Source organism: Phascolarctos cinereus, unplaced genomic scaffold, assembly GCF_003287225.1.
Source record: "Phascolarctos cinereus isolate Bilbo 61053 unplaced genomic scaffold, phaCin_HiC Scaffold_1;HRSCAF=81, whole genome shotgun sequence".
Classification (NCBI taxonomy): domain Eukaryota; kingdom Metazoa; phylum Chordata; class Mammalia; order Diprotodontia; family Phascolarctidae; genus Phascolarctos; species Phascolarctos cinereus.
Window position 1 is genome coordinate 92,991,763 of NW_027555514.1, and position 122,541 is coordinate 93,114,303.

General features: G+C 40.9%; 4 protein-coding genes across 6 annotated transcripts in view; all 4 read right to left on the reverse strand.

Annotated features, from left to right (window-relative positions):
* The window catches only part of ZNF212 (zinc finger protein 212), a 21,009-nt gene extending 3,174 nt beyond the window's left edge, over positions 1-17,835 (reverse strand). Inside the window, exons 1-4 of the mRNA XM_020977501.2 lie at positions 17,639-17,835; positions 10,151-10,540; positions 9,880-10,006; positions 8,232-8,336 (exon numbers count right to left, since the gene is read on the reverse strand). Of these exons, the coding sequence (XP_020833160.1) occupies positions 8,232-8,336; positions 9,880-10,006; positions 10,151-10,540; positions 17,639-17,662 (646 nt within the window). The 5' untranslated portion in view covers positions 17,663-17,835. The remainder of the gene's footprint in view (positions 1-8,231; positions 8,337-9,879; positions 10,007-10,150; positions 10,541-17,638) is intronic.
* An 11,411-nt stretch (positions 17,836-29,246) lies between these two features.
* ZNF282 (zinc finger protein 282) lies at positions 29,247-50,545 on the reverse strand. Its single transcript, XM_020977512.2, has 8 exons — positions 50,267-50,545; positions 48,244-48,663; positions 44,556-44,682; positions 42,503-42,622; positions 40,667-40,786; positions 35,595-35,708; positions 33,643-33,756; positions 29,247-30,027 (listed from the first exon to the last, which is right to left on the reverse strand). The coding sequence occupies exons 1-8, from the start codon at positions 50,435-50,437 to the stop codon at positions 29,279-29,281; spliced, it is 1,935 nt and encodes a 644-aa protein (XP_020833171.1). The 5' UTR covers positions 50,438-50,545; the 3' UTR covers positions 29,247-29,278.
* Positions 50,546-60,374: 9,829 nt separating this feature from the next.
* Positions 60,375-96,081, reverse strand: ZNF398 (zinc finger protein 398). 3 transcript variants are annotated; one of them, XR_002322548.2, is made up of 7 exons: positions 95,631-96,080; positions 84,603-84,983; positions 71,997-72,123; positions 71,363-71,476; positions 66,077-66,190; positions 64,056-65,484; positions 60,375-63,831 (listed from the first exon to the last, which is right to left on the reverse strand). XR_002322548.2 is itself a non-coding variant. In XM_020977485.2 (6 exons), the coding sequence occupies exons 1-6, from the start codon at positions 95,652-95,654 to the stop codon at positions 64,325-64,327; spliced, it is 1,920 nt and encodes a 639-aa protein (XP_020833144.1). In that variant the 5' UTR covers positions 95,655-96,080; the 3' UTR covers positions 60,375-64,324. The 3 variants fall into 3 exon arrangements, 2 of the variants coding, with proteins under 2 accessions (XP_020833144.1, XP_078009139.1); XM_020977485.2 differs by having other exon boundaries at positions 60,375-65,484; XM_078153013.1 differs by lacking the exon at positions 84,603-84,983 and having other exon boundaries at positions 60,375-65,484; positions 95,631-96,081.
* A 1,271-nt stretch (positions 96,082-97,352) lies between these two features.
* LOC110201661 (uncharacterized) lies at positions 97,353-121,296 on the reverse strand. The gene is given in 8 exon segments (XM_020977486.2): positions 97,353-102,546; positions 104,667-104,697; positions 106,152-106,279; positions 107,013-109,705; positions 109,707-109,858; positions 112,994-113,152; positions 118,915-119,041; positions 121,052-121,296. Coding segments are annotated over 5 exon segments (2,463 nt in total). The 5' UTR covers positions 121,223-121,296; the 3' UTR covers positions 97,353-102,546; positions 104,667-104,697; positions 106,152-106,279; positions 107,013-107,851.
* Positions 121,297-122,541: the final 1,245 nt, after the last annotated feature.

A 122,541-nucleotide genomic window follows, 5' to 3' on the forward strand; every position in this document is an offset into this window, starting at 1 on the left:
GTGTGTCATCCTTCAATTGCAAGAAATAGGGCAAAACAAACAATAGTTTATTGCAATGGTGTCAAAAATAGACTACTAAGGCAGAGATCACTCAATCACATTAAAATATAATTGGGAAATGTGTAACAAAATAAAAAGAGAATACAACATAATTCATGGTTTTCTAAGTCAATATGGGTCCCTCAAGGATCACTTTTATTTGAGTTTGACATCACTACTCTAAGGGATCACAGAATGACCCAAAGGAGTAGGTGATTAAACAATCAGTGAGTAAGAAAGCAGGGTTACATCTCACTCTCCTCTTGATAGTCAATTATGGATTGTTTAAAAAAAAACAATAACTTGAATACTCTCTCATTCAGTCCCAGTCCCACAGCATTCTCAGGAGACTCTGAGCCTGAGACCCTGAGACTCAACTCCTCTGCACAAATTTCCATCCCTCCCCTGCAGTCCTCTTCTTCTGTCCCGAGTCATCATGGCTGCAGAGGATTCTGCAGTAGCAGCTAATAAATAAAACCTACACGAACTTCATTTTTTAATAGAAAAAGTAGCAAAGGATGAGTAAGCACAGAAGGGCTATGCTTACATTATTTGCTTTCCGAAATCCATCCCTCTGCTTAACTTCTCTATTTCCATGTTCATCATCCTTCTAGTCTTACAAGTTCTCAATCTTCTTTCTCTTTATCCTTAACTCTTCATTTAACTCTAACTGCTCTCTTTAAAGTTATCAGTGGTCTCTTAATTGCCAAATCAGAGGACATTTTCTCAATCTTAAATCTTCCTGACCTCTCTAAAGCCTTTGACACAGCTGACCACCCTCTTGTCCTGGATATTTACTCTCTTCTCTCTGGGTAATCCTGACATGGTTCTTTCTTGGTTCTCTTCCTTTCTGTCTAAACCTTCCTTCTCAGTCTTCTTTGCTGGCTCAACACCCAAATAATACCCCCTCTGTGGGTTTACTGAGTCACTCTTCTCTTCTCTCTCTACGTTCTCTCAGCTGATGGATTTAACTATCATTTCTACGTAAAACTCTCCCAGTTTTACTTATGTGGCCCTACCATGTCTCCCAAACTCCAGTCTCACACCCTAAGCAAGTCATTTAATCTCTCTGTGCTTCAGTTTTTTTCCATTTATAAAACAAGGGGATTAGACTCATTGGTCTCTAAGGTCCCTTTCTATTCCAAATGTGATCTTGTGATCATGAACTACCCATCAGACATTTTCAACTGGATGCCCTGCAGGCATCTCAAATTCCGTATGTCCAAAAGAAAACTCATGACTTTTGCCTCAGAATTTACTTTCTTCTGAACTTCCCTATTAATGATGATGGCACCACCATCCTTCTATTCACCCAGGTTCTCAATCTTGGTGTTATCTTTGACTCCTCGCTTACTTTCAGCTCATACATCCAATCAGCTGCCAGATCTTGTCATATCTACCTCCTTAACACCTCTCCTATACAGACAGTTCTCGCTTTGTGTAAATTCACATTATGCAAATTCGACTTTATGTAAATAACTCTCAAAGAAATCTGTATTCCAAAAGAACACTTATGTTAACTTTACTGTACTGTATTGTGCTCTCTCTCCACTTCTGTCCCTTGGCTCAGCACTCCACAGCCTTCCACCTCCAAACCAAAACAAACCAAAACAAACCAAAACAAAAAACCTCCAAGTGAAAACAGAATGGAAGTGAGGAAAGATTGCCCTGCTACTGCCACAGATTGAGGGTTTGGCTTGAGACCTTGGAGCTGAGAGAGATTTCTGCTCCACTCCACCCATCCACTTGCATGTCTGGCCTGTGTGTGTCTCTCCTCCATCTATCCAAGTGTCATCTATCCTCTCCTGTCTATGTCCGTATCTGCTTCCCCCCCCCCATTTTTCTCCTTCCAGTATGTTCCTCCTCTTGCTCTTAATTCTCTGTCCCTAGCCCCCATGTGTCCCTGAACCATGTAGTTCATGTAGAGGTGAACCCTCCTTGGGAGGGGAGCTAAGGGGGGGATTTGGCTCCCCACCCCATCCTGCTACCCTCCCTCCCTTCCCCATATGCATGGGCTAATTCACATTATGTAAAAATCACTTTATGGAACGGTCCACTTATGTAAAGTGAAAACTGTCTGTATACCTCTTCTCTCCATTCAGATAGCAACCACCTTATTTCAGGGCCTCATCATCCAGACAATTATAATAGATTCCAAATTAGTTTCCCTGCCTCAAGTCTTTTCTTACTCTAACCTAACCTCCATACTGGCTTAGGAAAAAGTGATTTTCCTAAAGCTTAAGTCTGATCATGTCACCTTCTGCTCTTTAATAAATTCTAGTGGTTCTCTATTATTTCATCTTTATCTCATCATTTCTTAATTTCTATTTTCTATTTAAGTTTTGTAATGTACATGATTATTAGTACAGTTGTACATGTATTTAATTTAAAAGTAAATATGTTTTGGGGGTACAGGCACAAAAATTTTTTACTGATGGGGTGTGAGAGAAAGTTTGGAGGCTGCTGGCTTTTGGTATCAGCACTTCCTCTAGATTATTCAGGAGAGTCACATATAAGGGGCTGGCATATTTTTTAATCAAGCCAGGAGTGATATCAAACCATGGTGATAAGAAAGAAAATGCGGTGAGAATGGGATATAGACATAGTCAGAGAGGCTAAATGAAGATGGGGCGGGGGGAGGTGTGGTACAGCTATGGTGCCCATGATGTTGGGAGCCTAGGTCTCACTTTCTTCATAAAATTTGTGAGATACAACTTAAATATGGCTCTGGTAGGACCTTATACAAGAGAAAAAGAATAGATAAAAAGGCTTGAGAAGCAGCATCATATATTTAGAAGATATGTGAGGAAACTCAGGAACCTCAGAGAGTAAGTATGAAGAGTACCTAAGTGAGACTCAATGAAGGCAGAGACAGATGTGATACTGCCACCGGAGTATACTGCAAACTGCCTGGACTGAAGAAGCATTATTTGTTTGGGAATGGACCCCAAAACAAAAGAAGAAGAAGAAGAAATACACATAACACAAATCTGGCCTGAAGGCATTTGCTGGAGCTCTATGTCTCTCTCTAGATGAAGTACTGGGTATAAATAAAAAGAAAGCCAGTTTAGAGTTCAAGGATATGCCTTCAAACCAGGGCCAACCTAGTGTACCCTTCTGCAAGTCATTTATCCTTACTGAGTCTTAGTTTCCTCCCTTGTAAAACAAGGGATTGTACTAGATGATTGATCCCAAGATTTTCTCTCCTCTCCCACCTCATCAGTGGGAGTCACAAGTGTATTCTGCTGCTACAGAAATCACACAGGTGCATGAGAAATGTGAGAAAGTGAGAACCATGGACAGATGGAGCCTAGAGCTGAACTGTGCTAGCTGAGCTGACTCAAAATTTCCTATCCCTAGGGAAGAATATCCAGAGAATAAGACTACCAAGGATTTCCTAAATGGCCTAATAAAAGTCATTTTGGCTTGTGGAGGATAGGTTGTGTGAAATGGCCATTGATGCAATAGCAGTAGATGGTTTGGTCAACATGAGGCCCATTTTGTGTGAGAATTGAAGGCTCTGCCTTAGCCCTTCCTTAAAAGCTAGTGAAGGAAGGTATAAATCAAAGGCAAGTACAGCATCCATGCAGATGAGGCCAAGTAGGCACTGAGTGACCTTTGTGTCATGCCTTTCTAAACATGGTGCTTTCCAGAAAGCTGGTAAACAATTTTTACAGCATGTATCCCTGATAAAGGCCTCATTTCTCAAATATACAGAGAACTGAGTCAAATTTATAAGAATACATGTCATTCCCCAAGTGATAAATGGTTGATACGCACAGGCAGTTTTCAGACAAAGAAATCAAAGCTATCTACAATCTTATGAAAAAATGCTCAAATCACTATTGATTAGAGAAATGCAAATCAAAACACCTCACAACTATAAGATTGGCTAATATGGGGGCGGAGCCAAGATGGCAGAGTAAAAGCAGTGACTTGCTTGAGCTCTCCCCCAAACCCCTCCAAATACTCATAAAAAATGGCTCTAAACAAATTCTGAAGCAGCAGAACCCACAAAAAGACAGAGTGAAACAAATTTCCAGCCCAAGACAACCTGGATGATTGATCAGAAAGGTGTATTGCGCCGGGCTGGGAGCGCAGCGCAGCGTGGGCGTGCAGGCCGCAGCAAACCTGGAGCAGGCCTCAGAGGACTGAATCGCGGGCAACTGTGGAGGTTTCCAGACTCCTCAATCCACCACGAATGCCAAAGACAACTTAGAAGGTCAGTGGGAAAAGTCTGTTTCTGTCAATGGTCAGAGAGGAAGGCGGGGTCTCAGCTCCATTCCCCAAGAGCCTGGAGGGGGGGGCCAGCTGCTTCCTGAGCTTCTGGCCCACAGACTGAGGGGGAATCCAGTGGCTGATCAGAGAGGGACTGCAGGGATCTCTTTGCCAGTGCTGAGGCAGGAATCTCTTGCTTTGCCCGTGTGTGGATCTGGGTCACAGTTCTGGGCGGCAGTGCTGGGGTGAGGAGGAACGCTGGCATGGTGGAGCTTGTAGTGGCTGTGGAGAGGAACCCCTCCTCACAGTTACAGGACAGAAAGGAATACTTGTGGTCACAGGCCAGGAAAGGAGTAAACACCTCACCCCTTATCATACCACCTTGGAAGAACTGAAAATTTACAGGTCCCTACAAGTATCTCTGAAAACAGCTACACAAACCCCTGAAGCTTGGGACAGTACATTCTCCACATTGGAAGCAGACTCTTACCTTAACAAGGAGTTTAAAACTCAAGTAATTGGCTGGGATCATGAGCAAGCAGCGCAAAAAGAGTCAGACTATATTATCTTACTTTGGTGAAAAAGATCAAAATATACAACCAGAAGAAGACAACAAAATCAAAGCTCCTACATCCAAAGCCTCCAAGAAAAATATGAATCAGTCCCAGGCCTTGGAAGAGCTCAAAAGGGATTTTGAGAAGCAAGTAAGGAAGTAGAGGAAAAACTGGGAAGAGAAATGAGAGTGATGCAAGAAAATCATGAAAAACAAGTCAACAGCTTGCTAAAGGAGACCCAAAAAAATACTGAAGAAAATAACACCTTAAAAAACAGCCTAACCCAAATGGCAAAAGAGGTCCAAAAAAACAATGAGGAGAAAAATGCCCTAAAAAGAAAAATTGGCCAAATGGAAAAGGAAGTCCAAAAGATTACTGAAGAAAATACTTCCTTAAAAATTAGAATAGAGCAATTGGAAGACAGTGACTTTATGAGAAATCAAGACACTGTAAAACAAATCCAAAAGAATGAAAAATTAGAAAACAATGTGAAATATCTCATTGGAAAAACAACTGACCTGGAAAATAGATCCAGGAGAGAGAATTTAAAAATTATTGGACTATCTGAAAGCCATGATCAAAAAAAGAGCCTAGACATCATCTTTCAAGAAATTATCAAGGAAAACTGCCCTGATATTTTAGAACCAGAGGGCAAAATAGAAATTGAAAGAATCCACCGATCTCCTCCTGAAAGAGATCCCCAAAGGAAAACTCCTAGGAATATTATAGCCAAATTCCAGAGTTCCCAGGTCAAGGAGAAAATATTACAAGCTGCCAGAAGGAAACAATTCAAGTACTGTGGAAACACAATCAGGATAACACAAGATTTAGCAGCTTCTACATTAAAGGACCGCAGAACATGAAATATAGTATTCTGGAGGGCAAAGGAGATAGGATTACAAAAGAATCACCTACCCAGCAAAACTGAGTATAATCCTTCAGGGGAAAAAATGGTCATTCAGTGAAATAGAGGACTTTCAAGCATTCCTGATGAAAAGACCAGAGCTAAACAGAAAATTTGACTTTCAAATACAGGACTCCAGTGGAACATGAAGAGGTAAACAGGAAAGAGAAATCATAAGAGACTTATTAAGATTGAACTGTTTACATTCCTGCATGGAAAGATGATATTTGTAACTCATGAGAACTTTGTCAGTATTAGGGTAGTTGAAGGAAAAAAATTGTATGTATGTATATATAGATAGATAGAGGGCACAGGGTGAGTTGAAGATTAAGGGGTCATATCTGGAGAATAAAATTAAGGGATGAGAGAGGATGATACTCAGAGAAGAAAGGGAGAGGTAGAATGGGGTAAATTATCTCACAAAAAAAAACAGAAAAGAAAAGTCTCTCACAGTGGAGGGGAAATAGGGGAAGGTGAGAGGGAATGAGGAATCTTATTCTCATAGGATTTGGCTTAAGGGAGAATAACATACACATTCAATTGGGTATGGAAATCTGTCTTACCCTACAGGAAAATAGGGGGAGAAGGGGAAAAGGGAGCAGGGGGTGATAGAGAGGAGGGCAGATTGGGAAAGAGGGTAATCAGAAGCAAATACTTCTGAGGAGGGACAGGGTCAAAAGAAAGAATAGAATAAATGGGAGGGCAGGATAGGATTAAGTACAACCTATACTGAGTTGCTTACCTTTTCAATGAGGGTGGGTGGGGAGGGAGGAAGGGAGAAAATTTGGAACTCAAAGTTTTAAAAGCACATGTTTTAAAAAAAAGTTTTCACATGCCACTGGGAAATAAGAAATACAGGAAATGGGGTACAGAAGTCTATCCTGCGCTACAGGAAAATAGAAGGGGAAGGGGATAAGAGAAGGGAGGGGGGAGAGATAGAAGAGAAGGCAGACCAGGGGAAGGGGTATTCAGAATGCATGCTATTTTGGGGTGGGGGGAGGGGTGAGAAATTTGGAACTCAAAAACTTGTGGAAGTGAATATTGAAAACTAAAAATAAATAAATTTATATAAAAAAATTTAAAAAAAAAGATTGGCTAATATGACAGAAAAGGGAAATGACAAATGTTGGAGGGGATATGGGAAAACTGAGACACTAATGCACTGCTGGTGGAGTTCTGAACTGATCCAATTGGGATTGGAGAGCAATTAGGAACTATGCCCAAATGGCTATAAAACTGTGCATACCCTTCGATCCAGCAATACCACTAGTAGGTTTATATCCCAAAGAGATTTTTTAAAAAGTGGGGGGAGGACATATTTTTACAAAAATATTTATAGCAGCACTTTTTGTAGTGGCAAAGAATTGGAAATTGAGGTGATGTCCATCAATTAGGAAACGGCTGAACAAGTTATGGTATATGATTGTAATGGAATATTATTCTGCTATACGAAATGACAAGCAGACTGACTTCAGAAAACCTAGAAAAACTTACATGAACTAATGCAAAGTCAAATGAGCAGAACCAGGAGGACACTGTACACAGTAACAGCAATACTACATGATAATCAACTATGAACGCTTAGCTATTCTCAGCAATACAATGTTCCCAGACAACCCCAAAAGACTCACGATGGGATAATGCTATCCACCTCCAGAGAAAGAAGTGATGGTGTCTGAATATAGATCAAAGCATACTATTTTTCACTTTCTGTTTTTTCATGCTTTTTTCCCCCCTTTGGGTCTGTATCTTCTTTCATAACATGACTAATATGCTAATATGTTTTGCATGATTGAACATGTATAACTTTCTCGGGGAGGGAAGAGGTGAGAAAGGGAGAGAGAAAATTTGCAACTCAAATTTTTAAAAACTGAATGTTAAAATTTGTCTTTACATGTAATTGGGGAAAAAATATTATCAAAAAAAAAATAAATGTGGTGCTTTCTCCGATTACCTCCCATTTACACTGTATGTGTCCCATACTTATATAGTTGTGTTTGCATGTTATCTCCCCCATTAAACTGTGAGTTCCTTGTGATCAGGGACCATGTTAGTGCCTTTCTTTGTATCCCCAGCACTTAGCACAGTACTGACACTTTGAAGTGCTTCAAAAATGCTTGACTGTTAACTGACCAAAGTCAGATTACTATATTGGAAACAGCACTGGATTAGTCAGCGCAGTTCCCTTTTTACCCCAAACAATGTCATCGGCTGCACAGTTGGTGATCTGGAACACTTCTGAATCCATCAGTTTTCTAACTGAGCCTTATACTTTTATGACTAGCACTGCCATGGTCTTGTGAATAAATTCAGAAGGAAAATGAAGTACAGTCCTTGCTCACAAGTTTATAATTATAAAGTTAATTAACAGTTCATTAATAATATAAGAAAACACCTCATTTAAAATCCATCACAAAGTAATCAAAGATGGGTTCCAGAAGAGTACAGGAGGGTAAGGACCCTCAGAGGGAGAGATTACTGTAAGTTACAGTAGAAAATATCCTGTAGCCACTCACCTGGGTGGGGACCACCAGGGCTCTCCCCAGCCAAATCCCCCAGTTCCTCTGTACCAGATTCTTCTTCCTGGTGGGCCAGGATCTCAGGGTTGGAAATGGCACAGTCTGAGAACAAGAAAAGAAAAAAGAGAAACACTGAGTATTTAGCTTGTGATTGGTGACCAAAACTCCCAATGCTAGACCTCAGGAGAACCATGGGAAAACTGTAACTATTTTCCCTGTCCCAGCTGCTTAGGTCACTTCATAAATTCATAGATTATGTGATTTTTTTGCTGTCATTTAGTTGTTTTCAGTTGTGTCTGACTCTTCATGATCCCTTTGGGAGTTTTCTTGACAAAAATATTAGAGAGCTTGTCATTTTCTTCTCCAGTTCATTTTATAGATTAGGATTGCTTAAATTTATTTTGCCCACACTGTGAATGATCAAGTATTTCAATTTTATGCATTTTCAATTTTTCCAGAGACCTTTGATATGTTAACAAGACATAAAGTCTTACCTAAGCTAATCAATTCAACAAACATTTATTAAATGGGTACTAAGGTACTATCTTAGTTGCTGGGGATACAAAGACACAGAATGACCTAGACTCTATTCTCAAGGAGTTTACTCCTAACAAGGCAAAAAAGACATGGACACTTATGATTATTATACAAGAGAGAGACTCTGATTAAGTGCAAAGGAGAGGTCCAGGCACTACAGCAAAAACAATGAGGTATAATGAAAAGAATGATAGTCTTGAAATCAAAAGACCTGGGTTTGAGTGCTGGCTCTAACACTTATTAGTTATATGCCCACAGGGAAGTAATTTCACTTTACAGATAAAGATATGTAGACGTGCTTTTAAAGAGCAATTTAATTACAATGGAAGACACTTCCCACTCAGAGAATCTATAGCTTCACAGAAAAATTCTTCAATTAAAAAGAACTTGTGATAGAGGGGTACTGGATGGGGCATTAACACCAAATATTCTTAAAAACTCAATTGTAAAATATCCAAGGCAAGGTAAGCTGGTTTACCCTTTGCCACACTCTACAACCTTCTGACCCATCTTCCTCACTCAGTTGGTGTGTACTAAGAGAACACAAATATACTCTAAGAGCAAGTTTAAGATAAGTATAAATAAATGATTCCACCACCCTGAGGATTGGATTTATGATCTCTAAGGTCATTTTCAACTTTAAATCCATGATACTATGAAGTGTTATATACAATATTCCAAAGGCAATATTATTTTACAACATTATTTTCCAAAACTATCACCACATCTTTCTTCATCCCTATAAAAACCCAGTGAGGTAAGAAAGATATTATCTATCTTGACAGATTAGGAAAGAAGAAAAATGACTTGCCCACAATCATAGTTAAGAGACAGAGCGATTAAACAAATCCAATTCTCCTGTCTTCTAATATAGTGTTCCTTCCATTTGATCATGCTTTTCTTATTAACAAGGAAAATCAAGACCTACCCAGGAGATCAAAGACGATAAATGCCAGTGGGACTTCTAAATATTTTTGCAAATGAGAAGAAAAGGGAGATTCCTATATTATGAGCTGGCAACGGATATCATAAGGGCCCAGGTCAATTACTGTCCCCATCCCAGAGTCCATAACAATCAAGATAATTCTACAAAAGGAACTTTCCTTACCCAGAGAGACGAGGGTCTCAAAGTTGCTCTTCATCACATTCCTGTAAAGTTCTTTTTGCCAATCATCCAAGTTCTCCCATTCTTGCTCTGAGAAATAGACTCCATCATTTTCAAAAGTCCCAGGCACCTGAAATCACAAGGATTACATACTGAGTGTCTCTTATCATCATGGCACAGCTTGACCCTTCAAGAAAAAAGCAAGAAACCAGAAATGAAAGCGTATACAAGGTCAAATATCCCCTTCTAACCCTCAGCTCCAGACTTAGATTACCTTGGGGACCTCGCCCTTGCTGCCTGGGGGCAGTCGCAGGATCCAGAAGTTCCTGTTTCTCAGCAGGTTCTCCATGTTCTCTAGCCTCCTCTGGAGCAACCCATACTCCTGTACCAAGGTCCCTAACACAGCCCATTTGCCCTCCAACTGGTTCCCAAACTCTACTGCTGTCTTCTCATAATCAGCCAGTTTCTTCTCTGCCATCCCTGTCCGCCCCTCCAGGGTCTGTAATCGGGCAGCCTGGGACTCCACCTTCTTTTCCACTGCCTGAATGGCTGCCACCACAGTCCAGAGGGAGATCTCTGTACTCTGTAGGTATGAATCTTTCTCTGAGGCTGAAGGCAGGAGTGACGAGGAAGTTATAGATGTGGAGCGTCGTTTTCCCTTGTTCTGAGGAATGAAAGACAGAATTATGATCACAGTCTGATTAGACAATGACAGTTAAAACATACAACAATATGAAAAGAACTGCCATGTTTCAAAGTTGTTCAACAATGTCTAGCTTAGGATCTAAGGTTTTTCCTGGTTTAAAAAAGATAAAAGCACCACACAGATTTCACTGAGCTTTCTGACATTTATCATCATCCTAAAAGTGGAAAAAACACTATAGGTGAAACTCAAAGGAAACATAACCAAAATCATGATTTTCTGGGAATTTTGTTCTTTTTTTGGTGGGGAGGGAGAAAAGGTGGGGATAACACAATAAAAGAAATCAACAGCAATAGTCCACATAAATGAAATCCACAAATAATCCTCCAACTAACTTAACCACCTCCAGGGAAGACCCAACAGTCACGATTCTGCTCGAAGAACCACTTCTTGTTTACTGTGGGCTAAATTCTGTTCCAGGTGTTGGGTCTATTGGGAAGAGCACATGATTAGGAGCCAAGTGAGCTAGTTTCTAGCTGACAGTGACTAGCTGTATGAATAATGGTTTCCTCATCTGTCAAATAAAGTCACAGTCAACAAGTCTATAAGCATTTATAAAGCACCTACTATGTGTCAAGCACTAACCACTGGGGATGCAATGGCAAAAAGAAAAAAATAAAGAAACTATAAGAGAGGAAGGGAAAGGAAAAGGATACTAAGATTAGACTTTTTTAAAGGTCTATTCCAGCTCCAAAATGTGATAAGTCTACAAAACAGCTGACAGAAGCAAAATGTAAGTGCTGCTTGGCCACCCTAATACGTCCTGCCATAAGACTTTCCCACCCACTTTTCATCTTCCAGTCCTAGGGGCAGGCAATCCATGAAATAAAAAGAGATAACATTCCTGTCCCATGTTCATCTGCTACTACCAACATCTCTTGTTACCAAGTCCTATCCATTTTTTCATCCTTGATATGAACTTTAAGTTGTCTTTCCAGCACATTCATACTCCCAGGAGGCTGACTGACAAGCATAGATCTATCAATCATTTGCCTGGGGTCAGTAACACAGTCTGGAGCTGCACAAAACAGGATAAAATCAACTGGTGCATGTGGGGAGTTTCAAGACCAAAACCATGGCCTCATTGGCAATATACCCTAAACCAAGTGAGTTATCCTGGCTATCTACCCTCTCCACCTGTCCCATACCCAGCTAGCAAAAAACTATGCCAGATATTTAAATATCAAAAATGGTCAAAAGGAAAAACAAAAAAAAAATACACATACAAGATGCATACACACACACACACACACACACACACACACACACACACACACACCCATGTCTATTTTGCCCATAATTTTAGGTTTATAAAGCAAGGACCATGGTCACTCAATAAATGGTAAATAGCAGAAATGTAGAGAAGAGGATAAAGAGAAACAAAGAAATACACAAACAAATTGTCAAATCTTTGTTGAGACTGCTACATGGATCATTTGGCAAATCCAAGGCATAAGGGATACGAGAAGGGTTCTTTCTAAACATTGTCTATATTGTTTTTAGGTTGTCTGTTTCCCAAATGCCTAGATCCTAGGCTTTCAGTGAATTCGTTATGTAGAAGTTCCCTTTCTACCACTGATTTTCTCCCCTACCTAATATAATATGCAGCATCACTCTCCAGTGTTTTGAAATGCTGCCATCAGACAAGTCCACCACTACTTTAGAAAACAGACCTCAAAATACACAATAATGGATACCATAAAAATACTTGTTGAAACAGTTCTCAAAAGACCTGAGAACTATTTATTAAAAGTCACATGAAAGACTGCTCCAAGTCACTGATATTCAGAGAAATGAAAATCAAAACAACTGGGAAGTTTCACCTCATATCCAGAAAATTAGGAAACATAACAAAAGATAGAAATAATAACTGTAGGGGGAGCTTTGAAAAGATAGGCATATTAATTCTGTTGGTGGAGTTATGTATTGGTTCAAACATTCTGGAAAGCAATTTGAAATTATGCTAAAACCCTATAGCCAAAAGTATACCCAATGGATGTCAAAGAAAGGCAGATCCCAGATGTACAGAAATATTCATGGCAGCACTTTTTGTGCTAGCAAAGAACTGGAAACTAAGTAGAGTTAAACAAATAGTGGTAAGTGAATATAATAGAATATTACTATGCCACACAAAACGATGGATATGAAAAATTCAAAGAAGCCTGGGAAGATTTAAACAATGATTACAACGATGCAAAAGCAAAGAACTAAAAAAAAAAGCCTAACACTAAAATTATAATAAGCAAAGTTGGCCCTGGAGGGAAATAAGAAAATACATCTCTCTTCTTTTTCGCAGAGATGGGGGACCACGGGTGGTAGAAAGCTATAGATAATATAAGACTATTAATATGTTCATTTTGCTGAACTGCTTTTCCTTATTTATTCTCTCTCTCTCTCTCTCTCTCTCTCTCTCTCTCTCTCTCTCTCTCTCTCTCTCTCTCTCTCTCTCTCTCTCTCATGTATTTATACACACTGGAAGACCCCAGAGGTATGTAAACAGGGATGGATGTGTGCCAAAATGAAGGTGATATAAAAATGAACAGTTTCATGCTGGCTGAGGCATTCTGACAGCAGGGGAAGGGAATGAGCATTTATTAAGCACCTACTATGATCCAGGCCTTGTGCAAAGCACTTTGCAAATATTACCTCATTTGATCTTCACAATAACACTGTGATAGGTGCTGTTATCATCCCCATTTTAACAGAGGTTAAGTGATTTGCTCAGTGTTACATAGCTAGTTAGTCTGAGGCCAGATCTGACCTCAGGTCTTCCTGACTTGAAGCCCAGCATTCCAAACACTGTGACACCAGCCACCCATGAACATATGATTCCTATTTGTGTTTCCATTATCTAGCACATTGTTTTGCTCACATTTGGAACTCAAATGATTGTTGTTGAGCTCCAGATATGAACAAAACAATGTTCTAGGTAATGGAAACACAAATAGGCATCATAGGATCCCCTTCCTCCTGGGTTACAGGGAGAAAGATGAGAGATGACCAAACAAGGCAATATATGTTAAGCCGCATTAGGTCATCTGTCTGCATGACATCTTTGCATTCTGTCTCTGTTGTGCCTTTGCTCCTATCAACCATTCCTACTCTCATGCATCTTCAATTTCTACCTGTGTTAGCTTTTTCTCTTTGACCTACAAACAAGTTGTCACCTATCCTTTAAAAAAAATATCCCCTTCCCTTGAACTTGACATTTCTTTAAGCTACCATCTTTTCTTCTTAGAGACAGCAAGATCATATAGCAGATACAGCACTGGGCCTGGAGTCGGGAAGATCAGAGTTCATATCTGGCCTCAGACTCTTACCAGCTATGTGAGCTTGGGCAAGTCACCTAACCTATTTGTCTCAGTTTCTCCAACTATAACATGTGGATAATAATTGTGCCTACCTTCCAAGGTTGCTACAAGGATCGAATGAGATAATATTTGTATAGTACTTAGCCAGTAACTGGCATATAGGTGCTTAATAAATGCTTGCTTCCTTCCTTTGCTGCTAAACTTTTCTCACCTTTCTTTGGAATCATCAACTCCTCAATCTCAGGAAATCTGGCTTCCATCTCTACCACTCTACTGAAACTGCTCCCTCCAATCTCTAGGTGTTTTATCATCAAATCCAATGGGCTTTTTACAAGTCCATACCTTCCTTTTGATACCCTTTAATTTCTTTGAAACTACTCTCCTGGTTCTTTTACTCCTTTGAGTACAAGAATCCTTCACAGACTTTTCCTCTTTCTACTCCCAAGATTTTGTTCTCGATCCTCTTTTCTTTGAACATTCTCTCCCAAAGTGATCTACTCCACAGCCAAGTTTAAATTATCATGTCAATGCACATGACTCTCAGGCCTCAACTTTTCCCTAGACCCCATTCAAAGTATCACCAGCAGTCTTACCAATTACTTCAAACTAAACAAGTCTAAAACAGAATTATCTCATAAACCCATTATTTATATGGTTACTACTATCACAAGCAATAGAAAATTCCTACTTTTAAACAAAACAGCACTAAATCCCCATTTCCAGAAGGCCAGGCAGTGCTAAGTTTTTGTTTTGTTGCTGTTTTTTCTTTTGGAGCACCTACTGTTGTACCACTGATTTGGCAATTAAACAGGTAATGAAAGCTTTGAATTCTCAATAGCCATTTAGTTATGCAAACCTTACATTGTTATATGAACAAAAGGTTTCTGAAACTGAACTGTGAACTCTGAGATGTCAGGAATACTTTTACAATTCAAATCCTACCAGGAGTACTGTGGTCTTGGTAAAACTGTGTTATCAAAGAATATGATAGTTCTATAATAACATTTTGATGATAATTTCCATTTCTAAGATATAAATTAAAATATTTAATGTACTCAAACCACTTGTTACATGCTTATTTTCTTCTAAAATTTCTAGCCTCATCCTTTTTTTATCCTGGAGGAGATGCACCATTCTCCTTGCACCAGCATCTATCACAGGTGTTCCATGTCTAAGTGTGGGAAGCATTGGCCTAACGGTAGTAGGTGCTCAATAAATGTTTGTTGATATTGATTTGATATCACCTTTGGAAATGCACTTGCCTCCTTTTAGGCCAATAAAGAATGAAACTACTTAACAGATCACCAAGTTCCACCATTCACTCATAGTGAAATAGGGAGCAAAAAAATTCCAACATGATTAATTAAATCAGTAAGCATTTATTAGGAACTATTATATATAATCAGATGCTGCACTAGGTGCTACGGATATAAATGCAAAAAGTAAAACAATCTCTACTTTCAGAACTTCAATTTTTGAAGCCCTTCTCCTCTAGGTTCACTTATATCCGTAACTAAAAGTTTCCCTCCATGAATCTTTGAAACAATGTTTGACTTCACCTATGAACTTATTTTCAAATTTCTATTATAGATATTATTATACCTCTTATCTCTTTACTAGACTATAAGCTCCCTGAGGAATAGGGAACGAGTCATTTTTCATCTTTTATCACCTGCAACTAGATTAAGGAATCAACTACAACACGAATTATATGACACTTCAGAGTTTATAAAGCATTCTTCTTAAAACAACTGGAGCTAATACACACAGGTCCTCTGACTTCAAGAACAGTGCTAGGCACAGTAATAAACATTTGTTGAACTGATCTAAATTGTACTTTATGTCAAAGCTCCCCTGTTACCAGTTTTTGACAATGGACTGGCATACATTATAGTGAAAGTCAATCATATTACAACCAACATCTCAGTCATAAACTCTCCCAGAGAAAAATAACAGGACCATCCAAATGCCATAAGTATAAAGACGGCCTTAAATTTCACTACCAGATGCCAAAGCCAAAATAAAGTTTAAAGATCACAAATCTAATTCTCACATTTGTACTCAAGGGGTAGACTAAGGTCATAGGAATAAGCATATACAAAGGCAGAGCTGAACTCTTTGAAAGCTGGATTTGGGAGAACTCTACAGGTGGCAGCTAGGTGGTGCAGTGGATAGAGTGCCGGTCCTGGAGTCAGGAGAACCTGAGTTCAAATCCAGCCTCAGACACATAATAACTTCCTAGCTGTGTGACTCTGGGCAAGTCGCTTAACCCCAATTGCCTCGCCAAAAAACAAACAAAAAAAAGGGAACTCTACAGGTAACAAAGCAACAGCAGGTTTCCAGGGATGTCCAACCTAACAGCCCAGAAGCAGACGCTAACTTTGACAGGGAGATGTGGGGCTGCAGGTTCAATATGCTTCAGTGTAAATGTACTAAAAAAAGACTTAGTCACTTACCAGCGGCAAGGCTGTAAGTTATCAATCAACCAACATCTATTTAAGCTCTTGGTATGTATGTGCTAGGCACTGGGCTAAGCTCAGATGATACAAATACAAAAATTAAGCACGCCTAGTCCCTGAACAGTTTATGATGTAAAGTTTTCAAATCTGCAAAATGGGAGCTGCTAGGTGGTGAAGTGGACAGTAGGGCCTGGAGTCGGGAAGACTCATCTTTCCAAGTTCGAATCTGGTTTCAGACACTTACTAGCTGTGTGACCCTGGGCAAGTCAATTAACTCTGTTTGTCTCAGTTTCCTGAAATGACAAACTATTCCAGTATCTTTGCCAAGGAAACCCCAAATGAGTCATGAAGAACTGGACATGAGTGAACAACAAAACAGGGACGACGACATTTGGGACTACTCATCCTAGAGTAGTGGAGAAGAGTGTTTTGCATACTGTACAAATATGAATCATGACTGTTTTTACGTTCTAACTGGATCGGTCAGCCAACTAGCATTCGCAAAGCGCCTACTATGTGCCAGGCATTCTGCACAGGTGTCATAAAGGCAAAGAATAGCATCCCAAAGAATATCCCAGGATGGTGGCACGTACGAATGGGGTGGAGAGGTGAGAAATGCGGCCAAGCTTGGAGGAACAAGACCGTCCTGATACAACCTGAACACGAGTTTCTCCCCAGCATCTTAATAAGAGTTAATTAAAGGCCTACCATGCACCAGGTCAATCGATGACACTCCCCCAGGACCAAGGAGAGGTACTAAGCTTCCCAGACCCCCAGAAAACAGACCGAGGGGCGAAGCACACTCAACACAACTCCCTAGGAACAAGCACCTAGTGAAATACACGCCGGATCTGGAGTCCGTGGCTCTGGGTTCAAAATCTGTGGGGACACCCGGCTATCTAAATAAACAAGATGACAGAGCGCTTGCTTCGCAACCCTTAAAGCGCCGCGTAGAAGGTGGCTCTCCTGCTGTGACCTTGGGCAAACCTCCCTTGCTCTCAGTTTCCTCGTCTGTAAAATGAGGAGTGGCGACCAGGCGAAGTGCGAAGCCCAGGGCAGGAGCTGCTGCCAGCTCCCCGGGAGCGTCAGCGCAGCCCCGGCACCATCCGGGTGGAAGCAAAACGCAGGTCCTCGGGGGCCGCCTCCCCCGGGGGGCGGCGCTCCTCAGTCGAGCCTGTCCCCCGCTCCGCACCCCGCGCCTCAGGTCAGGCCTCGGGGTGCCCCCCGGGCCCGCCTCCGTCCACCCCTCCGTGGGCCAGCTCCCCGGCCCACCGGGAGAACAACCTCACCGGAGGAGAAGCCGCCTCGGCCATGGCTCCCCGCTGTTGTCCTCACACAGCCGGGCCGCGAGCCAGGCCGAACCGCCGTCGGTTTGTCCGGACCCCCAGAGCAGCGGCAACCGCCGCCACCGCCGCCGCAGCCACCGCCGCCGTGTTGATACAAACTGCATCCTGGGAGCCGCGACCCGCCCCGCCCGCCTACCCCGCCAAGAGCAACCTCCGGCTTGGCAGCCCAGCCGCGGAACGACGCACAGCGCCGCCAGCGGGCCGGGCGGAGGGAGAGCAACCGGACCTCCGGCGGATGCTCAGAGCCAGGACCGGCGGATGCGCAGAACCAGGACCGGCGCCGGGGCAGAGGCCATCTTTTCTTAACCCGTTCTCGCTTTCAAAAGCAAGTAGTTTGTCAGGGGATTTTCATTTGGAAGATTTCTGGTTTCTTTGGTCCATTCTTCAACAATCATTTTAAGTGCCCTTGGTGTGTAAAGCAGTGTTAGTTTCATGGGGAGATACAAAGATAACCTGAAAGATAAATAAAATGAACAAACAAGATAATTAAATTTCTTGCCTTTATTAAGTTTATCATCTGTCAAAAGGGGGGATGACCTATATAGGATGTCCCAAGAGTCTTAGAGAAGCTTTAAATGGCTAAGTCTCCAAACTGCACCAAGACTTTTGGGACCCTAATCTTACTATACTATTCAGTGAAACAATGTAAACAATGTGAGATCTCTCAGATGGGCTGAGGGTAACAATTTCTTAGACTGTTGCCAAACTTGACGTTGGTTACACTAACCTGAATAGACCTAAATTTCAGGTTCCTAGAAATCACATGATTTGTATTGCTACATCAGCATTAGGTAATGGCTAATTACTAAATAAGGATAAAATAGCTAGGATTGGTGGTATTATATATTATACATATATATTATATATAATATATAGTATACATAATATATATTATATTATTTCTTGTTTCTGGGGTAGATTTTCTTGTTTTAGATAGTAAGGCTGAAATTCCTGTCCAATGGGAATTCAAAGCCAGTGGTGGGTGGGTATTTCTGCTATATAACCTTTGTCTTGGCCTTTGTGCCTTGCCTTGCTTCTCTCACTTTGTGCCTAGAGAATCTCTGGTTTGTTTGTTTTTTTTTTAAATTTGGGTAGGTGATCTCTGTCCCACACACTATTACTATATCACTATACTGTTACTACATTACTATACTATGTAGTAATATACATATATTACTACACTACAATTATAATGTAGACTAGCAGAAATGGTAGTAGTAATAATAATGATGATCCCCGAACATTATATAAATTTTAAAGTTTTTGAAGTGCTTTAAATTGCTTATCTCATTCATAATACGGTATGTGAGTCAGAGAAAGGAAATATCTTCTCCCCCTCCCCAGTCAAGGAGGGCTTCCTGGAGGAGGGAATGGCATTTAAGTTTCTTTCACCTTGTAGAATGTGTACCAGTTCAACAGGTGGTTTTGAGGAAAGGCATCCCGTAGATAGAGAATGAGGAGAGCCCAGGTACAAAAAAATCCTGAGTGTGTCAGGAAACACTGAGTATGGTCACGGCTTAATTTTGCTTTTCAGTGTTGTTTTAATGAAAAATAACTGCATGTTTGAAAAAAAGAGAGAGAAAAGAAACTATGTACTCCAGCGTTGCTGAAGCATGGTGCACATGTAGAAGTGTGGGGTGAGTCTGGAGAGGGAGAACTCTAAGATCATAGATTAGAGCTGGAAGGGACCTTAGTGAACCTGTAGGGAGTCACTGGGTGGCACAGAACCTTCAATGCCACGGTAATGAGTTTGGATACTACTGGGCTCTGAAAAGAAATGGATGAATGGCCAGAACTTCAAATACGGAAGACTAATCTGGTCTGAATGGGATGTTCCAGTGAAGACTTCTCAGTGTAACTAAAGTTTGGGATAAGATTATCCTAAATCTGGTAATAAGTTCGGGAGGTAGGATAGGGTTAAGTATAGATTTCTGTAAGTTCTTTTTTCTCTAGTGCCATATCAGTAGTTAAAGTCTGAAACATCTCTTCTGCATTTTGTAAGCTTTATTTCTGTCATGGTGACCTGGCTAATGTCTAGCTTGACTGCACAGTGTTAATTGCTTCTTTGACATTATCTCAGCAAACTAAGAAACATAGAGGTGTATACTATTTCCTTTGTTCTGTGGTAGAGTTTTGCGTAATGGACAGTTGGGGGGGTTTGCCCATTAGGGCTATTTAATCTGGTTCTTTGTTTCTGTGTCTGTCTGCCCTCATCAGAGAATACTGGGTGGAGGGACACCCAAATCTTGAGATTTGAAATAATAATAACAAATTAACTTTCTGTTTCTCCTTGGATACCTCTGTGTTTTGTTTTTTAATTTGAGTGGCATCCCACACAGTCAATATGAAAGTTGGAGGAGAGGCAGGGAAAACAACTAGAAGATGACTGAAAGAGTGGAAATAAGGGTTCTGCATGGTGGTATTGTGAATATAAATGAAGGGACAAATTCTTCAGTCATTATTTTAAACCCCTGTTCTCCCTGGTCTCTTTTTTTCAATTGTCAGGCATTTTTTTTCTCCCTCTTGCTTCCTTCATCCCTCCACTGAAAGAAAATAAAACAAACCCTTGTAACAAATATTTATAGTTAATCAAGGCAAATTCCCATATTGGCCATGTCCAAATGTGTGTTTCATTCCTCATGAGAGGTCTATGATCTCTCTATCTCCTGATCCTTCTGTCTTCATCATGGGCCTTCTGGAATTTTGACTAGTCATTGCATAACATGTTAGCTATTGTTATTATTTTAGCCTTCCAAATACCTGCCTCAGGTTGTACTTTTGTGATCTTTTTCCACCTTTGCAAAAAATTTTTGGGGGTTTGTAATGGTAGAAGAAGGGAGAAGAGAACAAAAGATGAGATCCAAGACAGTTCTATTCTTCAAACTATCTTAAACTAACAAAATGTTTTCCATTTCAAGAACAATTATACTATATAGACCTATTGAAATAATAAATTTAAAAAAATTAAAATGTGGTTTCAGTTTGAAGGTAAGGTTATCACACTGATGCAAATTCAAAAAATAAATACCTGGGGGCAGCTAGGTGGCAGAGTGGATAGAGCACCAGCCCTGAAGTCAGGAGGACCTGAATTCAAATGTGACCTCAGACCAAACACTTGACACTTACTAGTTGTGTGACCCTGAGCAAGTCAATTAACCCCAACTGCCCAAAAAAAAAAACCAAACAAAAAAAACAGTGTTAATGAATAAATAAATACCTGAACTTCCTACCTCATGTCGTGAGTTTCAAATGAGATAATCTATATAAAGAAGTCTTAACCTAGAGTTTGAGAGTCTATGGATAGATTTCAGGGGATCTGAGAACTTGGCTGGGAAAAAAAATACATCTTGGTTTTCATTAATTTCTAACTATAAAAATTTAGTCATCGTTCCTTCATGTCCAACTCTTTTGGAGCCCATTTGTGGTTTTCTTGGCAAAGACGCTAGAGTGGTTTGCCTTTTCCTTCTCTGACGCTTTTTACAGATGAGGAAACTGAGGCAAATTCAGTTAAGTGACTTGCCCAGGGTTACAAAGCTAATAAGTGTCTGAAGCCAGATTTGAACTCAGGAAGATGAGTCTTCCTGACCCCAGGCTCAGAACTCGATCTACTGTGCCACCTCCTTCCCTTTAAGTATGGCAACAAACATTATTCAGAGAAGGGGTCCCCAGGCTTCAACAGGCTGCCAAAGGGGTCTATGACATAAGGAAGGTTAAGAACCCCAGGTCTATGTAAATTGCTTTGCAAACTTTAAAGCAGTGTTATTAGTTATTTAAATTATTAGCTCTTCACAGGCAAGTTGGTAGGTGGCTCAGGTGGCTTGGACCTGGAGTTAGGAAGATCTGAGTTCCAATACGACTTCCAACACTTACTTAGTTCTATGACCTGAGGCAAGTCCCTTAACCTCTGTGTGCCTTAATTTTCTTAACTGCAAAATCAGAGTCCTACCTCACCAAGGGCTGTTGTGAAATAATGTCCCACTTAGCGCTGGGACATAATAGGTTCTTAATAAATTCTTTTTCCCTTCCTGTCCCTCCCCCTTGCCACCCTCCATCCAAATCTAATAAAGAAGCAAAACCTTTGTCCTCCATCTTGGAAACCCGTGCCCTTGTTCCTCCAGCTCTTTTATTCGGAGACACTACTAGGCTAAGAGGTGTGGCTGCTGCCAGGGGCAAGACAATGGAACCGCTTCAATGAAACTGCTCCCTCAGTTATTTCTCCTTCCCTTACAACTGAACCACAGAGAAAGCTACTGAGCCAACTGCCCCTTCTCTCCCCAGTTGGAGGAGGTGGGGGGGGAGAGGGAATAGCCCCTGGCAGTGGTATTTCTAATGGAAGATGCCAGACAACACTCCCAGTTCCCCTTCCTTAGGCCCTTTCTGTCAGTTCCTACAGTGACATTAGATACCTCCCTCTAGATAAAGTAAGTTAAGAAGCCGGCCATTTGTTTGACTTGTTATTTGTGCATTGGAAGTTGGGAGATAGGATTATGGAACCGGAGGAGGGGCTGTGCATTTAGCTCTCATTTCTCTCTCATCAAGAAGGGAGAGCTAAGCAATGGGAGGGACTGTCCCTGGGAATTTACAGGCCTGGTGGTTCTGGTGGAGACTGAATTCTAAGGCAGGTGATTGGTGATAAGCAGGAGAAATAAATAAAAAAGAATGAGAGTGGTCTGTAAACTGAAACTTTTTCTAGACACCGTACGTGTGTGTATGTGTGTGTGTCTCCGCTTGCGCGCCAGCACAGGGACGTTTGCATATAGACATGTGCCTATAAGTACTAGTGTGCTATTACCAATCAGCTCCATATAGCCATGACACACTTTTTAAGTGTAATCTGCATGATTAACATTTTCTCCATCACTTTGTTAAGCTAAGGCAAGCAACAAAACAATAAAGTAAGCCCTGATTTTGTAGTTTTTGTCATTTCCAAGGTGTAAATGCTTACACTGAAAATTTAACAAGTGGTACTCCTAAGTAGTTAGAGCTAGCTCCAGCATGCTCCTGTTTATGTGTTAGTGTGTGTATAAAACATATACACATATGTATATATAATATGTATATGTGGGCATGTGTAGATATAATACATAGGTCTGTGACCTTGTATACACATATGTGTGTGTGTGTGTGTGTTTCCAGCACAGACTTCAAAGCCATCACTGGGGAAACAAATTCTTTGAAGCCCCATGTTGTACCAACCCATGTCCATATACACAGGACAAGGTGAACCAGCCTAGACAGAGAGACAGCAGGCCACCATTTTGTTCAAAGAGGTCTCTCTTTAAACTTCCTGTGGTGCCTCTCCAGTCTATACAACACACAATTTAGCTTCTGATCATATGCCATTGTTCTCTAATGGCTACTTATTGTGTGCCCTCCCAGTGTGGCCTCCTGTTTAACTGGGTGGTAAATTCACTCAACATCTCTGGAGTTCAATTTCCTTATTTTATTTTATTGCTAGAATTTATATAGTGCTTTAAGGTTTGCAAAGCACCTTACAAAATATTATCTCATTAGATCCTCACAACTGGGAGCCAGATGCTATTATTATTCGAATTTTACAGATAAGGGAACTGAGACAGACAAAGAGGACATGACTTGCCCAGGGTCACACAGCTAGTAAGTATTGGATGCTGGATTTGAATTCGAGTCTTCCTGATTCCAGTTCCTGTGTTCTCTCCACTTTACCGCCTAGCTGCCTTTAGACTTACCTGATGGGTGTGTTGAAATATCAAATGAGGGGGCAGCTAAGTGGTGCAGTGGATAGAGCTCCGGCCTTGGAGTCAGGAGAACTTGAGTTCAAATCCAGCTTCAGACACTTGACACTAGGTGTGTGACTTTGGGCAAGTCACTTAACCCTGATTGCCTCACAAAAAAAAAATATCAAATGACCAAATAGATATGAAGGTGTTTGAAATGTTAAAAAGTAACTTCTTGTCTTCAAATCTAAACAATTTGTAATTATTGTGGCTGTGAGTATTAGTAAATTGGTAAAAAGTTATAAGCTCATTATAGTAGGATAATGGAAATGTAACTCAGACTTTCTGTGGCTCTCCTGCACTGCTGTGGGCTCCAGAAGTTCTCAATATAAATTTCATGACAGACTAGATAAAGAGAATTGAGAGAGAGTATAGATAGTGCAATACAAGCCCATTACTGTTTGCGGAGAAAAAACTCAAAGCCATGTCCTTTTGACTGTCAGTAACCTTGGTGATTCTGTTTCTCAGAGGTACAATGTTGGGTGGGGCGGGAGGAGGATTGGGAAGGGAATAAGCATTTGTATAGTACTACTACAAGCCAGGCACATGCTAAGTGTTTTACAAATGTTATTTCATTTAATCAAATGAGGTCATTGAAATAAATCATTTAATTAACTATAACTCAAATAAATATTATTTAAACAAATGTAATCTCATTCAATGGGGATAGTAATAGATGTAGTACCTATCTTAAATGGTTTTTGTGAGGTTCAAATGAGTATACACAGCAGGGTGCCCATACCACTTTGGAACCTCTACTTCAGACGTGTTGTGAGGTGTTTCAGGTAATCAAAATGAATCAAATATGGCTCAAGCCAACATCTAATGCACCCTCTACCAACAGACCAAGCAGAAGCCATAAATCAAATAGCAAAGCATTTAATTAAGACAGAATAGCAAAGTAAATAACAAGGGAAAAACAAGTCATTGAATCACTCTCAGACTCCCCATGCACAAAGGGGTATACTTTCTCACAGACTGCCACCCTGATGGGAGAGGACCTATCCCAGATGACTGACACCTCTGATGTTTTTCTAGAACACTTGTCATGATTCTATCTTGCAACAATAGGTTGTGCCTTACTGTTACAATTTTGATTAGTTCTAACAATTAGAGCATTCCAAAAAGTGGCATGGGCTCTCTCTGGAGATACTAGATCCCTCACTAAAGTCTTCAGGCAGTGGGGTAGATAACCACTTGGGGGTTATGTTATAGAGGGGATTTTTGGTTTTTCAGATACGGGTTAGACTAGATGGTCTCTAAGGTGCCTTTTCACTCTGAGAATCTGTGAGTTTATGAAGGCAAAGATTTACATGGCCTGTGGTCAAGGATATATTCCATCTCTCTTTTGTCCTTCATAGAACAGACAGGATTTGAGAGGGAATATGCCCTTAACTAAAGGTCACATAAATCAGGGTTAGATTAGACATGGTCTAAGATCCATTCCAGTCGTAAAACCTAGAATCTTCTGCTTTTGCTAATTTTATCTAAACACTGCTTGAAAGTCACATCACTTTTTCTAGAACCTTCTTGAGCTCTCTACTGATTATACATTAAGTCTGGACTCCTTTGTTTGGCATTCGATATCTTCCATGATCTGCCCCTAATCTACCTTTCTAATTTCCCATTCTTTGCTGATGAGCAAGACTCACTTTCTCTCCCAACAAATCATACCCATTTCCCCTTCCTACTTTTGTACTCCATTCTCCCCAGATATCCTCACTCATCTCCACCCATCTAAATCTAGTTATCCTTCAAGACTTAGTTCAAGTCCACTTCCTTCATGAAGCTTTCGATAACCATGCCAGCCAGTGATACTTCTCCTTCCTTTGAATTTCGATAGCATGCTATGTCATTTGGCCCTTACTGCATCCTGTTTTGTTAGTTACCTTTTTGCCTAAATATGGCTTATCTCTCCAACTAGAGTATAAGCTCTTTGACAGCAGACTCTGTTTTCTCTTGTATCCTCCAAAAGGCTTAGCATAGGACAGGCCAGGTAGCAGCTTAATAAAGATTTCCTTGAATTGACTCTTTAGGTCAGAAAGCCTCAGTCAATTTTCATTTGTGACTCTTTGTGGGGATCCCAGGTGGAGGGAGAAACGGAAGTCATGCAATTCCTTCTGCTATCCACTCAAGAATCATAGAATCTCCAAGTAAGAACGAACCTCAGAAACATCCAGGCCTATTTGTACCTGAACAGTATTCCCTTCTTCAATGGCCCAGATGAATGGTCATCTAGACTACCTAAAGACCTCCATTTCTATTTTTGGACAGCTCTAATTATTAGGAAGTTTTTCTCTCAGTAACTTCTACCTACTGGGTCTCACCCTGACTCCTGAAGCCAAACAAAACAAGTCTTATCCCTAGTTCATGACAGCCCCTCAAATAATAATCTCTGCCATTCATATATACTTTGTAGTGTGGCTATTTGTGCACGCATTTAATTCCTCTCCTTAAATTGTAAGGTCCTGGAGAGCAGGGGTCATACCCTATACATCTTTGTATCTCCCACAGTGCCTAGCGTGGTGTCTCAAACATAGCAAGTACTCAATATTTATTGAATGACATTTGGCCATTTGTCAATCTTTTCTTTATTCTTCAACTACTCACCCATCTGAGACCTCTTCTCACCACCATCTGGCCTCAAATTGGCTTATAGAGAGTCAAGACATTTTCAGATATTTGTGTCTGACTCATTGGCTGGAAACAGATACATCATCTTCTCTTGGCTAAAGACGTATAGACCTTCCCCCTTCCATTTCATGTGCTCCTTACAGAGGAGTAGGCTTAAAGAATTTATTCAATCAACTGAACCCAGTCAATGGGTATAACACTGAGAAAGGCTATTCTCAATCAGTGATTCTCAAACTTTCTGGTCTCAGGAACCCTTTACATTCTTAAAAATTATTGAGGATCCCTCAAGGAGCTTTTGTTTATGTGGCTTATGCCTACTGATATTTTTACCATATTAGAAATTAAAAATCTTAGTATTATTATGAAAAGAGTTTTGACATCATAAACTCCCAAAAAGGTCTTGGGAGGGGTCCCTGGACCACATTTTGAGAACCACTTTTCTAGATAATTCTAGATCTTGCTCTGGCTAGTATTATCCAGGATGAATGACAAGGGGGTGAGGCAGGACTGGTAAAAGGCCTGGGAATTCATTCCCAGTCTAATCAAAGCTTGATAAACCAGATTACTTGGGAAATCAGTGGCTCTCAATAATTAAATTTTCTTGCTAACTGGGGTCTAAGTAGAAACTCCTTTTTTTGTTGCAATCCTTATTAAAAATCTTTCAGTAAAGGGAGGCCAGGGGCCAGGGTACAATCTCTCTATTTCACAAAAAGATTTTAGGAGCAACATTCTGAGTCATCCTTAGAGAATGACACTGACAGAGGAGATAGGACTCAGTATAGACTGTTCCCAAGACATCTGCTGTCATTTGGTATGGTATGGTGGAAAGAACATTGGACTTCAGTTCTTGTCTCAGATCTGCCACTAACTCAATCTGTGACCTTGGTTAAGTCACTTCATTAGGCTTCAATTTACTTTCCTGTAAAATGATAGTTGGATAAGATAATCCCTAAAGTCCCTTTTCCACTTCCAACATTCTGTGACTAATTCTCTGACAACATTCCTGATCTCAGCTTTTCCTTTTTTATTAAAATTGGAACATAGCAAAAGCAAACAACGAAAAAAAAAAGCAACTTCTGATAAAACTGGATTCTAGTTAATTTGGGTTTTGCTATATGCAGCCAAGCTGGAGAAAGCCCCAGCACCGTGAACATGTCAGTGTTCCAGCACCTGTAATCTGGACACCCCCTTTTATTTTGCTGCAAGAATTCCCTTTGTTCAGCAATTAGGGGTCTGGGAGAAGCAGAGAAGGAGACGGGGAAAGGTTCAGAAGCTGCGAGCTCAAAAAGGGGTGGTACAAAGGGCTGCCTTGTCACTGCTCCCCAGGCAATCCCCTTTCAAAGTGGGAGAGAAGTAGGGGTCAGAATGCAAGGGAGGGAAAAGTACTTTTTTTAAATAAATGCATTGAGAGCCCCAGGGCACTTCATCCCACCCTCAGTGGCCTTATTTTTTTATTTTTATTTTTATTTTTTTTGCAGGGCCATGCAAGACACAAACACAGAGAATGTGGCCCCTGGGGAGTTAAGGCCCTGGGGCCACATAAGATGCACACATAAAAAAAGGGAGTCAGGTGGCGCTCTCTAAAAAAATATAACAACAACAACAAAAAAAACCCAAACCCTCACCAGGCACCATGACACGTTAGGATCAATGTCCATAACTGTCCTCAACTGTACAGATAGCACCAATTAAGAGAGCCCAGGGGTTAAGGGGCAAGGGAGGAACCACAGCCGGGGCATCTCGGAACTGCGGCTGACATCTACTTGACTCTGGGGAAGAGTCGGCCCGTTCTTCTGGCATAACTACTCTCTACCCCCTCTTTACTGCCCTGCTCCTTTGAGAAGCTGGAATAAATCCGTTTTGGTCCTTAGGCAGGACCAGATCTGACTCCAGGGAAGTGCTAGCCCCTTTCTCTCGTGCAGTCAAGATGCTGCTGTGTCAGCTCTTGAGGAAGGGGGCGGATCCCAGCTCTTCTTCCCTCCCTTAAGAGCTCAGTGAGATCTGCACAAATTGCAGCAGCACAGTCTTCAGTTACCGGATGGAGCACTATGTGAACCATCTGCCCTCCTGTTCTCTCCACCCACAACAGGTACAAGTACTCCCTGTTGGTCCTAATAAGGGTGGGCAAGAGAGGATCAGGCTGAAGCACTAGCTCAAATGATTGAGGTAGGACAGCATGGTGGAACAGCACAGGCACTAGGCTAGAAGTCATGGGGACCCAAGTTCTGGTCCTACCTTGTGACTTCAGGTAAGTTGCTTAGTCTCCCTGTGGGTCAGTTTCCTTATCTGTCAAAGGGGCATAAGGCTATCTTGATCCATGATCCATCACCTGCATAGGTGAAGATCTGGGGTATCTGATCCAGTGGACAGAGAAGGAAGTGGTGAAAGTGAAAGGAGGAAAAGAGCCTAGAAAGTGCTTTGGGAAAGTCTAAAGCACTATTCAAAGACAAGGTGGTGCCACCGTGTTAGAGTGCATCCCTTAACACATCCTTTTCTGTCTTCTTTTTTTCTGTAGGGACTCTCCTACCTACAGTATAAGTGATTGTCCCTTCAGGCCTAGATGGGCCTTGGGGATCCCTGGCTCTCCACTCCCAGGTGCAACACTGCTCAACAGGTAATCCTGGGCTCACGGCTTCCCTTGCTCTGGATCCATGGTCCTATCCAGTAAAGGAGGGAGCAACAGGAGGGTCTCCTCCCTATCCCTTACTTGGCTAGGTCTGAGAAGCATGGCTGAGGTTGAGGGCTAACCCAGGCCCAGTAGCACCAACCACTCTTAATTTTATAGGTGTTTAGTCTAAGACTTCTGCACCATCACCTTCTCATACTGTTCCCGACTTTTGGGCAGGGTTCTGTTGTCAGCCCCTTTGGTCCATGGTCCACTAGGTGAGTGAACACCTGGGCTCTCCATTCAGGCTGGGCAGGGTGGATCAGACATCCTTGCCCAGCTTTCAAGGGGCCTGATCTGGAGTGCAATGAAGGTCCCTAAACCCCAGGACCACATAAGGGGTATGAGGAGGGGGAGAATTACCAGTGATTTTTAATACTCCTATCTGCCTCCCCATCCCAGGCTTCCCTAAGAGGGTTTCAACCCTCCCTCCTTCCTCCAGCCTCATTCCCTCACTAGATTCCCCCACCCTGTCCCCCCATATCCCACCACCAATACCTGCCCCAACCCCCACCCCTCAGCACTGGCCTAGTCCCGTTCCAGTGCCTGGTGGGGCCGAGAGGTCCCAAGGCTGGTGCTATGCACCCGAAGATGGTCCTTGAGTGACTCCTTATATCTGAAACTCTTGCCACACTCGCTACACTGGTAGGGCCGCTCGCCTGTATGGATGCGCTGGTGTTTAAGCAGATTTTGCTTCCGGATGAAGCTTTTGCCACACAGGGCACAATGGAAAGGCCGCTCACCGGTATGTAAGCGTTGGTGATTCTGAAGGTGCTCCTTACGGCTATATGTCTTCTCACATTCAGAGCATTTGTAGGGACGCTCACCCCTGTGGGTCATCTGGTGGCGGATCAGGCCTGAGTGGCAGTTGAAGCTCTTCGCACATTCAGCACACTCAAAAGGCCGATCTTTGGTGTGGCTTCGGTGGTGAATCATCAGGCTCTTCCGTACATCAAACGTCTTGCCACACTGAAGACAGAAGTGCGATTTGTCCTGTCCAGGTGAGAGGAAGTGGCTCCGCTGGTGCTCGCCTGCTATGCTGCTGCTATCACCACCACCACTTTCGCCTGCTGGGCTCCCTGGAGGACTGTGGAGGCCTTCACAGAGGCTCCGTTCCCGTGGGACCATTGGGAAAAGATCATCTAGCATCCCAACAACTCCCCGGCTGGGCCCCCCACCTGGATTCTCAGTGCCAGGGAGTGGGGTGACATTCTGCTGGTGGGACTGGTGCTGCGGTACAGGTAGGGTAGAACTCTTGACCATTAGCAGCCCATCACCTAGGAAAGAGAAAAATGATTGTATAAATTATAATGATAATAATAATCCTAACCCTTTCAAGGGCTTTCACATAGATTATCTCATTTGATTTTAATAACAACCCCATGAAACAGGTAGTATGCATGTATCATTACCCTAATAATAATAATAATAATAATGATGCTAATCTGATGCCTCCTGGCATCCTGGAAGTGAACCTACATTTTCAAAGTCCAACCATTCTGGAAAATAATTTGGAACTGTGCCCCAAAGTTATTAAACTGTGCATATCCTTTAGCCCAGCAATATCATACTGTATCTATACCCAAAAGAGATCAAAGAAAGAGGAAAGGGACCATATATACCAAAATATTTATAGCAGCTCATTTTCTGGTGGCAAAGAATTGGAAACTGAGGGGGTACCCATCAATTGGGGAATGGCTGAACAAGGTATGGTATATGAATGTAATGGTATACTACTGTGTTGTAAGAAATGATGGAAAAAAAAAGAAATGATGAAGAAGATGGTTTCAGAAAAACCTTGGAACACCTGTATGAACTGATACAAAGTGAAACAAACAGAACCTGGAGAGCAATTTATACAATAGCAACAGTATTGCAAAGATAATCAGCTTTGAAAAACTCGGTAACTTTGATCAACACAATGACCAACCACAATTCTAAAGCATTCATGATAAAATATGCTATCCCCTTCCAGATAGAGAACTGATGGATTTTGTACAGACTGAAGCATATTTTATTTTCTCTTCATTTCATTTCTTTCTTTTTTGGGGGGGAGGGGGACATTGCTAAAATGGGAATTTGTTTTGTATGACTATATATATCTGTAACGGGTTTTTTTTCTCTTGCCTTCTCAATGGTTGGGGGACGGGGAAGAGAGCAGGAAATAATTCAGAACGGAAAATAAAACTGAAAAAAAAAAGTCTGTGCCAGCACAGTGTAAGCATTGGTGGGAACCCCTGATCTGCACACGACTCCAATATAGGCCTGATGATGGGCTGTGGCACTGTCACTGAAGGCCCAGCCTTAAAGACAGAGAGCTGCATCACTAGGTTAGCTGAAGGATGATGAGTTTTTCAACCATAGCATCTCGCCAAAGAACCACTCACAGAATTTTTGGGTGATTGACATTTTTCTGCTGGCCAGAACACAACCCCAAAATAATGGGGCTTTCCTGCTGATAGGTATGCTTAATAAAGACAGGAGGTGGGACTAGCTGGGTGAAGAACCTTGCCTCCACGGCTTACTTTTTGTTTTGAGTTAAATTCCTTTGCTTAGAACACCAGAGAGAATCTAGGGGATATCTAACTCTAAATTAGACAGTTTTTTGTATCACAGGGTTCTTATCTCACCTAGATGTAAGGGTGCAAAGGAAGAGACTGACTTAGCGTGGGGCACTTCTCCTGCTTTCATTAGCTAGGTGTGATAGCTATGGATAGAGAGCTGTTAGTCATCTCTCATCAAGAAGGCTTAGTTAGCCACTACGTCCTAGCACAGCGCTTCTGAAACAAAAGTTTCTGGACGTGCATTGGCCAAAAATTAATTCAAAATCAAATGCATAATGAATTCAAGGTGTCTCTGGCAGGGCCTTCCCATGTCCATTCCCACAATGTCACTGCAGCCTTGGTTCTGAACACAAAGCATGCGCACTTTGCACTTCCCATGCCCTCAGGCCACACAACTCTGCTGAACCTTGAAAAGGGGTCATGACTAGAAAAAGTTTAAGAAGCCCTGGCCTAACAGACTGAAGCTGAGATAGCTTGGCAGGCTCTAAAGAGAGAAGTCTAGAAGATGGTAGCAGAGAATAATGCCTACTTACTAGGACAACACTCAGCTGATTAAATTGAAAGCTCCTGGAGAGCAGGGACTGTTTTTGCTTCTTTTTGTATCCCTAGTACTTAGCACAGTGCCTGGCACATTTGTTGTTGTTTGGTCATTTCAGTCTTGTCCAACTCTTTGTGGCCCAATTTGGGGTATTCTGGGCAAAGATACTAAAGTGGTTTGCCATTTCCTTCTCCAGTTCATTTTAGAGATGAGGAAACTGAGGCAAACAGGGTTAAGTGACTTGCCCGGGATCACACAGCTAGTAAGTGTCTGAGGCCGGATTTGAACTCAGATTTTCCTGACTTCAGGTCTGACACTCTATCCACTGTACCACCTAGCTGCCCTGCCTGGAACATTGTAGGCACTTAATAAATGTCTACTGACTGATTTATACTACAGGGCAGAAGTCACAAAGGGACCAAAAAACAAAAGGGAACAAAAAATGCTTCAGGACGCCCAGCAGAGCAAGACAGGCCCTGCGTGGAGCAGATTCAGTGAGAGTAGCTCAGTGACATCATCATCTTGTAAGCTCTGCATTTGAGGGTTTGTGGCACCACAGAGTTAACCTGAACCTGAGGTAGCTATTCTGGAGGTCTCACATGTGTACCCAGGTGCTACGAAGTGTATGTGGGGAAGACGCATTTATTAAATGCCTACTATGTGTCAGGCACTGCGCTAAGCACTTTATGTTATCTCACTTGCTCCTGCCCTGGGAGGTAGGTGGTGTTATGATCCTTATTTTACAGCTGAGGAAACTGAGGCAAGCAGAACTTAAGTGACTTTCCCAGGGACACATGGCTAATAAATGCTACAAGGGCCTAAGGGGGGGTTGCAATCTAGTGGAGGGAGTACTCACACCAATGAAATCATAGATCCTTAAAGTAGGGTGGTAATAATAACAGTTCACATTTATATAACACATGAAAACTGATAACATGATGCCTTCATAGCAGTGGTGCAAGGTAGGTAGTAAAAGTATTCTGCTCACTTTCCAAATGAAGGAACTGAGGTTCAATGACTTGCCCAAGGTTGCAGAATCTGGTAAATGGCAGATCTGAGACTCAAACTGAGGCCTTCTAACTTTAGACCATCCAACTATAGCTGTCCCACACCAAGGAACTACTCGGATTCTTCATTAGATCTGGGCATCTCCTTTTTCAGAAGTGGGAACAGTGGATGGAGCACTGAACTTGTCATAACTCAGGAATAAGTTCAAATCCAGGCTCAGACATTTACTACCTCTATGACTCTAAGCAAGTCACTTCACCCTGTTTGCCTCAGTTCCTCATCTGCAAAATGAGCTGGAGGAGGAAATGGCAAACCACTCCAGTATCTTTTCCAAGAAAACCCCAAATGGGGTCACAAAGAGTGAGACAAGACTGAAATAACTCAACCACACACAAAAAAAATGACAAACTCTATAATGGGCATAACACTAACTGCCTCTGAAATGGCCTGTGATGAAAACTAGAGATGGTTTGTGGACCAGTATTCTTTGGCATGAAGGACGGCTACTACTCCCATGACTCCTCACTCTCAGCAAGGGCTGAAGTGGCCTTTTTTTGCTGTAGCTCCAGCAACTAGCAAGTGGGACTTACTTATCTCAGCTCAGTATTCTAGAAGGATGCCAATCCCTTAGCGTCAGAATGTTACCCTCCAAGTATATACTGACTGGCCACTCTGACTTACACTAAGATCTCTTCCTCCACAGCTGCTCCTGACATTCAGGAAGACCTTTACCATGTCAGCTCAAGCCTTTGTTCCCAGGTCCCCATAGGGTTATTACTCACCGGCACTGGCATCAATCGTCATGTCCCTTTCCACTGAATCTGGTGGGCCCCAGGGATATGGTTCCTCTTCCTGTTTGATCCATGACAGAATGTCATGTGCTGAGATCAGAGATTCTGGGCACATCACACACACAGACACACACACAGACACACACACACACACACACACACACACACACACACACACAAAAAAAGGCAGCATTAGGTTTGGCTGACTCCTCAGCAAAGTATTCAAAACTCTTGTCAGCCAATGCCATTTCCACATTAAGAGTTGGTTACAGTTATCATTCTTTAAATATATTTACCAAATTTCATCTCCTAAATATCCTAGCAATATCCCTGTAAAGTTGGTGGAATAAGGACTGTCATCCACATTTGACTCAGGAGAAAATGAGAGATCAGAGAAGTGAAAAAGACTTGACTTGCTCAAAGTCAGTAGAGCTTCAGTGGCTTCTAACCCTCAGTCCCACATTCTTTCTATTACACCATAGAGGGGAAAAAATGAGTTGTTAAGAAACTTCAATGCTTTGAGGAATAGAGAGGAGAAAAAAAGAAAAAACAACTGATGATTTCTAGGGCTTGATTAGATGATTAACAAATAAGAAGCAGCAATAAGGGACCGAACCAGTATATTGGGTACTGTGTTCCCTGTGGTTCCCTGAGGGCAGTAGCAGAAAGAATCCTCCTCAACAGAACAATGAGGTCAAAAGATTATGAAAGAGCCTATACGCTGGGAAAAGCACTCACTTTGGAGTCAGAAGACTTGAGTTCAAATACTACTTGAAACACTTGTTAGTTGTGAGATCCTGCTGACAAGTTACTTGACCTCTCTGTCCCTCAGTTTCCTCATCTGCGGGATGAGGAGAGTTGGGCTAGCTGGCCTCTGAGGGCCCTTTAAGCTCTAGGTATACAGTCTTGTGATCCCTCTCTTGGGAACGGGATGTTTCCACTGGTCTCCAGGCTTTTAATGTTATAATTTCAAGAAGAAACAAATGAGAAACAAATAAAAACAACAAACTACAGAACTGAAGGGAAAAGTCACTAGTGCACAGCTGCAATTAAAGGTCTTGAAGCTTTAGGAACTCATGATGAAGGCTGGGTTACAATGTTGGTTTTTTTCTTCTGTCCTGGATTAGGGAGCAGTTTCCTTGGCTGCTAATCAAAACCACTAAATCTAGTAGCTACGAGACCTAGAGTCTTCTCTGGCTTCTTCCTTCTGCAAAATAGACGGATGTACCTATCAAGGAATATACTTCTAAGGTACCATCTGTCTTCTAGACCAGTGAACTGTCAGCCAGGAGAGTTTTTACATATCTTTTATTCTTCCGAAACATATCTTCTCCAAAAATTTCCCAAGGGCAATTCTTATTAGAATCAGGTTCAGTTACCAAGAGGGTAATTACTCTCTGACATAGACATGTACAGAACTATTAGAATCTCTTTATTTTGTCCTGGCTGCTTCAAAAATGAGAGACTACGCTATATTAAGCTCTACAGTTAAATGAACACAGCAATGCATTGTTCTGAGGATTAGCATGGTATGATGGAAAAATTAGTAGACTAGAAGTTGGAACCTCTAAGTTCAAGTTTAAGTAGCCCAGCCACTTACTTGTCATGTGACCTTTTGCAAGTCACTTAACCTTCTGAGCCTCAGTTTCCTTACCTGGAAAATGAGGAGTAAATGATCTTTTAAGGCCCCTTCTATTTCTGAAATTCCATGATTCTCTGATCTTTATGAAATCTCATGAATGTTGTAAATATTTTATGCTTAGAAATTCACTCTACCTCTATAACTTGTTCAAAAAATCAAATTGCAGCTGCTCTTTGCTTTAGTAATTTTGAAACAGCCTGTTGGCCAAATCCAGTAAAATCTCACCACCACACTTTTATGAAAACGGATTTTACATACTAGCTTGTACTTGTAATTTTGAAATCAATGAACTTTTCCTCACCTGAATTGGGGTCAGTGGGAATGTCCCTTTCCTCCAAATCCTGCTGATCCCACACACAATGTTGCTCCTCTTGCTTAATCCGGGATAAGATGTCCTGGGTAGAAATTGGGGAGTCTGTTGCGGGGGCAAAAAAAGGCATTAATTTGTTTCTTCATCTCCCACTCCTTATTAAGAGTTGGTTATGGGTGGCAGCTAGGTGGCGCAGTGGATAGAGCACCAGCGCTGAAGTCAGAAGAACCTGAGTTCAAATCCAGTCTCAGACCAAATACTTGACATTTACTGTGTGACCCTAGGCAAGTCACTTAACCCCAATTGCCTTAAAAAAAAAAGAGTTGGTTATAGCTATCTCAAACCATCCCCATTTTCCCTTTTGAGGAATTAGAAACAAACTTAAGTAGGACACAATTTAACCTTGAGAAGCCTTTCTTTCTAGCCTTATCTCTCAACTTGTGCTCCACTCTAGCTGATTGTAACACTTGTCATCCCTTTTACACATTTATCATTTTCCCACTCCACATCTTGGCTCAGGCCATTCCCTACACTTGGAATGCCCTCTTTCTATCTCCCCTTTTTGAAATCCCACCTATTTTTTTAAATTTTTTTTTTGTTTAGGCAATGGGGTTAAGTGACTTGCCTAAGGTCACACAGCTAGTAAGTGTCAAGTGTCTGAAGCTAGATTTGAACTCAGGTCCTCCTGACTCCTGGACCAGTGCTCTATCCACCACGCCACCTAGCTGCCCCAATCCTACCTATTCTTTAAGCCCCAGTTCAAATACCACTTCTTTATGAAGCTTCCCCTGGTCAGTAAGATATGGCCTTTCCTTTTCTGACTCACTGTTTTGCCTTTTTCATTCAATTCTGCAATATATTGCTGAATTGCTGACCTTCAAGATTGTGACCTTCAAGTAAAGGAGCAACAATATCTTAATTATCTTTGCATCTTCCTCAGTGCCTAACAGTGCTTTGCATAAAGTAGGCATTTTATAAAAGACTGATGAATGAATGGCCATTTTCCAGCCAAACAACAGAAGTTACTCCAATGACCCACAGTTTCACTTTACTCTTATTTTAGCTACTTTTGTTGAAAATCTTTCAAAAATGTATTCTTAAACAATACGTATGCTGGACATAAATGATTATTAGTATGAACTTCTAAGGTCCCTTTTTCAAGACCTAAATCCTCTTGCCCAAGTATTGATTATATTGTGCTTTATACAGAGATGCCCTTGGACGCTACCGAGGTATGCAAGGCTATTTGCCCCTACCCCAAATAGCTTTGGACTGCTGTGCTTTTTTGTGTGGTTCTTCAGCCAGGTTTTATAGTCCGTTTCTTACTTCTCCACTGTCACTCCTCATTGTCATCAGTGTGTCCTGCTGCATCTTTTTTTTTTCCTATTTATTGGTACTGATATATGTTTTGACACATTTTCCCCTAAAAAAACAGGTAAGCAAAACCACTTAATATAGTGATTTTGACTGATTTGACTGATGATACATGCTGCTTTCTATTTTTGAAGTTTATTATTTTCTACTTTTCTAATTTATCATTTATTAAAAGAAAGGAATGATGTATGCTTTAATCATTAGAACACAACTGGCCATTTCGTTTGACCTGAATTTTGCTGCTTTTTATCGTGGTCTTCATTTAACACTGTTTTTCTTGGCCTTTCTTTCTTCACCATGTACCAGTTCATGCAGATCTTCTCAAGTTTCTCTGAATTACTCATATTTGTCATTTCTTTTTTTTTTAAGTGGACTCATATTGATGTATTGAACTCATATCCTTAAACTACTTTATACATTTTTTAAATAAATTTTATAAGTGATAGCCAAAAATTTTCAAATGAAAACTCACTATTATAGTAAATTTATTGTTATTATCTTCTCTTTTTAAACAACATATATCCCATTAAATGTTTAACAATATTTAATATTTGTCATTTCTGACAGCATAGCATTCTATGCTAAGATTTGTTTAGCTGTTCCCCAGTTGCTGGGCACACAGTTTGTTTCCAGCTCTTTACTATTGTAAATAGTCTTGCTCTGAATATTCAGGTAGAAATGGGTCCTTCTTTCTGTTATTGACCTCCTTTGGGTATAAACTCAGTAGTGTTATTTCTAGGTCAAAAGAGATGAAAAATTTAGTAATTTTTTTCACATAATTCCAAATTGTTTTTGAGAAAGGTTAGCTCAATTCATAGTCCCACTAACTGTTAATCACAAAATCACAGAACTGGACAGCTAGAAGGGAGAACTCAGAGGCCATCTAGACTAACTCATGTATGAAAGGAATTCCCACCAATTTGTATAAGACAGCCTCTGCTTGAAGACTTCCAAGGATCTAAGCCCCCCACTTCTCAAGGCGTCCCATTCGACTTTGAGACAGCTCTAGCCGTCAGGAAGTTGTTGGGACATTTTTTTTTTTAACATCAAGGCCAAAACTGACCTCTTCACGCTTTCTGCCTACTACTCCTGGTTCTGCTCTCTGGGGCCAAACAGAACAAGTTGAATGTTCCCCGCCATGACAGCCCTTGAAAACTTGAACACAGCTATTATATCTTCCCTTGAGTCCTCTTTTCTCCAGCCTAACATGCCCAGTTGCCTTCCTCCCAACATTCTCCAACAGATCAATGACCTTCTTAAACCATGGCACCCAAAAAGTCTGAGGAGGTCAGAGGATTATCATCTTCCTAGTCCTAGAAGTTATGCCTCTTAATGCAGCTCAGACTTTCTGACATTGCCTTCTTCTATCTTTATCAGTTTGATGATAGTTACAGAGCATTTAATTCTAATAAATAGCTAACATTTATATAGCACTTACTCTATGCCAAGTGCTGTGCTAAGCACTTTGCAAATATTTTCATTTGATCTTAACAAAAACCCTGGAAGGCAGGTGCTATTATTATCATCTCCATTTTATATATGAGGAAACCAAGTCAAACAGAAGCTAAGTGACTTGCCTAGGTTCACATAGCTAGTAAATGTCTAAGGCAAGATTTGAACACAGGTCTTCCTGACTGTAGGCCCAGTACTCCATTCACTCTGCCACCTGGCTGCCCATTTATTAATGTGCCCAGCACATGCTAAGCAGTGGTGGGCATAAAGTCATAACTCAGCCTTCTCAATTATTATTAATTCTTTTTATTAGATAGTTGCTGGTAGTTTGCATTTCTTTTTTGGAAAATTGTTTGCATCCTTTAACCAAACATTTTCCCAATCCATTTCTTTTCTTCCAATTCCAGTTCCACTGAATTTGTTGTTGTTGTTTTCTTGACAAAAGTCTTTTAAATTGAATATATTTGAAATAACTTATTCTGTTGTTTATAATCTTCTTTATCTGGTATCTTCTTAGGAATTCTTCCCCTAGCCAGTTGTGAACAATGTAACTTCCACTGAAGATGACTGAAAGGGCTATGGTGCATGGCTAGGACAGAATGCTATTTCACAATGAGAAATGACAAATATGAAGAATTTCTTTTTAAATGGCAAAAATTATACGGACTGAGGTAGAACAAAATAAGCAGAAGAAAAAAACCAATATGTACCCTGACTAAAACATAAATTAAAAGGTCACTGAAAGGAATCTGAACTCCAAATAAAAACTAACGAAAGTCCCAGAGAATAGATAATAAACATACCTACCACCTCGTGGCAGAACGGCAAGGTACACCAACGATGGAATGCTGTCTGTATATGCTTGTATACACTGTTAGATGTAGTTGTTGTAGTGGATGTTTGTGCCTGTTTTTCTTTGTCAGGAGGGTTTATATGGAGGGAGGGGGGAAGGGAAGTGTTGAAATTATTGTGATGTAAAGGCAAAAGGTATTGATGATGTGTGTGTGTGTGTGTGTGTGTGTGTATATTAATGTAATCTTCCTTTGTCCTCCTTTCTCTTGTCCCTTTGCTTCTATTCTGTGCTGCCTTAATGTGTTAATTTGTTTAGGATGATTTCTTCAGATATATTGATACTGAGAGGCAAGGCACATGGCTATCGACATTCACAGCATAGAAAACTTCTCACTGCTGCTGGAGCAGTTGGGCATGGTGTGATAACAATAAGAGCTGACGTTTATATAACACTTTAAGGTTTGTGAAGCACTGTTACTCCACTTGATCCTCACGACAACCCAGGGAGGTAGGTGCTATTATTATTTTTATTTTACAGATGAGGAAACTGAGGCTGTTAGCGGTTAAGTGACTAGCCTAGGGTCACCCAGCTATTGAATATCTGAGGCAGGCCTTGAATTCATATCTCCCAGACTCCTAAGTCCAATGCTCAGGCCATTTGGTCCTTTAGCTGCCTAATTAATCACAGTTCTACCATGGCATTTAGGTCCTCAAACCCACTGGCAGAGTTCTAGCATATAAGAAGGTGGGTGATTGAGACTAGTCTTGACAAGGAGAGAATGAAGTGTCGATACTGGAGAGAGAGTTGGGCATGAACCATCATGATCAAAGGAACGATGCCTTAGGAGATGTGAAAAGAAGGCCTGCATGTGCCCTACATCTGGGAGGTATGGCAACCCCAAAGTCATCCTCCTAATGTGTGTTCACAGGTGTTTATTTTGACTGCCCTGGTAGCTACACAGATTCGTCCCTTTGGGAGCACATAATGATGGCAGCTTTGAGATCAGAGCTAGCGTAGCACTATTTGTCTGAACTGAGTCAGCTGAGTCTGCTTCCAGAGGCCTTGAAGAAGAAAGGTTCCTTGGGTGAGGAGGTAAGAGGAGTTGGGCATTCTTACACAAACACCTTGGTGAAGGCCTGGGGGTAGTTCCCCACCTCTCCTACAAGGTGAAATGAAAGGGCTTTGCAACAACTGTTATCCTCTGCTCTGAGGCCATTATCACTTACCGGATATATAACCCATGGTTGAACTAGCTAAAATCTGACCTTTAAAGTGACTTTGCATGTTATCAATATGAATTCCAGAAGCTTAGGATAGAAAGGCACCTTGTAGGAGGTGACTGAGCTTCACCCGTGCCTACCTGACAATGCCCATTTGGGCCACAGTTGCCTCCCTGCCTCCTTTCCTTTTCCTTGAAATCAGCAGATGTTTTCTGCTCACTTACCGGTAACAGTGTCTGCAACAACTTCTCTTTCTTCTGAGCACCTCTGAACCCTGGCACACAATGGTTCTTCCCTCTTCACCTGAGAGGAAGCAGCTGGTGCTTGGATCAGAGCTTCTATAGCTAGGAACAGAGAACTGCATTATTATAGCATTACTTTCTCCCTTGTCATTTTTCTAAGTTATCGTTTCCATGATGGAGTCCAGAGTAGCAGCCAGCTGGCAGAATCACAGAGGTAGCACATGCCTAAACCAGGCTAACAGTAAAATGGGGAGCAGAGTCATGGGGGATCCTATACAACAAAGAGAAATGGAAAGGGGGAGTGGTCATCCTAACAATGCATGATATTTATAGATCATTTTAATGTTTGCAAGGCACTTGACACACAAGTATTTCCTTGGATGCTCCTAACAATACACTGGGAGGTAGATGACACAGGTATTATTAGTCCCATTTGACAGAGGAGGAAACTGAAACCCAGAAACTTACCCGTGATCATAGGGCTACTTAGAGCCAGAGGTGGGATTCAAAGGCAGGTCTCCCAGGTCAATGGTCATTTCAAGACACCATCCTGCCTCTCAAAGTGGGGGAAGATCAGAGGAAGGGCACACCAAAAACAGGAATAAGCATGAATGGGATTACTGGTTAGTACCTTATTAGAGCAGGGTTTCCTCACCCTTCTTTGTGTCAGGAACCCCTTTGGCAGTCTGGTGAAGGTTATAGACCTTTTCCATGAATAATTTTTTAAGAATAAAATAAAACATATAGGAGGGCAAAGGAAACCGATTATATTTGAATACAACTATCAAAATGCTTTTTAAAAATAAAAACCAATTTCTGGGGTCCTGGTTTGAGAATCATGATTTAGAGCATGGTGCCAATAAGACTGTGAGTTTCATCCCCATGAAGGCAGTTGGCTTTGCTCTTTTCCCCAACCAAAGACTGTCCCCCTGGCACTGGCTAGATTTCCTGTAAATGCATGCTGTCAATCACAAAGAAGACAGGTGAAGAGTGTGGGGCTACTTCAGTACAAACCCATTCCTTCTATAAGGAAAAGCACATGTCCTATTTATGGTAGTTCAGTAGCAACAACTTTATATAGGTAGCTGGAGGCAGGTAGGCAGTACAGTGGAGAGAGCACTGAGCCTGGAGTCAGGAAGACCAGAATTCAGATCTGGCTTCAGACATTTACTAGCTGTGTGATCCTGGGCCAGTCACTTAACCTCTGTCTGCCTCAACTGCCTCTTTCCTGGGAGTAATAATAGCACTTACCTCCCAGGGTTATGAGGATCAAATGAGATAATAATAATTATAAAGCACCTAGGACAACACTCAATATGTAGTAGGCACTTAATAAATGCTTGTTTCCTTCTTTCCTTTATGAAGACAAGTCAATCCTAAAGCACCCAATGCATCTCATGGAAGCTTAAAACTAGGTCACACTGTGCTGAAGAGTTACCAAAGAGTAGAAGAAGGGGAAGGGCCGGGGTCACAAAGGCATAGTGTTTGAAGAACCCCCTATCTATTCCCTTGGGTACTGGTAGGAGCAAGGTATAGGGAATGGAGGTGGCTTCTGTCTCAGGGTTGCCCTGTTTGGTCTCATTTCTCTTTCCAGCCTTTCTTTCTTCTGTGCCCTGTTTCCTACAGTCTCTAGCTCTTCAGTATGTTTTGTTCTGTTTTGGTAAAAGGGTCTTGGAAAGTAGATGTATTCCTAAAGCTGTAGCTGTCTTGTATGGGCTAAAACTCTTAATTATAAGTGGTCAGGACTAAGACAACTTACTCACACCAAGAATAACTAAGCTTTCTGACTGCTGGACGCCTGCCTATAGAGGTGCCTACCTGTGCTAGGATCCATTGGGATTTCTCTCTCCTCTGGGTTATGTTGTTCCCACACACATGGCTCCTCCCTTGGCTCCACCCGAGACTGAGCATCTGGCTTGGGCATTGGATTCTCAGCACCTGTGAACAAATTTTACGGGAATGAATGCACATTTACCAAGCGAACTACATCCAGGGTAACAACACAGACACATGGAACCCTCTGCACGTTCCATTCATGAAAACTCCATTACTAGCCCAGGCAAATGTGTGAATCAGAGAAATCATAAAAATTGGCATAGAAATGGTCAAATCTCCATCAGGGAGGGCAGTCAATCTCAAAGAAAACCAACTGATGAAACTAACTTTGGCTTATTCTGAGCCTATCAGACTGGAGAAAAGAGGCAGAGGGGAGCAGAAAGGTCTAAGTAATGAGTACCTTAATACTATATACTTTAAGGAACATGACTGCCTCCACCTAGGGGAAACAGCTGGCATGATCCTCACTGGGAAACACCTCAGAGATATAACCCTTGGAACCTTTACTCCTCTTTGAAACAGACAGTAGCGTGTACAGATATTCATTTGTAAAACCTAATTACTTTGGACTGACTTGCTAGGGACAGGAAGGCCAATTTTGAATTAATGATAAATCTAAATAACAGAATACTATTCAAAGTCAGGGCTTTTACTTATTCAAACTAGATCAACCAAAATATTAATAAGCAGATATCCTTAGAAACACTGTTTTAATAAAGACATAAGACCTGGAAACACTTGTATGAACTGATGTAGAACCAAGTGAACAATTTATACAATAACATCATAAAGACAATTAACTTTGAAACACTTAAGAATCTTAATCAATGTAATGATCAGCCATGATTCCAGAGGTCTCATGATGAAGTGTGCTCCCCATTTCCTAAGACGTGATAGACTTAAGATGCTGATGAAAACATAAATTTTTTGGACATGGCCAATGTAGGAATTTGTTTTGTTTGATGATGCATATTTGTTATAAGGATTTTGTTTTTCTTTTCCTTTTTTAAAATTTTGATAGAGAGGGAAAAGTTAGGAGGGAGAGAAAACAGATTTTTGTTGAAGACAAATGAAAATTTAATTTTTTTTAATTTGAAAAAGAATAGATAAAAGAGACATGTAGATAGCATTTGTATGTAGTTAATCATTGCATGAAAAATCATGCTTCTAAAGCATTTGGAAATAGTTTGTTCTCTTAAGTAGTTTCAACATTCCCCCAGAAATCCTTTTTTCCAGTATTAATTTGCCTAGTAAAGCCTTCATTCAGAGATATGGCAAAGATAAATGTCAGCCCCATCTCTCTGCAAAGGATCATAAATTCTAAATGAGTGGGATTCAAATTAACAGGATTTTGCTGTCCTTTAGAACTGATAACGGTGTGGGACTGATATAGCAGGAGACACTACTTTTATTAACTGTATTGTAATTATCATGTCAGTTGTAAACAAGTTGTCCCTCCAAGATATGCTAGTTGCTTTGCTTATAGTATGAATAGGGATTTGGGTAACATCTTCCATTTGTATAGGGCTTTATACTTTTCAAACTGCTCCCATAGGGGAGGACTCTACCCATGATTTCATTGGTTTAGGGAACTCCCAGTGAGGAAACCCCTTTTACCAATGCATATCTGCAAGTATTCTGCAACTACAATCTTAGAGAGCTGAAAACTGAGAGTTTAGGTATATTGCCCAAGATCACAGAGCCGGGATTCCAGAAAGCCCACGAGGAACCCAGGCCTTCTTGTCTCCCAGGCTGGCTCTCTCTCCGCTACATGACACTGCCTCTGTCCATAAACATAATTTTTATTTTATCCTTAAACTTCCTCTATGAGGTAGGAAGGAATTCTCTCCATTACACAGAAGAGAATACTGAGGCCAGGGGAGATAGCCTAGACCAAGGCTACTCAGGGAGTCAGTGACACAATCAGGACTAGAAGACAACTATCCTGATTCCTTACCCATTGCTCCTTCACATTGTCTCTACAGCCTCAGTCAAGCACAGATAGACAGAAAGAGGAGACAAAGGCAGCTTTTACCTAGTGACATTAGGGTTTTGTAGTTCTCCTTCACGAGGTTATTGTAAAGCTCTTTCTGCCACTCATCCAAATTCTTCCACTCATCCTCAGAGAAGTAAACGGCTATATCCACGAAAGTCACAGGCACCTGAAATGGCAAGTATCCTAACTCAATATCTCTGGGAATCACTCCCCTCCAGATCTTCCTTTACCGACTTCCTGATGGAACCAAGTCCAGAGTCTGTAGTGAAGCCTTATATAAAATGGCTCCAGGCTCCCACCTTTCCATCCTTATTTCCCAAGGTGCACCTTCCTCTCCAGGCGGCATCCCTCTCTCTCACCCATCTGCCTTCTGTAACTTTGTTCACACTGTTCACCTTGCTTGGAAAAGTTCCACCTTTTTTTTTTTCCTATTTGTGGAAGTTCTATTCATCCTTCATGGCCCACCTCAAGTCCCACCTTCTCCATGAACCTTCCCTGACCACTGCAATCCACATTGAACTCTCATATGCAATTGCAATTATTTCCTGTATTATTCATTTTAATTGGTCTTCAAACATTCATTAAAGGCTTACTCTGTATAAGGCACTGTGGAAAGTGCTGGGGTTATAAAGAAAGGCAAATGATAAGTATTCCTGCGTTCAAGGAGCTCACATTCTAATGATGGAGATACCACATAAATATCTAGATCTATACAAGATATATGGAGGAGAAGAGGAAGGTAATCTGATGTCAGATGGCACTAGCAGTGTCTGGAGGACCACGAAGCAAGGATACGAGTACTAAGAATGGGATATGAGTTGAGCCTTGAACGAAGCCAAGGAAACTAGGAGACAGAACAATCCAAGTAATGGGTCAGAGTCCAGGCACAGAGACAGGTAGACTGGTATAGCTAGATCATAGTTTGTGGAGGGGAGTAAGGTGTGAGAAATGTAGGAAGGGGCCAGGTTACAAAGAATGCCCAACAGAGGCCTTTATATTTGATCCTGGAGGTAATAGGGAGCTACTGAGGCTCAGTGGGGTAGGGGTGGGGTGGAGGAGGTGACATGGTTTTACCTATACTTTAGGAAAACTACCTTGGCAGCTGAGTGGAGGATGAACTGGAAAGGAGTGAGACTTGAGGCAGGGCCAATAGTTAGAAGGCTCCTGTAGTAGTCCAAATGAGACAGGATGATAATCAGAACAAGGGTCGTGACTGGATGAGTGGCAAGAAGGAAACTAGAATGTATGAGAGTTGTTGTGTAGATAGAAATAAGATTTGGCAACTTCTTGGATACATGGGACCAGTGAGAGTCTGAGGAATCAAGGATAACACCAAGACCGAAAGCGTGGGTGACAGGGAGGATGGTGGTGCCCTCAGCAATAATAAGGAAAGGCAGGAGAGCTTAGGGGGAAACAGAACTTTAGCACAGGAGCGCACACTGCCTGGCCTTACTTAAGCTTTCTGTATAGAGTAGGCCTTTGAATTAAACGCTACAGGAGGCACATTCTTTTTGGAGTCTAATGTGATTAAGGTATGGTATCACTTCTTGGAAGTGCTTTCAATCACCCAAGCACAATGAAGTCCTGATATGAGGCAGTAATCAGGTCAAACTGCAGGTCAATCACCTCTAAACAGGTAGTTATAGGTTTCTCACAGGAACATGGAAAACTGTATATTTATATATAAAAGATATGTATCATCATTATACATATATATACATATATATATATGTGTATATATATATATATAAAAGATATCGCATCCATCTCATATACATTTCTCAATTTTCTATTCTTTGTACGGGAGAATGTTCATGTTTGTTCAGTTCATGATAGTAAAAAAGGAAAACTTAAAAAAATAAAACAAAAGCAGAACCCCTTCCCCCCAAAAAATGTATGTGATCTAACTCTGGAAGCATTCCATACCAAGGCTTCAGTTGTGTTATAAAAGTTAAGAAGTAATACCATAACAGTGTCCTGAAAATGGAGAGTGTACTTAATTCCTCAAAGAAGGCAGAATCTGTAGCTAGATCATTAAAGAGGGGTTTATGGTGGCCAAACAGATGTGAGAGTGAGAATGTCTTTTGCTAACCAAATGAAGATGGGCATCTCTCTGGTTTTGGTTTATCAATGACCAGACTGAAAGAAGGGGCCAGTCATTCCATGAAGTCACTTGCTCCACAGTGTCATGTTTAGTAATTGTTTAGTATTTCTAAATGCTATTCCTAAATTGTTTAGTGACCTTAACTGGCACGATGCACTTTTGAAAAAATCATTGCTGCTATGAAATAAAACTTTTATTTCACAAGGACCTATAAGGATGAGTGGTGGGAACTGCTTGAGGAAAGGGAGGTCTTTCCTGAGCTAGCAGGGGGAATTTTGCTGGCCAGAGCCTCTCTCCAAGTAGTTGTTTGTACATTTATTAAGTGATATGTCTGATCCAGGGATGTGCTAGAGCCACCTCCAGCTGGCTGGAGGAAGCAGATTACTAAATTGCCAGTCTCAGAAACCAACAACCACTACAAAATCAGGGTTTGGTTTATTGTTTTGTTGCATATCTAGACTTAGGAAAGTGATGGAGAAAATGTTAACAACGCAGATTAAACTTAAAAGGGTGTCATGTGAACATCTCCCCCCACCCCCTTCCTGAGAGCTGGTTATTAAACATTCACCAGCATACTCCTGTGTGTCTGGCAGATTTGGCTTAAAAATAACAGTAGATTGTTTCTCTTCCACATAACTTTAACTGAGCCTTCATTTCCACTTAGAGATCAAGGCCATACAATATGAATTCTTAAAATTTTTATTGCGCTTCTTTTCTCCCATTTTAGAAGAATAAATACTTCCCCCACCCCTTGCCAAGGCTAATTCCTTTCCCTGTGCCCTTAGGTTCCACCTCCTTCAGGACCTTAGTTCATCAACTACATTCTTTTTCCCTACCCCTTTCAGTCCCTCCCTTTTAACTTGCTCCTTCTCTGCCTATAAACATGCTTAGGTTGCCATATTTAAAAAAACAAAAAAACCCCTACCATCTCTTGATCTTTCTACTGTTGTGAACTTCCATCTTTTACAGTGAAATTAAAAAAAATATATATATACTCTTCTACCTCTATTTTTTCATAATCTACTTGCTCTTTAGTCAAATTAAATCTAGGTCACCTCCATCCAATCCATTCTGCTCTCCAGTACCAGATCAAACTTCCTAAAAAAAAATTCAGATATGTCTCCTATACCAGAGTTGGCAAATGTGTACGTGGCCATGTGGTCCATGAAATTTCTGAGTACTGCCCAAATCAGATTAAAATGTAATTGGGAAAAATTTAACAGAATAAATAAAAATACAATAAAAATATAGATAATATTTCATTTTAGAACTAAGTAAATATTTGGGCCATAGGGACCCTTAGGTATAGTAGTTGAGTTTGACACCATTGTCCCACATCACCCCCTCAAGGCCTCAATGGATACCTGCTGTCTAAAAAATAAAATAGGCTTCAATCAACTTTTCTAGTCTTACCTCTCAGTACTACTCTACACATACTCTATGCTTCAGCCAAACTGGAATATTTGTCAATCCCAAAGGAGTCCCATCTGCTCAAACAGAGGAGTTTGACCTTTATAGGCAACAGGGATCAATGGGAGGTTCTGAAGCTATGGAGTATCATGATAAAGTTATACATATTGTTTGCCCGTATCCCCCCATCATGTGGCATGGTTCACAGCCTACCTTGGGGACCTCGCCCTTGCTGCCCGGCGGGAGACGGAGGACCCAGAAGTTCCTGTTTCTCAGCAGGTTCTCCATGTTCTCCAGCCTCCTCTGGAGCAGCCCGTACTCCTGCAGCAGGGTGCCCAGCACGGCCCACTTGCTCTCCATATGGTTCCCAAACTCCACGGCCGTCTTCTCACAATCAGCGAGCTTTTTCTCTGCTGTCCCTGTCCGCCCCTCCAGGTTCAGCAGCTGGCTGGCCTGGGCATCCACCTTTCTCTCCACAGCCTGAATGGCGGCCACCACAGTCCAGAGGGAGATCTCAGCTGTGGGCAGCTGGGGCTCCCTCATCATTCGGTCAGGGTAAACAGGTGCCCTCTCCGGGAAGGCAGGAAACTGGAAGGGCATTGGACGCCTGGCGTCCATGTCCCATTCTTGAGCCTGGTGAGAGGACGAAAAGAGATACGTGAGGATGATGATCTTTCTGAAAGGCCAGAGGCTGGTCTAAGTAAAAGCTATACAAGCAGATGGCCATTCAGCATCTGATGCTCCTCACCACCATCACACGCTCTTCTCCTTGCGCATGAGATGTCTACCATCACTCAAAGACTTCCTCACATTCCCTGCTTCCTGCAGGTTGACTTGATATTTCTACCACCTTCAGGCTTATAAGAGTCAACGTGATCACCACCACCTAGCCCCAGCAAGGAGAGAATTATGACGTTCACCAACTTGACAAGTTCCTTTTAAAACAATTCAGACCTTCAGCCTAGATTATCAGATAGTACTGTTTTTGAGTAAGATGGCACTTTCCCTGAGGGCTGGACATAAACATTTATACGTGTCTAACATCTCATAATACCCTTTAAAGTACATATAGATCAATGTGCCTTTTCACATGTGCCAGTGTGTGTGCAGTGGGTGGAGGGTTGTGGTGAGAGAGTACTAGTGTGACTGTAGCAACAGATGAAAGATAAATTACTTTGAGCATATTCTCTTAAACAAGGCAAGGAATATATATGGGACACATTTTAGAAAGATTTCCATCCAAAATGGTTAAAGGAATTAAACCACCCCCACCCCTCACTCCCAGACATTTTTGGTACTTTAAGAGGTAGGCTTTGATTATCTGGACAATTCACTTATTCAAGGAGGCAATATTCTTCATGTAAGTGCACACACATGCATGCATACATGTATACATTCATTCATACATACATACTCCTCTTAGCAACCCAGGTGATATGAAAGCCACAGATACTAAGGCAATGGCCTTTTATAGGACTAAAAGGTCTGCCAACACCTAGAAACCAACTAATGCCAGCTCTCATCCCATCCTGTCCCTATTTTAGTTCCTCAAGGTAACTCAGTTTGCATTCTGCTGGGTTAGGAAGGAAGGAAGGAAGAAAGGAAGGAAGGAAGGAAGGAGGAAAGGAGAGAGGGAAGGAGGGAGGGAGGGAGGGAGACAAGAAAGGGAGAGAAAGAAGGAAGGAAGGGAGGGAGAGAGAGAAGGAAGGAAGGAAGGAAGGAAGGAAGGAAGGAAGGAAGGAAGGAAGGAAGGAAGGAAGGAAGAAAAGGAGGGAGAGAAGGAAGAGGAGGGAGTCCTGGACAGGGCCTGGGGCAAGGCAGGGTGCTGGGGCAGTCTTGACACATCCCTACCAGGTCTGGGGGTTCTGGAAGGAGGACCCCGTGGCCCTTGCTCAGGTGTGGCTGGCAAAGAGAGCAGAGCCCCTAGCCCAAGTTGTTAGCCGCCCCTCCCCTGGCAGCCCACACCCGGGGCACGGTGGACCCAGTATGGCTAATGAGAGGGGGCCTGCCCCGGAGGTCCAGAGGCCTAATGCTCTGCAGCTAGCCCCTTCCTCTTGCCGGGCCTCAGTTTCCTGCTCTGTAGAATGAGGCGTGGGGGCCTTCTCCTGGGCCTGGCGTGGGGCCGACGGCGGCGGCTTCCCCGCCCACGGCTGCAGGGGGGCCGCAGGCTAGGGAAGCTTCCTCTGCGCCCCAATCCCGCGGACGCCGGCCTAGGGGCGGGGGGGGGGGTCCGCACCTGCATGGGAGGAATGCCCTCGGCCATCTCCCCTGCTCGCGACGCGCCGGGCTCCTGGGGGCAGACCTCGTCGTGGGGCAGCGCCTGGGCCCAGCTCCAGCTCGCGCTGTCCAGTCCCAGGCCCTGGATGGCCAGCTGCTGGGGCTGCGGCCGTGTTGACACAAACTGCATCCTGGGAGTCCTGTTCCCCTCTCAGGCCGGCCAGCGAAGGGAGGAGCGGTTCCCAGCCTCCTTCCCCCTCGCCGAGGCCGGACAGCTCCATCTACAGCCCGTAGGAGCAAACAGTCCCCCTCGGCTCCCCCCTTCCCGCGGCCCGCGCGCCTGCCTGCCTGCCTGCCGGGGCTCCCGTGCCCGGCCCCGCCCCGCCTCCCGGGCCTCGGCCTGGGCTCGCGGCGTGGGGAGGGGGGCGCGAGAGCGAGCCCGGGCTGCCCCAGAGTGGGGAGGGGGCACCATAGCCCGGGCTTCCCCTAGTGGGCATACCCCGGCTGTTCCCAGCGTGCGGAGAGGTGCCCGAGAACGCACCCCAGGCTGACGTTGGGGGACCATTCCCCGGCTGCTATCAGCGTGGGGACTGGGATCGAGAACGCACTCCGGGCTGCCCCAGCGTGGGGGCTGGATTCTCAGAGTGTACACACCCTCGGCTCCCCTGGCAGAGAGACGGGACGGGGAGCCCGGAGAGCACACCCTGAGCTGTGCATAACGAACTCTGAGTCCCCAACGCTCAGGCTAGGAGCCCATGGCACACACTCCAGCTCCCCCACGGTATGGACTGGGGTCCCAGGGAGTGTACTCCCTAGTAACGAGTATGTTTAACTGTGGTTTGATCCAAAGGTGTGACTATCAGGTAGGTATTATGCTGAAAGAATGTGGATAGAGCGCTGGGACTGGAAATCGGGAAAACTTGAGTTCAGATCTGGTCTCAGACACTTGCTCTAGGCAAGTCACATAATCTCTATTTGTCTCAGTTTCCTTAACTATAGAATGGGGATAATGACAGCCTCTCCTCTCAGGGTTGTTGTGAGGATCAAATTACATATTTGTAAAGTGTTTAGCACATAACAGTGCCTAAAACACAGTGGGTGCTCTTTAAATACTCATTCCTTTCCTCTACACCCTGAAGGGGAAAGCCTGCTGGTGGCAGACAGTTTGAGAGGCAGTAAGGCCTTGTGTCTCTCCTCAGATCATAGATTGAATGTGATTACCTTCTCAGTGTCATGGAAAAAACTGTTCATCTTTGTTATCAAAGAGCTCTCTAGAGCTTATTCTCCCTCTCATAAGGTGGTTAGATGAGAAAATGTTCAATGTAAATTAATTTCTAGGCAGTGAGGTGGGATAGTGGATAGAGTATTGGACCTGGAATCAGGAAGACTGAAATTTATATTCTCTCTCATACCTATTAGATACTTATTAGACCTTGAGCAAGTCACAATAGCTGTGTGACTCAGTTTCTTCATCTGTAAAATGAATATAAAAATAGTGCCCCCCTCCCAGGGTTGTTGTGAGGATAAAATGAAGTGAAATGTCTCGCAAATATAAATTGCTATATTAATTGTAGTTATCATTATTATCCCAGAGACAGTTTAGACAGTGGGTCAGGACATGGGTATGAACATTTAAACAAGCTATGGCCGTTTTCCTATGCTAAGATTATGCCAATCAATAGGCTATTGACTTTGAGCTACTTTCTAGCAGTGGGATGTAATTACACTGTAATCTTGAGGGTAGCTGCCTAGAGATGAAAATTAGGTCTAAGGTCACTGGCCCATTCAAGGATTGAACTCAAGACTTGGTCTCAGAGTATACTTGAACCACTGAATTGTCCTCTCTCTTATGGCCTATCCCCTCTTGGTATAGGCTGCTTCTGGAACCACCACTTTTTTTTTCTCCTGAAAACTATGCCTCATGCCTAGGTGAACTGCATCCATACCTTTGCCTCTCCCTCCTTGTGAGATCGGAGATGGGAAACCAATACATTCTTCCTCCAATAAATTCTATGAATTTTGCCTTTGTTACTAAACTGTCCTGGAGTAGAAGAAAACAGGACCCCAATCATCTTCCACATCAGTGAGGGGGAGTCACAGAGCTGGGGAAGCTGAGTGTGCCAAAATCTGGGAGTATTCTCTAGTCTCTGGTACATGGTTAGCACTTATATGTTTTTTGATTTTTGGATCCTCCTGTCATGTTCTGAAGACCACTGTACTCAAGGTTTGGCAAATTCCCTGGTTATCTCCTTCCTATGTCCTATATTAGGCCTTAAATCTTCTCTTCTCTAGGTTAAAACAGAGCAAAAGAAAGGCCTATTGCTTTGAATTACTGGCCTAACTCTTCTGTGAAAATTTCCTATGAATCCCTAAACCAGGAAAATTTGGAACAGACTGGGACACCCTCCTAATAGGTGGAACCCAGAACTGAACACAGTACCTCAGGTGTGGTCTGATAGTGCAAAATACAGTAAGGCAGTCACCTTCTTTGTTGTAGACATTATACTTCCATTAATGCAACTTTATAATAGCCTTTTACTTTTAATAGCAATTAAGTCATCCTGTTGATACCTATGCAACTCAATCCCTCAGGTCTTTTTCCCTGGAATTAAACCAGGTCTCCTTATCTTGTCTTCTGGAAACTGTTTGAACTTAAATATAATAGTCCTTATTACAGTGATCTCTTTGGATTCTGCCCATTGTCCCAGCCTATCATGATATCTCTTTCTTGGTAAAGTTTTCAATTCATGTTTTTATTAAGCCTAAGATGTCCAAAAAATCCTACTTTGAAGTTTTCTTGTGTCCTGAAAGTAAACCTGGTTTCCTGAAGGCCCTGCTAGGAGATTGCAAGCTCTGGCAGGTTCTACCAAGCTGAAAAGTCTTTAAATATGATCCCAGGTACAGACTGTGTCTTCTTTATAAGGATCAGTAGGCTGGCTATTGTGTGATAAAACCTTTGACCATGGCAACTCATGAAACAAAAAAATACAACATAGGGACAAAGGGTACTAAGAATTATAGTTTTTAGGTCATCTATAAACATTACTTTAACTGTTGTTTAACTCTAAATGTGAGATCATGTCCAATCACCAACAAGTTGACATGTTACCAGAAAAAACAAACCTAATCAGTTTTGACATTCTCACCATAAATGAAAACCGGGAGATAAAATGAGGAGTAGCTACACATAAGTTCTCCTTGAAGAGGCAAATAAAGGAAATGGTAAAACTGGTTTTATTGTTCATCCAAAGGCCACAAAAAAACAACACATAATGGGATACTTTGTCATCTCTTATTTCAAGTCACCAAAAAGAACAATAGAGAGATACCTGATTATTGTAAGTAGGGGACTACAAATTATCCATGAAGAATTGCACACCAGAAATGGCATAAAGGACATCAAAGTGATGATGACCAAAAGGCAACAGGTCAGTTATGTATTAAGAGTGGGGAATAACAGATGAACAGCCTGTAATCCATTGATAGCCACATATGTCAAGAAATCTAAAGAAAAGCTTTCAAGAGGTTGAGTGGATCCACTATGGAGAATTTATGGGAGGAAAAGGGTAACCCAGGATGAGCTGTAGATGCATGGTGATTTTCACCACTGGAGGAAATACTTATCTCAAGGAGTATAAACATCAAAGGATCATTCTGCTGTATTTCTGACCTCTAAGTGAGAAGAAAGACCTTATGTATCTATGCTTCATTAAGATAAATTACTCTTTAGTATCTTAAGAGTAAGGCCTGTGTTGTACCTATTTTTGTATCCCGGGCACTTAGCATGATGTCATACACAGAATAGACATTTAATAAATACTGAATTTAATAGAAGTTAATCTAGAAAAGACCTATGAAATTATGTCACTTGGTTAATTGGGTTGAATACAAACACAGCAAATGAAGCAAGTGTCTAAAGACAACAGAGATCTTGACAGTAGAAAGAGGCAGAGGAGATGATTGCAGAAGTGTCTGACTCAGTTTAGAGTTCTGCAAAGGACCATATACCTTTTACTAAAAGTACTTTTCCACTCACCTAGTTTCAGGGTTCTCCTCCAGTGAACATTTTTATTTATACTTATGAAAAAAAAACCCAAACAAAACCTGTTGTTTCTTACAGACCACGTTTTCTGGTTTCTACTAATAGCAGTTTTAAAAAATTATCATCTTTTTCCTTTTGAAAAAAAATTTGCAGAGAAAATATTCATTCTTCCCTCAATGTTTTTATTCTCAGGGAACTTTGACTTTGCATTGGTACTTATTTGGGTGACAGGACCATATAAACTCCAAGAACTGTGCTGAGGTGGACTCCAAGAGAATTATGGAAAATTTGAAAAATTGCCACAAGTTGGGCAAAAGAGGACTTCTCATCTGGGGTCAGTACCTCTACATGTTATATGGCTACCCTCATAATGGCAGGTGAAGGAGTTAGATAGCAGCTTTAAAATAAAATGAACCCAGATTGGGGAGGCTTGAGCTGAAAAAGCATTATGGACCTCATGTACCTATACCTTTGCATGAAGAGCTCATATATATTTGTAGAGGATGTCATTTATTGGTAATTGTCTTCAGAGCCTATGGCACATTCTTTTGAATACCCTCAATGGTGCAAATCTCCATTGTTTGAAAGCAGATTTTATATTTGGAAACAGACATCAGACTGGTCAATTCTTATGAGTTAGAAAAAGCTGGTCAAGTGATTTTTTTTGGGGAGGTGGGGTGGGACATGAAAGGGAATCATGCCTATAAAGAGACTGGTTTTCTTCTGTCTTAGCCTTTAGACCAACTATAATGGGATAACTGCAGCCATGTCTCTCATCAGTCACTCTCTCCCTCCATCCCCACTCCTTTCAATTTCCTGCCTTGGGGCTATGTTAAGGCCTAACAGCTGGGCACAGTGGAGACCCCTGGCAGGACAACTCCTCACTCCAAGCGACCCAGGTCTTGGGTCATCTGGTATTGAAGGTTTTTAGGCCCCTTAGGAGACCTAAGTGGAAAAGTACTTTCAGTGCCCTCACTTATTATTCACTCATGCAAGACACCTCTGGGAGAGGCAGGGGCTGGGAAAAACGAGCTTCTCTGGAGGAGGCTTCAGGAATTCAGGATGAATCTGCTACACTACTGCTGACAGGGGTGGTGCACCTACTAGAGCTGACTGTGCTGAAATCCATTCTGCAAGATCAGTTCCAAGTGTGTTTTGGGCAACGGCCACACTGTTGGAATACATATTCAAAAGTTACTTTTTTAAATGGTACAACACTTATTGGACATCAATTCCAGCACATTTAAATAAAATCTTATTTTACAGTGATATCTCCACATGTGAAAACACTTTTGAAGGTCATCAATGCTATCCAAAGTTAAGGAAGTACTGTCTCATTTGGTCAAGAAGTCACCAAACCCAGAGAGGGCTGTTTGGTGACTTTGGTCTACCTGGACCTTCCTTGGGATGAATTTCCCTATAAAGCCAGCCTATGAGGGTCACTTGGTAAAACACTTTGATCCTATGGACTATGTCCTCCCATTACTCATACATAATATAACCATTACTCACACATCAGGCTGGTGAGTACCATTCGGAGTGGACATAGTTAATATGACTCCAATCCGGCAGGAGGTGCTACTTTACTAAAGCATCACTCAATTTATCTTATTTCCAACTCAGAGCCCTGAAATTCCTGCTGGGATCTAATAATGACTCCTCAATGAGGGGGTCAAAGTCCCTTCGATAATGAATACCTTGTCCACCTGCTCCCCCTCCACCAAGCAAGCAGACTTGGATGCATCCTTTGACCTCTTTTTTGCTTTATCTTTCCTTTTTGTCTTCTGTCCACAAAATATCCTCTGACTTCTTTCCAGACTAACTTCCTTCTGGTTTCCCTTATAATTCCCAAGACTTTATATATATCCCAAAAACACTAAGAGGAAACTAAGCTGATACTTCCTTGTTTATTCTACAAATAATATAGAATTTAATTAGTATGTATTTATCCAGTTGTGTTTCCCTTTTATGGATAGTTGTCAAAGTAGTTTTGCTTTCTTAGTTTATATGCTGCTCAAGGGATAGGTTTTAAATTGGAGTAATACCTTTTACAGCATCATTCATGTGTTCAATATTTATTTGAATATACTCTTATGTCTTCAACATGGTATTCTGAAACTGGTTATATCCCATGTTACAAGTTAGAAGTGGATATGGCTGATAAGGTTAACTTGAGTTTATGTGCACAAAACTCAAATCTCCATCACATTAATACCACACATAACTACCTGCGATCAACTTACCACCAGAAAAGGTAAACAAACTAGAAGAAAAACATTGGGATTTCTTTTTTATTTTATTTTTTTAGGCAATTGAGGTTAACTGACTTGCCCAGGGTCACACAGCTAGTAAGTGTCAAGTGTTTGGTCTGAAGCCGGATTTGAACTCAGGTACTCCTGACTTCAGGGCCGGGGCTCTATCCACTGCACCACCTAGCTGCCCCCAAAACATTGGGATTTCTGAGCCAGAAGTGAAAAAGTGTGGTGTGGTATAGAGTAATGCATTTAGAATTAAAGCCAACAAGCATTTATTAAGCACCTACTACATGCCAGGTGTTATGATAAGCTCTGGGAATACAAAGAACAGCAAAAAATAAAAATAAAACATGCAAACAACTATGTACAAATGATATATATAGGATAAACTGGAAGTAATTTCTAAGGGAAGGAAGGCACTAGCATTAAGGGAGAGTGGCAAAGGCTTCTTACAAGAGGGATTTTAGCTGAGATTTGAATGAAATCAGAGGAAAGGGGAGGCAGAGATGAGGAGGGGGGAAATTCTAGGTGTAGAGGACAGCCGGTGAAAATGCACAGACTAGGGAGATGGGAGTGTTACATGCAAGGAACTGCCAGGAGGCCAGTCTTGAGATGACAAAGTATATGGTGGGTGGTGGGTGGGAGGTGAAGAGTAGGGTATAAGAAGACTGGAAAGGTAGGAAGGGGCCAGGTTATAAAAGGCCTTATAATTTTATAATTGATCATGGAGGTAGATCATCCACAGAGAGAGAGGGAGGGGGAGAGAGAGAAGAGAAGAGAGAGAGAGAGAGAGAGAGAGAGAGAGAGAGAGAGAGAGAGAGAGAGGGAGGGAGGGAGGGAGGAGGGAGGGGGGGAGGGAGGGAGGGAGGGAGGGGGAGGGAAGGGAGAGAGAAAGAGAGAGAGAGAGAGAGAGAGAGAGAGAGAGAGAGTGTGTGTGTGTGTGTGTGACGGTCAGATCTGAGCTTTAGGAAGATCAATTTGATAGCTAAATGGAAAGAACGTTGAGGGAGACCAACCAACAGGCTACTGCAAGAGTTTAAGTATGAGGTGGTGAGGGCCTGCATTGGCAGTTACAGCACAATAGCATTCCTTCATTGGCAGTGTTAAAGAAAAGAAAGGAGAAATGTTGCAAAGGCAGAATCTACAAGACCTGGCAACTGATCATATACGGGGGTGAGAGTGATGCATCAAGGATGACTCTTAGGTTGTAAGGCTGGGTGACCGAGAGGATGGTAGTGCCTCAATAGTAATAAAGAATTAACGAAAAGGGGAAAGTTTTGGAGAAAAGATAATGAGTTCAGTTTTGGATAAGTTGAGTTTAAGACATCTATGAGACATCCAGTTCAAGGTGTCCAATAGATGACTGGAGATGTAAGGATGGAGGTAAGAAGAGAGGTTAGGGCTGGAAAAACAGATTGGAGAATCACCTACATTGAGACAACTGAATCCATGGGAGCAGATGAAGATTATCAAATGAAATAACATAGTGGAAGAAGAGGGGCCAGGACAGTGCCTTGGGGGGTTATCCTGGTTAGTGGGTGTGAACTGGACGAAGATCCAGCAAAGGAGAGGTCAACATAGAGTTTTATGGAAACCTATAGAAGAGATTACCAAAGAGAACAGTGTGGTCAATAGCGTTAAAGTTGCAGAAGTCTAGAAGGATGAGGGTTTTTAAAAGGTCATTAGATCTGGCAATTAAGAGATCATCTGACTGAACAAATTATGGCATATGAATATGAAAGAATACTATTGTGCTGTAACATATAATGAAGGAACTGGATTCAGAAAAACATGGGAAGACTTATGTGAGCTGATACAAAGTGAAGTGAGCAGAACCTAGAAAACAATTTATATGGTAATGCAATATTTTAAAGATAATCAACTCTGAAAGACTTAAATACAACGACCAACTACAATTCCAAAGGACTCATGATGAACCATGCTATCCACCTCCAGAAAGAGAAGTGACAGACTCACAGTCCAGAATGAAATGTATTTTCTTCTATTTCTTTTTTTCTTGGAACATGGCTAATGTGGCAATGTATTTGGTATCTCTATACATATTTGCAATGGCTCTCATTTTTCCTGCTTTCTTAATGGGGGGGGAGAATTTGGAACTTGAAAATAAAACAAAAGTGAATTAAAAAAATGAAATCCAAAAAAAATCATTTGAAATTTTGGAGACAGCAGTTTCAGTTGAATGATGAGGCTGGAAAGCAGACTGCAGAGTTTAGAAGACAGTGAGAGGAAAGGAAGTGGAGGCACTTCTTAAAGAGTTGAGCCACAAGAGCGGGGAGAGATCTAGGAAGGTAGCTAGCAGAAATGAACACATCAATGAGGATTTTTTTGGGGATGAGAGAGACAATGGGTATGTTTGTGGGTAGCAGGGAAGCAGACAGAGATAAAAGGAAGAGTGGGCAATCTGCTGAAGAAGATGGGATGGAATGGGATCAATTGCCTTGGCAAGAAGGGCCATTTCTTTTTTTTTTGGCTAGGCAATGGGGTTAAGTGACTTGCCCAGGGTCACATAGCTAGTGTTGTGTGTCTGAGGCTGAATTTGAACTCAAGCCCTCCTAAATCCAGGGCCAGTACTCTATCCATTGCGCAACCTAGCTGCCCCAAAGAGCCACTTTTTCATGTGAGCCAAGGGTGGAAAAATGGCAGAAGGGAGGAGATGGGCTCTTGGCACACAACTTCAATGTTTTCAGTGAAATATAAGCAAGGGCTGGGGGTGGGGTGGGGTGGGGTGGTGGCCATGGTGCCATGAGAGGTTAAATGAAGGGATAAAACAGTTTGGAAAAACTGCTTTAGTAAGTGGGATAGTGAATCAATTAGAAAGGTGTAAAAGAATTGCCTTGAGGCAAAAAGGCCTCAGTTGAAATTTAGTAACATAAAAATTTGTAGTGGGCCCAGTTCAAATCACATAACTTGGGTCCAAATCTTCAGCTTTAAATCCCCGAAGAGAATCACCAACAGTAAGTTGATTATAATTAACCCAATTATAATGACAATTTTAATTTATTATAATTGACTTGAGCACTTCTATACTTTGACCTTGCACTTACCTGATGCTGTAGAGTTTTCAGAGCATCTTCTGCTTATTATCTCATTTAATAATGTCTATATCCCAAAGCTATTGTGAAGACAAAATGAGAATACATATGAAACTACTTTGAAAACTGGAAAGCTTATGCAGAATCACATAACTCTATCTGGCCTTGGGAATCTCATCCCACTCTGTCATTTTACTGATGAAGCAAAGGGCCAGAAAGGTGGTGATATATACAAAGTCATACAGCTGTTCAGTAGCAGCATGGATAGACTTGACCCCTAATCTTCTGACTCCTTCAGCATTTTTTCCATTATAATCACTAAATCAGTATTTAGGGGATGTTATATAGCCAGTTTTATGCCAGGCATTATGGCAGATACAAAAGACCTGGAAAACCAAGTCCTTGTTCTGGGGGAATTTAGACTGCTGGTATTCCATTTTCCAGATTTTATCAATAGCATGTTTCCCACTCCCCCTCTCCCCCCAATGGAAGAATGGACCTGTGATTTCACATGTTGGGAACTTCTCATGTGGAATCTCCCTCTTCTAATGCATACTGGCAGCTCATTTGTAACATACAGTCTTAGAGAGCTGCCTGGTACTCAGAGAAGTCATGACTTGCCTAGTCACATATCCAATACTTGTCAAAGGCAGGACCTGAACCTAGATCTTCCTGACTCCAAAGACACTTCTGTACTTACTACTTTACACTGTCTTTCTCCCCACTGGTTTGTTCTTTTTTTTTTTTTACCAAAAATAAAAACTCGAAGCATGAAACTTTATCAAAACTCCTATGACTTTATTTAAACTGCTTACTCAACAGTCACTCAGAGCACCCTGGTCCCATTTTTGGTATGCCCCTCTGCTTTTGGCTGGGCACAGATGTTTCCCCCACTTCATGTTTGCATTCTCTGGTGGGAAGTTGGTTTCTCTTTTTGTATTCATGAATCTATCTAGTTCTTTGGGAGGCTCCTTTTAAAACCTCTGCAGCTGACATACACTGTGACATGAAGTATATTTTTGTTTATTTGTGTCCACTGAAAGAAAAACTAGAGTACAGAGTATTGTTTGTGAAGGGACAATCTGAAGGGGTACACATTGCTCTGAGAACACTTTTTACTCTTGCTCATGAAACAGAATTCTCATGTTCAGGTCACAAAAACTGCTAAGACAAAAAATGCTCCTTGCACGAGACACCTATGAGCTAAACAGGCTGCTCTAACCTAGAAATGTGCTCCTGCCTGGGATGGAGCTGAAAAAGAGTGAAGATAGAGCTTTACAGGTAACCCACTATCTCTGCCAGAACCCAGAGGAGACCACAGAATCTTTCCCACTGGCCTCTGAAAGATTCACTTGCTTATTCATTCCCTTAAGGTCATCCTCCAGTACTGCAGACAGACTTCTGGGGTGACTGTTACTGATTCAGTCTCCTCCTCCTGCAGAGGGGGTCTGAGCACAAACCTAGGAGTTATCTTTATACTATATGAAGTGAGTGGGAGTGACAGCCTAGATCTCCTAATCACTGAGGCTCTAAGGATTCCTTTTATTAAGAACAAAATCTTTGATGATGATAAGTCATGGAGGTTCCTGCTGTTACCCCAGGGCCCATAAGGTACCCCCAATGGTCAATAGTGAAGGATAATGACCATTTTTCTTGCTAAGTAACAAACTAATTTACAGGCTGATCATTTACTAATGTTCACCAATTTGCATGTAGATTAACTGTCATCCCACAACAGACGATGAAAATACCCAGCAAAGAGTGAGTCTGTTTATTCTGATCTCCTTAATAAACCAATTGAATTAATTAGTGATATAAGCCAGCACTTGGCAAATGACAATTACAATGGTTCAAAATGGCCAAGGAGATAGACGACATCTGTGTGTAGAGGAAGGGATTTTTTTTTTTTTTGCTTTTTGGTGAGGCAGTTGGGGTTAAGTGACTTGCCCAGGGTCATATAGCTAGTAAGTGTCAAGTGTTTGCGGCCGGATTTGAACTTGGATCCTGAAGGCCGGAGCTCTATCCACTGAGCTACCTAGCTGCCCCAGAGGTATGGACTTTTAACTGAAAGGAGGGTGGGATGGCGAATAGTGGGGACAGGGTAGTATATTTGTTAAACTTCTCTGCCACAAATGAAGCCTACTGAGAGAATCCAGGTGAAACATGGTTGGTTGGATCTAGGGCCTGTGGTTGGGGATCATCTCTTTTGCCTATGAGGGTTTATGACCTTTACATCTTAAAGCACCTTTCCAAACTCCAGTCTAATAGCTTGGTCCTTGTGAGGGACATGAAGGCTCAACGCAGAAATTGCCCCTGAGACACTTTTCTACTTATAAGGTTAGTCCTTTTGTTTACCTAGCATTTTGATTATCCACATTCTGATCTTCAAAAAATAAAACTTTTTTTGTTTAATTGCTGGCCTGGGTCTCTTCACTAGTCAGGGAGTGGGAGAGTGGATGAGATGATCATGAGTCTATGTTAAATTCCCAGTTTGTGTCAGTGTTGAGAGAGCCTGACACCTGCCGTCCTATCGTGGCTTCTTCCTAGAAAATCTGTACATTCTTTTTCATTCAGTACGCTGACTATGCCTCATAGAATCACAGTATCTTAGATCTGGAAGGTCATCTAACAATTTTACAGATAAGGAAACTGAGACAGAGAGGTGATTTTCCCAAAGTCACAAAGCTACTTAATGGCAGAACCCAGATGTCCTAAGCTCTTGTCCAATGCTCTTTCCACTACATATTACATTGCCTTCCTGTTCAAAATGTTCAATATCACAGCTGGTCAAGAAAAATACCTTTTCTCAACCAGGCCACAGGCAGTTGTGCCATTTGGGTTAAGAGATAAGGTTAGAATATGAGGGAAAGACATGCCCTTCTCACTCAAACCATCAAGTAAAGGTGCTGTCATTGAACACCATGGACTAATGTATTCTCTAACTAATGTTAGCAGAGAGTACTTGGCGAGAGAGGCTGTTAGCCTTCCTCCTGCCTGATGCTAATAGCCCCTCCTGCTAATGTGCAGGGCTGCAGCTTCTGTATGAGAATACTACTCATATCTTCTGTAGGTTCTCAATTTTTAAGAAAGTACATACAACTTTAACAGATGTGGGTCAAGCTTCAGCCAGAAGTCTCTCCACCTTGACTCTGCTGTCCTATTCAAGTCTGCCTACATAAGAGGCTGAACAATAATAAAACAGGTTTTCTGGAAGGAAGGAGAACATGCTGCCAGACAATCACATTCTTCTGCATTTCTGTACAGCTCTTACTCCAGGTCTTACTTGTTCCTCATACCAGCTGTCTAAGATGAACTGGACAGGGACTGCTCTTATTTTACAGAAAGGTAAGTTAGGGTCCAGAGAAGGAAGTAACTGGCCCAAACTCAGTGAGGAATACAACCAGGGGGCTCAGCTGCTCCAGATGACTGGGGGACCCATACACAACAACTAATGAACTTATGCACACAACCACCAGTAGCCCTGAGAACATGATATGACAGATAGGTTGTTTATGTACAAGGAAGGGCCAGCTACTGGCTAGGGAGGAAGCTTCTTGATCTTACCACTTTCCCAAGGTAGGGCCAAATAAGGGTAAACATACACTTCTTCTAATGGTTTGAGGCAGCCACATTACCAAAATGGCTTAGTTTCATTGCTTGTGAAACAAACAGTGACAGTCCTCAGCTAGTTTGAAAGCTGAGTTGTAATCTGCTATCTATAGTCACAAGTGTCCAAAATATCAGAAAGATAAAAGCCAGCTTATTATTTCTATAAAGACATAGAAAAATGTATACATTAGATGTAGTCACATTTAAAGTTGATGGCCTAGCCACAAATCTTGGGCTATGCCCTTGGAGACATGGCCTGTCATTTACTCCAATGAATCCTGTTTTTCAGATTTTCGGGGTCAGGGACTGTGTGTGTAGGCTGAGAATGCTAATATCCAGGAATTTTAAATTTCAGTAAAATCCTGACTACTAGAGAGGGAAGACTGTAAACCAAGCCAATGAGAAGTTCAAAACCAACCAATTCTCCTTAAGGAGATTCCAACCTACAAAATTCAGATTGCTTACCCTGGGCTGATTGAATAGTTAAAGAAAATCACACTGATTAAATCCAAGAAATCTTATAGCAGGCCAAGTCTTGAGTTGATATGGATGAAGAAAAGGAATCTCCATCATGCTGGGTCTATTTCAGGGAAGATAAGCAGGAGTGCAAGTACGTGGGTCTAAGCTGGAACCAGGAGGAAAGAGCATCAGTCCCCATCTGGCAGCTCTGTGCCCAGCTCTCCCCTTCTCACAACCACCTCACCCACCCAGGAGTTAGGGAAAAGCCTCAATGTCCTATCAACTTCATAGTATAGGGAAAGTATCAAGTTTTAGAGGTTTTCCCAAGCCACCTGCCCCTCCCCTGAACTTCAACCTACAAATAACTTGGATTATCTGCCAGTGATTTACCAATTTCTTGCTTTCGGCCTCTGCAACATTATCACCTCTTCAGCTCATGTAATTCCTTTATAAGGACAGGGTGGGTGGACTCTTCTCAAGGTCCTCCAAATTTCACAATGTATCTTCATTATTTGCAATATTGTGAAGTTCCAAACAACCAGGTATGTCCCTAGTTAGATGTATGATGCCCAAAATGCACTGAAGAGCCAGTTTAAAATGATCTTGGGTTCCCTGTCTTTGGGATTCTCCACTTACTGGATAAACAAGAGATGAAGGATTTACAAAACACTCCCTCCACCCCCCTCTCCATACCAGTGGTTGGTTTCTAGGCCATCAGCTCCAATCCCTAGGCCTGTGGGCTCAAGCCCTGGTAGGAGGAGGCCAGGGGGATCTGGCGGCTGCCCTGGTACATCTCCATCACCACTACAACTTCCATCCTGGCCTGCTCGCAAATGATCCTTAAGCGTCTGTTTGTAGCGGAAGCTCTTGCCACAGCAGGGACAAGGGTAGGGCCTCTCACCTGTGTGGATGCGCTGGTGCTTCATCAGGTGGTGCTTACGAATGAAGCTTTTGCCACAGTGGGCACAGTGGAAGGGACGCTCGCCTGTGTGCAACCGTTGGTGATTCAGCAGGTGCTCCTTACGCATGAAGCTCTTGCCACAGTCACCACATTGGTAGGGCCGCTCACCTGTGTGGATCATTTGGTGGCGGATCAGTGCTGAGTGGCCATTGAAGTCGATGCCACACTGTGGGCAGGAGAAGGGGCGCTCCTGGGCATGGCCCCGCTGGTGCAGCAGAAGACTAATCTTTAGGCTGAAGCTCCGACCACACTGCGCACAGCGAAATGGGCGCTCCCCAGAGTGGCCACGTCGGTGGCTGGTGAGCCGAGACTGGTCAGTAAAACGCTTGGGGCATTCTGGACATGGAAAGGGCCGGTCACCACTGTGGACTCGCAGGTGGTATGTAAGTCGAGAGGGGTGCACAAAACTCTTGGAGCAATGTGGGCAGGTATGGGCCCGCTCAGTTGTGTGCACTCGGGCATGATTGCTGAGGTTGGCCTGTTGGGCAAAGCGCTTAGGACACTGGGCACACGCAAAGGGACGCTCACCAGCATGACTACTCTGGTGGTCCATCAGCATTTCCTTCTGATTAAAATTCTTGCCACAACGACGACAAGGGAAGAGTTGCTGTTGTTCCCCTGACTGGGTGGGAAGAGGAAGGTTGGCCATCTGGGTGAAACTAGCCTGTCCCCCCAGGGGGTCAATGGGGTTATTAAGTGGAGGTCCAGAGGGTAGTATGGGTGGAGGATGCTGGCTCTTGAAAGCTGCATCCTGGAAAGCATCTTTTGACACTGCTGGAGGATTGGCAGAGGTAACCTGGGCATCTGAACACAGAGGGCCTCCAGCAAGCCCTTCGGCTTTGATAGCAAGCTCATCATCTGAAAGAGAGGACTAGGGTTGTTATACAACACAGAAACTGCTTTGTTAGCAGTTCTCACCACAAAGTAGCAGCTACATTCTACCTGGTTTTTACAGATTGCTCTGTGCTTTTATTCACTGTGATTGTACAGGGAAGTGATTAGTTCAAAGGAACAGAAACAGTTCAGTGAAGTTCTGAGGTAAGAATCCAGGAATCTAAGGTGTTATCTCTGCATTATGATATTCCCTGGTTTGAGATAGGGGATGGGAAAAAGCAAAGTTTTAAATTAAATTTTCCTAAGACATTGCTTTCATCATGTCACTGCCCTGCTCCACAACTTTCCCTCGCTCCCTTTCACCTAATGATCCAGCCTCATCCCACCATCCTCATCTGCTCTTCCAACTCTTCCCCACCATAAATCTTCTGATCTAATAGGGCTGCTCTCCTTTCTTCACTCCCTCCTTCCCTCCAAACCCCTGTAATGAACCTCATTCACTTCCATGGTTTTCCTAGTGTTCATTTTGCCTTTTTTTTTTTGGGCTCCTGTCAAGACTGAGTTTCTCTACTGCACAATGCAGAAGGCAGGGCTCTGTATCTGCTCTATCACTCACCAGCATAGGTGCCTTTGTAAATGTCACTTTCCTCAGGGTCCTGTGGACCTTCCACCTGAGGGTCGTCTTCTTGTTTAATCCAGGACAGAATGTCTGATGTGGAAATGCCTGGCTCTGTTTGTGGGAAAAGAGAAGCAGAATATTTTCTTTTGAGTTTCTACTAGGGAATGGAACGGAATCTGGAACCAAAAACCAGAATTAAACACACTAATTTAATTTCAAACAACCCAAATAGTCATTTGTAACTAAGCAGTAAACAAAACGCTTGATAAATAAGTCACAGTCTCTGCACTGGAGATGCCCTAAAGTGATTTAACAATGTGTCCTCTATTTCTATTGAACATTTACCTTTAAATTGCTTTTATCTTAATTCTCTTTTCCTCTCACAATTGTGCTATAATGCAGAAAAAGCAAAGACTCTTAATGTAACATAACAAACATAATTTGTTAAGTGTAAAGCACTATGTTATGTATTATGGCTATAAAGATAAAAAATGATACAGTCCCAGGCCTCAAGGATCTTACACTATACTAGGGAAAGACAAGTAAATAAATAAATATGATACAGGATAGAATATGATAAAGAAAAAGGAAAGATAAATACAAAGTGTTGCAAGAGATCACTTTCCAGCGGAAAAAGGCGAGGATAATAGTGGTTAGGAGGAGATGGGAATCATCACAGGCTTCATGGAAGAGGTATCACCTCAGCTAGGCACTAAAGAAAAAGGAGGAATTCTATAAGCAGAGATGGACATCAAGGGAATTCCAAGCATAAGGGATGGCTTACATGGATGGAGACAGGCAGGAGAGAACAAGGAAAGATAAGACAACACGTCTGGTTTAACTAAAATGTATAGTGTGTGAAGGCAGTCAATGTGAAACAAGGTTGGGAAAGCATGTTATGGTCAGATTGTGGAGGGTTTTAAATGCCAGGCTAAGTAAGAAGTTTGTATGTGATTCAAGATATAACATGGAGCCTTTGATAGTTTTTCAGTAGGAGAATAGTGTAATCATACCTATTCATTAGGATGATTGATTTGGTCATTATGTGAAGGATGCATTGGAAAGGTGGGACCTGTAGGTGATTATTATAATTGTCAATGCTAGTGGTGATGAGGATCTACACTAGAGTGGTGGTGGCAGGAATGAAGAGGAGAGGTCCAAAACAAGACATTACTAAGGAAGAATCAACCAGGTCACTTGGTTGGACATAGGATTTGGGAAAGAGGGAACAGTCAAAGATGACCGTGTTTTCCAGCTTGAATGACTGGAAGGATAATGGTTACATCAATGGAATTAGGAAAGTTAAGAGAAAGAGGAAGTTTTGGGGAAATGATGATAATTCAATTTTGATGCTGAACTAAAGGTGCTCAGAAACATTCAGATAGAGAGATCCAGAAGGCAATGTTCAACTAGACATCAGGAGAGAGATTATGAATTGATGTACAAATATGAGTCATTTTATAGAAGTCATAAGTAAAATTATAAGACTGGATGAAATCAGTAAGGGAGATAAAATAAACATACAAGAGAAGATAGCTGAGGACACCAACATTTAGGGGATAGTTGACAGATGAAAAAATGAAGAGTGAGAAAGAGTAGACAGGTAGGAGAAAAACTAGAAAGAACAATGTCATGGAAGTCCAAAGGGAAAAAGAGTATTGAGGGAGTAGTCAACAGTATCAAATGCTGCAGAAGAGTCAAGAAACACGAGGCCTAAGAAAAAGTCACTGGATTTGGAAACTAAGAGTAGGAGTAGAAACCAAACTCCAGAAAACTGTAGAGAGGGTTGGTCTTGAAGAGGAGACAATGATTTTACTTTTTTTCTAGAAATTTCGCAGTGAAAGGGAAGAAAGATATAAGACAACAGTTTGAGGAGGTAGCAGCATCAAGGCAGAGTACTTTTTTTTTTTTAGGATAAGGCTGATTTGGGTGAGAGGGAACACATGGTACAGAGCAATGGTGTCAAACTCAAATGGAAAGGGATGTCTGCCAGTTGCATATTGATTTAGAAGACTACAGACTAACATTATCTATGTTGTGACGTATTTTTATTTATTTTGTTAAGCATTTCCCAATTACATTTTAATCTGGTTCCAAAGCTCAAGTCTAACCTCTAGTGTACAGGATAGAAAATAGTCCTCACAGTCAAGATGACCTGGTTTAAAGTGCCACCCTCAACACAAACTAGTTGTGTGACCCTGGGCAAGTCCTTTTTAAGTAAATAGCTTGATTTGTTTTTTTTCTAAATACATTTTTATTGATCTTTTGTTTTTGTATAAATTTTGCCTAAATTTCCCCTTGTATTCCTCTCCTTCCTCCCTCCCCTCTCCCAGGCAGCCATGCCTCATAACAAAGCTCCATATCTGGGGACCCCTCCTCCCATCTTTCCCCTTCTTTGAGGCCAAGTTTGTTCTTTGGAATTTTGCAATATTTGTTTTCTTTTAAAATAAATATATGTATTTTTCATATTACCAAAATTTCCCCTGGAATTCCTCCCACTCCCAGAAAGCAATTTTATATAACAAATAATATTTTTAAAGAAAAAAACCCCCAGTAACTGATCATTATATAGAAAAGGCATGAAAATATGTGCACAGTACCATATTTGTGGACTTCCCACCTCTGTAAAGGAGTAGGGTGAGGGTGTCGTTCAATATCTCTTCTTTACAGACATGCTTGTTTTTTGTAATTTTACAACTTTCACTTTTGATTGTTTTGTGGTTGTTTATTTCATTTACATTATTGTAGTCATCGTGTGTGTGTTGTTTTTTGGGACTCAGCTTACTTCCCTTTGTATTAGTTCATGTTAAGTCTTCCCATATTTCTCTGTATTCATTATATTCATCATTTAATTGTAATATTCCATTACATTCATATACTAAAATTTGTTTAGCCATTTCCCAATTGATGGGCATCTACTTTGCTTCTTTTTGCTTTTTACTAACACAAAAATTGTTGCTATAAATGTTTTGGTGTATATGAAACTTTTCTTTTTGTCAGTAACCTCCTTGGAGTATGTCTAGCAACAGAACTCAGGTTCAAGGGTATGAACATTTTGGTCACTTTTTTTTTTCCATAATTCCAAAAAGCTTTGTAGAATAGTTACACTAATTTACACCTCCACCAACAATGAATCCTGACCAAGCCCTTTAACTAAAATCTCTGTTCTATGAAATTCTCTAAATGGAACCAGAAGGAGCTTATCTGCATTGGTAAAGGAAGTTCTTCAATTCGAGCTCCCTACCTGATGAAGTCAAAGGTCTGGGTAAAAAAAAAAGTGATGAGTATGTTAAAAGCAGAAGAAGGAGCCATTAGGTGGGGAGATACTGAAGATGAGAGGCAATGACAGATGGACTAAGATCTCACAGTAGATGAAAGAGATGGATTCAAGGGCATGAATGGAAGGAGTTGGTTTTGTTGAGAAAGAGACAGCCACGATCCTCTGAGATTAGAGGGGAGAAACAGATGGCTCAGAGAGGCCGAAATGCCCAGAATTACCCTGCTTTACCCTGTTCGAGGTAAAGTCCTAAAGAAGGTCTAGTTCTCTAAAGTCTTCTGCTGACTTCTAGTCCACTGGGAAAAAGCTCTGAACATGGAGCCATCAGACCTGGGTTAGAGACTTGGTTCTGCTACTTATTACCTATATGACCTTGGGTGAACACTTTCCCCTTTGGTTCTCAGCTTCCTCATCTGCTATACAAGGGATTATACTGGCTAACCTTAACAATCCCATCTAGCTTTGAGAGGGGCAAGCTCGGAGTCCCTTAGTCTAGCTCATCTGTAGCTGTGCATACTCAGAGGGAAAATGACTAAACAAAGCCTCACAGTGAGGTTCTGTCTTTACTCTTATCATCAGCAGCACTCTGTTTGGTCAAGTGCTTTTGAGAAGCACAATCCTTTCAAAATGTAATATAGCCTGTCCAAAGGAAAGAGAAAGTTGGGTAAGACCGAGGCCCCACAGGCTATACTGGGAATGGGGTTAGTCTGAAAAGAACAAAGGTTTGCTGTTATAAAGAGGGGAAAGGAGATGGGAAAAAGAAAGAGACAAGGGAATCAAAGAAGACTGAAAGGAGAAAGAAAAGACATTAAATGAGGTAAGAGATAGATAAAAAACTGTGAAAACCTAAGGGATTAATTAACACTGTTGATTTTGCTCAATCACTAAAGTGAGAACCTCAAAGTTAGGAGACCACAAGAAGATTCTGTTAATAGTTCTTCTTGCCTTGGTGTCAACCTTGACCCCTCATTCTCACTCACCCATACATCATTTCTACCTCTAAAATATCTCTTGAATTCATTTCCTTCTATTTACAAAGCCATCACCCTAGTTTAGGTCCTCATTACTTGCCTAGGGTATCAAACAGCTTCTATAATTGATCTAGGTCTCAAATTTCTCTCCACTCAGATCCATTCTTCATGAAAGTGCCAACGTCATTGTCCTAAAGCATAGATCTAACCATGGCCATAACTTACTCAATAAATCCCAGGGACTCCCCATTACCTCTAAGATCAAATATAAAATCCTACAGCATTTAAAGCCCTTCAAAATGTGGACCTCACTTATCTTTCCTGCCAGCCTTATAGTATGCCAGCAGCTCTGCCCCCCCACTGCCCCTGCCACCCCTCTTCCCTACCATGACACAATATTCTAACCAAAATGGCCTTTTTGCTATTTGTCATAAATGACATATAATCAGCTATTTCCACACCTGGAATGTATGTCTTCTTCATTTCTGCCTCATAGAATTCCTATTTTCCTTTAAGGGGCAGCTCAAGTACCATCTTTTACATGAAGTCTGCTCAGCTGCTAACACCTCTCCTTGCCACCACATTACCTTTTATCTATTCTGCACATATCTAGATATGCACATGCTGACTCCTCTGGTTATATTATAAGCTCCACAAGGACAGAGGTCGTTTCATCTTTCCATTTGTATTTCCAGTACCTACTCAGGTATCTGGCACATAGTAGGTATAATGCCCACTGATTGAATGATTAATGAAAGATAGAAGGGGCAGCTCGATGGTGCAGTTGATAGAGCAGCAGACCTGGATTCAGGTTCAAATCCAGCCTCAGACACATAACACTAGCTTTGTAACCCTGGCCAAATCACTTAACCCCACTGCCTAGCCAAAAAGATAGAACAACTTTGTAACCAAAGTCAGTGACAAAACTGAAATTAGAAATCATTAATATCTTTAACTGCTAGGCTGTCATCAAATCCTAGGAGTGTAAGACAGCCTGGGGTAGTGAAAAAATGTGATGTGATCTTTTCTACTCACCATCGCTGGGCTCTGCAGTCATCTCACTCTCATCTGGTCTCACTTGGTTCTCTGTATTCTGTTGTGACTCTGGTTGAGTTTGGGACAAAACTTCAGGTTGTGTCATGGCATAGTCTAGAGAACAAAGGGGAGAGAAAAGAAAGTAAAAGTAAATGGGGATGAAGATGGCATTAATTCTAAGCTGAAGGCATATGGGCCCATGTAACTAGAGACTCCTTATATAGTCCTTATCCCTACTACACCTATAAATTAATCAGCTCTTTTCCAAAATGTATCCTAACTTCACTGGGTAGGGGTAAGTGGCAGCAGTAGCTTCTGGAGAGAACAGTGTCTTGGACAACCACTGCAGCTGTCATATTTACCCCATGCAGTTTCAAATTTAACCTCTGTCCCTAGATCATGCTCCTATCATCTGATGTTAAGGAGGGAGGGATACACCAAGGGAACCATAGCTTTTATAGTGACTCTATGTGCATGGGAGGAAAAGACTGAGGAGAAGGTACATTTTCTGTGTTTCAGGCCTAGAATCCAGAAGGAGTGAGAATGGGAAGTTAGGAATGGGGCAATGAACAAGACTGCTGAGCTCACTTGAAGCTGTGTACCATTAGTGTGACAGAAGCCAGCTCAGTCTCACCCATTGATATAAGAGACTCATAGTTGCCCTTCATTATGTTCTTGTAAAGTTCCTTCTGCCATTCTTCTAACTTCTCCCATTCTGGCGTAGAAAAGTAGATGGAGACATCATCAAACGTCACTGGCACCTGCAATCAAAAGCATGTGGGGCTCAGCTCTTCCCTCTACCATTTAATTTACTTTACATTTTTGTTAAGAGACTACTGTGGTGATAACACTGTACTAGCTGCTAAGGGGTGATATAAAAGAAAGGTAAGATAGCACTCCTATATTTCAGAAGCTCACAACTGAACTGGTGAGATAAGACATAACTGCACAAAATATAACCATATCTATGACTTAAGTGTCAAAATAAACAATACAGGCAAATACTAAACAAGCAGGAATCAAACTGGATATGAGTGGTAGGGAAACACTTTATGACTGAGCTAATCTTGAGAGCTGGATAGACGGAATTTTGGGTAGGGATAGATGGGGTAATGTTTCATCACTGGTCCCATCACAGTTGATCAGTTTTGAACACAGTGAAGTCTTTCAAAGTTGCTTTTCTTTATAATATTATTGTCCTTGCATAAATTAATCTCCTGGTTCTACTAAGTTCACTTTGTGCCAGTTCATACTCCCCAAGATCCTCTGAATTACACATTTTGTGTATGTGTATTCAACCTTCCTTTGTCCATTTCTGATAAAATATAAGTTTATCAAATAAGATACAGTGCCTTACACAAAGGAGATGCGACCAGAAGTGTTTATTCCTTCCCTTCCTTTTCCTTCATTTGAGGCTCATTCTTACCATCCTTTCCCTCCATGTTTATACGTCCTTTTTCTCATGCACCTCAATTATGAGAAATCATGCTACTTTTCTATCTGTGTTTTTGTTAATGGCAAGTAACAACCGTGTGTGTTTTTAAACTAGAGGGGAGGGCAAAAGAATTGCATGGAGACTTCTTTTACTCTCTGGCTTATTAGGGAGACTGGCTTGTTGCCTTAAAGAATGTAGAAGTACTTCAAGAAGAAAACAAAGAGGAACGAGAAGCAGCAGCAGCAGAAAACCTACTAGGAGTTTGGAAGAATAAGTATGGAGTGACAATTCAATCCAATAAACATTTACCAGTGTAAGGTGCTATGCTAGGTGTTGGAGATCTAAAGACAGCAACCGAGCAGATCCTGCACTCAAGAAGCTCATTTCAACTGAGGGAACACCACATACACACACGTAAATGCCAAGTACATCTGAAGCAATTTCAAGAGGGAGAGGGGAACCACCACTGGGGGGATCTGAAAGACTTCCTGGAGGGACTGGACCCTCAGCTGGGCGTTGGAAGAGCTTCAGGAATCTGAGAGATGGAACTGAGAAAGGAGGACATTCCAAATGTGGAGGAAGCATTTGGCCAACGCCAAATAGAGGAAGATTGATTGCTGTTTGTGGGGAACGGTACTAGTGGGCCAGTTTGATTAGAACAGGATGGGTGAAGGGAAACAATAGGAACGACAGCTACAAAAGTAAGTGGGAACCAGATTATACAGCGGTATAAACCTGCGAGGGTAGAACTGGACCCTTGGAAGAAGTCTGAAGAATGATGATGAGGATACCGATTCTATGAGGAGACGGTCAGAGGAGGAAGAGATGAGTTTGGATGATTCTCTGCTGGTAGGCAATGAGGAAGTTACGCGCTGTCTCATCTTACCGTATCTTTGACATTACAGAGGGGCTGCTTACTAAGACCTATCAGACCTAATCACCAAAAATACCTACCTCTGGTTAATCACCTGGCGATAAATGAGATCCACAAAAGGGACTTCAAAAGCATTGACAGGGATTATAAAATTCTTAGCGAGGAAATGAAGAACTTGGCACCGTGATTAAAGGTAAGCATTTTAGAAATGAAAAGAAGATGTGCGGAGTGAACAACTGGCAAAGATGATGCTGTCCAAGCACAGGATTCAGATTTCTGGATCACAGCTTAAGATGGAGAGATGACTGGCTCTTGGCCAAAGAGGGAATGCATCTAATGCTAGACAGTAAAAATCTGTTCAGGAAGGCTTTAAGTAGAAAATGGGGAGAAAAGAGGAAATTTTCCACATACATCCATTATACCAGAAGCAGAGTAGCATGTTATGATACAGAAAAAATATCAGTGAAAAATACCTGTAATTTATAGGAGATAACATCTACAAGAAGGATTAGTAATAAAACTTAGGGCTTTGGATATTTATATAAAAATACACAAAGTATGGGATAATAAAGTATACTAAAAATTTTAATGCAAGAACATATGTTAATTTTTTATTATAAACAAAATAACAATCAACAAAAATAAACATAAAAAATAAGGTAATGTATATTACCCAAAACCTATTCCCAGAAGGCAGAAACAAATGAACAAATAAGCAAAAAAGTGCTTTTGTTTTTATTCCCTTTGCAAGTGTACCTTAAGTTCTGCCACATTTAGTCATTTTCCCTCCATATTTCTCTGTCTTTTTTAGTGTAAGAGGAGACTGGGCCAATGGGGGCCCAGTTCTTAGTGTATTTACAATAGTCTTTGCTTGCCATAAGTTCAACACAGGAAGGCTTGGTAAGCCTTCTTCCAGACAAGAGTAACTGATGGGATGGTGCTGCATCATGGCGAGTTTTCAAATTTTCTTCTGAGACAGAAAAACTGATGACAGAACTGGAACAGAGTTCACACACAAAATGACAGAATAGCCTCTCTGGTCTTACTGCACTTCTGTCTTCTCTGGTGGCTTTCAAAGGAAGAAAAAAATGTGAGCACCTGAGTTGGGAGGGGAAGAGGCAGTAGCTGCATAATTTCCACACATGGGAATCATGTGTCTTTGAATGCACCAAGCTTGGGTGTGTGTGTGTGAAAGAGAGAAAGAGAGGAAGAGAGAGAGAGAGAGAGAGAGGAGAGAAGAGAGAGAGAGAGAGAGAGAGAGAGAGAGAGAGAGAGAGAGAAAGTAAGTTAGGTTATTCTTTCCCAATCATTGGTAAATGAGTATCTAGAGATGGAATAGACTAGGACTATCACCTTACGAACTCCAAAAGATCAGAAGAGTTTTATCAGAGGTTCCTTCCATAGCCAGAACTGGTAGCAAAGATCATTGAAGCCAGTGGCTGTAGTAGCTGAGTTTAGTGATGGGCTAACTGCAGAGATTGACCTGCTTGACTCAAACCCAGCAGTGAACTGACCTGGCAACAGAGATATTAAATCTTACAAGAAGCTAGCTCAGACTAGTAAGAGAATGACTCATACATTTTAGCAACTCTCAAAAATGAACTTAGTGGGTATTCCATGTAGAAGACTTCTAGGGCCAGGAGATACCCTTCAGTCATATGTGTTCCCTACATGACGTAGGGAATTAACTTTGTGATCTAAGTTTGAGCTCATTCTCCCAAGAAACTAAGGGTGTGCAAAGAAAAGAGTGGGTTTCTCATTTGGGTGAAGATGAATTTTTTAATCTTAGTAAATAATCCCTTTGGAAAAATCTCTTTGATATAAACTGGATAGTCAAAATTGGGGAAAGTATATTAGATGGAGGCTCTGTATAGTGGCAGAAGTTGCAAATACTCAGGATTACCCCTAGAACCCTAAGGGGAGAGACCAAATTCACAAACTGGAGAGAAGCATGTCAAAGAGTATTTGCATGTGGATAAATGAAAGGAGAAAAAAAAAAGTAATAGGATACAAATAAACTACAGATTTAGCCAGCAAGGAGAAAGAAATGGGTAACTGACTCAGGAAACAGCAACGACTGGATGCTTCAGCTATCTGGACACCTGCTGGATCTCTCTCTGCCAAAATGAGAGCAGCTGATAAGTTCCTGACTTGCTTTAATAGTAATTTCATATGAGAGATATATGAAGTAAAAAAGGGAATTTCCATTCTAGAGGAACTAACTGGCAGCAAAGTGAGTGTAACAAGAACTTTAAGAGGAAGCAAATAACTTCATCTTTAAGTCTGTGACAGGGAAGGGAAAGCTGGGTATGGTCTAATGTACATCCTGGATGTAGGAAGCATGGATTTCAAAAAATTCAGGGAAAAAAAAGTAGAATTATGTTCTCATAGCTTTAAATCTGCACGAGAAGAAAGTCCAAAGGAAATGGGATCCTGCTAACAAGGAAATCACTTTTGTAATATACATGTGAATGATTTCAAGGAAGAACTGGTTGGGGGTGGGATGGTGGGAAGATGGGGAGAGGAAAGGAGGAAAAATAGTTATCCAAAGTGATTAATATAGATACACAGGTAATTCACCGACCAACCTAGGTTTTCAAATGGCATGGAAAGAAAATGGAATTGAAGCTAGATAACAGATGAGGAATACAAGAGTGGAACAGTCCTGTAGGAATAATGTCTCAAATGGTAAACCTCCAAACAAAGCTAAGGCTGGGAATGAATGGTAAGGACAACAAAAAGGGCTTCGTTAGTTATGTTGGGGACCATAGGAAGATCACAGAGAGGACAGGATAGATAGAAGAAAAATTTCCTGTTTAACAAGGAAGTAAAACTCATTTGGCAGGATGAGTTCTTGGGATCTGTCGCTTATGACTGCATTGATCTGAGTTCTAAAGTCTTTCAAAATTATATTTCTCTATAATGTGATTATCATGTATAAATCCTGGGTTCTGCTAACTTTACTCTACATCAGTTCAGAGGTCTTCCCAGTTTACTGTGAAACTACCTTGCTATTTCTTATGGCACAATAATATTCTATTACCTTACCAAAATTTGGTAGCCATCAATAGGTGGGTACTACTCTTAGTTTCAGTTTTTGGTTACTATATAAAGAACTACTAGAAATATCCTTGCACACATGAGACCTTTTGTTCTTTTGCTGATCTCTTTGGATCTTTTGGTGATATTGTTGGGTCAAAGGTTTCATAACAGTTATTGGTAACTTTCTGAGCATAATTCCAAATTGCCTTCCATGAGCAATTGGCTGGGCCAATTAAGAAAGAAGATGTATGCCTGTTTTCTCAGAGCCTTTCTATCCGTCATCTTTGCTGATCTAATAGCTGTGAGATAGAACCTAAGAGTTGCTTTGATTTGCACTTCTTTATTAGTTATTTGGAATATTTTTTCACATGGGTGTTGATAGCTTTGATTTCTGCCTTTGAAAACTGCTTATTCATATTCTTCATTTTTTTCCAATCTACCAGCGAATGGCTTTCAGGCTTATAAATTTTAATCAGTTTCTTATATATTAAATATGAGACTTTTATCAAAGAAATTTGCTGCTAAGTTTTCCCTAGTTACATTTCTAGCTTTAACTGCATTAGATTTGTGGGTGCAAAAACTTTTCAACTATATATAATAAAACTGTCCATTTTATTCTCCATGATCCTCTCTAACGATTTGGTCATGAATTCTTCCTGTAACCACAGATCTGAAAAGTAATTTCTTCCTTACTCCTCTAATTTATGATGTGACTTTTAATATCTAGGACATGTATCTATTTGAAGTTTATCTTTGTATATGGTATGAGTTATTGGTCGATACTAATTTCTTCCAAAATGCTTTCCAGTTTTCTTAGCAGTGTTCTCAAATAGGGAGTCCCTGTCCTAGTAACTGAGGTCTTTGGGTTTAACAAATACTAGGCTACTGTGTTTGTTTGCTTCTATATGTTGTGTACCTAATTTATTCCACTGACTGACCTCACTGTTTTTAAACCAGTACCAAACAGTTTTAATGATTACTCCTTTGTTATATAGCTTATTAACATCTAATACTAATAGACTTCATTCCTTCACATTCTTTTTTAAAATTATTACCTTTGAAATTCTTGCTCTTTTGTTCTTCTATATGAATTTCATTGTAAAATAATTTTGGCAGAATATTGTCATTTTTATTATCTGGTTCAATGTACCCATGAACAATTAATATTTCTCCAATTATACAGGCCTTTATTTCTGCAAAGTGTTTTCAGATGGCTATTTTTTTTCACTATGCTAAGGAAAGGTCCATTTATTTCTATGCTTTCTTTTTCTTTTTTTTTTTTTAACAGAAATGGGTGTTGGATTTTATCAAAAGCCTTTTCAGCATCTATTGATAACACAGTTTTAAAAAAATTTATATAATTAATTTTACTGTATTTACAGTCTTCCTTATGCTGAACCAACTCTGGATCCCTGGTATAAATCCAACCTAGCAATTTTGTATAATTTTTCTAATATGTTATAGCCTATTTGCTAATAATTAATTTAAAATTTTTGGGTTAGTATTCAGTAGGGATATTATTTTTTAGTTTTCTTTCTCTGCTTTATTTTTCCCTGGTTTAGTTATCAAGATTATATTTGTTTTAGAGTAAGAGACTGGAAGGGTGCCTTCTGTTACTTTTATTGAAAACAGTACATGTAATATCAGAATAATTATTCTTTGAATGTTTGAGAGAATATACTTGTATATTCATCTGCTCTTGGAGTTTTTTTCTTTAGGGGTCTACGGCTTGTTTAACATCTTTTTGTGATATTGGGTTATGTAAGTAGTCTATTTCTTCTTTTATTAATCCAGATATTTTATATTTTTGCTAAGTATTCATCCATTTCCTCTAAGTTATTACTTTTATTAGCATCTAATTGAGCAAAATAGATGTCAATTTACTTTCTCTTCACCCATTGTGAATTCTCCTTTTTAATTTTTGATATAAACAATTTGGCTTTCCTCTCTTTTTAAAAATTAGACTGCCTATTTTATTAGTGAAAAAAAAAAGCTCCTAGCCTTAGTTTTAGCTATCAGTTTAATGGCTTTTATGCTCTCAGTTTTATTAATATCTTCTTTAATATTCAGAATTTCTACTTTGTTGCTAGGGAAATGAATCCCAAGAGTCAAAAGTACTGAAAGAAGCAGAGGATTTGACTGCTGAGTTGCTGGAGGTAACTGCTGCAAAAAAAAATGGAAAACATAAGAGGTGCTAAAAAACTGGAGATTAATGAACATGACTTTTTTTTTAAAAAGAGAATTAGGTAAACTCTTCAAACTAAAGGCCAGTGACTCTGATTTCAGCTTGAACATATTATTAAGGACGAGGTTTTTGAGTACTTAGGAAGGGGAAAACCAGCATGTTTACCAAGAAAAGGTTATGCCAGGCTAACCATTCTTTTGACACTGACATAACTCCTAGACTGGCCAGGTAGGTCATGGAAATGCATAGATGCAATATATCTGGATTCCAGCAAGACACTGAATAAAAGTCTCTCACAAAAGCCTAGTGGAAAAAACAAAAAGATTTAGCCCAAATGACAGTACAATTAGGCAGATTCACAACTGGATGAATGGAAGAACGATGCCCAAAGTGTAGTAAATAATAAAACATGGTCACCATGGATTGAAGTCTCTAAAGACGTGTCCTAGGGATTTATCCTTGGAGCTATACTGCAGAAAAAAAATTATCAGCAATTTGAAGGCAGAGATGACATCCTCATGAAATTTATTACATCAAGTTGAGAGGAATAACCAATGTTGCTTAACAGCATAAAGTCTCAAAAATATTTCAACTAGGCAAAATGGTAGGTGGAAACTTACAAGATGGAGTTTAATAAGGATAAATGTAAAGTTATACATTTGTGTTTTTAAAAAAAAGTGCTGGACAAGTGGCTGGACAACAATTCATGTGAAAAAGACCTAAGGATTTTAATCAGTTGCAATCTCAATGTAAGTCAACAGTGTGATGTGTATATCAGCCAAAAAGTTAATAGAATCTTAAACTACATCAATGAATATAACGCATAGAAGGATACAGGCTGTTAATATCTTGGGCAGATCACACCTGAAATGGTGTTTGGTTCTGGGCACCACGTTTTAAGAAAGACTGTATCAGAGACAGTGGGAAAGGGAAAGAGTGCTGGATTTGGAATCAAATTTGAATCTAAAACCCACTCACTACCTGTGTGACCTTGCGCAACTCACTTTACCTATGGCCCTCATCTGTGAAAAAGGGGGCTGAAGCGGATGACTCCTAAGGTCTCTTCTAGTTGTGTGATTCTAGGCAAATCATTTAACCTTTCTCAGCTTCAGTTGCCTCATCTATAAAATGGGAATAATAATAGCAGTACCTACCTCACAGGATTGTGAGAACTAAATGATATATGCAAAGGACTTTGCAAACGTAAGTATTATACAAATGCTAGCTAGCTCTTATCCTTATCATCATCACCAACAACCTTCACTAGTTCTGGCTGCTCCTTCTCTTACACTCCCTCGTATACTCCTTGCCCTACCCTCTCAATTCTTTCTCTGCTGTTATCCCTCAGCAACCTCTCTTCCTTGGAGGTTTATTTCATCCATCTACATCACCAGGTCCAGGTCCTCCTTCTTCTTTCTCTGGTCTCCAGTTTCTTCATTTGTAAATCTTCTTTTCCTTTCTCTCTTTCATTCCATTATCAGAGTCAAACATATTCTTTTCAAATCACCCCTTTTTTCCTGTCAATTCACACCAGAGTTTTCCTTTTGCATCTAACACATTTCATTACTGGGCATAAGGGTCCCTGAATCCAGTCTGGGTTACTGGTATCCAACAAAAAGATTGCCCAGGGGCCTCATTTCTAAAATATATAGAGAACTAAGTCAAATTTATAAGAATACAAGTCATTCCCCAATTGATAAATAGTCAAAGGATATGAACAGGCAGTTTTCAGATGAAGAAATTAAAGCCATCTATAGCCACATGAAAAAATGCTCTAAATCATTACTGATTAGAGAAACACAAATCAAAACAACTCTGAGGTACCACATCACACCTATCATCAGACTGGCCAACATGACGAAACAGGAAAATGATAAATGTTGGAGAAGATGTGGGAAAATTGGAACACTAATGCATTATTGGTGGAGTTGTGAAATGAGCCAACCATTTTGGAGAGCCATTGGGAACTACGCCCAAAGGGCTTTTAAAATGTGCATACCCTTTGACCCAGCAATAGCACTTGTAGGGCTGTATCCCAAAGAGATCATACAAATGGAACAAGGACCCACATGTACAAAAATATTTATAGCGGCTCTTTCTGTGGTGGCAAAAAATTGGAAATTGAGAGGATGCCCATCAATTGAGGAATGGCTGAGCAAGTTGTGGTATATGTATGTAATGGAATACTATTGTGCTATAAGAAATGATGAGGAAGTGGACGTCAGAAAAACCTGGAAAGACTTGTATGGACTGATGCTGAGTGAAGTGAGCAGAGCCAGGAGAACATTGTACACAGTAATAATAGCCATCTTGTGCGATGACTGATATTGATAAACTTAACCCTTCCCAGCAATACAAGGATCTAAGACATCTCCAAAAGTCTCATGATGGAAAATGCTATCCATATCCAGAGAAAGAACTATGGAGTTTGAATGCAGATGAAAGCATACTATTTGCTCTCTGAAAAAAAAAAAAAAAGACTGCCCAGGATTAAGTGCCTCTCAATCACAATACTTGATTCAAATAATTTCTTCTTAGACATCATTATAATTTAAGGTTTTTCATTACTGTCAATTTTTTCCCTAACTTGTTTATTTACCTTTTTAATATTGTGAAATTTCCTCTAGTTAGTGTAGCATATTTCAGCCCCGTATATCTTAATTTCAATCCTAAAATCTTTCAGATTGGCCTGTCCTCCTTTAAACAATAGCAGCTTACAAACCCTATCCCAAAGCTCCTAGACATATTATGCTTTGGTAACTTCAGGAACTTAACAGGATATAGCAGGAGGAAAAGTTTGGGATCTACTGCCTCAGCTGTACCAGGAGGACCCAGAGTCAAAGAGGTAATGATTTCGTAGGTTTACAGATTTAGAACTGGAAAGGACCTTAGAGGCCAATCCCTTCATTTTACAAATGAAGAAACTGGGGACCAGAGAAAGATGAAAGGAAGGAAGGAAATACGTATTTATTAAGTGTCTACTATTCACCAAGCACTGTCCTGAGGGCTTTACAAATGTAATCTCATTTGATCCTCACACAACAACCTTGTGAAGTCAGTGCTATTATTATCATCATCATTTTACAGTTGTAGAAACTGAGGCAAACAAAAATTTGTCAAGGGTTACACAGCTAGTGACTGAGGCTGAATTTAAACTCGGGTCTTCCTAATTCCAAGTTCAGCCCTGTATCCATTAAATTAATTAGTTAATTACTACCTACTAACTACCTAGTTAATTTCACATATATAAAAAGTTTTAAACTAGTATCTAAAACAGATTTAGCTGAAAGTCAACCCAAACAAAGACTACAGGCTGCATACATGTCCAAATCAGCAAAAACAACTTATAGTATTCTCAGATTTTTTTGAGAGGAAATACTAATTAGAATTACTCCCAAGAAACTTCAGGTAGGGTCTCCAAATCAGAGCCAGAAAAAAGGTAACATGAAAGGTCATCTAAGGATAGTCATTAACCTGGGACTTTTGCTCTTAAAATTAAAAGGAAACCAGAGAACCACATAGAGAGAGGTCCTAGAACCCTTATTCTGATTAAAATGACAGAACAAAGGCTGATTTCCTGCCTTCCCAAATGTCACTGTCTAGGTGCAACTTAACCTTTCTAGGCCTATTTTATATTGTTCCCCTTTATACATTCTGTATTCCGGCCAAATTCACCTACTAGCTACTTCCCAAAGACAGCATCTCACCTCTCTCTGCACCTCTGCACTGGATGCTGCCCCATTCCTGGAACATCTTCTTGGAATCCTTACCTTCCTTCCCAGCGTGGCTCAGTCACCTCCTAGTCAAAGTCCTTACTGATTCCCCCAATGGTCAGTGCTCTCCCTTCTCAAATCCCCTTCCATTTACTTATCACATTCCATATCAGATTACCCCAGAAGAATGTAATCATTTTGATGAGGTTTCATTCTTATTGTTGTAGCCACAGTGGTTTGCACTTAGTAGGTGTTTTATAAATGTTTGGTGATTTAAGTGCTTTTCTTTTTGCACCACCTCAATGTATTCTGGGGACAAGGTATCAGGTATTGGTAGGTATTGGTAGATGATTGGAGCAATGAGAACTTAAGAAATCTTCCAGTCCTTTCCTCCTACTCACCTCTGATGATACAGAAGCAAGGCAGAATTATAGTTGACTGATCTTTCCTAGACAACTCCCAGAAAGTTCTTTGTAAAGGCACCCTAGCTATATTTCTGTTGAATGCACCCCACCCCACCTCCCCACCCTACTTTGGATAGTTTACTGGGTAACAGTTTACTGTTCTCTCAGATTCTCAGAAAGTTAGTTCCTGATGAACCTCTCCACCACCCTTTAAAACTGAAATCTTTAGGGGCAGCTAGGTGGCTCAGTGGATAGAGCACTGGCCCTGGATTCAGGAGGACCTGAGTTCAAATCCGGCCTCAGACCCATAACACTTATTAGCTGTGTGACCCCGGGCAAGTCACTTAACCCCACTGTTTAGCCAAAAACAAACAAACTGAAATCCTTATGCTAAGGGCTTCACAGCTACATAATCTGCTAGGAGAAAGAAGTGGTACACTCTGCCATTGAGCCTGGCAATGGGCATGGTTTAGAAATGGATTATAGGCCTAACATCTTAATGTCAGAGATTTCTTTTTCCTTGTTAATTAACTGATCTATTCATAGATTGATTTGTCAGAAGTGGCCATCTGTGCGGTTGCAACATGATTTCTAGCATGTTTTTCATTACAACAGCATTCTTAGGGTCACAAGATCAAATTTAGAGTTGGAAGGGACTTCAGAAGTCATCTACTCCAACTCCCTCATTTTACAGATCAGGAGACTTCAGCCCAAAGAGGTGAAGTGACTTTTCCCAGGTCACACAAGTAGCAAGTGGCAGAGCTGAGACTGGAAAGCTGCTGATTCCAAAGCCAGACCTCTTATCACTGGACCACTTTACCATCTTTTATTTTGTAAGAAGATGCTGATGGGAAATATGAAGATTCACAGTTAATATAAACACCTCATTTTGTCTTTTTAAGCTAACTGCCCCTCTCCCAATCATTTAATTAAAAAAAAAATTCTCCAGGGGAAGAAACCTTCTAACAATTTACTTTCAGAGGCTTAAAACAATTCTTCCTTAGTTTGGTGTTCTTTATCTTTTCCCTGATAAACTTTCATTTTTTAAATTATTTATTTAATTCTTTATTTTCAATTAATGAAAATTTAAAAAGAAAAACAAAACCCTTGTAATGAGAATATATAGTCAAGCAAACAAATTTTGGTCAGACATATTTAAAAAAAATACGTCTTAGTCTGCACTCTGAACTCGTCACCTCAGGGGTGGCCTACCCAATCATTCAACCATGCTGTCAAGTTCAAAGAGGCTGACTTGTAATTTCTCTCCATTGTGTTTCCCCAGCCTGCTGATAGACAGCAAAATGACTCAGAGTTGGGGGGAAAAGTGACAAGCCATAGATCAACTGCAGAATCAGGCTTAATTTGAGACTCCAAAACTCAAACAGACACTAGCATTGGCCCCAGGAGAACATTTGTGAGATAAACACATTTTAATGACTTCACAGTTCCCTCAGTTTAGTATTTTTTTTACACCAAAAAACTGAAATAATTTTAAAAGTTCAATTAACTGATAAATCAAAATTAACAAACACCCCTTACTAGTACAAAGTTTAATTTTACTTGTAGTTACAGATGTAATGTTATTACCTTTGGGATATCTCCTTTAATACCCGGGGGAAGCCTGAGGATCCAGAAATTCCTATTTCTCAGCAGGTTCTCCATGTTTTCTAGCCTCCGCTGCAGCAGCCCATACTCTTGGAGCAGGGTCCCCAACACGGCCCATTTTCCCTCCAGCTGGTTCCCAAGGTCTGCCACTGTTTTTTCACAGCTATTCAGCTTATTCTCAGCTGCCCCTGTCCTCCCTTCCAGATGCAGAAGCCGCCGGCTGTGCACCTCCACCTTTCTCTCTACAGCTTGAACTGCTGCTACAACTGTCCACAGGGAGATGGCTGCTGTCTGCAGGTGGGCCTCACTTGGCAGCGGGAGAGACTGCAGTGAAGTGGTACACTCTGATTCCCATTCTGGAATCTGTTTGCCAGGAGAAAAAGAATATGGCAATGAGCATTAGGGGCAATACCAGTAAAAACCAAAACTCTGTGAAATCTCTTTCCATCACAAGTTCAGATAAAGAACTTCCTTAAGTCTTCATCTGAATACAACATTTGTATTTGAATATACTTAGGGATAGCAACATCATCTTTGGGATTAATTTAGGATAACTAAGTAAGATGGGAAATAAAGCCAATTGGTATCCTCTGGAGATACTCAGGAGGCTCAAGTCATCATTATCCCATCTGTGATTGTCAAACTGAAATGTCATGGCAAGATGCACCAGCCCCATCCCTCCAGATTCCCCTTAGGCTCACTGACCTCTAAGGAAGACCCTAATAGGTACAAGGGCCAGAGGTAAATATAATGAGGCTTCCACAGCCCAGGTTTCCACTGACAGACTCTAGACTATTTCATTCAAATAAAGAATAAAGGAACTAGGAATGTTTAGTTTGGATGAAGCTAACAATAAAAATAATATACTTTTAAAATTTACAAAGCACTTCATAACAATTCTATAAAGTTCTATAAAATTCTATAAAGTATATTATCACTTTTATTCTTCAGATGCAAAAACTGAGGATCAGAGAAGATCAATGGAAAACATGACAGTCATCTTCAAATATTTAAAGGCCTATTCAGAAAAAGGAGCACACTTATTCTGTAAACTTTAAAGTTTACAAAGTATTTTACATATATCATCTCATTTGATCTTTATAATGGATAATAAGGTAGATCTCTCGGGTATTATGATCCTAGCCCATTTTACAGGTGAGGAATTTGAGAGTCAGGGAGAAGTGGCCTACCCAAAGCCAAATAAATCAAGAATGAAAACTGGGTCTTCTGACTCCAAACACAGCCAGCATTCTTTCAGGTCCTTGTCATTGTCATCAACTAACCTCCTGGATACTCTTCCACTTTTCTCCACTACTTTGGCATCTGGTTCATAGTCCTTGCCTCTAACTATTCTCTAGCCATCAACTTGGGAGACTTCAATATTCTCACCAATGACTTTTTTTTTAAACAGCTCTTCATTTTTAATGACTTTTCACAACGTATCCAATGACCTTTTAACACCATATCCTCACAGTTCACTGAACCCCTTAAATCCTATGACCTTCATCTTCCATTCATTTTATTGCAGCCTCACACACTGCAATGACCAACTTGAGACCTCACCATTACACCAAACTGCTATGTCTCCAAGATCTTTAACTCTGAAATTCCCCTCTCTGACTATAACCATTTGTGCTTTTGTCTCTCCTACTCCCTTATTTCTATTAGGCAGCCAAATAGTGAATTGGATAGAGCACTTGGCCTGGGGTTAGGAAGACTTGAGCTCAAATAAAGCCTCAGACACTTACTAGGTATGCAACTAGCTACATAAACTTTGTCTGCCTCAGTTTCCCTCAACTGTAAAATGAAGATTATTAATAACAGCATCTACCTCACAGAGCTGTTGTAAGGATCAAATGAGATATTTGTAAAAGTGCTTAGCACAGTATCTGGCACACAGTAGCCACTTAATAAAGCCTCCCTCCCTCCTTTTCCTTCCTCTTTACCATGAGCTGTCAGTACCTCAATTTCTCCCTATTTTCTAATTTTATAAATCCTATTCTGGCTTTACTTCTCTTCAATTAATCAACAGTATCAAGTGTCTACTATGTTCCAGACACTGGGGATACAAGTACAAGAACGAACAATTCTTGCAAGGAGCTTACAATCTAATGGGAGAATAAAGCAAGTACATATATTAATACATAGAGCCTAAATAGAAAATGAACACAAATATATATATACAAAGCATTTAAATTACAAGGTAGTTTGGAAGAGCTGAGTGGTTCAGGAAAGGCCTGATGCAGAAGGTGGTATTTGAGCCATATTTTTTTTAATTTAATTTTCAGATCCTTATGCTCTTCCTCCTACCTACTACCCCCTTCCAACTGAGAAATCAAAGGGGAAAAAAGCCAAAACATGCATAAAAAACTAAAAGAAATTCCACATTCATTTTGTGTGTGTGCGCATGCATGGGCATGAGCGTGTGTATGTATACACACTTCATTCTACACTCTTGAGTCCATCATCTCTCTATCTGGAGGTGTGCAGCATGCTTTATCATGAGTCCTCTGAAATTGTAATGGATCATTGTGCTGATTAGAGTTCCTAAATCTTTCCAAGTTATTTGTCTTTATCAAATTGTTGTTACTATATGCATTGTTTCCAGGTTCTTATCACCTATGTATCAATAGTTCAAAGAAGTCTTCACAGGTTTCTTTGAAACCATCCTCTTCATATTCCATACAGCATAATGACATTCTACTACATTCGTATATCATAACTTGTTCAGCCATTCCCCAATTGATGGGTATCCCTTGAGTTTCCAATTCTCTGCCATGGCAAAAAGAGCTGCTGTCAATATTTTTGTATATATGAATCTTTTTCCTCTTTCTTTCATCTTTATGGGGTATAGATCTTGTAGTGGTACTGGTAAGTCAAAGGGCATACAGTTTAATAGCTTTTGAGGCATACTTCCAAATTGCTCTGTCAATAATGCATTTATTTATCTGCTTTTCCATAGCCCCTCTAGAATTTATCATTTTCATTTTCTTTCAGCTTTGCCAATCTGATGGATATGAGGTGGCACCTCAGAATTGTTTTAAACTCCACTTCTCTATTAGTGATTTGGAGCATTTTTTTATATGGCTTTTGATAGCTTGAATTTCTTTATCTGAAAACTGGATATTCATATCGTTTGTCCATTCATCAGCTGGGGACTACTGAGTTATGTCTTGAAGGAAGAGAGAGACACTATGAAGCAATAAGGAGAGAGTACATTCTAGTTATGTGGGTAGACAAGTACCAAGGCAGGGAGAGGGGAGATCCAGTGTTGTGTGTAAAGAACAAAGAGAAGGTCAATATGGCTATATTACAGAGTGCAAAAGTGAGGGAAAGCTCCCAAGAGGCTGGAATCAAATTGTTTAGGGCTTTATAAACTAACCAGAAACATTTATATTGTATCTTAGAGCAAAGGTTCTTAATCTTTTTTGTGTCCTGGACCTATCTTGCAGTCTGGTAAAGCCTATTATGCATCTCTTCTTAAAACGATACTTTTGGGGCAGCTAGGTTGCGCAGTGGATAGAGCATTGGCCTTGAAGTGAGGACGACCCGAGTTCAAATCTGGTCTCAGACCAAACACTTGACACTTACTAGCTGTGTGACCCTGGGCAAGTCACTTAACCCCAACTACCTAAAAAAAAAGATACTTTTTAAAAAAAAAATTGATTAATTAATTTTTAGTTTTCAATATTTACTTCCACGAGCTTTTGAGGTCCAAATTTTCTTCCCATCTCTCCTCTCTCCCACTCCAAGATGGCATGCATTCTAAGTACCTCTTCTCCCAATCTGCCCTCCCTTCTATCAGCCCCCTAGAAGGATACTTTTAAAATGCATAAAATAAAATACACAGAATTAGAAAGGGAACCAATTATATTGGAATATAGTTATAGAAATATTTTTAAAAGGTCATGGATCCCCTACATGAAATGATGCAGAGTGAAGTAAGCAGAGCTAAGGAAACAATATGTACAATTACTACAATGTAAAATGAAAGAATTATTTAAAAAAAACAACAAAGTGAATGTTGTGAAATTATAAAGAATAAACATGACTCAAAAGAAGAGATATGAGGGGCAGTTAGGTGGCACAGTGGGTAGAGCACCGGCCCTGAAGTCAGGAGGACCTGAGTTCAAATCTGGTTTCAGACCAAACACTTGACACTTGCTAGCTGTGTGACCCTGGGCAAGTCACTTAACCCCAATTGCCCAAAAAAGAAAAAAAAAGAAAAAGAGGAGATATGAGAAGATACTCCCTTCCCACCCTTTTGCAGAAGTGGAAGGTCCACAAGTGCTGTACATTGCACGTATTTTTATATTTTTCTCATGTACTGATCAGTTTTTTTCTACTTTTTTTCCCCCTAGGCAGCTAGATGGTACAATGGATAGAGTCAAAGGCCTGGAGTCAGGAAGATATGAGTTCAAATCCAGACTCAGACACTGGCTAGCTGTGTGACCCTGGATAAGTCACTTAACCTCTGTTAACTTTGCTTTCCTCATTTGTAAAGTGGAGATAATAGCACTTACCTCCCAAGATTGCTGTGAGGATCAAATTAGGTAATATTTGTAAAGTGCTTAACAGAGTGCCTGAAACATATTAATTTATTCCTGTTCTTTTCCCCTACTTGGTCTTTAGAAATATACTCTTTGTTATATATAGGATGGTTCTTTGGAAGGGGAAGAGGAAAAGATACTAGAAGAAACTATGCTGACATAAAAAATCAATTAGTAAAGACGTATTAAAATACTTTTTGAAAGTTCACATATCCCAGATTAAGAACTTCTGTCCTCTAGGCAACAGGAAGCCCTGGGTTGGCTGTATAGGGGAGTTACATGATCAGTTAGGTGTTGAAGGAAAATTACTTTAGCAGCAATATTTATCTGGCAGCATCATGGATACATGGGGCAAGGGAGAGACCAGGAAAATGCCTACATTAAAACCTTGACAACAAAGGGATGGTGGTGCATTCGACAAGAATGGCAAAGTTTGAAAGGAGGGAAAGTTGGAGAGGGAGGGGCGAAAATAATGAATACAGTTTTGGGTGTGTTAAGTTTGAGATATCTCTGGGACACCCAGAGAGTCCAACAGACAATCTATGATACAGGACTGAAGCCTATATACATCTGAGTTTTTGTGACAGTGACATGTGGGGAAGAAAGAGTTAGGATATTACACTGGGGATGGGTTGTGGGGTCAAGGTTTTTTTTTTAAAATATGATATATATTTAATATATATCACATTTATCTGTGAGTTATCTGCTTAGAGATGATAACTAAATCCATGCAAGATGACATGGCTACTCAAAGAGTATAGAGGGCCTAGGACAGAATCTTAGGGAACACCCATAGTTATGGGGTGTGATATGGATGATGAATCAACAAAGAAAACTGTGAAGAAGCAGAAAGACAGGTAAAAGGAGAAAAAGGAGAGAACAATGTTAGGAAAACCCAGAAAGGGGAAGATGGTTAAATGTCAAATGCAGCGGACAGGTTGAGGACAAAGAGGGTGAGGGCTAAGACTATGAGATCTGACAACTAAGAGATCTCCTACTCAGGGCTGATTCTATGGTCAGCCATTTCAATAATGTCCTCTCACCCATACTTCAATCTCTTACTCCCCTGATCTTCTGGCATTCCTAAAGGGATAACTCAATTCTAGCCAATTCAACTACCTGCCTTCTCCACTCCAATTCCCTAGCAACTGAACAATGCAGGAGAAAAATCACAAAACTAGGCTGACCAAGCCTCCTATAAACTCACCTTATGTAACTTCAATGTGGCAATTTTTCATTCAGCTGTTAATGTTTTCTTCTCTCCTTAAGCCTATTCCCTACCTAACCCCAGCAGATGATTTCTATCAGCTCCCTTCTAGTATCCCTTTAAAGCTCTCAATGTCCTCCTCTTCCATTCCTTTTCTTTACTACAATCTCAAAGGAAAAACAGGTCATATTATTTTCCAAAGCTAACCCCTCCACCATACCACTGATTCCATTCCCTCCTGTTTCCTCTATTATCTTGCTTTAACAATGATTCTTTGTCACAAGCACCATTAAGCTCTTTCTCCTTGGCCTACATAGAAGTTCCTAGCTTTCATATCTTAAAAAAACAAAACAAAACCAAAAACCTTGACCCTGCAACCCATCCCCAATGTAACATCTTAACTCTCTCTCCCCCACATTTCACTGTCACAAAAAAGCAAAAGTTCACAGTTTGTCTCAACTTCCTCACTGCCCATTTATTCCTTAACTCCTTGAGAGCTGAATTCTGCCCCCTCTATCCTACAGAAAGTGCTCTTTCCAAGGTCACTAATAACATCTGTACACTAAATCCAATGAGTTTATTTTCCTCTCCTTCCTGTTGACCTTTTTTGCAACATTTGACACACTGAGCAGCCCTTCCCACTTCATCCTCTCTCTTCCCTTGGCTTCGAAGACACTTTCCTGGTCCTTTCCCTTCTTCTTTTACCACTCCTTAAGCTGCTCTGCTACCTCACTTTCTTCCTATCCCTTTAATATGGGTTTTCTCTCCCTCAAAGTTCTGTACTGATGCCTCTTCTCTTTCCTTATTATACTCTCTTTCCTGATATCATGTCTTCAATGACCACATATATGAAGAAATTTTGTGCTTTAATTTTTTAGTACTATTGTTAAGGATTCAATTACCTGTGAATGGAAACCATTTGATAGACTCATTTATATACTTAGCTAGGGATTTTCCTGGATGGTCCATGTGCTTCACGGTTTCCATTCAATATATCTTCCTATTTGGAAAAACTGTATATTTACTTTACCACCATCCTTCTATTGCCTCAGGTTCTTAATGTAGGCATTTTCCTGGTCTCTCCCTCACTTCATGTATCTATGATGTAGCCAGATGAATACTACTGCTAAAGTAATTTTCCTTCAACACCTAACTGATCATGCAGCTCCCCTATACAACCAAACCCAAGGCTTCCTGTTGCCTAGAAGACAAAGGTTCTTAACCTGGGCACTCTATTAGCCAGTGACTAGAAGACCTCTGGCCTTCGAGGAATGTGGAATATTGCACATTATGTAGATGACAAATGTGGACCACTCTGGTGAAAAGGCTATTCCTTCACTTGTAAGTTCCATGAAGGCAGTGATTATTTTATTTTTGTCTTTATATTCCTACCTAATAATCTGTTGAAATATTTGTTGATATGAGGACAACTTACATCTACTTCTCTCCAAGAGATCCTGCCCCATCTGTTCAACTGATTTGGTGTCTATACCTGGATATCCCCATTGGTCCTTCAAACAACACATATAAAACTATTGGCCTTCCCCTTTATTTCTACTAAAGGCATCATTATGTCCTCATCAATAAACCTGAAACTTCACAATCATTTTGGAGCCTTCACTCTCTTCTGTATCCAGCTGCCAAGTTCTATTGCTCCTAACTTGGTGGTATCTCTCTGTCCACTTCAGCTGTACAGACCCTCATGTATGCCATCTCTCCAATCCATCTTTCACAACACCATCTGCATAATCTATCTAATGTATTGCTTTGATCAAGTCACTTCATTAAACAAAAATTTTCAGTACTGCCCACTAGCCTGCTGAACAAACTCCAGGTTCTGGGAATCAACACCTACTACAACTTAGCTCCAACATATTTTTCCAGCCTTATCTCATACTACTCCCCCCTTTATATACTTCACTTTTCCAGTCAAAACTGACTGTTTTCTATACGCCATTCTCCCTTTATTGTGACCCACCTTTGTACATTTGTTTATGTTAGTCCTCCACAATTTTTTCTTCCCCAACTCCATCTGTTAATATCTCTCTTTCCCTTCAAGGCTCAACTTAGACATCACTTTTTTCATGAAAACTTTTCTGACACCCTCAGCCAAAAATGATCTTTCTCTTCTTCAAATTTCTTATAGCACTTTACTTACACCTCTTCTTCACAGTAATACCATTTCCCCTTAAAACACGGTCGTTTAGATCCAACCATTCTGGAGAGCAATTTGGAACTATGCCCAAAGGGCTATAAAAATGTGCATCTCCTTTGACCCAGCAATACCACTTCTAGGGCTGTATCACAAAGAGATCATAAAAGTGGGAAAAGGACCCACATGTACAAAAATATTTATAGCAGCTGTTTTTGGGGTGGCAAGGAATTGGAAATTGAGAGGATGCCCATCAATTGGGGAATGGCTGAACAAGGTGTGGTATATGAATATAATGGAATACTACTGTGCTACAAGAAATGATGAGCAAACAGACTTCAGAAAAACCTGGAAAGACTTGTATGGACTGATGCTGAGTAAAGTGAGCAGAACCAGAAAAATATTGTGAACAGTAACAGCCATGTTGTGTGATGACTAATGTTGACAGCTCTTCTCAGCAATGCAAGGATCTAAGACATCTCCAAAAGTCTCATGATGGAAAATGATATCCACATCCAAAGAAAGAACTACGGAGTTTGAATGCAGACCAAAGCACACTATTTGCTCTTTTCTTTTCTTCTGGTTTGTTTTGTTTCCTCATTCTTGTAGTTCCTCCTATTGGTTGTAATTCTTCCTTACCACATGACTAATATGAAAATGTGCTTAATAGGAATGTGTATGTAGAGCCTACATCAGATCTATGGCGTATTGGAGAAGGAGGCGCAGAGGGAGGGGGAGAAAAACTTAAAACTCAAAAGCTTATGGAAGTGATTGTTGAAAACGAAAAATAAATTAATAAAAAAAAGAATGTATACAGTTAAAAAAAAGCATAGCCATTTAATTTCTTTACTATCATTACCATTTCTTTATCATTCTAAGTTCCACGAGAATGAGGTCAGCTTTCCTATCTCAGGATGTCCAACACCTAACAACTCTTGGCCATCATTCCTTCTAGCACTAAATCTATAATCCCATAAATAAATAAAACAGAAACTCCTGGTGGGCAATGACCTATTTGAATATTACACTGGAACTCAAGTACTGAAAAATTTCTATTGTGTTTATTAACTCAGATGTTTTGCCATCTTATATTTGTTCAGCAATGTAGCTTCTGAAACCCGGGACCACTGAATTCCCCTAAACAGGGACTAAGGCATCTATTTAATGGCATTCCACATGGCAAACCCACATGTTTCCAGGGCAAGGAAGAATAGCAATATACAAATTCCAGACACGGACTTGGTATCTGAGGAATCTGCGTACCCTGTTGGATGGAGGTGGATAAATGAACCTCAAACAAGAATGTGGATCCCCATTCTTTTTTTATTTAAATATTATTTTATTTTTCCCAATTACATATCAAGAAAAATTTTAGCATTCATTTTACAAGATTTTGAGTTCCAAAATTTCCTCCCTCTCTCCATCTACTCCCCTCTTCTGAAAATGGTAGGCAGTTTGATATAATTTATACGTACGCTATCATGTAAAACATATTTCCATATTCATCATGGTTGTGGAAAAAGAAACAGCGGATCCCCATTCTTGTCTTGCACGGTACAGCAGAACAAGGTCTGGAACTCAAATGTCTCCTCTGGATACTTGTTAATTGTGTGACTGAGAGCCAATATGGAAATGGAAGAATGATGGCTTTGGAGTCAGAGGATGTGGGTTAAAACATGTCTTTGTCACCACCTGCATGATCCTAGAAAGTCATGTAAACTCTCTAGCCCTCAATTTCCACATTTGTAAAATGAGGAAGACGAGAAGTTGGACTATATACCTTCTATGGCCCGTTTCAGTCCTAAATTCGTGATCCTATGATTATGGGCAAATCACCTAAAGTAAGACTATTTTCACAGATGTAAAATGGGGATAATTATCTGTACCACTGACTTCTCAAGGTCAACCAAAACCTCACTACAACCCCGTTTGCTATGATAGAGAATTTCTTCTACCCCATGGACCTCATCCCAGGGTGTTTGATTCCAGAAGCAAAGGCCCTGGTTATAAACAATCACTTACAGAACATTAAGGAAAGGATCACAGATTCTTTTCTGTTCAACCTCCCAATTTTTACAGGAGAACTTTATAATGCTAACTCAGTACTATGGTGGTATCAAGAAATTCTTATGTATTTAAAAGGGGTATTATTAACAATAACAAACTTATAATAATAATAGTAACATTTGTATAGCGATTACTATGTGCCAGGTGCTTTACAAATATCTCATTTGATTCTCACCACAATCCTGGGAGAAAGGTGCCATTATTATCCCCATTTTGCAGATGAGAAAAAACTGAGGAAAACAGGCTGACTTGCCCAGGATCACACAGCTAGTAAGTGTCTGAGGTCAAATCTTAATTCATGTGTTCCTGATTATAGGCCAGGAGGTCTATTCACTGTGCCACCTACCTGTGTTTAATAAACATTTATTAAGCGCCTACTATGTGCCAGGCATGCTATGTTGAGTGCTGGGGATACAAAAAAAGGCCAAATTTAGTCTTTGCTCTCAAGGAGCTCACGTAGTCTACGTGGTTCACAGAATCTGAAGGATTCTAAATGTTCACAGAGACCATTTATGAGAGTGGCTAAAGCAAACTTCTCTCTGTCCTGTCCCTCACAGTGCTCCTGCAGGTTGTAGGTTCTGGCGTCACTAGCTGTATGAAGATACCCTCTTTCCTTCTCTCCCTCCCTCTCTTTATCCATCCTTTCTTCCTTCCCCCTCCCTCTCCCTCCCTGCACAATGAAGCAGATTTCCAAGTCGCACCTGGAGGCTCCGTACGGACCATGGGCGGGTGACAGACAGACAAACATCCTCCTTAGCCGGGCCAAATGAAGCCGACCTCCCAGCACAGACACATAAATGCCAAGGGGAGCATGCTTTCTTTCGGGGCCTCCCTCTCCTACGGCTCACAAACCCCTCAGGACTAGGCTGCTCCCACCTCAGGTGTCCCCTCCGGCAGGCCGGGGAGGGTTGAGGTAGTGGAGCTGCTGTCAGTAGCTGGGGCCTAACTTTGCACAGGAAGAAGGTCCCCTGGCCTCTCCCCTTGGGGCTGCCCGCCCCGCTCCCCGGCTGGGCCCGCGCAGGGGCACGTCTCACCGGAGCAGGCGCCGCCTCGGCCATGGCCCTCGGTCTCGCTCCTAGGCCCCGGGAGGCTGCTGCGCGGACGGGAAGGCTCCGGCGCGTCCGGCTCTTCTCCTCCCCTCCTCCTTCCTCCTCTCGCTCCGCTCCCGGCACCCGCGGGGGGCTCCCTGTGGCAGGCTCGGCCCCGGCTCCGGGACCCGCGTTAGGGCAGTCAGCCGAGGGAGGGCGCGGGGACAGGGACCCGAGGGCTGCTGTGAGCCCCGGAGGGCCGGCCCGAGCTGCGCTGCCTCCGCCTCCGCAGCCGCCGCGGCCCGGCCCCAAATCTAGCCTAGCTCCTGCTCCCGCGGGCCCGGCTCCTCCACAGCTGCCCAGCTGTTGCTTTGTGGACCCCGAGTGCACTCTGGGAACTGGCTCCTTCCAAGACGCTCCTCGGGCCTCCCGGCAGGCCCGGGCCCCACAGCGCCCTCTACCGGCGGTAAGAGAGAACAGCAACCGCGCCTCCTCCCTGCTCCGCGGGGAGCCTCCGAGGAGAGGCTGCGCTGGAGGTCCCGTCGTGTGCCGAGAGCCTTTACCCCCAGGCGCGTTTAAAACCCGGAACCGCCAGCCGGAGCCAGAAGGACCCAGGGGCAGCCCACCCAGGAGGTGGGCGCTCATCCCTCGCCAAAGTGAGAAGGGAAGATGAGGGGCTGGGAAGCAATGAGAGGGAGCCCAGGGAAGGAAAGGACCGACGGGCGAAGAAATCTTCCCAGCTGGGGATTCAAAGGGTTCGGGAAAGAGAAGGCCTGGAGAGTAACGAGGGGGCGGGGAGTTGGCCTGCTGCTCATAGTCCTGCGATTCTAATCCAGTCAGGTAGTCAGTCAACTAGCATTTCGTGTGTGGATACATATGCGTATTTATTGTATGCATTATATATATACGTGTGTGTATATACATATATATTATATATATATAAAACGCACACATTGTGTATTTCACACATACATTATAAATAGCATATCTATACACATACAATAAATGCTAGCATGTATATGTGTATATACATAAGTTTTACAGTATACATATATACAATTAATGCTCCTGTGATTGCATGTATATGTATGGTATGTATATACACATATACAGTAAGAGTTGTGTATACATACACACAAATGCGTATATGTATACATTTATGTATATACATATATACACAAATGCTAACATGTATATGTATACATATATACATAAATATATGCTAATATATTTATATATACGTATGTGTATGTTTGTTTAGTTATTCATTCATTTATTGTATCCCAGCATACAAAGAAAAGCAAAAATCAGTCTCTGCACTCAAGGAGCCCATAGGCTAATAAGATAGACAACATGTAAAAAACTGTGTACAAACAAGAATTAATAGGGAGTAGTAGAAGACACTACAATTAAGAAAGACTGGGCCATATTTTATTTTTATTTATTTTTCTACTGAGGCTCTATTTTAATGTTTGCAGAAACCTGGGTCACTTCCCTGAAATGCACTACTTCTTAAATCTCAGAATATGTGTTCCAGTAGGCCTGGCTTAGATTCCTAAGGAATCCTAGAAAGGAGGTAAGAAGTAATGTCTGAGGGCTTAGGGGCAGGAGAGATGGAGCTAAGTGTCCCAGAGGACAAACTGATCGTCAAAATAGCTGGTGAGTTAAGGTACTGGAATCAGGGCAAAAGGTGTTTTGTGCAACAGAGATTGAATTGTAGATTATAGATCTATTATTTAGGATGTCATTTATTGAGCATTTAATACATAAGAGGTAAAAGACAAGGCTACCTCCCCTCAAGGAGTTTCCAATCTAGCTGAAAAAAAAAATCTTAATAACAATGCAAGTTAATCAACTGTTCAAGAGAAGACCTAATTGCCAAAGGAATGGTACCAGTGTAAAGAAATTCCAAGAATAGTTCTAGGTGGTCAGGGAAGCAGTCAGGCTAAATCTTAAAAAAGGGACGAGGATTTAAATAAGCAAAGGAGGACGACGTCATTCCAGGGATTAGGTATAAGCAAAAAGCAAAAAGGTATGAGAAGGTAGATTTGCAAGGGTTGGAGAGAACGGCACAATATTTCAGTTTAAAACAGTTTCTGTAACTTTAGTCACTGAGAAGGAAGGCCGGAAATGAGGGTCTTGAATATAGTAAGTTTGGTCTGATCACATAAGCAGTGGAAATCACTGAAAGTTAAACCTTAACGGGATCAAAGTACTACCTTAATAGAAGTCTGACTAATGCATTGTTGGTGGAGTTGTGAAATGATCCAACCATTTTGGAGAGCAATTTGGAACTATGCCCAAAGGGCTATGAAAATGTGCATAGCCTTTGGTCCAGCAATAGCACTTCTAGGGCTATATCCCAAAGAGATCAAACAAATGGGAAAAGGACCCATGTGTACAGAAATATTTATAGCAGCTGTTTTTGTGGTGGCAAAGAATTGGAAATTGAGAGGATGACCATCAATTAGGAATGGCTGAACAAGTTGTGGTATATGAATATAATGGAATACTATTGTGCTATAAGAAGTGATAAGGAAGTGGACTTCAGAAAAACCTGGAAAGACTTGTATGCTCTGGTGCTGAGTGAAATGAGCAGAAACAGGAGAATGTTGTACACAGTAACAGCCACATTGTGAGATGACTAACTTTGATAGACTTAGCCCTTCTCAGCCATGCAAGGATCTAAGACATCTCCAAAGGCCTCATGATGGAAAATGCTATCCACACCCAGAGAATTATGGAGTTTGAATGCTGATCGAAGTGTTGGGGTGCTTGGGTGCTTATACTTGGACCCCAATTTCTCTCTAGACTCAGAAACACTGTCTCTGACAGTTTCTCCCCAGCCCAGGGGCACTGTGCCTAGCAATTACTCATGAGTGGGCCCCAGCAAGACCCTTATCTCTCTCCCTGGTGCAGTTCCAAACAGCACCTGAAGGATTTATTAGTTTGAACTGGCTTTGCACTGGGTCATAAAGACATTTTTACTCACTGGACTATCTCCTACCGCCCTACCTCATTATCTACATCCTGGGCTCCTCATTAACTGTATTCTAGACTCAAGACATATGTATACTCCCTACATCTATCTTGTCAAACAAGACATTGATTGGTGGCAGACTGGACAACTCTGTTACCCCTGAACTCTAGTTGGTGATGTAGCAGGCCTAAAACCACACCTCCACGTGGCCCCCCCTTGTGGGCTTTTCCCAGTGAACTCTGGGTAAAATGCCTGCACAGTAGATATAAGTGCATGTTTCTTTAAGAACTGACCACTCCCACTCCCTAATCCCGCCCTGAATCACCTAGTTAGCATATTTGACACATCTTATCATATTTTATACCATATAAACTTTAGCTATACTCTTTTAAAGACTGCAGGTTCCTTAAGAATCCTTGCCCGCTGAAAAGTGTAACAATAAACTTTTTGCAACTTAGGATTGCTTGAGTTTGTGAATTCATTCCAGATGACCCATTTTGTACTTTGTACTTTTTTTTTGAGGGGTCCCCACTTCTCAACCCTCATCAGAAGCATACTATTTGCCATTTTTTTTTTCTGTTGTGTTTTGTTTTTTTTCTGATGGTTTCACCTATTGGGTCTAATTCTTATTTACAACATCACTAATGTGAAAATATATTTAACAGGAATGTGTATGTATAGCCTATATCAGATTGCTCGTAGTCTTGGGGAGGGAGGTGGGGAGAAAAATTTAAAACTCAAAAGCTTATGGAAGTGATTGTTGATCATTCAAAATAAATTAATAAGAAATAATATAAGTCTGATATCAGTGGACAGGATAGATTGGTGATGAAAAGACTGGAGGCAGGGGGCTTTTTATTATGTAATTACAGAATTTTAAGGGTGACATTAAATAAGGGCTCAAAGTAAGGTGATGGCAGGGGAAATAAGGAACATTTTGAAAGGTCTCTGATTAAAATCTGGATGCTCCTTTAACAAACAGGACTTGGCTGATAAAGGCCTCATTTCTCAAATATATAGAGAACTGAGTCAAATTTATAAGAATATAAGTCATTCCCTAGTTGATAAATGGTCAAAGAATACGAACAGGCAGTTTTCAAAGAAGTCAAAGCTATCTAAAGTCATATAAAAATGTTCTAAGTCACTATTGATTAGAGAAATGCAAATTAAGACACCTGTGAGGTACCATTTTAATGACAACAAAGGAAAATGATAAATGTTGGGAGGGGATGTGGGAAAACTGGGACACTAGATGGAGTTGTGAACTGATCCAACCATTCTGGAGAGCAATTTGGAACTGTGCATAAAGGGCTATAAAACTGTGCCTACCTTTTGATCCAACAACACCAAGTCCATGTCTGTGTCCCAGAGATTAAAAAAAAAAAAGCAGGGGGAAGGAACTATATGTACAAAAATATTTATACCACTCTTTTTGTGGTGGCTAAGAATTGCAAATCAAGAGGATGCCTATCAGTTGGGGAATGGCAGAACAATCCATGGTATATGATTGTGTTGGAATATTATTTTTGTTCTGTAAGAAATGACAAGCCTGATGTTTTTTTAAAAATCTGGAAAAACATATATGAACTGATGCAAAATGAAATGAGGTGAACCAGCAGAACATTGTACATAGTAATAGCAACGTTGTACTATGAAGAACTGTGGATTACTTGGCTATTCTCAGCAGTACAACGATCCAAGACAATCCCAAGGGACTCATGATGAAACATGCTATCCAGCTCCAGAGAAAGAACTGATGTTGTCTGAATACTGACTGAAGAGTACTCTTTCTTTGAATCGCTCAGGGAAGGGGAAGGAAGGGAGAGAATTTAAAACTCAAAATTAAAAAAAATGTAAAAAATAGTTTTAACATGTAATTAGGTGAAAAAATAAAAATATTATTAAAAAATGACAACAAACAGGACCTGGTCCATGTCCTGGTGGAACTTTAAATTACCCTGGAAAGGCAATGACTACATACATGAAATAAATGACAGTGTATGATTCTGTGCCAAATGAGTGATCCACACTGAAGGAGTTAAAAGAAGGAAAACAGTATGAGTCAGGTTAGTCAGGGAAAGCTTCCTGGAAGAAAGACTTCAGTTAAGGCATGAAAGATGGATAACACTGGGCTAAATGGGAAGTAGAAATTCAAATCTGGCCTCAGACATTTAACTAGCTGTGTCACCCTGGGAAAGTCACTTAATCCTGTTTGCCTCAGTTTCCTCATCCATAAAAGATATGGAGATTGAAATGGCAAACCATGCCAGTATCTTTGCCAAGAAAACCCCAAATCGGGTCATAAAGAGTTAGACACTACTAAAAACAACTGAACAACAAAAGAATTCAAGGCAGAAGGAAAAGGAAGATAAAAATTAGAAACAAGTTTGGCAGTCAAACCAAAAAAAAAGCTAACCTGGGAGTGGTTTTCATATTCATTATGTGGACAGAGGACAAATAGAAACTTCAAAACATAATAATAAAAACATTTCTGTGGTCCCTTCTGTGTTTGCCAGGCACTATGCTAAGCACTTTACAAATATTAATGCATTGGATCCTCACAACTCTGGAAGGTAGGTGCTAGTATTATCCTCATTTTATAGATGAGGAAACTGAGGTAAGGTAAACAGGTTAGGTGACTTGCCCAGGGTGACACAGTATCTGAGTATCTGAGGCTGGACTGAAATTACGCTTTTCTAACTCCAGGCCAGGGCTCTATATAGTGTGCCACCTAGTGCAAAGATATAAGAAAAATCCCCAAATAAGGATAATGCTTTACATTTTGTGCAATGTTTTATACTTCAAAGCACATCCATGTGAGCCTGCGCTGAGAGTGGATTAGAACAGGCATTTCAACATGGTTACAATGGACTTAACAACTTGCGTCTGCTCAGAGAGAGTTGTTAGCTGCAGTTCTAATTTAGGATTGAGCTCCTTCAATACCATGTACCCCATTAAGGGTTTTTTCTGTCCCTTGCTGGAGGAAGCTGAAGACTCTTGGTGCTCTTACTCATATTTGCCAGTAGCATTAGGGCTTTCTAGTCTTCAAAAATCATTTCCATCGTGTACAAACACCATACAACGATTAAGGGATGCAGGAATCCCTAGCAGTTATTAACTGAGTTACAAAACTCCACTAGAGTACCCCAAGGAGGATGTTGAACCTTTTCCAATTATGAAAACAGACTTTTTGGATTCACAGATACTTTGCTTATTGCTATAATTAACACAATAAAACTGAACAAGCTTGCTGATCACACCAGCACCTGAAACAGGACTTGGGTTTTAGCACAGAAATTGGGACCACATTCTGTAGCAGCAAGAGGGCAATCACATGACTGCTTCCCATTCATTGAGCTCTAGGACTTCACTGTGCGATTTAGTTTATTTTTTTTAAAAACCTGGCACATAGTGCTCTGTATTTGATCCCTGTAGAGGAACTCCACTTTGTCACATGTCTGATGGCCTGAGAACACAAAAAATGGTCACTCTGTACCAGCAGAGACAGGTAACAAGGGAACCCAGCAATCACTGTTTTCCTAAGTGTACACAGTTCTCTAAAATTTTGTCTAGAGGTTTTTTTAAACCTAAACATAATACAATTATTCCCAATCAATCAATGAACAAGTATTTGCATATTTACCATTGCTCATATTTATATAACCTTTAAGATGTTAAAAAGTGCTTTCCTCACAACAACCCTGTGAGAAGGCAGGTGGTATAAATATTAATATTGTCATTATCATTATCCTCAGCCAATTTCTCTTACAGGAATAAATGACATTAGACGAAGTCCTTTGAACTGAACGTTCAGAGAAAAGCAAGGACAACCTCCCAGTATGTTCTCCAGGTTTTCTCCAGGTGACTGAATGTAGCTCTGCTTCATGCCCTGTGCTCCTCCTCTGCTGATGGGACTCTCCAGCAATGGCAATGCAATTGTTGCTGGATTATCATGAAACACAAGGAGAAACTTGTCACATTTGGAGCACTGGAAATGCAAAAAGCCTCTCCATGTTACTAACAAAATGAGAAGACAACACTGTGACCACTGCTATTGTGAGAATCCATTTCCTTTAAAGTTTTCTTATCAGAAATGGAACTTTCACCACTAAAACCAAAAGTAAACATAGAATCAAGATTGTTTAATCTGGACAGTCATATAAAAGTAAACATTCTTAACCTTTTTGTGTCATGGATACATTTGGCAGTCTGGTAAAGCTATGAACTCCTCAGAAAAATGTTTATAAGTAAAAATAAAATACATAGGATTACAAAGGAGACCATTTATACTAAAATAAAGATGTAATTTTTTTTTCCCACTTAAGTTCACAAACTTCATGTTAAGAACATGTATTAGATACAAGAACAGGCCTAATGACAACAGGGTCAGAGTGAGACACGGTCCCTAAGTGTCCAGTAATACCAAGTCCATATCTTACAAAGCCCACAGATATGGAGTAGGGAGGTGGAAGGGAGGGAATTAGCAGTGATAGTACCTGAAATGAATTATTCAAGGAACAATAACTATATCCCTTTTACATTTTCTCCAATCTAAGTGAAAAGCACAGACACCAAGTAGGGAGGCTTGAGAAATGTGATTCTACTACCATTAAACTCAGGAAAAAAAAAGCGAGGGCTCTATGATGAGTTTTTACTATCATTATTATTATTAATTTATTTTGATTTATCAACAATCACTTCCATAAATTTTTCTCCCTCTCCTTCCCCAAAACAGTGTGCAATCTGATATAGGTCTAGCAAGAGTTTTTTAATGAACAGAGAGGATACCTAAGGAACTTTGGTTTCTTTTCTTTCTCTCTCTTTTTTTTTAACACTCGGTCTCCCTATCTCACCTAGGCTGGAAGTACAGCAGCCACGCATGGGCCTGACCCCACTGTTGATCTACCTGGAAGCACTGATTTGCTTTATTTCCATTATGGGCCAGTGTCCCCCTGTCTGGGGCTCACCATTTTGGTGCCAGACTTAGTATGGACAACTGATCTGTTTTAGCCCTACTGTAGCTCAAAACTCCTGAACATAGGTGGATCCATCCACCTGCCTCAGCCTCCCCAGTAGCCAGGACTGCATACTGCATCACACGCAGCCTTTGTTTCATTTCAAAGGAAATTTGTGTCCTTATTTGTTGCTCATTTCCCACCAGGCCGCACTCTCCTGGACTTCATCAGTGCTCTCCAGAATCTCATCATCCTGCAAGATTATTGCAACCCTGGAACTCCTCAGTATTTCTTGCCCCAGGGGCTGCTCTCTTCCTCTGATTTCAGAGGTTAGAGGGTGGACAGTGGTAATCGCCTCCATTTAAGGGGATCATCTATTTCCTACCAGGCGGCACTCTCCTGGACTTCATCATACCAGCAATGCCAGATACCCTCCCTACTTCCCCCCTTTCAGTTTCTTTTTATGTTGTCTCTTTTCATTAGATTATGAGCGCCTTGAAAGCAGAGAATATAAAAAATAAAGTTTTGTTAAGTGCCTCTGTGCCACGCACTGTGCTAAAAATATGAAACCCTTAAGGAGCTTACACAATCTAATGGGGAAGCTGAAAAATAGAGGGAGGGGGAGAGAGAAAGTACCCAATGCAAGGGTATAGTGAAGTTAGTCAGAGAAGTTCCAAAACAGCCAAGTGAAAAATGAAATGCCTGAGATGAACTCTCTCCTAAAATGGAGGTTTGGAGTTCATGGCCCCACCCCCCCAATCAGAGAGGCAGAGGGTAGTCAGGAGGTGAAGTCCCAAGGCTGATGAAATTGTAGAGGATGATGAAGTTATCCTAATAATGAGCTTCCTGGGGTATGGTGGAGAAGTCCCAAAGTAGACTGCCTTCTGCCTTTCTTTGTATCCCCAGTGCTTAGTAGAGTGCCTAGCAAATAGCAAGTACTTAATAAATGTTTACTAAGTGGCCACCAATGTTACTTTCATACAACAACAACATGAGACTAAGGGAAAGTGGAGGACTATCAAAAGACTATCAATGTGCTAACAGAGGACTTGATGGCCACCTTCCTGTTTTCTTTGATTTAATATTATTCATTCCTACAAGTCTTACCTGAGGGGATAGGGATCTGCCTCCTGCTTATCTAGAAGAAAACAACAGTTGTCAAGAATGACAAGTTACATTAGGACTCCAACTTGTCAACTATGATACTTACAATCTTAAACTTAGTTTAGGATATGTTATCCCTCCATCCCACACCAATGAGATTTTGTTTGAGCAATGAGCTAACTTTAAAATCACCCTAAACCACTGACTCCTTATGACCTATACAGGTCTTGGCTTAATAAACCACTAGAAACGAAATTTGCTTATCAACATACTCAGTTCAAGAAACCCAGGGTATGTCATAGATTTAGAGCTGCAAGGGACCTCAGAGGTCATTCTTTTACTGATACTGAAAATAGGAACTAAAGTGGTTAAGTCATTTGCACACAGGTGCACATAGTAAGTGGCAAAATCAAGATATGAACTCAGATCCTCTGATGCTAACTAAATTCAGCTCTCTTTTCACAACAAGAGATCCAAGTTTTTCAACAGCAGGATATGTGATCAGAAATTTATGAATTGCATTATTTCAGTTATTCAATTACAACTCAGCTTCAATACTTGCTAGCATGATACCTGTTCTTGTGGTCATAGAACTGGGGTTACAAGGAACTTCAGATGTCATCCAATCTAGGTTAAACTGTCATTTTACAGTTGAGGAACATTGCCCAAAGGTTAAATGATTTGTTCAAGATAACAATGGCTGAAAGTGGAAGACTTGGTGTGCTGACCTAGGTCCTCTAATTCCAAGTCCAGAACTCTTTCCATTGTGCAATGTAGTAGCTGTGACAAGTGGCTGGTTAGTCCTACTTCCCCACCTGTTAATTAGGTAAGATACTGTTTTTGGCTAAAATCTCAAGCAGGCTGCACTACATATTTAACCCATAAGCTATTGGGTCTCTAGGCTTAAACATAGCTCCTCTCTGCTAGTGGTTTTTTAATTTGCTAATCCAAAATTTTAAGTTCACCAAATCTGACAAGAAAAATAAAGAACTCATCCTGGTGCATTCAAATAAAAATGTTATCAAGTATGACATGGAAGACAGCTTTCTTTGAGGACATGGGCCTTCGTTCCTTTAACAGCTCTTTCTTGCAATCATTCTTGCATGATGTAGAGTAGATCAACAGCATACTGATATCATACCTACTTATAGAAACCCCTATTTACAGATAGGAAAAATGAGGACCCACAAAGAAAAAGGCCAATTATACCCAGTGAGTTAATGACTTGAAAATAGAAGTGTTTTAGATCTCTGTTCTCTTTGCCAGCTAGTGCAATGTTCTTCAAATATAAGGCTCAGCTCATAATAATAGCAGCTAATATTTATGTAGCATCTTCAAAGACTACAGAAACAGTACCATTCTTCTCATTTTGCAGATGTAGAAACTGAGCTAGCAAAGGATCACATAGCTAAAATTCAGGTGCTATGTCCACTTCATCACCTTAAGGAATAGGTCTGTATTTCATGGTCATAATCCTATCTTACTTACCCCCAAAGGACTCCAAATTACATTGTTCTTCAGTACCAGAGCTGTTTCTGTTTTTAATTGAGTTTCCTTTATCACTGAGGTACATCCCTTCCCTTCATCCAATCTTGGACATCAATCTGGTTTGGAATCTGCACAAAGAAGCCACATCATAGTAGTTTTATATCCTTTAATACTACATCTGAAAAACTTATTCACAGTTAAAACTGTTAATGATCACCTGAATGGAAAAAGTGTGCACTGAAGTTACCTTGGAATCAAAAAATCTGATTGAGTGAGGCTCACTCATTTTACAGATAAATGAATTGAGGATTAGAGAGATTACAATCTTGTCCAAGACCACCCACTTAATTAATAATAAAACCAGAACTAGCACCCAGGTCTGTTGACTATTTTAGTGTCCTCCCCCTATATCACAGGATCTCTTGCATATGAAGAGATAAAATGGAGTCTTGGGAAGTTATAGACAAAATATCCTTTTACTCTTTAGTACACTGATTCCCAAATTATTTTAGATTTTTAAAAGTCTACTGTTTGTTCTCTTCAAACACCCCTTTATTCTACAAATGCCATGTGGCATGTAATATGCAATTACAAAGTAAATTAGTTTTTATTTTGAAGAATTTTTAGAGAATTAGGTGACACTCCTTGAAAGAGTTAAACCCTAGATTGTCACAAAACCAAGGCTAAGAACAGATGACAACATCCAATTCCACATTTCACAAGTTAGTCCCTCTCCACTTGTATAATCTACTATCACCTCATTTTTCTGAATCCAAACTCATCATCTCCCAGCAAATTGTTTCCCTCCCCAACAACCCCATTTCTGTCAGCATCATTCCAACTCTTCTTATCACCCCTTACCTTTGAGTTCTTTTCTTTGACTCCCATTGCCTTATCTTCAGTTGATTGTTTTTAATGACATAAGGAAATCCCTGGGCCATTTAAAACTGCTAGTAAAGAATATTTCTCCTGCCTTCATTTAGAGTTTTCAAGAATCTGCTACCTTCTGGTCTCATTCCCAGCAAGATGGTATGATCTTGGTGGCTTTTTTCCCCCTGGTGCTCCTAGAACTCTCTACAGTTTTGAGCATCTCAGTCAATATGAGGAAATGAAGGCCTACTTTTCTAGGTCTCTCCTGCAATATGTAGGAGATTTAGTCGTTTAAATAAGAAAGTATCTCAAAACTAATTCCTAATTTCTAGTACTTCAAATCCTTCAATATTCTAATATTTGTTTCAGGACTGATGTTCTAATTTTCTTGGACCTTTAGATACATATTCCATAAAGATATCCATTCAGCCTCTTGATGTACTTGATGACTTGGTTTTAATACTTTCCATCTCAGTTTGTCAGTATAGTTAAAACATCTGCACTTGTTCATTCTTCATAAGCTGCACTGGCTGTTTTTCAGTGGAATATATTCTCTCCATTGAGAAGCTGAAGGTAGATAGTGCCACTTTTTGGAAGTTACATGATGACCCTAATAGTAGCCTGGGTATAGCTGGTGAGTAAAGCTAACATATTTTGGGGTTACAAATTCCAAGTACTGATTCTGAGTTCTGAGATCCAAACTTCAAGTGATTCCCAATGAAATTTCTTCTGCTTACTAGGCTGCTCTGCCCACTGCTGTATTTTCCCAGCCAGTCACAGTTCTGCTGCATTTCTTACAATTCTCATTCTGTCTTAACTCCAACAAAACTCTAATGAACTGAACGGCTGGCACTGTTAGGATCAACTTCTGGCTTACTTAGGACACTATAGGGTTTCAACTTGTCATGCAATTTGAGGTGGGTATTAAGTGCAGATTTCTGAGTGAAGTCCTTGCCACACTCACAACAAGAGAATGGTCTCTCCCCATTGTGAATGCGCTGGTGGACCTTCATATCAGCCTTCAGACGAAAGCTCTTATCACACTCAGTGCACTGGAAGGGTCTCTCTCCTGTGTGTACAAGCTGATGGTTGAGTAGGTGGCCCTTCTGATGGAAGCTCTTGTCACACTCAGCACAATGGAAGGGCTTCTCACCAGTGTGTACTCGGAAATGTTCAGTGAGTTTATACTTTTGAACAAAGCCCTTACCACACTCACCACAGGAGAAGGGCCTCTCCCCACTGTGGAGGCGCTGGTGGACTTTCATGTAAGCCTTCCGACAGAAGCTCTTGTCACACTCAGGGCACTGGAAGGGTCTCTCACCAGTGTGTACAACCTGGTGTTTGAGGAGGTATTTCTTTAAACGGAAACTCTTGTCACATTTTGGGCACTGGAAGGGCTTTTCTCCAGTATGCATTCTCATGTGAGTGGTAAGTTTATACCTTTGAATAAAGCCCTTTCCACACTCATTGCAGGTGAATGGTCTCTCCTCACTGTGTTTGCGCTGATGGGCCTTCATGACAGACTTCAGGCGGAAGGTCTTGTCACACTCAGAACACCTGAATGGTTTCTCCCCACTGTGCACTCTGATATGAACTGTGAGTGCAGACTGCTTAGTAAAGCCTTTGCCGCAATCAGCACAGGTGAATGGCCTCTCCTTGCTGTGTAAGCGCTGGTGGGCCTTCATGACAGCTTTTAGGTGGAAGCTTTTTTTACACTCAGGGCACTGAAAGGGCTTCTCTCCTGTGTGTGTAAGCTGATGGGTGAGAAGGTCCCTCTTCTGGCAGAAACCCTTGTCACATTCTTGGCACTTAAAGAGCTTCTCCCCTATGAGATTTCTGATGTGGGTACTGAGTAAAGATGGTTTGGTAAAGCCCTTGCCAAGACCAGAGTCAGAAAATGGTCTTGCTCCACTATGCCTTCGATGGTGGGCTTTCATGACTGCCTTCAGGCGGAATTTCTTGTCACACTCAGGACACTGATAAGGCTTCTCACCACTATGTACTCTAATGTGTTCAGTGAGCTTATATTGCTGGGTGAAGCCCTTTCCACAATCACTGCAGGAGAATGGCCTCTCTCTACTGTGTAATCCTAGGTGGGCCTTCATGACAGCCTTCAGACGGAAGCTCTTTTTGCATTCAGGGCACTGGAAGGGCCTTTCACCCGTGTGCAGACGCTGGTGATTGAGCAACTGTCCTTTCTGTCGGAAGCTCTTGTCACAGTCAGGGCATTGGAATGGTCTCTCCCCAGTATGCAAACTTTGATGGTTGAGTAATTGTCCCTTCTGTCGGAAGCTCTTGTCACAATCAGGACACTGGAAAGGCCTCTCACCTGTGTGCACAAGCTGGTGGTTCCGCAAGTCTACTTGGCGCCTATAACTCTTTTCACACTCATTGCATTGAAAATGTTTTTCTCTTAATTGAATTCTTTGGGGTAGCTGGGGATCAGATGGCTTGTTGAATTGCTTTTTGAACTTTGGGTATTTGCATGGCTGCTCTTGGCAACAGCTCTTCTGATGGCTTACCAGGTGGTCATTCACCTGGAAACTTTTCCCACAGACAGGACAGGGGTAGACTCTCTGTTCTGGGGGAGTTTCCTGGACCTTAGGTGAATCCTGGCTTTTGTGGCATGGTTCTCCCTCACTCTGGATGGATGGTTTAGTCCTACAGATTTTTTCCTTTTGGGGGAAGTGTGTCCTGCATGTACTGGTTCTTCCACATGACTTCAGGTCTATGGCAAAACTCTGCCTTTTTATCTGACAAAGGTCTAGATGGCTCCTGGCTTTGAAGACCATGTAAATGACACTCTTCCTTGTCAATATTCACAACTTTTTGGTCCCCTGAAATGAAAAACACAGATCCTGTCCTTACTCACTTCTATGTTATAATTCCTTCCTTCAACTCCTGACTGTTACATCTATTGTACTCTGATATAACATATAGAAGACACATGATATCTCTATTCAAAAACTGTTTTACATTGTTTAAATGTTTAAAATATACCATGCCTTTAAAAGGGCCAAACTCTTTCAAAATAGAGCCATCTGTACTGAGCAGGGAAATCCTTATGGCCGAAAGCACAAATTGTATATTTTTAGAACCTAAATATATTATTTGAAGGAGATGGCACTCTCCTTTGATCAATTAAAAAAGAGACAAACATGAATATTCACTTTGTTGAGGATTATAATAATGATATATAGTATATGTAATATTTCTCTTCAAAGCACCATCTTTCCCTGTCATGCTTGGCAGAGGCTACAATGGAGACAAATTAGTTAAATTATTTTGGGGAATTATTATAGCACCTAAAGAAAAGAAAGGGTAAGACTGTAGATAGCTGATACTTTCAGGGAAGCTACAGGTATTACAAGAGCCCAATGAACTATGTATAAATCCAGGGATTTCAGAACAGAGTCAAGTTATTCTGGCAAGGAGCTACAGGGAACAGCGAGGTCATGTCTTTCATTGCTAACAGGGATACCAATAAAAAAACCAAAAAAGTGTCACTAAAGCATTTTTAAAAATGCACAGAAAACAACAAAAGGGAAGTTCAAGGGGAAATGGAAATGGTCAGAATGATCTGAGTTATGTGAGAAATGCTCCTTCCTTCTTCAAGGACATGTGATTTCATCAGTGTGGGTACCCCCCCTCCAACTAATGCAGATTATAACTCCTACCTTCAACAATCCTGGGCCACAATCATGGAGCAGAGCCTCAGTGGAGAAAAACCACTAAGAACAACTAAGAACTGAATCTATGTTTAGAGCAAGAAGAATGAAGAATAAGACCACTTCTTAAGACAGACAGAATAAAGTTAACAGACAACAGAAAGAAAGCTAAGTTATTTAATTCCTACTGTGTACATCTTTTCCATCAAAGAGACAACAAAAGCCACTGAAGGGATTCTGGCAGTGGAATGACAGTTAGATGAGTGAGTGTATCAAGAAAATTAACTGGTCAGCAAAGGGAAAGATGGAATGGCTGGAGGCAAGGAGACTGATTAGTAAACTATTGCAGGAATTCAAATGAGAAGGGATGAGGGCCTTCTTAAGATATGTCAATGGAAATATAAAGGAATGGATTTGAGGGAAGAGATAATGGGAAGAATAAAAATCCATGGTTCCAGCATGGACAACTGAGAATTAACCAAAATGAAGCACACTGTGTGCATGGGGGGGGGGGAGAGGATGCGTTCACCTTTATGTATACTGAGTGCTGGCAGAAAATCTGGGTCAAGAAATTGAGCAAGCAGTTGGAAACATGGGTCTAACTAACAAGAAAGGCCACAGATGTGACAGATGAAAAGAGAAACAGTGGTAATCATGAAGCAGGTAGGAATAATTCATTAGCTAGCATTCCTCTTCCTGTGAAAACAGGGAGACCCAACATTAAGCAAATTCTTATGCCAGTCATCTGACAAAAACCAAAAGCTGTTTCCAGACAAGACCAAACTAATTTTTTGTGTAAGAGTCATGCTTAAGCACTTCTTATATACAGACGCCTAAGGAAGAAGCAGGAATGCTTACACCAGTGTCTGAGAACAGAAAAGGCTTAGAACAAAAATTGTGGGAAATGGGATAAGTTGATGAAAAACGAATGGCTGAGAATTTGCAAAGCTCCATATGAGATATAAATTTATAATGGATACAATCATTTTGGTTTCATGACTTTCTTCAATAGTAGTTAGCTACTCAAAATTGGACTTAGAGAAAGCAGATATCTAGAGAGTAAGAAGGCAGAAATAATAGTAGGCGAAAGAGGCCAAGGATTGTAGGCTTTGTGGAAGGCACATCAATGGGTAAAATATGTCCCCTTTTATATTTCAACTAAGGTCAGGATTCATCCACAAGGCTCTGAATAGTTGGTTTCAGCCTATTTTTTTCCTAGCACAGTGACTTATGCCCTCAGTGGGACTATTTTAATATTATTTCCTTCCCCCACATGTACAAAATATTCATAGCAGCTCTTTTTGTGGTGGCAAAGAATTGGAAATTGAGAGGATGCCCATCAATTGGGGAATGGCTGAGCAAGATGTGGTATATGAATGTAATGGAATACTACTGTGCTATAAGAAATGATGAACAGGCTGACTTCAGAAAAACCTGGAAAGATTTGTATGGTCTGATGCTGAGTGAAGTGAGCAGAACCAAGAGAACATTGTACACAATGACAGCCACGTTGTGCGATGACTAATATTGATAAACTTACCCCTTCCCAGCAATACAAGGATCTAAGACATCTCCAAAAGTCTCATGATGGAAAATGCTATCCATATCCAGAGAAAGAACTATGGAAGTTGAATTGCTATTTTTTTTCTCTTCTGTTGAGTTTTGTTTCTTCTTTCTTGTGGTTCCTCCTATTGGTTTTAATTTTTACTTACAACATTACTAATGTGAAAATATGTTTAACAGGAATGTAAATGTATAGCCTATATCAGACTGTGCGCCATCTTCGGGAGGGTGGTGGAGAGGAAGGGGGAGAAAAATTTTAAACTCAAAAGAATATGGAAGTGATTATTGATAAATCAAAATAAATTAATAAAATTTAAAAAAATTTTTTTAAAGTAGAATATTAAAAAAAATATTATTTCCTTCCTATATATAAGACCAAACCAAATTAGATAATCTTATCAATCTGGACTCACAGAGTATATAGGACTCTTCTCTTGACCCCGACTCCCTCCATAATATTCCCTGTCCTCTCTGTGTCTTTGTCTAGCATCCTACTTCAGTAGGTCAATAAAACACTTTACCTATCAGCAAATGGAAAAACCCTAAGGCAGGCCAGGGCAACAATGGAATGTCAGTCACCAAATTTTGAATATATCAGGATTTTCTTATACCCAGTTAGCAGATTACTTCTGCTAATCTAGTTTCCCCCCAAAATAAAGCTTAGTTCAAACACCACAGAAAAGATCCAAGGAATAGTGTAGAAAAAACTTCACTATTTCAAAGCCACAATTTCTCACTCACCCCGTAACAGATGTGTAGAAGCACTCTTCAAGTCATGTTGTTTATCAGGACCATATCTAATGGCCATTTCTCTTTTCATTAAGTTCCCATGATCTCTAATGAATGGTTCTTCACCTCGCTCAATGTGAGATATCAAATCTGGTTTGGGAATGGCAGAGTCTGTACAGAGATCACAAAGAGTTACTTAAATTTCTTCAAACGAGAAATCTGAGTACACTGACAATGACTGCTAAGGTTCTCTTGACTCATTAAAGATGGTAAGAAAAAATTAAGACACTGGCGAATAAAGAAAAAAGTGGATCACATTCAAGAAGCGATCACTAAATATTCTGGTTTTGAGACATCCACTGATTTCCAAGTCAAATGCAAAATACATATTTATGTATTTAAGTCAGTTAAATTTTGGTTCAAGAATGCTTTGAGAGTTATGTGACAATCCATGAATTGACTGATGACATCACTACCTATCACAAGGTCAAATCTGATTTTAAAGCAACTGGTCCTGATTTAAAAGTTCTCTTCAATGCTCTATATAATATTTTTCATCACCATCCAGCCCAGGGGCTGAATAGTGAGGCTGAGATCTGAGTAACTGCTCTATATAACCTGAGTAACCACCTATATAAATGGGTGGTCACCCATGTACAATATAAACCTCTGTTTAATTTTCAAAGACCTACACAATCTAGCCCCAGTCAATCTTTCCAGCCTCATGGGACATCATTCCCTGTCCTGAACTCTCTAATTTGGCCAAATTGGTCTTCTCTCTGTTCCACACACACTACACTCATATCTCCTTTACTTCACACTCACTATCCAACATGCTGGTAATGCACTCTCTCCTTACTTCCACCTTTACAAAGTCTCTGTCTTTAAGATAAAGCTCAAATATCATGTTCTGCATGAAGCCTTTCCTGATCTATTTCTGCCCCCAACTATTGGTTCCCTCCTTCCCAACTCATTTCCTGCCACTCACAGGGCAAGTAAGTCAGTCTAGGTGAAGCAGCAAGACACCTGGAAGAAGAGACAGGATGTAGCATGTTTCAGGCAAGTCAAATCATCACCACTATCTGAACCACCACCTCCCCTCAGTCCCTGATGGAGACAACCCAGGACCCTGAACCTAAGAGCCTCTGGGATAGCAATGTTTCGAGCTCAGAGCCCACAGTCAACATGCTGACTCCTGTGGAGATGCAGCCTGGCAACTGCTCCTGCAGGGGCTACTGCCCCGTCTACTAAAGACCTAGAAAACAAAGTTCTTGTCATCAAAGTTTTTGGTACTGTTAAATGGTTCAGCATCTGACACTGATATGAATTTATCAAAGGAGATGACGTTAAAGAAGAAGAATTACTATCTGTTTTGCTGCTGCACCCTAAGGACCATGGAACATTTTCATCTGCCTTGCAAATGAAACCCTCCATGGGTATTATCTCCCCCATGACAACGTGAGTTCCTTATGCCCAAAGGGCTATAAAACTGTGCATACCCTTTGACCCAGCAAAACCACTTCTAGGTCTGCATCCTAAAGAGATCATAAAAATGGGAAAAGGACCCACATGTACAAAAATATTTATAGCAGCTCTTTTTGTGGTGGCAAAGAATTAGAGTTTGAGGGGATGCCCATCAATTAGGGAATGACTGAACAAGTTGTGATATATGAATGTAATGGAATATTATTGTTCCATAAGAAATGATGAGCAGGTAAACTTCAGAAAGACCTGGAAAGACTTATATAAACTGATGCTGAGTAAAGTGAGCAGAACCAGAACACTGTACACAATAACAGCCACACTGTGCGATGACTAACTTTGATAGATTTAGCTCTTCTCAGCAATGCAATGATCTAAGACAACTCCAAAAGACTCATGATGGAAAATGCTACCCACGTCCAGAAAAAGAACTGTGGACTCTGAATGCAAATTGAAGCATACTATTTGCTCTCTTTTTTTTTTGTTTGTTTCTTCTTTCTTGTGGTTTTTCCTATTGGTTCTATTTCTTCTTTACAACATGACTAATATGAAAATATGTTTAATAGGAACATATATGTATAGCCTATATCAGATTACCCTCTGTCTTGGGTGGGGGGGGAGGAGGAACAAAAGGGGAAGAAAATTTAGAACTCAAAATCTTATGGAAGTGAATGTTGAAAACTAAAAATAAATAAAATTTTTTTTAAAAAGTGAGTTCCTTGGGAGCAGGGACTGTCTTTTCTATTCATACCTCTGGAGCTTGGCACAGTGCTTTGCACATATCAAATGCTTAATAAACGCTTCATTCATTCTCAAATTATCTTATATTTAACTACTATATATATTTGTATTTATTCACTTTATGTTTATGCTACATATTTTTACATGTATTTGTTATGTCCTCCATTAGAACATAAGCATCTTGAGTGTAGAGATTATTTCATTCTGTGTATTTCCATTCCTAGCACACAGCACAGTGCCTGGCACATAGTTTTAGATTAACTGAGGTCAAGAGTTGAGAAAAAGGCCCAGGTTACAGCTTAAGTATCATGTACCAGAGGTACTAGACAGGATGCTGAGGAGCAGAAAGTACTAACAGTTCATGTAATCTTGTAAATCCACCATAATTCTGGCTCCTACTCTCACTATTCTACTGAAAATGTTCTAATTTAAGGTCACTAGTCAACACATTAAATCTATTGGCCATTAATTCATTAGATCAAATTCCTCGTCTAGATCATTCAAGTCCCTCTGCAAAACTGTTCCCAACCTATTCGTGTAATCTTATTCGCCAATACTACCCAAAGAAAACCCTGTGCTCCAAGAAAGTCTCTTTGGTGTCCTTTGCAGCCTCTACTTTTGCTCATGCCTTGAGGCTTTTCAATCAATTTTCATTTGGATAACGACAGCAATTATTAAACACAGAGATGAAATATTCAACTATTTTTTCAATGCCTTTCCAAATGGCATCATTTCCTCCAAAGCCCTCCTCCAGATCTACTTCTTCCATGAAGCAATTCCTATTCCAGACTGTGTTAAGGTCTCTTCTTTGAACTCTTAGAATGCTTAGTCCCTATTTCAAAACGTGTCACTTCTATGATATACCCCAAAATAAGATTCTACTAGACTCACAGGCTCTTAAAGATAACCTAATTCATTTCCTTCCCCCTACGTCCTCATGGTGCATATGGAAAGAAAGGTTCAGTCCATGGAATTGGCTTGGTCAGATCACAGAGTGAACTAATGGCAGAACCAGGAGATCTTCTGAGTCTCAGTCCAGCATCATTCCATAGAATCACTCTATCTCCCTCACCATGATGGCTTCATGTAAATGTCTTGTCCCCTCAACAAAATGGTAAACTGACAGACGAGACTGTATTTTATATCTATGTTATGTCTCCTATGATGTCTAGCATGATGATTTATCATTTAAATATCGAATGATTTGCCTCATTTACCATGACTTAGACATGATGAGAAAGAGGCTAACTTAGGAAATGTAGTGAAGGGATTCATGAAATAACTGGGCAACAGTAGTGTTATTTTTCAGCATCCTTCACTCAACCATGAAAAGCCTCATTCTGTCTACAGATGTCAATAGGAAAAAAAATAGACTTTATATCTCCAAAGTGAATTACTGCATCTTCTTCCCTGTCAGACTATGACAATCACTGACTTTCAATAAGACTTTTTCCAGAATTCATAGTTCCCTGAGCCTAATTCTACATCACCCTTTGTAGAACCATCACTTTCAGAGCTACTCTCTATTGTTATTTACAACAGTAATTATACTGATTCAAAATCCATTGTAACTCCCACTCATTAGTGTTATTTCTATCTTTTGAAGCAACACAAAATAAGTCTACTATCTCTTGAACATACTAGACCTTTAAATACGTGAAAAGTCATTGTATCTACAATAAATCTTTTCCCCCCTCAATATAAAAAAGCTTTAGTTATTTTAACCTTTCCTTATGAGATGATTTTCAATCCTTTCACTAACTTCATCATCACCCTCTAGACTCTGATTAGCCTGGTAAATGTCTCTCTTAAAATGGTCCTAGCACTGAGCAGAATTCCCTAGGTGTGGTTTGACCAATAAAGAGCACAGTGAAACTACTGTCACTCTGCATTAGACAGGCAATTAGAACATGCATTATAACTAAAGCTACTTAAGATTGGGTTTATAAACAACTAACTGTTCCTGTGTAGTAAGATTTTTTAAAAAAAATTTATTTCAAATAGGAAAAAAAATCTATTTTATCTTCAACACTGCCTCTTCCCATCACTGAAAAAAAGAAAAGGAAAACCTTTGTAACGAATATGCAAAACAAATACAAATTCCCTCATCACAAAAAATTATGTCTGATTTGTAGCATGCTTTATTATTGGTGCTCTGAAATCATAGTTGGTCATTGCACTGATCAGAGTTCTGAAGTCTTTTCAAGGTTGTTTTTCTTCTCATTGTTACTGTTGTCCTGGTTCTGCTCACTTAAGAGTACGTTATTACATTCACATGCCATAATTTGTTCAGTCATCCTTCAATCACAGCAAGATTTTTTTCACATGAATGACTGTTAAATTAATGCTCTCTCTCATCCTGGATTTAAGCAATTTTTTTAACCTAAATGCTGGGCTTTTTTATTTATCCCTGTTAAATTTCATCCTGCTTATTTCAGATAATCATGCAAGTTGATAATAAATTTAAAATCCTGATTTTGTCATCCACCACATTAGCTCTCCCAACTACTTTTGTTTCACTGTACATTTGATGTTCAATATCTTTATCTAAGTTGTTTATAACAACCTGTTGAACAGGACAGGGCTAAGGAAGAGGCAGCATGGCAAAGCACTGGATAAAAAGCTCAGTTCAAGTCCTACCTCTAATACTTACTGGCTTTTTGACCCTGGGCAAATCACTTACCTTCTCAGTACCCCAAGGCAACTCTCTAAGATTATAGGTTGCAGATTAGTTGCTGATCTGCACTGGTAGACGGAGTTTCTTCATTGGAAACTCCCTATATCCATGAAATCATAGGTCTGGACAAATAAAGAAAGAGGGCTAAGAACAAAGTCCTGTGGCACACTGCAAGGAATAAAATGTTCCTATAGGCGGACATCAACTCATTAATGAAGCAGTCTTTAGATGTAGTTAACTAGCTAAAAATCCATATGACCACAGTTTAATCTAGCATACATTTTTTTATCTCCTACACAAAGACACCAGAAATTTTGATAAATGCCTTGCTGAAATCAAGACATGCCATTCGAAGCAGCATTTCTGTAGTGGAATGAGCACTAAAGCTAGAATAAGGAGAGATCTGCGTATGAATCTCAATTCTAACCCTAATCGTGTGACCCTGAGCAAGTTGCCTACCTTCCCTAAGTCTCCATTTCCTCACTTGTAAAATGAGGGCAGTATTACCTATAGTACTTACCTAATAGCATGTGGTGAGTCTCAAGTGAGAGAATGTAAAGTGCTTTGTTTTTACAAAGGGTTATATCATGGTCAGGTACTATTCTATGTCTATAATGTATCACATTATATTATTATATCTATGGAGTCTCCTTATTTACCAGTCTCATAGCTGTATCAAAAAAGAGAGCTAAAAGGCTCAATGTCACCTTCTGATTCCATTCCTTTCACATATTCCTTCTTGAGTTTGCTGCTTAATCAATGGAAGGGTAAGTATTATTATTACTATAACAACAATGCTAGTTTTTCCATTGCTTGAGCAAATCCAAGAAACATTAAGTGCAAAGCTCTGTTAGTCACCGAAAACACTGCAGGCATTCCCACAAAGCATTAACAAGTAGGTTTGTAGAAACCCAGATATGGTCTGGGTTTCTGGGAAGTTGTGAGACTGAAGGATTGGATGTTCTCATGAAATCACTGCTAACTTCTAATTCCCTAAGAGACATTCACAAAGTTCCTAATGAATATATCTTACCCAGGGAGAACAGGATTTCATAATTGACAGTCATCACATGCTTGTAAAGCTCCTTCTGCCACTTGTCCAGGTTCTTCCATTCCGGTTCTGAGAAATACACAGCCACATCCTCAAACTTTATAGGCACCTGGAAGCCAAGTAAGTTTTTGCTTCAATGACATCCCAGACACATTATCTCCTAGCTCATTTTAAAAAGACAATTTAATTCCATTCCTTCAAACAGGATAATGAGAACTTGTTCTCACAAAAGGATCTCTATTTTGAAGGTGATTTCGTGCCTTTCAGCCCTACAAGAAGAGATCTGTGAATGCATTTTCCAAGACAGCTGACCCTCCTTCCCATATACCACAAAAATTTTAGTGTTGGTAATCACAGTAAGTAGAAGGGATTTAACTCTTTTATAAGACCAGGAAGGCCTTGCAGCTATAGGCTGCTTGTATTCTATCTATCCAGTTTTTAGTGACCAGAAGCATCATCAACTTTTCTAAATTCTGAAACATTAAGTGCAACACATAAATTTTGGTTTTGTGAGATTAAATGTCTTTCTTCCATCTTTCTACATCTCACCTGCAAGTTTCTGTGTCACACCTATGCCTGAAGAGGTGTCCACAACTGGCTCTAATCTATTTCAGTAAGACAGAAAGCCAGTGAAAAATGGATAATTGGCATCCAATAAAATGGTGCAAAAACCTGGTAGAAATGGAAGATCTTTACTATGGAACCTATTCCAACTGCAAAAGGGGAAAACCCTCTTGTTACAGAGTGAGAAGTCCAGTCATCAGGCATTTATTAAATGACTATCATTTGCCAAGGGAAGAATAACACAACAGGGGAAAGGAAATCTAAACAGGCTCCTAGTCATATTTCAGAATAGGGGCAAGAAGTCTTATCCCAGAAAGGAAAATCTCTAGGTCCTTAGTCCTCTGTCACATTGTAGGAGAATGGAAAGAAAGCAATAAATAAATAATATTTTTAAAGTGGAGCACAACACAAAAAGTTTGCAAATTTAAATGTAACCTCAAGAGGCATGGCTGGAGTTGCTTTCCTACCTTAAATCTCAAGGTCCCAGTGGCCAGTCATATTCATTATATAAAGGCAGTATTTACATTAAAATACCTACTTCAATAGGTTAGAGAAGCAGCACAGCATAATGGATAGGCAGTTCATCTCAAGATTAAGAAGACTTTGAGTTCAAGAACCGATTCTTGTCATTTCTGGGCCATTTATTTAACCTCTCAATGCTTCAGGTAACTTAAAACTATAAACTGCAGAGAGTGTGCTACTCTTTACTGGCAAAAAGAATTTCTTCATCTAGAAGTTCCCTAAACTAATTAAATCATATGTCCAGTCTCTAGTACTTATCCCTATTCTTCAACAGTCTTTTTTTTTAGTCTTTTGCAGACTAAAACTCTCCTATACAGATGGTCTTACAAAATTGCTTTGGCCAAAAAATGGCCTCAGAGGCCATCGAGTCCAACTCTCTCATTTTACAGAGAAGGAAACTGAGGCCCAGGAAACTTGAAGTGATTTCACCCAGGTCAGAGAGATAGTGGTGGGGGCAGGATTTGGACTTAGATTCTCTGGCTCCGGAGCCAGTGATCTTTCTCAATTTAGGTAAGCTGGTCCTCACACAAGAGACATACAACAATCTATCACCTGGCAATACTCAAAGTTTCTAGCTTTGCAGAATCTGCCGCTGTCACAGCCTTTGAGAACCCAGGGTCACCTCCATGCTGCATGAGGCAATGTTAGAGGAGGCCTTAGTTGGAGAACGTTTCCCATATATAGGAATCTCACGGGCTATACTGTCTTTTGCTTTTATTCTCTACACGGAGAGGATGTTAAAACGGCCTCCACCAGGTACGTTTGAAGCCTCAGGGAAATGCCAGGTCGCAACGGTGGGTTCTCTAAAGCACAACAGAGAGGTTCCCCAAAGGCTCCAGAACATACACATAACACAATGGCCTTTTTTTTTTTCTGTCCCAAATACCAAGATTTTGCCACAGGCATCCTAGGGTTACGGACCTCCCTGTTTTTTTCTCAGCCCCTCCCCCAGATGCCCGACGGTCCGCTCCCGAGCCTCCCCGGGGTCACCGCAGGCCCCGTATCCCTCCGTGGCCGCGGGGAAATGGCTCACCCGCACAGGAGCCGCCTCGGCCATTTCCCTGCGTCTCCTGGCCAGTGGCCGGGAGAGCTCCACAAGCGATGCCGGAAGGCCGGCTGCGAGCTCCGGGGAGCCGGGGACGTGAGCGCCGGGGCCAGGCGGCAGGGCAGAGGCGGACCCTCTCCAAATTCCCGCTTCACCCATTCTTGTTCTCCTCACGCGGCGGCGGTTGCCACGGACACGCGGAGCATCCTAGGACTCCTGCTTCCTCCTCTCCTCCCCCCTTGCTCCGGGAACCAGCCACTTCCGGCGGGCTCCGAGCAGACAGCGCCCCCCTGCGGGCGGGAGGAGCAAAGGGGCTTCCAGCCCGGCCCGTAAATGCCCATTCCAGCACCCAGGGCATCCATCTCCCCAAGGCTGGGGCATCCTCCTAGGCCAGGCCTCTCCGGATCCCTGGTAGTGTGTGCACCGTACCCTCCGTACCCTCGGATGATCCTGCAGAATGCAGCACACACCCTTTGTACTACCACTGCACTTGGCGTTTGTTGGTTGAATCTAATTGAATGGTTCATCTCTAATCGTGACCATTTTTTCTTACAAGGGGCTAAAACCTGCCTATGTGACTATGAGCAAGTCACTTAACCTCAACTTCCTCACTATAAAATGGGGGTTTGGACAGGCTGGCCTCTAAAGTCCATTCCAACTCTCAATCTACCATCCTTGGCTCTCTGAAGCTCTATTTTTTGGAGCCGAGCAGCACCAATCTAACCTTGATTCCACATGTCCACTCTTCAAACAGTCGAGTTTTTTTGTCTCCTCTAAGGCATGCCATCTGCAGGCTAACATCTCCAGTTTCCTTAACTCATCCTTGAATATCATATTGTGTTGTCCTTACCATCCTGGCTGCCCTCCCTTGGACATTCTGTAGCTTGTCGATATCTGTTATTGTGCCTGGCATATAGTGGGCATTCAATAAATGTTTATTGACTATTGCCTACTTTAGACTCTTGGTTATAGTTCTCCCTCATTATAGTCACCATAGGGCTACTTCACAACCAATTTATGTTCTCTAACTGATCTTAAAACTACATATGCAACTCCAAGGACTTCTGTACTACAGAGAGAACTGGACCCTCTCAAATGTGATTCCATTCTAGGAGGCTGCCTCCTGTGAAAAGCAATGTATATGAGGTACCACATCACACCTATTAGATTGGGCTTGAATTAGGGTGGTGGCTGTGAGTGAAGAGAAGTAGATGTATAGAACACTGAATTTGTACAGATGTGAAGATTGTAGAAAAGACAACATCTGACAGAGATTGGATGTGTTTAGTGGAACTGAGAGTCCCACCTATGATACATATTACAGAGATTTGTTTTTTCTAATTTCCAGGAATTCTTGGTTAATCAATCAACAATTATTTATTAAATACCTACTATATGCCAGGCACTGTGTTTTTTTTAATTTTTTTTAAAAAATTCAAAAATGAAGCAGTCCTCAAGGGGTTTACTCCTTACTATTG

Coding starts and splice junctions, on each gene's coding strand:
- ZNF282 (XM_020977512.2), bottom strand. CDS start 50,437: ATGCAGTTTGTGTCAACACGGCCGCAGCCCCAGCAGCTGGCCATCCAG. Junction 48,664..50,266: donor AGGGCATTCCTCCCATGCAG/GTGCGGACCCCC, acceptor TCCTCTCACCAG/GCTCAAGAATGGGACATGGA. Junction 30,028..33,642: donor GACGATTGATGCCAGTGCCG/GTGAGTAATAAC, acceptor TCTCTTTCCTAG/GTGATGGGCTGCTAATGGTC.
- ZNF398 (XM_020977485.2), bottom strand. CDS start 95,654: ATGGCCGAGGCGGCGCCTGCTCCG. Junction 72,124..84,602: donor TTAAAGGAGATATCCCAAAG/GTAATAACATTA, acceptor TTTTGATTGCAG/GTGCCAGTGACGTTTGATGA. Junction 71,477..71,996: donor TGAGTCTCTTATATCAATGG/GTGAGACTGAGC, acceptor TTTGTTCTCTAG/ACTATGCCATGACACAACCT.